The following is a 143,248-nucleotide window of genomic DNA, read 5'->3' on the forward strand; positions in this document are numbered from 1 at the left end:
GATTCCAACATTGATCGGGAACCAGTCGCGCACCCGACTTCGCCGCCACAGCAGACGGTCCGGAGATGTATAGGGCATATCTATGTACTAGCCTCACATCTCCTATTTTCCGAAAAACAAGGCGATTTTACTGCCATGTGCTTTTGTAAAAAGCTGCAAGCAGAGTGGTGGTTGCAGTGGCATTTTGAGCCATAAAAAAATAAGTGCTGGTTACCTGATACCCTGTACTTCGACACCGCGAATCAGTCGTTTTTTTTTTTTTTGCGCATAACTTGCGACCTTATTAGCAGCAAATGAAACTGCACATTACATCCTGTTGAAAGCAAAGATTGCAGCCCGTCTTTTTTTCTTTATTGGCGAAAAGTGGCCTCGGGAAATGAATTGTTTTCCTCTTGCACCACTTGATGGGGTCACGCCAGCGCTTGCACCATCGTACAAGCTCGTAAACTTACGGCAATGAAAAGAAATCACGTACTTCCTATAACGCTCATTCTTTCAAGGACACTGTCAACATATGTGATTGAAGAGTGGCGCGTGTTCTGAATGCGCGTTTTCTGCTGCCATAGCCACTTGGCCTCAGCCGGGAGTGCTGAAGTGGCACTCTAGGCCTGTACTACCCTGTAAAAAAAAAAAAAAAGCCTTCAATCTCACTCCTCTTCGCGAAGAGAAACAACATTAAACTTGAAGTGCCGCCGCTGTGTGGAGCATTAATTGGCCACAAACAAGACTCACTCCGGCTCGCTTCCTAGGCACGCTATTAACGTCTGTTTATCACCAGACGCGCCACCGACCCTGTTTACGCCGAATTCTTCGCGTGTAATCAACTCCGCTAAAAGTCTAAACTTTCCCCGTAAGAAACGGACACTGAGGCGCTAAAAGGTAGCAGCGATTTAAGGATGGATCGCAACAAGAGGAATCTGCGCACCCTTGTTTTTGAGGGCAGGCCTCCAACACCACTGTCTTTTTACTCATCGTTGCGAATTGGATAATAACCTGGCCTTTCAAGAGTGCGCTAGCGGAAGAGGGAGAAGCTTCAAGCTGGGAGCTTCACCTCCAGCAGACCTCCGGCTTGAAGGTCAAGTCAGTTGTTTGAATCCAGCTAGTTTCTTCTGAACTTTACTGTTTTAGGATGCACCATCAGCACTTTGGCCCATCTACCCGCTGTTTTCATGGAATTATGTTTCGAGGGTTTTATTTCAGAAATGTGCGGATCCACTTATGCGTAGTGCCAGGCAAACTAGGGCCGTACTTACGCGATCAGGTTAGGGTTTTCTCCATAATCTACAACAGAAATGTGGATTTCCATGCGCATTTGCGCAAAAATGACAGAAAATGCAAGTAGAGCTGTACATCGAGTGTAGCTGGTATTTGGGCCAGTTCGTATGTATTCATTGCGCGTCGGCGATGCATCAAGGACGGGACCGAACAGAGACACTGACGAGTGCTGTATATGTTTGTTTTTTTATGCCAGGATAATACCATCGCCCTGCACACTCAGATGGCTATGAGGGACACGATGACACGTGGAGGCTAGAGAGGTCAAAGTTTCTGCACACATTCCGTTCCAACTCGTCTTTGATGCGCTGTTGACGGGCAATGCATGCGTACCAACTGGCCCAAATTTTAGCTTTAAGTAATGTGATTTTTAGTGCAATGGGTTATAGCGTGTGTTTAAGCTTGGACCTCTCTAACCCCACCGTCATCGAGTCCCGCCCAGCCCTTTTCGTGTACAGGGCCAGGATACTGCCCCGAAAAAAAAAACTAATAAAACAGCGCTTGTCTCTGCCTCTGCTCCGTTCCATCCATTGTGCGTTGTAGGAGCAATAAGAGTGCATCCTTTAATTTTTGATGTCACGAATGAGAGTTGGTAAATGACAGCGGAAGTTCGTTTATGCGGGCCAACTGATGCCAGTTTGAATGCAGCGTCGTGGAGGGATATACGAGTGTTTCTCGCTTCTTCCCCTCTGCGCTCTTAGCGCCCGAACACGCCTTCTCGAGGCAAGGAATACAATGTCCCAAGCGAAGAAGCTTGAGCCGCTTACTTTACGACAGGGGCATTCGGCTGATGCTCAGAAAAAATGACTACGCGCTTTTAAGCAAGAAACCCGTTATAGCTGCAATTCTCGCCAAGCTCAGTGGATGTGTTCGACAAAGATATCAATAATTTTTGTAGGCAATACACTTACCGAAATTGAAGCCGAGGTAAACAACTAGTTATCCCATTTCTCATCCAGGATTAAAGTTCATGTATCGCCAATAAATGCACCTAAGACGAAGTATATCCTGCTTAGGTCAAGACAAACGTATCAGCCCTGCTCCGTTACATAGTCGCCTTCATAGCGTTTTCATTGAGCAGGTTGACTTCATTAAATTCTTCAATATAACATCACCTGATTTCAGAACATGCTCATGTTCTTTGAATGACTTTAAACCAGCTCGACCAGAAATACCCCACAAAGTATTAAAAGCCTGCTCTGATATTGTGCCTCGGTATTTTTACGTTATACCAGGTGTTCCAACGAACACTAACTTTTCGAAGGAAAGGAAAAAAACCCTACACCACAAAACTCTCAGCTGCGGCAGACCTAACTAATTGTTAAAGAAGATACAAATTAGTTAGCCACTTAACTAAAATTTACGAATGATTTTTCTCAATCAACAAATTTTGGCAGTGTTTGCCATTTACGAGTTTGTAAACACGGAAAAGACGATTCCGTATCCGTTTTTGAAGTGAAGCAAATTTTCTAAAGCTCTGCAGCGCGAGAAAATCTCGTGTTTTTTTTTTTTTCGCACAAAACCGGAACTCAGCGCATGACGAGCGCCGAAAGCAAACAGAACGCCCGCTGGTGACGCGTTGCAATGACTGCGGGGGCGAAATATAAATTGATTGCAATCCTCTCTGGCTAGCAAGCCTCGACGCCTTAGACCACGGCCGACGTCATCAGTTGCTTCTCCGCTCGGCGCAAGAAAAAGGCTAGTCATGGACAACTACGCAGCAGTCGATTTTGAGAACCCTGATAGGCACTGGCCTTGTGCTCTGCCTGTGCAGTTACCGCCGAAGCAGGCGTTTTTTTTTTCCTTAGTATCGCGCTAGCTTCGTTAAAGGAACAGAGCAAGCCACGCTTATGTGACAGCGTGCAGACCTTTCTTCAGCTGTGCTGGTTTCTTGATATGCATTACGTAATGTCTGTTAAGCGGTTATCGGCTTGAAAGCTAAAATAAACGAGAATGAATCCGTGGATGAAAAATTGTTGGCATTTTAGCGCCATGTTGCTTCCTAGTAGATGCCTCAATTCTGTTCCCACGAGCAGAAGCAGACGCGTCTCATCTGTTGTAAGACTTGGTAGCCCATGATATAGGAAGTCTTGGCCACAGGTGTTTAGCAGTTCCGAGTCGCAGAACGAACATGAACAAAATTCGTACATTTCAACGTCTCAGTTCGCTGCAGCCAGATTCGGGCACTCCCCCACGAAAGAAACAATTTTTGACAACACACATTTTTTACATTATGTGCTGAAATTGCGTTCCCTCCACTGCGATGCACAGAAGGCGGTCTTTCATGGCGTTCACAGTAGATAAAGGCATCTTTCTGGGAATTTCTTCAGGTGATATTAGACGTTGCTTCAGATCTTCGAGTTCTGCTGGTTCCATTCTGGAAACTTCATAAATAACATATCCCCAAAGGAAGAAACCTAAGCGCGATAAATCGGGCGACCTAGGAGGTCAGGATGTGGTTTGAACCAAGCTTAACCCAGTATTATATAAAGCGCACTTAGGACAACAGACAAGGGAGACCAAACAACACAAGAGCTTTATATAATTTTTGAAAATGAATAACCAACTAGCTCAGATGTCAATTCTGCCTCAATCCAGTAGTTTAGAAAGAATTCGCTCAATAATTGCTGATCCGATGAAGAAAAAGGCGGTGGGTCTCGGCCATGCTGGAAAACATTTTTTTTCAGCATAACCAGCGGCAAATCGGATGCACGATCAGAAACGACACCCTTTAGAACACTGTCTGCGTACTTGTATCCAGTAATGTTTCCGCTAATTCATGTAAGGACCAACAAAATGGCCGTTATAAATGCAACGCCAAGCATTTTCTGAGCGTCTTACCTTGTGATTATGCTCACGTAGCCAGTGTGGGTTCTGGTCGCCCTAATAATGGGCTTCTGCAGATTGGCATTTGCATCCCTGCACAAGTGTGCCTCGTCAGTCGAAAGCACTCTGTGGATAAATTCCGGGTCTTCGTCGCACTGAACCAATCACCAGTTGCAAAAATCCAGCAGTTCCGGAAAGTCATTTGGTCTCAGCTCCTGGTGAAGATACACAGGATATTGGTGGTAGCTGTGTCTTAAATGTGACTTTCAAACTGAAGTCAACCTCGCTCCATGTGCGCCTGGAATTTCCTTGACCCTTGCTTCCGGCCTTACAGAGAGTACACCAGGGCATCGATGTCAAAATCTTCAGTAGCACTGGGTGGACGCTTGCTTTCCTGAACATGAAGTGATCCAGTGGTCCAAAACCGGTTAAATATCGATACAAATGTGGGACGAGTCGGCACACGACGGCCAGGCTTTTGGGCAGCATACAGTCTGGATGCCAGAGCCGCGTTCATTTGCTTGCTCACATAAGCGATCACAATGTCCACCTTCTTGGCAACAGTGTCTTGGACTTGAGCTGGCGCGCCCATTCTCCAGTATGCACGCTGCGACGTTGAAGTTCTGGTCTTTACTTGGGTGAGGTGACACCTCCGAACATTTAATTAATTTCAGACCATGACACTGCAATGGCCATATCGCCCGCTCACCACCAAAACAAACCCCTCAATGGCAAACGTCAATTTTTTTTGCGAAACTTGCGCTAAAACCCACAGGAACAAGCCTCATAAACTACGCCCACTGCCACGCAAGCTCTCCTTGCTTCGCGGACCAAAGTTTTCTTTGACGCACTTACTAAAACGCAGCAATTGCGCATGAACAGTGACCGGATGATGACGCCTATCTAGCCTGTCTGATAGTCACCTCAAGAATGGCGGCGACACAGCTAAAGAAAGAAAGCTGTACTTAGTGCTCTCAAAATCGACGGCTTCGCAGTTGGCGATGACTAGCCTTTTTCTTGCGCCAAGCGACGAACAAAAGATAACGCCGCCCGCAGTCTAAGCTGAACGTCTAGGCTTCCTAGTCGGGGAAATTTCTATACACACGTTTCGAATCGGGGGTCGCAGTCACTGCAACACTTCAGCAGCGGATCTCCCTGTTGGTACCGCGGATCTCCTACTCTCCTCACACGCTGAGTTTCGGTTTTGGTTCGAAGAATAAAAGACGCGAGATTTTACCTCCCTGCAGGGCGTCAGGAAACGACTTTTTATTCGCTTTAAAAACTGATACAGCACCGTTTTCTTCGCAGTTCCAAACTCGTCACTGTCAATAACCGCCATACGTTGTTAATTTAGGAGTTAATTGGTAAGTCATATTTAGGTATCTAGCTAATTACCACGTTTTTTTACAATTACTGACGTTCACTGACGAGGTCGCTTATCCCATATATACACGCTGCCTTCTGCTTTCATGGCCTACGAGTGTGCACGCCCGACACTCTTTTGACGCGCATTCCCTTTACTGAATGCGAAAAGCAATCGAAGCCGAAGCTAGTAACATTCGTGCCATTTAGCTGCATATGCCCGCCAGTGATGTGACCCATCGAGCGATGGCGGGGACAGGTCTCAGCACATGAGCTCGGCTGCAGAAATAGAGGGAGAAGTCGCCGATGGAACCTCGACGCTACACAGCCCAAGTAGCTCGATCGATGAGGCGGTCCGCTGTCCCGGCGGGTTTGGTTGCTGCTATCGCCACACACAGGCAGCAGATGGAGGCGTCTTATCTGGAGGACTTCTCTTTGGAGGTCAAGAATCATGTTTTTTTGAGGTCAAAATTGTTTTAGTCCCTTGGATCAAATTCGGCTCGAAACTCTGATTATGTAGCAGGATTCTTCACAAATTAATATTTTTCTATTGTTTGCCATTTTTCTGCTGCTGTTATTACCTACTTTTTGTTCGACTTAGTTATACCACTTTCGAACTCAAAGCCTTGATGACTGAGAGTAGAGAACATTTGCATCCCTCTGTATAAAGAAGGAACATAAAACCTTCAAGTCTGAGAGCAAGTTTGATTCTGGCTGTCAGGTTCATTACAACAGCGCTTACTGCGCGGAGGTCTTTAGCAGACTGCGGTGCCTCACCACTTGGGCTTCTCTTTAATATCCAACGCAATATCCGCACAGCATGCACTACCCATGTCTACTTCCTCTTCTTGATTTTTGCTGGGGTGTTATCAAATGGTGCTTATTTTCTAATTTTCTCACACGCGCTGTTATCTAGTTGTCTTTTAAAGGCCCACATGACCGACTGTTTACGTAAGTTAAATTGACTATAGTTACGCAGAGCATGCAAAGAACATATTCGTGGCAAAGTCGAATGGCTGTCAAAAATATGGTACTTATAATAATGTTTTATTGCCATGGGAAATCTGTTATCACGAATACATCGCCGGGCTGTAAAAACCTCATTCGGGTTTAAACAGCAGCGCCTACAGGCACCGGTTACAAAGTAAAATATCGCGCATGTGACAGAATGTGTAAAAGCGTCATTAGCAGGATCACGCTACAGGTAAAAAGGAAGAGGAACTCACAACAATAAGAAGCGATTTGTTGTTATAGATTTATAAGTTAGAAGCGTTTAAAATGCACCGTATAGTTAGGGCGCCTGTATTCTGCCCATCGAGGCACCCTAACCGTAGCTGACGGTGTGCGCACGGAGCGGATGGCTGCGCAGTCACCCAGCAACGACGAGATCTTCGATTGCCACCAGCCCCGCCACTGCTTTTCAGTGCGTGCCCCCTGGTTTGAGACTCGTGTTGGAAAGCGACTGGCTTGTTCTTTTTCGCTGTCACTATCGTTTCTGCACGGAGCCTTGTCTGCGGACACAAATAGGCACATTCATTCGCAGATGTTCTGTCTCGGAGGAGAGATGGTGAATACGAGCGGGTTATTTTTGCGAACCCAGAGTGATCACCTACGGCGCGATGAAAGAGGCAATTTACGTGGACACGACAGGACCGGTCCACGGGATATCAACGATATCATGCACAAATGCGCAAAGAAAATTAGTTAATGGGGCATCAATTCGATGCCAGAGAATCGCCCAGGCTGAGGAAGCGGCGATAGCTTTGGCGATGGTTTCCAGGAAGGTCTCCTGTGTAATTACGGACTCCCAGACTGCATGTCACAACTATACAAGAAGAAGGATTAGTTGACACCCAAACAGAATAGTCAGAACTAAAGAAGATACATACTTTAAATCTACAGTCATGTGGACTCCAGGACACTCCATGGGGATGTTGGAAACAAAAGCGCTCACGCCGCGGCCCGCACGCTATTACCCCGGGTCCCCCAACATACGCAGGGCCTTAATTATTCTGAACCACTATTAAGCTATAGGGATTTACTCCAGCGTTTGAGATTAGCTTTCGGTGGTGAACTAGGCAAGAGCGGCAGCAAAAGCCAATGGGCTCCTGGAATGAGGGCCTACCCAAACGTTCTATGCATTACACCTTTTTTTTCTCTCCCTCTCTGTTCATGTCCGCCGTATCGAAAACGAAGACGACTTCGGCCACGAACCAGCTCGTGTTCCACGCCAGTGCGTTGCACGGGGCCTTTGCAGGTAGCTACTGTTCCAGAATGACGGCTACCGTTGACCTCTGAGTTTTCATTAAATTGCACACTTCTTTCATCTCCAGTGTTAGTGTTCTATCTGCAACACATGTGCACACAAAAAAACCATCGCGCCCATAGAGAGCAACAGGCAGCATTGGAACTTTGTAAAGTTGCGGCACGTTGCACGAGGTTCTAAGACTTCTACGCCGCGATCTCATGAGGGTGAAGAAGTTCTGTAAAAAGGTAAACATGCAAAGAGACTCGTGACACTTCTGTGAATTGGGTATAGTAAATCACGTTAAGAATTATGGCATCGACAACAGATTGCAGTGCCAGCTTAATTTCCCGAAGCCGAAAATGCTTCCCGATGCAAAAAAAACAATAACCAAAAAAAAAAACTTGGGCGCAGTGACATAATTCCTAGAGGGCGGGCTGCTGGTCTCAGTTGTGGCATTGTTCGTTATTTTTTATGTTTTTTTATTATAATATCCTTCTCGCTATGAATATATATTGTGTGCATTTATTATTACTGATCTTCTGAGTAGACCACCTGTCCCTTTCCGTTTATGTTACCTTCACAGGAGCAGTGTCTCCATATTCCTTTGGTTCGTACCTGGCAGAGGCAACAATTGTTTGGAGTCCATCTTCTCGTTGATCCGATCGACAGGCGCCTGACGCTAGCTTTTGAAACGCGGCATTTACTCAGACCGACTGTCAATAACGAACCCGGCTAGAATCTTCGCTGTGGTGCACAAAACTACCGATCGATGCGCGAAAGTAGCGCACTGCAGAATACTTAATATTGTCCCTGCTGCCGGAACGAAATTGGCGAGAACTTCAATATGGTCACTACGCCAAAAGAGATCCTGGCGACATTTTGGCCCAACCAAGTGAAGGAAAGGCCTCGCACCAACTAACTGCGGTCTCACCAAAATGCATCAAAGCTGAGTACGACAAAGTCATTGGGTTCGAGGGCTTAATTGGGTGGGTTTGCGCATGTTGATGGCAACGGCTGAACAGCGCTAACAGACGGAACGGAAGAGCAGTATACAGACACATGCGCTGTGTCAGCGCATATGTCTGAGCTATTCTCTACCGTTTCGCCTGTTAACGCTGTTCGGTCGTTTCCATTAGTCTTATATATTCAGTCTAGGTATGCGAAACGCTACTTTGAATAACGGCGCGCTGCTATGAAAGCAATATGAGCACAGAGTGATCAGACTGCACAAACATGGCCGAAGACAGGCTTTTGTGAGGCGCTTTTATATACGCAAATAGCCTCTTTTAGCTGAAATTGGCGTATTTATTGGCTCTAAGATACAAAAAACATTGCCGGCGAAGAGCAGTGCCGCACACGAAGACATGCCCGACAGGTTGGACTGATTTATGCGCCAGTTCTGGCGTCCGGTAATGACGCCCGTTGTTTTAGTTTTGGGATTAGAAACGGCGATTTGTGCGCGTCTTGTCTGACGCGGTCACTCGTATTTTGCTCGTGATGTTTTGCACTAAACACTTTTACTAGCTGTACTATCTTGAAGGAGTCCTTGCCCGCCAGGCAAAATTTCGGCAAGCAGGAATTTTACGTTAGCCGAAGAATGAACGTTCATTCATTTTTTTTTGTTAATGAAAATCTATTCTATGGTCTTTCCTGAGTATGCTGATGTTTGTCCAGCAAGTTAAAGACGCATTAATTCCTGAGAAAATAGTACTAATAAATTTCTCCCCTACTCGATTCAGACTAGAGACGTCGAGATCGAAGAGGACGCCGTGATCACAGTTTGAAAGTGAATGGTGAAATAGTCTAGCCTCAGGATCCACGCAGAAAAACGGTCCTGACGCATCGGAGTTCGGTTGCAAACACTGCCGGTTATGACGACACCTGTGTTTCATTTTCTAATCATTTCTAGCTAATAAAGGCGACCCCTTCAGTGAAAATACCATATTTCCCATTGAAAGGGGGGGATATGTGGATGCAAGACAACTTCAATTTTTCTTAGTGTCCCTCTAATTTCAAGCATTTTCATTAGCCTCCAACTTTTTGCCCCAGAGGTGCATACTGGCAAAATACACACTTTCCACTTTAGAGGCATCGATTCATGGCCTCAGAGTACGGTTTTAATTCACTGCGCCCCATTCTCATTGCCCTTTCACCCTCACGGTCCACCTCTAGCGGGATCACCCGAGTCTAAGAAAAAAAAGAAAGAAAGAAACGAAGCATCGAACTGGTGATTAGGGCTACAGCGTGCCATGAAGAATAATTTATAGCTGCGCTTTGATCACTTGACATCTTCCTGCAGACAAGTCGTTGACATGCGAATAATTGCCGGGCTGAATCCACTGGTATACCGGATTTTTCTTGCTGAATGGCGGCCACGGGAGACCACCTGGATGCTTGGGCACTCTGAAAATAAAATTCACACGTGAAATTTTCACCTAAAAGGGCACAGCGTGATGCTATCGCGAAAAAGAGGTTTATGAACAACTACGGCACGATGCCGGAAACATTGATTTTCTGCTCATAAGTATTCGCTATATCAAAATCAGATGAGCTCAACTTTCGAGGGGACACGTAGGGTAATTTCATCTGGTTATTGTTCTCAGCGAAAACTGATTCTCAGGATCTTCCTGGCTATGTTGGCGTTTGTACGGCACCGAAAGACGCATTTCTTGCCTAGAGAAATAAATTTAAAATTTTAAAAATTTTTAGAATTTATAATATTGCATAGCACCATCCCTCCCAACTACGTCTCAACACCATCTCCCAAATTCTCTTCTGCAAGCCAACTCTCAAGGACTCACTTTCTATGCCATGTCACGGTACAACTGCCCAGTCATTCGCCGTGAACTTGGTGCGATCATCTTCTGCAACTTTCCCATTCGCTTCATTTCCTTACGATAAAGCAGATGCGCCGCAACGACTCTCTTTTTCGTCAGAATCTAATACAAACGAGAAACGGTACCTAGCACCTAAGTGCGAAATTGGGCGGTGTTTCGTAGAGGGAAAAACTGTGCATGAAAGATGTGGATTTAAATTTAGCGCTGCACAGTTACTGCAAGAGTTTCAAATGACCTAAGCCAACTTACCCCGTCCTGGCAAACGAGACGAGCATATCCATTGCTTTCCTGCTCATGACTCTGTCCTTATCGGTGTATTTCTCGACGTCCAAAAATGGGGTCCCCATGTAGTATGGAATGTCACTTGTGTGAGGCACCCCGAAGAACTCGGGGAACTCGTACTTCTCCGACCGATAGCTAAAGACGAATCCGTAGAGCTTCCCACCGCCTTCAGAGTGCTTCTCGCTGAACGCCATTGTCTGACATCTGAAATAAATGTCTCCAGAAAAATCAATTAGGGCTTTCCTGATGGCCTGTTTACCATGAGGGGCCGCTTTTTCGATGTACGCCTTGCCTATGGGAATAGCCTTGCCCAGGCTCCAGATGTTTGCAAGGGTTTCGTAGCTTTTCCTGACAGCTGCCTCGTCGAGTTGAGACAGATCCTGCTCCAGCAGCCTCTGGTCCGGTTGAAAAATAGCCGCGAAAGCTCCTTCGTCAGCAGTCACGCTGATGAGCGTGTCCAGGGGCTCGTAGTCCTTCTTGGGAGACGCCCGAGACGGAAGCACCGGAAGAAACTCTGACTCGGATGTGGGGAAGAAAGTGCAAATCTTGTTCTGCGCTGCTTCCTCGGATGCCTTGTGCAATTCCACTGCGTCCTTGGTGCGGAGACATTGCAGCACGGTGCTCAGGTCATCTTGCGGCCCAGCGGCACACCCGAGCATCTGCGCCACCTTTTTGCCCCTCTCCGCGTTCACGGACGGACTCTCCACGGGAAAGTTCAAAGCGAGCGTGCCGCTCATCATGAAGCCCCTCCTGAAGAGCCCCTTACTGTGAGGAGACAACATATGCGCGTGAACGCTCATGCTCCCGGCGCTCTCTCCGAATAGCGTGACCAGGCGTGGGTCTCCGCCGAAGGCCTTGATGTTGCGCTGGATCCACTTGAGGGCTGCGTTCTGATCCCACAGTCCCATGTTTCCTGGAGCCTCGTCGTTGCCAGCATTCAAGAACCCGAATATTCCCAGCCTGTAGTTGAGGGTCACGACGACGACGTCGTTCAGGGCAGCAAGCGCCACGCCGTTGTACCAGCGCTCGTGGGAAGACCCGAACTTGAAGGCGCCGCCGTGTATCCACACAACGACGGGCTTGAGAGCTCCGTCCTTGCGCGGAGTCCACACGTTGAGGTACAGGCAGTCCTCCGAGAGGTCCGTCGGTATGATGAAAATGACGGGGTACAAGTTTTGGTGGCAGGAATGCTTGGCCTTTGTGGCGTCGTACGTTCCGTTCCACGACTGGAGGGGAACGGGCTTGCGGAAGCGGAGGTTCCCCACAGGCGGTTGAGCATAAGGGATCCCCAGGTACTCCTCTACGCTCTTTCCGTTGAAATTTACGATGTTCCCGGACAGCGGCCCTTGAGACGTCGAAGCTTTGGCACTGTGCTCAGCTGCCAATGCTAGGCAGCAAAGCAAGCTCAGGGCGAACAGTGTGGGAAGCATTGTGGCGATGAGGACCCCCAATGCACGTCCTGTCTGAAAAGCAATAACAAGATGCCGTTTAAATAATTAGGCATCGTATACTACGTTTTCAATGGTTCGTTCACTCGTAAAGCTACGAAGAAGCGCCAACCTCTGTGTGCATAACAAAGCACTCGCTCAAAATGTCATAATGGTTCCTTGGACGTTTGTTAACAATCAACGTTTAATGGTACCACAGGCAAGTTGTGAAGTTGTGTCATGTGACGTACAATTCCATAAGTCTGATATATCGAGCCATTGACCGTGTTTTCATGCGCAATAGTGTGCGGAGAGCTGGTCCAACTGCTGTGAAGCAGGGGTGACCACGGCCTCGCTGATACCACAAGTCTGGTATTTACGCACAAGGAAGCAAAGAAACTTTCCAAATCGCACGCAGGTCCCATCTCGGCGCCATGACTAGTCCTATTTACGTAACCGGGTATTTGCCTTTTTATGGCCCAGAGAACATTTATAGAGGTGTTCCTAGAGTCCTTATCACTTAGGAAGAGGGCAGTACTGTAACAGTAGAATAAAGCAGAGTTCGCCTAGGTCTCGCTGAAACCTCAATTTCGGAATTTTCTCGTGACCAACTATTCCGGTTAAATTTCTTATCTCTTTTTCTCTCTTTTATTAATGTTTCATTTTATGCAAAGTCTTTTGGTTCGTACCGCGTTAATTCACGCTTTCGTTGGCATCTTTCACCTGCGATACCCCAGCTGAGCAAGCAGAGGGAACTTCTTAGACTCAGTTAACCAAATTAATAAGCCAGCCTTAAGAGGACTTTGACACCACTAACTGAACAAGGCAAGGCGAGCCGGTTGAACGCCGTTCGTCTGCGAACACAAAATTATGTCGTGACATACGTGGTGCGGATCTTGTGAGGGCGTAGTTGTTTTGTGCTTCGACCGCACAGAGATGTCATCCGAGCCTGCGCTCAGAAAAACTTCACCAAGGTCGCAGCTTCGCGACCGAGAAGCGGAGCCAAAGAGCTTTGAAAGAGTAAATTGCAACGACGTGCGACGTGCGACGGTGCCGCCACGCTCATCCGCATTAAAGCAAAGCCGTCGCCAGGCAGTCGCTTCGTCTATTCGACCAACCTAAGGATGGTCCGCTCCAAGCTCGACACGCGTAAAGAGCGTAGCCAGCCGCTACCAACAAAATCGAAAATACTATGTCGCTAAAAGCTCAGGTCAAATTAGCCGGTCAGGAATTCTCTCGGATCCGCACCAAATGTAGCTTCTCTTCTAAATCGGCCAGTGTCCGCACCAAACGAGATGTCTGAAAGCCCCCACTGATCGGTTTCCATTAGTCGTAAATACCCTCGGTCCCTGCTTGGGAGATCTTCGAAGAAAGCCGTATTTTAGTGGCCAACCAATCGCACTTAATTCCCTATACCCAAAAAGAGGCCGCTATGCGAGGAACGCCCCACACTTTATCGCGCAACGTGGGCTTGCCAAAGCATGCGGGCAGCACCGAAACCTAAGGCCTGAGCAGTGGGAGGACGCGCTGTGCTGCTAAAGCCTAGAGGATCGGAGACGGCTGGTTCACCGGGTGCATCAAACAGCTGAGGCCGTAGGAGCCCTGGAGCTGTTTGGGGGGCGCAAAACTCTTTATTAAATAAAATGTGCATCAACATCCTCATAATCGTGGAGAGACCCCCCGACTCCCGCGGATGCACCCACACTAAGAAGCGGAGCGAAATACATTAGTATATGGCTGTTTGCTCATTCCTGTAATTCAACGGTCGCGACGCAGTTCAGCCCTTTGATTTGATCCAGCCAGCTACGCTGCCAGGTTGCTTCCTGAAGCGGGCTTTGCGACTGTGTTGTCACCGCGCCCTGGAGCGGCGGTCACTGTCTTCGCTCCACGTGCAAGTGTCAGGCATGCAATGAATATTCGGGCCCTCCTCCGGCGCAGTTGTTGATTGCTCCCTGACTCTTCATGACGCGACAATAAATGGCCGATGCCAAGTGATTTGTAGTGTACCGCGGTCCGATAATCCACGGCCTTTAGAACGGCACCATTCCGCACCATAATAGCGCGCGAACAGCGTCGGCCACCGATTGCCTGGCGCCAGCGGTGGCTTCCACTTCGGTGCGAGCTAATTCTGAGAGAGCGCATATCATCGCACTGGCTTCGGCTAGCAGTAGAAAAACCGCGGACGTCCGAAACCTATCACTGAATCTACTCGAGATACGTTAGGTCTAAGGCGTGTGTTTTCTTATTCATTCAGAGAAAATGCACAACGAAAGCTTAAATCAGAGGAAAAGACGTAAAAAATCAAGCCCCATGAGCAGCCGAACGGAAGCAGAACACAGTCCTGCTTCCTTGTCACTCGTTACGCGCCATATTTGCGTTTGTTACTGCTTCAGCGTTGCTTTTTTCGAAGAAAACCAATATTTATTCGCGCAAACTACAAGGGCATTTAACACCTTAGAGACGCGACAACATCTCACAAGTGTTCTCCGCAGTGCAGCAGTTGAAGGTGGGAACGCTCCCAAGCCAGGCACCACTCTCAAAGGCGTCACCTGAAGCTCGCAACTTTTATAAATTTATTTATTTAGCTTCTTTTAACATTACTTTATTTGTACTAATTCATACTTCATAACTTCTGCTCAACTTTCAAGAAGAATCTGAGGTCACGCACTTTGTGGGTCGTCGGACCTGCCCGCCCTTCGTCGAAAGACGCGGTGTTGAAACACACACAGACAGCTTTGCGCAAAGCTTGTACAAGCAGGCATTCGAGTCGTCGCTTTAACCTACTGCGCGTAATGATTTGAAACCTGAAACTAGTTACGTAAAAAGAGAAGTTACGGCTGCCTTTTCGAATCCAGAACCATAAAACCCTCCTAGCTAAGGGGCTTGCGTTTGACTGTTCTCGACAGACAATTAAGCGGTGGTTTCTCCCCCGCAAGGTCTGTGCGCCGCTTTTATTGACAGCGCTAAGCCTTCTTATGCGTCGCTTCCGTTGACGTTCAATGCCCAAGGGGAGCTTTATAAACCACGTGTTTCTGCAGCTGCCAGCGGTGACACTTTTCCACTAAGTGATTTGCTCCGTTTTGCTTCGTTTTCCGGTATTTGTGTCTCCATCGCGATATGCTACACTATAGCGAATTCTGAGGCTTCCGAAACTTAAAAAAAAAAAAAAGGGTGCGGAGCTGACGACCGGCCATATCAAGGTCACTATATTTACGAAAATTGAGGCAATCAGAACCTCTCACTGCAATAACATAATTTTGTTCAATAAAAGCTGCAATTAACTTCGAAAGTTGCGCGTGTAAGTGACAGAAACCCAAACTTGCAACCCTGTTTCATTGTTATCCATGATATTTTCAACGCGTTCAAAACGTCAAAATAAACAAAAGCGATGCTGCCTGGCACTCTGAATCAGTGGGTTCTGGCTCATATTTAGGCTCGACAAGCAACGCTGAGATAACACCGGCGCAGATGAAATACGGTGTGGATGCGGGCTAGTCGGTGATCCATTGTAAACATAAAGCGCGGTAAACACAGGCACGTAAGAAAGACGACGGACAAGCGCTTGTTCCGCCGTCTTTCTTACGTACCTGCGTTTGCCGCGCTTTAATTATATAGATGAAGTACCTTTACGTTACGTTTGACTGTACACTTCTAAAACATACTACACGATCGACACCAGATACACAAGGCCGAGCGCAAACGTTAACAAGCTACAGCTCGCAATAAAATAAATTATGAAGCTACCAAGCCCCAAATGGCACACAACGTCTTTTTTTTTCTGCAGGCGACCTCCGCATGCGGGATTCTGATCCGGTAGCATCCGCTGAACAAAAAAAATCTTCACTCCCACGAGAGGAGGTCGGCACAATGGTCCTCGGACCACGAATGTGGTGGGACACAGACCTCACTCGAGCGCAGTGATAGCGCTTTGTTTCCTCATTAGCGCATAAACTGAGCCAGAAATCCGTTGACCACAGCAGCTAGAGTTCTGCGTTTCCGCGAATCCCAAAGCTGTAGTTGATTTGCAGAAAAAGGACCAAATAATTCGACATAACACTACAGCGTCACTTAAGAGAAAAATACAAGCGTTCGTCTCCCTGATAAGAGTTGCCTCGGAGAAGCCATTCACTTTACTTTCCAAGTTCCCCTTTTACCCTGCTACCGTCTTCGGGATTTGTGTTGCCTCTACTTGCTCACCGCTTTAAAGGACACTCCCTCGACATTGCGCCTTTTTCCATACCACTGAACGCGGTTAACACCTCTGGGCATAAATATACAAGAGCGCGCCCGCGCACACTGGTAGTGGGAGACTGCCGACGCTTTTGAAGGCTACGCTGCCCATCAGAGGAGCCGATAGAAAAAGAAAGCATTTCAATCTCACCTATGAGAAAACTCCTGCTTCCCCGGGCGCCTTCACGACGCAGCGTCAGGAGCGCTAGTGTCAGGGGCCAGAATTGTGAACGTTGGCCAAACGCCACGCATTTTTATCTGCCATGACGCGCCCCGACGTCAAGGCCGCCACTGTTGCTCCAACAGGTTCTGCTCAAGGAATGGCATCCTCCCGTCTGGCGCTCACTCTTCGCGCTTTCTTCCCTCCAGTTCACACGGCTCGCGGGTTCACGCGCTTCTTTGCAGCTCCTCCCCTGAACTGAGCTCGTTAGAAAGAGACCGAGGGCGTCGCGCGCGGATTCTGCAGAGCGCGGCCCTTCACTCTTTCACACGTTTAGTTCTTGATTTGACAGATTACTGCTTCGAGTATTATCTCGAAATCAAGGTGCAACTCAGTTCACAAGAAAACAAATATACTAAATATATTGTTAAAAGCAAATAAACAAATTAAAATGCCGCTCTTATTTGTTGTCTTTGTAAGTGCTCAGAACTAAAATTATGCCATAGAACACCCCGGCAATAGCGTCAAATTTCCAGACTTCAACTATCCGACCTCGACCTGCTCAGAACGGTAGTCACTAAACGCACAAATGCCAGGCCTGGCAGTGCTCACTAAGTTCTGTTGAAGAATCCGTCAGTTACGGTGGAACCAGGACAGCTTAGTTCTCCGAGGACACCGGTAAACCAGTGATGGTGCCACTCGTTTGTAGTGTGTCTGACAACCTTAAAGGGGTCGACAATAAGCATGGCGTCGGTGACCTTTCCCGCACCATATAAGCCGGTCAAGGTGTGCCCAAGGTCAACAGTGGATACCCTCTTGTGGGCTGCAGTCGCACCCTGAAATTTTTGGGTGCAGGCTAAAAGCACGCTAAACTGCTCGTTAGGTGTGCCTCGGCGGATTTTTGCAAAGCACTGCAAAGCACTGCTCCCGCGAAAGAAGAGTTGTAGATTCGTCGGCGCAGACATTCTCATGCGAATAATACGAGCGTAGAGAGTCCAACAGTGCCCACACCTGTTAGTGCAAGAAATTTCTATAAAGAAAGGACTGTATTTGTTATGTCTCGAGACGTACGCGACTCTTGGACACTTCCAACAAGCTCCAACACGTCCACGCAACATAGCACAAAGAGTAAGCGCAGTTGGGGGCCAGCAGACTGCTTCAGCCCCCTGAGTAACGCGCGAATGAATGGTGTCACCGGGACGCTTCTCCTAGACGCTGAGATAGTCAGCTGGGAGTGCCTCCACAGAGTTGGTTTTTTCTTGTTGCAAGTTGTCCGCACTAACAGCTTGCTTCATCTAAGCCCGTCTGTAGCCTGTTCCTGGTTTGTCGCTGCAGTGGGAAGAAACAGAGGTCCGTGTTGTGGCCCTCAAGTGTGAACGCTACGTACCATGAAGAAAAATGCCATTTGGTTTCTATATTGCCGGTGGCGTACTCTACCCTCTACCTGCATTTTCTTGCTATAATCAGTCTGGGTGCAACAAATTGTTACAACCGGACTGAACGCCCGCACGAAGCCACATGACAACATTGGAAAACTATGAATGCTTTGGTTTATGCAGCTTTGTATTTTAACTGAAAACGAAATCCGCCAGAATCAGCTTGCGACGCCAGCCTAGGAAAACAAAGCTGACTGTTACGGCGTCTTCTACGACGAATCCCTGATGCGCTCAACGATATTAACATCGCTGGCCATCATTACCCGTTACCTCAGCTGCCGTACAGTTTTCATACAGTGAGACTAGTCATGACCGCATTTCTTGTACAGATCTGCAAGGAGAAATGCTAAGTTTGGACTATTTAATAATCCATAGAAGAGCTTCCGTCGGATCGGTTTAGATGATTCAGACATGGTACTCTCTACTCCAATAATGTTTTAATTTCACTGTGACGGACCGCCAGCTTGTCTAGAGAGATTATTGCCTCGTGCTCCGGTCTGCATTGCTCGAGCTACGCGCTTGACCACAAAATGGCACATGGGATTTCTCGAGAATACACCGGCGGCCAGGGAGCTTGCGCCCCCACGCTAACATCTCCACAAACTACGATGTGAGCGCCATCAACTTCTTGTCTCGTGCGAATGACCACCTAACCAGCTGAAAGATCGGCAAAAAAAGCTTCCTCTGTGTGAGTGCCGCCAGTCGAGCTAAGATGTACGTACTTGGCTAAGATGCTAAGATGCACTTGATCATGAAGGGACTGCCATTTGACTCTCATCATGAACGAAGAACTTGGAGCGCGGCAAAGGCGCGTTAGTGAACAGAATATCATTCAGCCGTAGCGTGAGGTACCCGTTATCGCAGCCCTCCGCTCCACGCTAACAAGCACACATGTTCAGATCGCAGACCACCAGACTGTATAAAAAGTTTGTTGCGGCTTCGCTTGTGTTTTCAAGGCGGGCGCGGCAACAAACAAGCGGAGCGGGGCGCCAAGTCCTCGCACATCGTAGCAAAGGCTGAAAGGTTTTCCCTCTACTGATGCCGAAATAGCTAGTGTGTATGCTCCCCTCTTCGAGGTTGCGTAATTATCGCGTTCGGGCACGTCAACGACTAACCGCGCCGAGCTAACCGCCGCTGTGGCAAATGAGTACAGCCATGGACAACCGATACGGCAACGCTTTGCAGTTCCTACCGCTTTCTTACTTGCCTGGCCGCATTTACAGTACTGCTGTGCATACTTAGCGTATTTACCGTTGACAACGATCCCTTTTGGTAGGCGCCAGGTGCCCGCGAGCTGAACCCTTTTCGTATTTGTCTCTGCGAAATACGAAGAGACAGACAAGATCACTGACATCAAAGTTCAACTCGAAGACGCAGAGAAAGGTGGAGAGAAAGAAGCCATCGCTGTGAATCATTGAAACGAGGACAAGGAGCGGGCAATGCGATCGTAACACGTAAAAGGAGCTTGGGAAGCTTCTAGCGACATCTTGCTCTGAAATGTGAAACCGCACCTGGTCAACCTAAGAGTGAGATTGTAGAGGCCTTCCATACCACGAAATGCGCATACTAGTTCCTGCATTAGCAGCGTATACATTGCGTCACCCTAGTCTCCAAACGGCCAGTCGTTGTTGTCGTTGTTGTTGCCTCATAAGCGATGGCACAAACCCACGGTGGGGGATTGGTCAGGGTTTGGTGCATGTCCAAGCAGGAGAAAAAGTCATCCAGGCTTATTTATCTCTAGTGGCTCATAAATAAAAATTGAGGAATCTGGGGAAACTCCCAGTCTCCCGCGCTGGGATTGGGTGTCGTCGTCTTCATCAACTTCCCTTCGTGCGGCGCGAACACATCAGCTTCGCTGCCCACTGCATTAGAGTAGTACGCCACCGCCGCAGCCGAACATCCCGCGTACATGCTTCTGCTTTCACAGCACGTGAGCAGTCTTAAGCGCCCTCCGTAATTTTCCTGTACAGCCAATTGCAAAGCGGCCTTCCTTACGATGAGCCTTTCATTACTTCTGTGTCGTTGAGTTTTCATTATTTGATCGGCTTTGCAATAACCGCCCCGTGCATTGATTTTTAGTTTGGTTATAAGTTTTTTCAGTTAGGTGGCCAAATGAGACTAAGAATTTTGCGGGGATAAGGTGGCCACACCGGCTACAGGACCGGGTTAATTGTAGAGATGTGAGAAAGGCCTTTTTTCCTGCATTGGCCGTAGTCAGGCAGATAGTAATGACGGTGACGATAAGCTTATTCATATTTTACTTTTCTTGTTGGATTCTAGGTGTGTACATGTTGTTTTCCTTGTAGTAAAGCATCAGCTGTGAGTCAGCGGTTGCTCCCTCTGTCCCCCTTATGAGTTGTTTGTAGATGTGTAGAAATGAAGACTTTTTCAAGGACAGAGAGAGAACACGTCGTTTAGCGAGCAAAAATGGGCCTGTAATCAATGGTACTATAAGTGGTAATACTGCAAGCGAGCGTAACAAAAGGGACAAAAATTGGATGGGACACTGACGCCTTAAGAGTATGTAGCGATAGTGTAATTGCTTAATTCCGATATATGCAGAAGGTGATTATTTACTTACGTTCATAGATCCCTGGGAGTCCTCATACCCCTCCTGGCGCTGTGCTGCAGCTTACTTGCAATGGTTTTTACTTGCGGTAGAACTGACTTTTATTTCGTCTTTTACTTGCGGAAGAACTGACTTTGATTTGGTCTTAGGTTTGGTTTATGAGCGTTTAATGCCCCAGAGCGACTCAGGCTATGAGAAACGTCGTAGTGGGTCTCCTGAAATTTCGACCACCTGGGATTCTTTAACGTGCACTGATATCGCACAGTATACGGGCCTCTAGCATTTCGCCTCCATAGGAATGCGACAGCCGCAGCCGGGATCGAGCCCATGTTTTTCGGTTCAGCAGTCGTCACCATAACCATTTTGCCACCGTCTAAAAAGGTCTGCAGCAACAGTTTCTCGAAAAGTGCCATGGCAAATGCACAGCCCCGGCAAGAGCAACCTAAAAAAAAAAGAGGAAGCAGATGGAGCGGCTGCTGCGTCTCTCCTCCCTCAACAGCGGTACTATATGCTACGGCAAAAAGAAGATGTTGCCATGAGCGCCGCCGAACGTGATGTTGATCGGCATAGGGTCCAGACCGAGTGTCGCCGCCAGTTGCAAGCCGCCGCTGCGCGTGAACGCCGAAAGCGGCCGCGGGAGGCTTTGTTGGAGGCCTTAGCCGTGCCTGGACAGTCGACGGCCGCGGCCAAGCAGTATGGTAAGTGCAGACTTTGCACGCCGAGGCGCGGTCCGGCAAGACTGCGCAGCAGCGAGGGAGTCGAAAGCGCTAGGAAGAAGCGGCGTCGAAGGACGCTGGTGGCACAAGCGACATTCCGCTGGCCTCGGTGCTGCCGGAAAGTAAGCCACGGTGTGGAATGTGGGTCGGCGCGACCTGTGAATACGAGCGTGAGAGGCGCGTAAATCTCGCTGCGCGACGAACTGTGGTTCCAGAGACTTGGTGTCCCTGGAAGTGGAGCACTGAGCGCTTGCGTCGAAACTTCCCGACTGAGGAATAGAACGCATTTCAAATGCCTGCCGCGGGCAACCACTATGTGCGCAACGGCAAGGTGCTGCACGTTTTCGCGTTCAACGGTTATACGAATCCACCGATCCAGGCGCATCTGCCTTCTCTCAACGGCGTCATCAACCCAGCAGCTTCTGGACGGCCCCCACTCACTTTAGCACGTTACCCATCAGCAAGGAAGGGATGTGTAATTCTTTCGCTCCTTCGTTTCTTTGACACTGTGAGCCTGGGCTTGAGTATGCTAACGTGTTTTCATCAATACAAATATTCAGTTAAATACTGAGCGCTCTCCTGCGTACTGCAATTTTATATTTCGCCCTTCCGTCATCAAGCGTTCTTCAAGAACCGCGCACACCTCAGCAATACGGCATTCTAATGCAGTTTCCGTATAAAAAAAATAAACCATCTACGGCTGCTGAGCCTGCGGCGATCCGAGAGCCAACTCGTTCCATCTTTATCACTTCGGTGAACTATGCACTGCTTTTTGCAACTCAGAACCGTCATGCCAATTCTTGCCATGAAGTAAAGCCATAATAAAGCAGCTTTCTTCCTCGAAGTTGCTGCGTTCAACTCCCATGCAGCAAAATCCGGTCATCCGAATCGTGGACCTCAGGGCCTGGCGGACTCCCTGTAAACGTACTTGCCGACGCAGGGATATGCCCAAAAAGTGTATTTGCTTTTCCTTGTAAGTCTGTTCTGTCTGCTCTGCGATGTGATGCATTAGTTTGCGCAACGGTGAGTCGTCACGCTGTCGCCACTACTGCGTCTCCACCGTGTTCAGACTTCGGCCACCACGACGCCATACCAGACTTTTATACATATTACTATTGGGTATCACATTTGCACGGTACTTCGTACGGACTTCCCAGATTATGGTGTGGGCTAGTTACGATATACTTGCCTCAAACACGCGAGTCCCCGAGATGCGTAAGCGATTGCTCTGCACAGCCTCTAAATCCCCCGCAACCAAGCTCTGAACCTACTTGCAAAGTCAGCTGCGGTTGACCCCCTCTTAAGGTTGCACAGGAGTTCCCAGAATGAACAGGAATCCGTCCTAAATCGCACCCACCTGTCTTTACTCTCACGAGTTACCACGGACACGCCGTTTAACACGTTCACTGCGTTTAGGGTCACCGGTGGGTCAAGCCGTGCATTCCTGCTGTGTGACACGAATATTGAGTAGCGAAATGAAGCCGCGGGACAGCTCAGATTTTTCAAAGGGCGTGCGATAAACACACTTGCAAGGTTGCCTTTGCCATTTGTTGTCGGTTCCAATTGGTTGAGTTCGCCGGAGTCTCACAGGTGGGTGACGCAGGACCGAAAAAATCTAAGGGTTGACCACCGGTGGGCAACGCCGCACAGGGGTCAAGACCCCGAAAAGTGAAGAGTAATCCCCTGTCATGCCATCTTCTCTACCTTTCTCCTCGCTAAGTTCTGTTTGTTCTTCCTCCTTTGTGTACTACAAACATCCGTCCATCTTCGGTGCTCGTACACGGGCCCGCCGCCATATTAGAGTGCTCGAATACGTCTTATCAGGCCGGCTAGTCGCTGGCAGGTCGATACCAAATTAAATCTTTGAGGCGGGGAAGAAGTTAAGGCCGGTGTCTTGAAGGCAGTCTGCAGAGTATCTGTTGCTTTCAGGACTCCCCTGAACGCAACCGCTAAGATTACAACTCCTCCATCTTTGAAACAAAACTAGCAAGAGGCAAGATGGAAACTTCTATCAGCTAGCGGACAGGACCTTCCCTCCCGTCTATCACTCCTTTAGTGCTTTGAGGACCTGCCCGCTTTCTGCCGCGCAACTGTTTCGTCATTTCTACTTGAGCAACTAATCATGCGTAACAATGGTCTGTGCTCGAGTGAAGTAAACCCGAGAGCAACTGGCGCTTGTGTAAGACTCTGCTAATTGACATCACGCATCGATGCAATCCAGCTCAGCGTGCGCGATAGCTAAGGCTCGTAATGCCTATTTCCAGGCTATTTAGAGATTACGTACTGCCGCCTACACATTTACGATATTCGAAGCGGTATGCTTTCCTCCCGGTCGTTCACTATAGCGAAAAGCAGACGCAGTCCTTATGGCTTGTGCTGGCGTAAATCGCACAGCCAGCGCCTGCGTCGCTGCCCTGTCGCCTTTTAAGCGGCAGAACACCCGGCTAAATGATGGTCTGCTCGTTTGTAGGCGGAAAGTTTGGGAGGCCCTCAATAGCGGCGCGCAAGCGAGTATGCAACGTGTTTGCATCTACAATTTGCGGAAAAAACTAATACGTATTAGATGGAAAGTTGGAAACTGTTCAATCGCACGTTTTGCGGACCGTTCTACAACTTTCTGATTGAAATTTTTTCCTACTTCGCTGCTTAAGGAATTGTTTGGTTTCGTTTGGTTTATGGGGGTTTAACGTCCCAAAGCGACTCAGGCTATGAGAGACGCCGTAGAAGGGCTCAGGAAATTTCGACCACCTGGGGTACTTTAACGTGCACTGACATCGCACAGTACACGGGCCTCTAGAATTTCGCCTCCATCGAAATTCGACCGCCGCGGCCGGACATCGCACAGTACACGGGCCTCTAGAATTTCGCCTCCATCGAAATTCGACCGCCGCGGCCGGACATCGCACAGTACACGGGCCTCTAGAATTTCGCCTCCATCGAAATTCGACCGCCGCGGCCGGGATCGAACCTGCGTCTTTTGGGCCAGCAGCCGAGCGCCGTAACCACTGAGCCACTGCGGAGGCTTGCTTAAGGAATTGTTTAATTAATGTCGACTAACTATGTATTTAAGCAGAATACAGGAAACAGCATCAGTTGCTCCACACAATAGACAGCAACATGCATTTGGTCGTGTCGTCTTAAATTGCCTCGGCATATTTTTAAACCCTGGTTATAGTTAGCTAGGACACCCTGCATAATAAAAGCATCTTAGTTATCACATGAGGGCAAATGCAACTGTTCTCGCAGAATTGTCCCATCTCACGTCTGATCGTCCAGTCGTTTTTTTTTTTACATCGGTTTATTTATTTATCTTTCTAGTACCAACTTCAGTCCATTGTCGACATGTGTCCCGCGCACCCCTCATTTTCTGCCGTGTGTGTTTCTTTGCCATTTATTGAGGTGCATAGAAAGGCATTTGAAAAGCTAGAAAAAGAGATACGAGTGAAGTTACTAAGATTGATAAAAAAGAAACTCTTCGCCACTGAGCAGCGCTCAAAGGATATCGAGCGACAGGAAAGCTTTAGCAACACGAAGCTGGCGCGAATCTTTATTCCGGTGAGTTTCTGGCCATTTGCTCGTGGATGAAGTCGAGGAACGGCGCCACCCTGGTGAACACAGTGGGCATGTTGGGCAAAGCGCAGTACACCGAGTGGGACACCACCCCGGCCAGGAACCAGGTGCGATCGTCGAAGGTGCACTGCAGTGGGCCTCCGGAGTCGCCCTGCGTCAGAGCCAGTGTCCAAGTGAGGACGTGCAGAACCGTTGGGCTGAGAGAGTCCCAAATTTGATTTGTTAATCCATTCGGCCTCGTCCTGCCATCTGCAAGCCGTTGTGGTTAGCTTAATTGGTGGAACCAGTGTTCCGGATAGACGGAGGTCCTGAATTTCAGCTTCGAACTAAGATTATTTTCCCTTCCACAGCGAATTTCGCAAGAAAAACCTGTATAGCTTTCCTTTCTAGCCGATCGGGCGCGCTAGGGTGGCTGCTAATGAGCAGCTAATACAATACCTCAAATCTACCACAGCTTGGTGGTTCCCGCCAGGCACTTTGAACTTGCAGATTCGTTGGCCTTAACTGAACGCACTTCAAATGCCTTTTCGCATTCAGAAGACAACAACAGTGTGGCTGTTGCTCCCAAGATCACGGGTTTGATTCCAGCACCGGCGGCCGCATTTCGATTACTGCGATGCAGCGCACTTTAAAGAACATCAGGTGGCCTAAATTTATCCGCATTCTTCCACTACGGCTTCCCTTATAGCCTATGTGTCGGTTGGGGACGTTAAACTCCACAATTTGCAATTTGTAATTCAAGAAACAAACGTGAATTGTTTTTGTCATATGTCACTGCCGTACACTGCGTCACCCTCGTTGCACTGACACGATCTAATCTTGCACTTCACCGGGGCATAAGCTCGCTACGGTTGAAGACTTGTGCCTATTTGGTCCGTCCATAAAGTGTTACGGCGTCAACAAGACCGATTTAAGAAAGCAAAAAAAGATAGTTCAATGAGAAAAATAAAATTGGATTGGTGAGATTTACCCAACCGACTGATAAATGCAGAGCATTAAGGTCGCTGTCATAGGCCAGCGACGCGTTTCTCTTGGCTCCCTCCGTTGGCCGCCAGTTCTTTATGGGCAGCGGCTGCCCAGCAAAGCCCGCGCGCCGCTTGCGAAGCGGCCTTCCCGCTCGCTCACACAACTTGCGTGGTGCCCATCAGAAATTTCCCTCGAGTGATAGTGCCTCCGACGTTTTCGACGACAGTGTGCACCGCCGTGCCCGTGTAGTGCAACCACGACCATGTAATGTATTCTGGTAAGCTAGCATGCCAGTGTAGCACTTGCGACGCCTGCCCGGGGTTCCCCTCGGTCCAGTACCCTCTACTACAACGCTACAGGCATCGTACGGCGTGCAGAAAGCTTCGGGGGAAATGCAGTTCCATCCGTCTTGCAGCGCTTACAGTGCAGGCACCATCAGCAGCAACCGTTTATGTAATGCCAGGAAGCAAGATCACTGTAGAAGTGTGGAATATAGAGCCAATTGGCAACACAGTATAAGAATAGTTAAGCCCAGACACACCGGACAGAGAAACACACGCCACGAGAACTAATTATCAAATCAAAATTTACTAGATCATTCACCCAGACGAAGAAATGCGCATGCATTCTTCTCTCACTTACACCCATCAAAGACAAGCTTGGCAACGTAATATTTATGCTATATCAAAAGGTGCCAAGCACGTGATACAGAACAGGAACTTGTTCAAGGAAACTGCACAAGTGGACAACGAGAGATTACAGGGAAATGAGAACCGGACCATACCTAAAGAAGTGAGGAGTGCCTAATTCATTCGGTTATAATTGCAATGAGTAAACAACATGTCTTATTTGTATAGATATACAGACGCCGTACCCCGTACAGTAACAAGAATTGCGCCCCAGTTCTATATGTGGACGTTGTACTCAAGGCACCGCGGAAGTTGCCAAAACTGTGACCAATGTTGAGCTCGAAAAAGGCGGGAAAAACCCCGCAGTAACAAAACACCTGAATGTCTGTAAGACGTACCAACTAGCTAAACATTCCGTTCAACTGAACCAAAAAATAGGGCTTGAAATACTTTTGTGCGCAACAGGCGTGGGTTACAGAATACCCCCTAGTTGTGGCAGGGCCAACATCGATAGGCCAAAGAGAACGCTCTCCAAATTATACATTCATAGAGCACGCGTTGTCCCTTAGAAACAATGAAGGTTCACACCTGCCAGCCCACTGCAAAGAATGCAAAAAATTCTCGCCACTCCAGCATAAAACGTAGGAAAGGAGTGTTAGAAAGAGAGAGAGAGAAACAACTTTGTTCAGTCGCCTGCAGAACGACGCCATGACTAAATGGCTTCGCGACGCGGGCCCTGACGCCTTCTCAGCGGGTGGTCTCCACTCAACTCCAGCGCGTGTTACTCCCGCGGTCGGTCGCCCTGAGGGGAAACGTTCCGTCGGTTTCGCTCGGCCTCTGTCTTTCAAGAGCCGCAGCGAGACCTGCTGGACGGCCAAGGTTTGGATTTCATGGTCATAGCATTCCGCCGCAGCCGCGAGTCGTGGCAGAATCGTTGTACTTGCCGAAGCTTCGTCGGGGAACTTGGTGGAATCCCATAGGATGTGCGTCAGTATGGCCCTCTCCCGCTGGCACACGCGGCACACATCACTCACATATGCCTTCGGGTACAGACGATTCATTAACACGGGGGTGGGTAAGGAACCAGTTTGTAATTGTCTGAACAGCGCCGCCTCCATTCGGCTCAGTCCCGGGTGCGGGGGTGGGAAAGTCCTTCGAGCCAGGCGGTGAAACTGCGTGCGTGCGTGCGTGCGTGCGTGCGTGTGTGTGTGTGTGTGTGTGTGTGTGTGTGTGTGTGTGTGTGTGTGTGTGTGTGTGTGTGTGTGTGTGTGTGTGTGTGTGTGTGTGTGTGTGTGTGTGTGTGTGTGTGTGTGTGTGTGTGTGTGTGTGTGTGTGTGTGTGTGTGTGTGTGTGTGTGTGTGTGTGTGTGTGTGTGTGTGTGTGTGTGTGTGTGTGTGTGTGTGTGTGTGTGTGTGTGTGTGTGTGTGTGTGTGTGTGTGTGTGTGTGTGTGTGTGTGTGTGTGTGTGTGTGTGTGTGTGTGTGTGTGTGTGTGTGTGTGTGTGTGTGTGTGTGTGTGTGTGTGTGTGTGTGTGTGTGTGTGTGTGTGTGTGTGTGTGTGTGTGTGTGTGTGTGTGTGTGTGTGTGTGTGTGTGTGTGTGTGTGTGTGTGTGTGTGTGTGTGTGTGTGTGTGTGTGTGTGTGTGTGTGTGTGTGTGTGTGTGTGTGTGTGTGTGTGTGTGTGTGTGTGTGTGTGTGTGTGTGTGTGTGTGTGTGTGTGTGTGTGTGTGTGTGTGTGTGTGTGTGTGTGTGTGTGTGTGTGTGTGTGTGTGTGTGTGTGTGGGTGTGTGTGTGTGTGTGTGTGTGTGTGTGTGTGTGTGTGTGTGTGTGTGTGTGTGTGTGTGTGTGTGTGTGTGTGTGTGTGTGTGTGTGTGTGTGTGTGTGTGTGTGTGTGTGTGTGTGTGTGTGTGTTAGATAAAAACTAAATATTAGGTTTCAAAACCAATCTATGAAGTGGTGTGACTACGTGTGGAGTATATGCGTGTTTCTTCGTCTGGGTGAAAGATCGAACAAACTTTGAGTCGAAAGTTAGAGCTCGTGGTGTGTGTTTCTCTGTTTGTACTGTGTATCTGCGCTAAAGCATATTCTGCAGGCTATTGAGAGCGGTCAATAAAACTCTGCATTTTTCCATAGTCAGCGTACCGACTCGGCTGGTAGATATAACGCGCCACCTTAATGTGCTGTTAAATGGCTCTCCTCGCATGATCACACCAGCACGGTTTCTTTGCCTCGACTCCGCACGAAGCCTTCGCATTGCTGAGTGCAGCCAAGCAGATAGATGCGAACGTGACCTGTGGATTCAAAAAGTTTGGAAATACCCTCAGCATTGACGGAATGCATTACAAGGACTCCGCGCTCTTTTATGCCAGCAGTCGAGCGCCGTGTAACTGAACAAAGCAGGTCGAGTGAGCAAGCAAGACGCCAGGACGCACGTTCCAAAGTGGCCACAGAAAGTTGAGCAACCGCAACTTGCGACTGTCGCTGATAGCATTTTTTCGCGAAAAGAAATCGCCAAGATCGAAAAGATCGGGAGCCGCTTCAGTGCTGCTTCAGTGCATAAGCCCAGATATCGAAGCTTTCGAGGCCAGCACTACACCCGGCTATGTGATTCGGCGTCAGATTCGAATAACACTGAAGCGCTAAGCTCGTTCACGACCCCGACACTGGGAGTTAAAGCATTTAAGGCTCGCTTACTGTGGATGTCGGAGCGCGACGTGCAAGTTGGCTACCCAGCAGGGATGGAGAGGGGATGCTTCGAAACGTAGTTTGTGGGAGAGAAGCCGCGGCTGACACTAAATGCCTGCCAGCAGTCCCGGGCAGAGTCGAATCAGAAAAGTCACTGATTGCAGTTATCACTTTGAGGTCACAATGGCACACGGGTCTCTTTTCGATTAGCCAAAAGAGCTCCAAGGCCTTGCTTTGGGACATAACAGCGCCGGTTAGGCGTTTCAAAGTGTAGGATGATTTCAGATGAGATCTTGCAATGAGCGGCTGGTAGACATCTTTATTTAACCAATAACTTTATATGTCATTCCATGATTACTAATATCATCAGATCATTCTCGGACTACTTAGGTCTGATTTTATTCTCTAATGAATATTTTTGTTCAGAAAAAAAAATTGAAATATGAAGATAATTTCTTCGCGAACCGGCGAACTCCAGCGCTTACGCGAATAACTGTTTTTGCCAACCTTGGTTGTGAATATCTTAAAATATACAGCGAGGAGATACCTATAATAACGTGGAGAAAATAATGATAATCATATGGTGCTAATACGCAAAACTAGTTCGCGCTGCCTTCTATGCTAACTTATCTACTAAATAATATAAAATTCATCTAGATATCGTTAACGTATAAGGAAATATCACTGCGCAAACTTCAAGAATGCACAGGACTACAAAAAATTCGTGTGGAGAATAAAAAGCATCACTTAACGTTCAGTCGAACTCGCATATATCGAACTCAAAGAGGATCGTGAGGCCCCTCGATTCGATTTATAAAAAATGGCGATAGACAAGCATATCTGTAATTCATGTAAGCGAGAACCCAGCATCCGCGATAGCAAAGCGCTCTTTGCAGCGACGTGCCGCCCGCCAGCATGCTGGCAACGCACCGCTCACGAGGCTTTCTAAGGCTAACCTGCATCGCATCGAAGCCCCAGCGGGCGGTGCTGTGGAGCTAGCCACTGCCTATCATAAGATGTCTAATCTTGTTGCCAGTACACTATAAATAGGATAACCACATTGAAATTAAGGCACAGTTGGGTTCCGTAATGCCTTCGGCAGCGAAGCAAGTCAGGCGAAGGCCGCCCGTTACGCTTCACTTAGTTAGGTTGGGTTCACCGCGTGGCAGCGAAGTGGCGTAGAAATTGAGTGCAAGAGACCATAGGCCACTCTCAAGCGCACCCAACGTTCACCTCAGCACGCAATTTCAGAGCGTAAGCGCTACCGGCAGGTGTCCAAGACCCCGCAGCCGACTCGTCTCCGCGCGTGAAAAGTGATCGAAGAGTGCCCAACGTTCGGCCCAACGTGAGTTCGATAACCGCGATTAACAGCGCTAAAGCTTTCTTCATAATTTTCAAGGGGAAGTTCTTACTGTTGGATATGATCAGTAATGGATATATCCGGGTTCGATTGTATTATATTCTGTCAAGGTATTGTGCATTATTAGCCCACTGGCTCCTGCCTCCTGCCCACGTGCAATGTCCGGGAAGGCTTTCAAAGCGTTTGGTGGCAAATTACATCTACGCTTCCAACCCGATGGCGTGGAAAGTTGCAAAGGGCATGGGCCACATGCTGCGCGCACACATTAGTCGCATAATCTCAGTCGAGTGGTTAGGGACTTCGACTGCTGAGCCCAAGGACGCGGGTTCGATACCGGCCGCGGCGGCCGCGTTTAGATGTAGGTGAAACACATGGCACCCGCGTACTTTGCGATTTCATCGCAAGTTAAAGAACATCAGGTTGCCGAAATTATTCCACTTCCACTACGTCTTCGCTGAAAGTCCACGTCGGGTTGGGACTTTAAACCTTATACACCACACCAGATCTTGTAACGATAGCACGTTAGCATGGAGGACGTTAATCTTAATATACCACACCGAATTTTCTAATGCTACACATTATCATAGAACTGCCGATGTCCTTAAATCTGTTTTGCAGAACACCCTTGGTAAGAATTAAAGAGCAGCTCTGAGGTTTTTTTTCTAACATTTTGGTTTAATTACCGCAACACATCCCTAGAGGTCTCCTGTCTTCCGCACAAGAAAGCGTTTTTCAAGATACCAAACAGAACCATTTTTAAACAGCGAAAACACGATTGACGAACCGACTACGTCACGGAAATCACTGAAAAAAACACTTGCACGCCCGTTGAATGGATTAAGAAACAACTGTAAATGACGAATCCGTTCACAAAATGCCAAAGACGACCTAATGCAAGCCTCAAAATATGTTCTTAACGTGAAGAGACAGCAATAACGTGTTATTAGCGCTCATGACGTCGCAAACGCAGTACTGCCCATAGAAATAACCTGAAGTGAGTCCACGAAAACAACAAACTTTAGAATCGATTTGCTCAGGAATTAACGGCCGCATGGATGCCAAACTTGAATGAAATGATCAGGACGGGGAGAAAAACCTGCAGTAAAAGTTTCATTGAAATTCTTGAATCTGGGGAAAAACCGCCGAGTCGCCCTTTAAACTCTTTATGAGCGACAAGGAAAGCGACTGGCTTTCATCTTTAGTTCCAGAGAAAGTTTCATGACGAGTCGAGTCTTATAAATTGATAAATCATTTTAAAACCTCTTAAAATAACACCAACCGTTTCAAAGTTTTAAATGGATTGATATTAGCTTGTAGCTCATATTACACAGTAGCTTATCCTGAGGGTTGACCTGGAGACAACCATTCAGCCAATGCGTAAAGCTGCTAACATGGCTTTTGTAGCGATACCTACATTACGGTAGCATTTGGAGCCTTCAGCGTGGCGGCGCCGCCACCCTGTGGCTGCGCCGCCATGCTGTCACGTTTTGGTCACGTGGTGCAGAGCAGCTGACGGCGGCGCGGCGCCATGGCTGATCACGTGGTTGGTCACGTGACCAGCCACGTGGTACGGAGCAGCAGCAGCTGCTGCTGCTGCTGCTGCTGCTGCTGCTGGCGAAACTCAGCTGCAACAGCTGTGCGCATGCACCGTGTCAAGTGGGACGAAGATGAAGAAGGAACGCCCTGCAAAACAGAGCGGCGAAAGACTGACTTTGCAATTCAACTGACCAAGTTCCACCCGGCCAGCTGTAGCTATCGCGTCACTCCAGGTTTAACCAGAGCTAAACCACCGCCCATTTTTTCTTCAATTATTGCGGCAGTTTTCTTCTAGTCTATTCTCCAGCTCTCCTCGCCCAGTCCTCTAGTCTCTTTTATGGCGAATGCCTTTAATGGCTCATACTGTCGTCCGTCCGTTCGCAGAGGGTGTCATAAGTTTAACTCGGGAACTAGAAAAGATAGCAGAAAAAGAATGGTTCCTTCAGATAGAGGAGGACAAAATTAACCCAGGAGCCAAGATTGATGACTGTAGAGTAACTATTTAATTAATTATAGTAAAAAATGTCGAAATTGCATCGAAACAGCGCGGACGTCGATATAGCCACGGGAACGGCGTGACGTCACATCCACCCGAAGTCGTCACGGCATAGTGAAAATTGTCACAGAATGGTCGGGAAAACGTCGGATCTGTGTTAAGTTAGATGATAAAAATGTGTAATTAAGCGTAATTAACACTTAAGATCCCCTAAAGATGTATAAGTTGGGAATCGATATATCCACGGGAACGGTGTGACGTGTGACAAGCAGTGGAACTTTCTGGAAATCTGGCATTGATTGACAGGTGCTGCGGTGTGTGTGATTGAGTGTCGGAGAAAAAAAAAAGCCAGAGACCGTCTATGGCCACGCGTCGTGCTATGCAAAAAACGTCAGCAGTCGCCCTTGGGCAGACGATGTCAAGATGCCCCCTCGCCGCGCTGTTTCAGCAGTAGAACTTTCTGGAAGCGGCTTTCGCCTCTCAACACTTTAGTTGCCAAAGTGTCTCGTAAACTTTTTACCCGTTTCTGCATTACGGAGGAAGGAAGGAGGAGAGAGGTTAACCCGGACAAGAAACCGTCTTGCCACACCGCACTCAGCGAAAGAGATGAGGGAATTAAACGTCAAGGAGAAAAGGGAGCTATTAGGATCATGAATAAAGTGCGCAATTAGCGCGCGGCAAATTTATAGCGTGCCGTGCAGACCCGACGCTGTTAAGATACGGAGCCCTGCCTCCTGCGATCGCAGCGGCCACTGTCCGAGAATCTTCACTGCCGGCAGCGGGCACGGATAAAGATGCTCCAACGCAAGGCATAACGACAGCTTTTACGACTGTATGCATACATGCAAAAAAAAAATGTGTACTATGTCCTCGCCGCACCTGCAGATAGCGCCTGAAAGGCTATCAGCCATACCGACAACAAAGAAGTAGCGGTTGGCGAATGCGACACAAGCCACAGGGGACACAGCAAAGTTACTTTACGTCGTGGTAGGCCGGATTGAAGTCGGAGCTGCAGGTGAGGGCCAGTGGATTGTGGACGTGGGCTCAAAATCTGACCCAAATGTCACCTGGCAAGAGTGATCTCCAGCGCAGGTGTTCGTAGCCTACCTTCTGCGTACACTCTCGAAATCGGAACTGAAACACCGTCTCCGTGTTGGTGGGCAGTTCGCGCGGCCTCGTACGCGCGATGATTGCCTGCGATGCCGCTGTGCCCTGGTAGCGATTGGAAGGAAATATTGTGTTGTTTATCGATGGCATAGTGATGTAGGTCTTGGATTTCTGTAACCATTTGTTCTTAAGCATGTTTACGAATGACACGAAAGTGAGAGGCAATTGGGTTTTCTTCGTCACCTACAAAATTTCGAACGCAAAGGCTGGAATGACAAGCGCGGCGTCACAGCCGCGGTCACCCTTTCTGTCCCGCGCTGCAGCTCCACCCATTTTCGGAACTGTCCCCGGCACGCCCGTAGCTTGTAACTGACGCCTCTAAAAATGCGCAGAAAACTGGCGACCACTACTGACAAGCTCACTGAGAATTAAGAAGTTCAAAAAGAGGTGTTCTGCTTGGTTGAGTTCGTTTTAAAGCGGTAGCAGTAAAACAACTCCAGGCGAAACACAGCGTCCGACCGTATGCAATCTAATGCACGCTTTGACAAACTGCGCATGTTCGGAAAGAGACCGCACGTTTTAACAAACTGCGCGTGCTCGAAAAAAAAACGAAAGAAAAGAGAAAAAAAGGCAGTGATAACGTGTCTGTTAAAAAAGACGTGCTGTGGCCCCTGCCTTCCCGCCTCTGTCGCCGAAGCAAAGCGTATGAACATGTAATTTGCGTGACCGATCTGCGCATGCGCGAAATTCTAGCACGAAGTGATGGAAACACTCTGTGCGTTCCCCCTTTTCGCTCTCCCGCCGAGGAAACCAATGCTATGCCGGAGATTCCCGCTAGCGCTCCTACATATGCTCCCGCAGCATATACAGGAACACTATTTCCCCGCTGACCATTAGCGCCGCCTAGCGGCTGCCGACACACTTAGTAGCTGGAAGGAGCTGGAGAAGGAGGAAGGCTGCTACCGCGGCTAGCAGTGCTGAAATGCGCTTGCAGCCCATTTGTTAGCAGCTTTGCCGTGCCAGCTTTACTTGCCTAACAAAGTGCGGCCTCTCCAGCTGGAGAGTATGTAAAGTAGCATGCTGTTTATTCAATGTGCAGACGAAAGGGCACACCGCGGCAGCCAGCAGCCGAAGCCCGAATAAGCAGCATGTATTTTGTCGGCAATGCAAAGCGACGTAATGCACCACCCGGCGTGTGTTGCAAAATTTCTGGGTAGCACAGAGAAACGGTTGACAGGCATGATGAGCAAGCTGGATGCAAAAAAAAAATCATCCGGCAGGAGTCACTCGCTGTTTACTGAGATAAATTAAAATGCATATTGCTTAATTCAGCGCAGTTAAGAGCGCTTTTGTTGTCAATATGCTTCAGTGTTAATACTTGCTGGCGTACGCACCATGAAAACTTTCACGTCATAGTTGTTTCAGGATGCATACTGATCTCTAGTGAATACTTAGCTTTAGTCTTTTCACATCAAGCTCAAGCAGTTCTGAAGTATTCAAATGTGGTGCTGCAGGCTGGACTTCTCGTTGACACACAGCTTTTCTCTTTAAGGCGTGTATACGGCTTAAGACATGTATGCATTTATGAAAAAAAAAAGGCATAAAATGCTCGTGCCGTCGGGATTTCACTTTGAGAATGCAATTATGCGCCAATAAACAAATACAATACAGCGGATGCATCAGACAGAACTTTTTGCTGGGGCTAGTTGGTTCATGATACGGGACGACTAAGCGCCAACACAGACGAACACAAGGTGGCACTGACAGCGCCTGTCCGTGTCACTTTCTTAGTCGTTCCGGAAGCATCAGTTTTTTTTTTATACTGGCCCCAAATTTTTGTCTACCGCAGTAAACGGCACACAACTGCCTGTTTTGCTTGTTTGGACTAAATCGCTATTCTCTCCAAGACACTGAATGAAACAATTTCCAAGAATATTAATTTTTGGCTCCTAAAATTTGAAAGCATGTTATCATGAGAGGCCAATCAGTCTTCTACAGATGGTCACTGTGTCGTTCCCATGCCTGCGTCTTGTCGGTGTACAACGGCTCACCACCACCGTTTATCATTGCAGCGGCGTCATGCTTGCAGTGCCGCAAAACCAAGCCTTGCAGGTGCATGATATGACGCAGATGCGGAACTCCTGCCTGCTTTCCAAATTGAAACCATAAACAGTGGAAATATCAATGAAACCAGTGGCATGGCAGCAGCACACGGTCGTTAATGCATAAATAATTACAAACCTACTGGATACGTGATGTTGCTAGTGGTTTACACAGGATTTATTTAACGAATCGGAGTCAATTTTCGCAGCTAAATAATCTTTCCTCTGACATTCTACCTATATGGAAAGTTTTACTTCCGAGCTCAAAATTCGGCCCTCACTATTGTTCTTAATTTATGTAAACGTAATTACTAGAATTTCTGACTCACCGGACTTGGCAATGTGTGCAGATGACACTGATGTGTCTTTTTATATATTTAATGACAATTCTGAACTCGCTTCTGTTATGCGAAGAAGACGCACCCTGGTAGAACGGCAACTAGTTTAGGGCAACCAGTTTATTTGAGCGTTGCTTCCTGACTGAGAACTCGCGAGGCGGACGTGGCGAGCGCGGAGGCGATATAAATGAGAGGCACAATAAAAAGGCCTTCCTGCCAAAGCAACGCGCGAGCGCCTGACTTCGGTGTCGCACCCCAGTCTGGTCACGGCGGACGCTTTTAACACAAACAGCAATCCAAACACAACAGCTTCTAGCGTAAATGCGTACATAAATCGGCTGTCTAAATGGCTAAGAAAAAAACAGTTTGGAACTAAACGCGATTACATTAATTTTAGGGCTAACAAGAAAAATATACATAATGAGAACAGTTTTATTTGAGTGCCTCGGCTGTTACGCGTTAATGAAGAAAAATTTTTAGGCGAATGGTTTGAGGAATGTTTGTGCTGGGGTTCACATAACACCAGTTTTGTATCGATTTTCCTAGGTCTTTCAGTGTAATTCGCAGAATAACCCAACTCTTTCCGCTATGACTTAAGCAGCTATACAATGTCCTCTTTCACTTGAAACTTTGTTACGTTGTGTTGGTATTGAAGACGACTGCTAAGACAAACAGCAACAAGCTTATTCTTTTACAGAAACAAATCCTTTGTCTATATTACAATACCATGGTAGTCATGTAGACCTAGAAACTGCTCCGTTATTTTTTATTGTTGTATGCTTTGTGCAGACCAGGTACACTATTAGAAGCTTGTGTTTACCGTACATAAACAAACATTATTCACCGAAGTAAACAATAATGAATCATCTCATTATTCTCTCTGGCGGTACATCACACACGTACAAAAAAAGAACAAACTTTGGGAGAGAACCATTCGTATATCCGTGGACGGAAATTCTAAATAAAGTAAGAGAACTCTTGCATTTAAGGTCTCCAAAATTTCTTCAAAAAACAGCTTAATACATTATTACTAGGAAAATATATCTGTTGTGCTCAATCTACGATATTTCGTTTCTCCTGTACCTGCGTGTATGTGTATCTTTTTCCCAAATACGTGTAGTATATAGATTGCTTTTGTGACACGCCAGTGTGTTGAGTCATGCGGCTTGTTCGTCCTGATTAAAAATTTGTGAGCGTCTCTATTATTAAAGTTTTGTTCTACTAAGTACTTTCATGATGTGAGCGCATTTCTACATGTTTGTTCTTCAGTAAAATGTCACCGCTGCTGTAATGCAGTAAGGTGAGGGCTGGGACATTCTTCAAGCCTTATGCACCTTTTATCCCAGCTTCCCTTTGCCGACACGAGAAATAAAGAAAAGTCACTTAAATTCAATTTATTTTGTTTTGACGACCATCACTGCGTCTTCAGATACTTGTGAGCGCCGTTGTTCACGGTGCTTGTGTATGAGGTGTATTTTGCTGTTCGTTTATTATTGGTTCGTTTTTCTGCCGACTTCTTACGGTGTGGCGCAAAGCGTTGTACAAAGTTTTGATAATTTTGCTCTTCCCTCTACCTTTGTACCGTTCGGTAAACTCAGTATTGCATATACCACTTTGCTCTCGAAATAAATTGCTGCTGGTTTCAGCGCCCGTCCTGTTGGCTGTTTGTCTATTTGACCTTGTCTCTTCGCGCTGCCTCCCTCTGCAATACCCTTCATTCGGCATATTACACGAAGCGCAAGCATGCCTCGTAACCGCCCAGTAATACGAAATTGTGCGTCAATATTTTTCCAACGAGGCATCTCTCACAACCACATATCAGTATCATATCCCCAATACTCCTCTGCAGAGCAACCCTTAAAAATATGCTTTAGAAAATCTCAACCGTTTATTTTGACGTATGAAGAGATTTAAAGAGGCTATCAACGTTTATCCCAGCTGCCGCCGAATTTTGCGATGTAAGTTACAATCTTAAACGTTGTAAATTTTTCTGCTAGTCGAATGTCAAAAAGTTGGCTGCGGCTGAATCGTGGGGCGAATGAGGCTATGGAAGCAACGTTTGCCAGCGGTGAGCGGCTTGTTCGCCTTTGGGGTCGCAATTCCCGACTAGGGCTTCTGGAGGACGTGCTCCCATTGAATATACAGTTTTTTCTTAGAAGGTCCAAAACATTTAAAACTATAATAAGAGTTATTCATGTAAACAAAAGGTTTTTGGCGGCGTAGTAATACCAGCATTGGCGGACTTCAAAAAACAACCGAATAATGGTAACAAGTAAAGTAATTAACTAATTCTTATAGTTAACTTTTTAACTGTTACCAATAGGCACCTGGTTGCAATTAGAGATTTGTAGCCGGTCGTCAGTAATAGCCATATCAGTTTTATAATTTAGATAACGCGACTACCCTCGGGGCTCTGGCTCGACAATAATAATAATTGGTTTTTTGGGGGAAAGGCCAATTATTATTGTCGAGCCACAGCCCCGAGGGTAGTCGCGTTATCTAAATTATAAAACTGATATGGTTACTCGACAAAATTCGGTTATTTCGACTACGTGCACTGGAGGGGTTGCTTTGCCTGCATGCGTTTCAAAAGCGTACGTATTTTGGCACACTGCAGCCAAAATTAGTTGAGTCACAGCGGCGACGGTAATTGCGTTCTCAAAATTCTAAAAACGGTATGGCTATTACTAACGACCGGCTGCCAATTTGTAAGTGTTCTAGTTAAAAAGTTAGCTATTAGAATATAGTTAATTACTTTACTAGTTAGCATAATTCGTCTGTTTTTTGACGTCCGCCAACGTTGGTATTACTATGCGTTAAAAAGCCTCTCTTTATATCAAAAACCTCATTTTTAAAAATTTTAGACCTTCTAAAAAAACACCCGGATATATAAATCGATCCAGCCGGATGGCGGCGCATTCCGGAATGACGTGGAGGAAAGTGAAGAGTCGGAGACAGCGTGTGATTGGTGCCTTGTTCCGCCAGGTCAGGGACCCCAAGCAGCCCCGCGGTGCAAGGATCACACGTTAAGGTGAACTGTATGCGATCTCGATCTCATCGCGGGCACCTGCCCATTGATAATTCCAAACGCTTCGCATCACAGCACTCTGCGCGCGTTCCCGCTTCGTTCCATGCGGCGCATGACCAACGAGCTCTCCTCGCTGCGTTCGTCGCATACATCGTCCCTCCTGGCAACGACCTCCCCGCCCGTTCGGATTCAGCGCATGCAAAAACAAGTGAACGGGATGAAGTTTGAAATAGGCGAAAAGGCGTTTGTGCGTTTCGCAACTCAACGGAATTGAAAATTTATAGCAACTTCGGGGCCTCTCTCTGCAGCTTTTCTCTTCCATGCTCCAGAGCCCACGAGCACGAGCGTCTTAGCTCGTGCTTGGCACATACTTAAATTGACATTGCACACGTCTTTCCAGCTGCGTGTCCTTCGCACACGATCGGCCTTTAAGCTTGTTCTGTAAGCCTCCATGCAGCCACACCTCTTAGGCGACGCGAACATGCACAGCGCCACATTTCTTGTTTCGAGGCGTGTCGATGCGCGTTCGTGTCACCTGTTCGAACGATCATGAATTAGAATCGGCTTTTATGCGAACCGTCTTTCCAAGCGCCGTCCAAATCCTCCCGACGGCTGCTGCCGTCGCTCATAGCATGGATGACTGAGAGCGAGACGGCCACCGTTTTCCATGTGTCTGTGTCCCAGTGCGCTTCATGGGTGGCGCGTTCGATGCTCCGTGCTTGGATTACGCCTACACGGCAGTGAGACTCATGGTGCCAGCATAATTTGGGAGCACTGGTATGCGGCCCGTGAGGTACAGTTCCGCGTAACGTCGCAGAATTCCGGGTGTGGGGTTGGTCGCTCCGTATTCTGCGACCTTCCTCAGTGTTTCATTCATAATGGCAGTGTTCAATTCTTTCATGCTTATTTCTAATACTAGAAGTGCTGGGTAGTTGTTTTTCTTTTTACCGCCACCGGAGACCAAAATTCACTTCCGCACTTTATGAACCGCTGGCAACAGGAAGTCATTTCGTTACCTTCTTAACTCACATGTCAGACCACGGTATTTTTCGGCATACACAGCGATGTGATTGGCTACAGAAAAGCGACGTTTACACCCCTGGAGTACCATAGGGCTAAAGATTTCACAAACCATCTTACTTATATGTACTGCGCCTTAATGACCACAATACAATAATTCCAATTTAGTTTTTCAAAGCGACATTTGTAGTATACTTGGCGCGAACTGTGCGAGATGTTCGCACGACCTTTTGACAGGTTATAGAGCTACAGCCACAGTTTGTAAGCTACGTTTAGCCTCTCAAGTTTTTTTCTAAGGACTAGAACACTTGATCATGACAACCAAAACAAAAAGGCAGCCGTAAAATGGAACAGTACACATTATCTCGAAACCAGCTGTATCCTGCATAACGAACTACCAGCGTCATTATAACTGACAGAGAACAGACCGATTCCCTATCTTTTAGGATTGATTACATGGGCGTTTAACAAAGCAAGCGCCAAAACATGAGGGTACTGGTGCTGGGGACGAGCAGCAGAGGGGCATAACCGGTGAGCCACTGCGGCGGCTCCATCGAAACGCGGCCGCCTCGTCTCTTCGACGATACATGAACAAATCACGCTTTTACTTCAGGCAACACAACCTCATTATTTGCATATACAATCGCCACATCCTGTCCAACAACTTCCGATAATTCTACGGAATAAAGTGTTTTATATAAAAACGGTTTCAAATGGGGTAGAGGCGCCACATTTTGTGTTTGTATAAACCCTGCCATGGAGTTTTTCTCTATACCCGCCGCGGTGGCTCATTGGTTAGAGCGCTCGGCTACCGAGCCAGAGTACCTGGGTTCGGACTCGACCGTGGCGGCCGCGTATCGATGGATGTGAAGCTCAGAAGGCGCCCGTGTGCTGTGTGAGGTCTGTGCCCGTTAATAATCCCCAGGTGGCCAAATTATTCCGGGGCCTTCCCCTACGGCCCCTATTTCTCTTTTTTTCTTTTCACTCCCACCTTCCTCCGTTGCTGACGGCGCGGTTGAGGTGTCCATCAAAAAGTGAGACAGTTACTGCGCCATATCCTTTCCTCAAAAACCACTAAATACGAAAATCTTTCTTTTGGACACCTACAGCGAAGTATTAGACGCAGAAAACCATTAAAGGGTTGAGACGCCAAATTCTGAGAATATTGTTATGTGACGGCAAGCCGGTGAAGACAGCACTACATGACAGCTAGCGATTGAATGATTCAATGGCGGTAGGCCTAGCGCGAGCGCTCCGTGCCGCGCCACTGCCCACTTTATCGTTTTCTGGTCCGTGACAATATAAAATGCCTGTTATGGGTCTCTTGTGTACGTATAGTCACCCACGGTCAAGCATTCGAAACAATATAGCTTTAAAGATATTTTAATTCAGCTCCAAAGAGTCTAAATGACAATTCCAGCAATTGAGACCAATCTATAGCGCGATTGTTAATTACATGAGTTCTGTAACGTCACTGCACAATAATGTAACGTGCTTTGACAGCTACGCTCGGCGTCAGCGGTTGGCTGGCTGATTGACAGATGCCGCCGCTGACGCGCCAGCATTGGTGGCCGAGTGATGCGGCGACCTGAATAGCAGCGCTTGTAGCCTACCCATGCTACAAATAAGTGAAACTAGCCACTACATTTCATACGCTCGCACTTAAACACTTACCAGCGGTAAACACTGGCCAGATTCGTTAATTTTAGTCGGCGCCGGCCCCACTCCCTCGACTAATAGGCCTAGCGAGTCCTCGGGGTTTGTATGTGCTATATCGGCGATTATGAGAAGCGCATTCACAAGTTTTAGCGGATGAAAATGTTCGTTGTGTATAGTTTTCACATCAGTGACCAGAAGTAGCGAACGCTTAAGCCTCACGACGCACTTACAACAAGCGGAAAGAGTCAATTCTACCCTCTGAACAGGGATACGCCTATATGGGAGTAAAACAGGAGTAAACCCTCCTCTAGCGCACGCCATTTTATAAAAGGGAGTGAGCTAGAGGACAGCTTACTCTCTTTTCTTCCCATATAGGCGCATTCAAGTTTAGAGTGTAGATGCACATGTATCAACCCAATTACCCGTGCCGAGCAATGCTGCGGGCGGCCGGGAGCAGCAGTAGGCGTCGCTTGCAGGCAACAAATTTAACCATTTCAGTTAATGCAACTGGTCACCGAACGCACTTCTGAATAAAGCAAATTAAAACCAAGTATTTGTCGCATCGGAGCAAGCAGATACAATGAGCGACAAGCGCCGGCCCTACACGATATCAACGACAACACGGCTAACAAGCGTTTCTCAGGCTGGGGCTCGCCATTCACCGGCGCTTCTTTGCTGAGTTATCGCACTACCTAAACAAGTACAGGTAGAACCAGTGCAAAAGAGAAGAGATTATTTAACGTACGTAGAGCGCAGCTTGCATTTCATGACGAATGAACGCACAGTTGCCGTCTCTACGCATGCAGTTATGTAAAACCAGAAGCCCTGAGGTGCAGTCGTCGTCTTCAGAGGATTCCTGGGGGTATTTCGCGCACAAGCAGCAAATACAGAACCGCGTACTATTATCTGAAAGCATTCAGTTAGCGGATACACGGATACCTTGGTAAACAAGCAGCAGAAAAAAAAAATTGTAGCGGACGCTTACGCTCCGCATTAAAGGTACGACGTGATAGCAGTAATGGGTTAATGCCCATATATGCGGAATTGGCCACTCTCGACTTTGCATTCATATATCCCTGGGAGTGCTCATACCGTAACTCCTGGTGCAGTGGTGCAATGCTTAAGCGACGCGCCACTGCCCTGCGATGTATCGTGCTGCGGGTGTGTGAGACCCAGATTGCTCTTCCCGAGCAACCTCTCGCAACCAGTCGTTAATTTAGCTACCATCTGCCACGGTGGTCAGTTTGCTCACAATCCAGTGGACGGGTTGTGATGACGCCACAAGGTCACGCGACCTAGGTTGCTTCTCCGGGAATCTTGCACTCACAACGCCGACGACGACAACGTCGGATTTTCTGCAGAATGGGAACGGGTGTATCAGCAATGCACCCTGGCCAATCCCCAGCCGTGGGTATGTGCCATTCAGCCTAAGGACATCATCATCATCATCATCAACGGGAGCTTTAACGCTACGATGTTAAAACCGGGCAAGAGATATCGAAATCGACTACCACGGGTCCAGGAGTAGTCTCGCAGCATGGCTAGGGGTAGGACGAAGTGAAAGCAACGAAGCATTGCGTCGCTGGAACGTGGCAAGGGCAACAACATCGGCCTACTACCGCCCGACCACTACACTTTCGGCTACTGGCCACTGACAGAGGCTGCACAGAGACGTACCAGCGCCTTTCTAAATGCAGGCATACTTGTTTGCTACGGCGATATGCTGAGAAAAGCCACGCCAGCGAAAGGTGGCACCGAGTTCTCAAACCAAGCAGCTCGCTTGGGCTGATCTCAGTCGGCAGATCGTCTCCAAAAATTTGCGTCTGCGTTCTCTTTTCCTTCGCCCCGCTACGCCAACGGCGCGCGGTCGCAGGTTGGTCGCATAAGGCTCTGTCATAGAGCCTTCCTGCGACCAACGGCTTATTTCGAATTATTGTTTGAGTCTTTTCGAAACTGAAGTCTCCGGTGACAAAGCCCTCAGCAATACAAATCAGCCATTAGCTGGCAACGGTCAAAAAACCGCCGGAGTTTCCCTTTAAAGACGAATTCACACAATGGGCCACTGGCCCGCGTGGTTGATGGACTTGCTCACTCCAGCGCCCAAGATGCGCACCCAAGTGCGCCTGGCTTTAGCGCTGACCATCTCGGGCAACATTCTCTCACCTTAGATTTATATAACCGTGCCCCCGACTCAGGCATGAACGTAAGTTTTCTTCATCGGTCACCGCGCATGGGCCTGCTAAATTGACTAAACCTTGCCGTGTCGCCCAAGCACGAAGACCATGTACGAGCATTATGAACGCCTTCACACAAATTCGTCGTGTTTCTGTACCAATCCCTCCTTCCCGCGCAGACTCATCGTGACAGCATGCTGTGCGGCGTCGGAGTCGGAGCTATTTTAGAAACAGACTTTCTCGAAAACGGTGGTGCCTCTTCACGCCGATTATTTGAAAACTGTCATCTAATTGAAGGACTATATTCGAATAGCTTATAAAAATCATCAATCTGCCATGTTGTATCCATTCAGCGAATTGAATAGCAGAATAATCGGCTGTACATTAAAAATTTCGAATATTAGCATCCCTAATAACATCACTAGAATTATTGTTATGCCATGCGATTATTATCTGCTAAAACTGGCATCAGTTTCCTCCGAGCGACGAGAGCGTCAATCGGCAAGCATTAGCTCTTCTGTCATCTTTTCTTTTTGTGGAAGAAGATCGAGGGTTTAAAACAAAAGATCGCTTTGCAGCAGAGGAATAAGGGTGCTCACGCTGCATGAGGACTTCTTCCCCTCGACGTAGCCAGCGCAGAACATGGCAGTGGTTATCTTGTTGTAATTCCGGTAGGCGTGCACGCACTTCTGGTGGGGCCACACGGGCAGCATCACTTCCATCAGCACGTCCGAGTGGCGGCCCCCTGCGACAGCCCCAGAGGTGCCAATTCGCTCTCCTTTCGCTGCCATAGAGATTCAATAGGCTACGATAAATTATAAATGAACTAGAAATGCCATGTTTAAGCCCCCCATCTCATAACCTCTGTGAACAAGACCTTCGAGATGACTCCTACACAGCGTGAAGCCGAGACGGGACAAGAGTGAGCACACACCATAACGCGAGAACCGAGTTCCAGCTTCCGGTTTATTGCATTTTTTTGAAGCAGTTATAAACTGCAAACACCACAGCACAACTTGGCGTCAGTCCTAAATAAATGCATATGCCTAGCAACCATTTCTCACGTGAGTTTAAGACGTAGTCTCTTAATATGTAATAAATGTGAATGTGCCTCTGTTAGCTATTATAGCCGCAATGTTTATTGAGTGTTGGTTATCTTTCTTTGTCGCATTGTCTTTCAACGCGTTACCTTGGAATAAAATTTGTTTTGTAGCGATAGCTACATTACGGCAGCATTTCGAGCCTTCAACGTGGCGGCGCCGGGGCGGTAGCGGCCCTGTGGCTGCGCCGCCACGCTGTCACGCGGTTGGTCACGTGGTGTGGAGCAGCTGTCGGCGGCGCGGCGTCGTGGCTGATCACGTGGTTGGTCAAGTGACCAGCCACGTGGTGCGCGGCGAAACCGAACTGTCACAGCTGTGCGCATGCGCCGTGTGAAGTGGTACGAAGATGAAGAAGGAACGACCAGCAAAACGGAGCGGCGAAAGACTTACTTTGCAATTCAACTGAGCGAGTTCCACTCGGCCAGCTGTAGGTATCGCGTCACTCCAGGTTTAACCACAGCTAAACCAGCGCCAGTTTTTTGGCCCTGTCAAGCTATTCTTAATAGCTTTTAGCCCTTGAACCTCTCCAGAATGTATTTTTTAGTGAAAAATAAAGTGAATTGAAAATTGAAGTGAACTGAACTGTTTATTTCTGCCTGATGCAAGAAAAGCATCCAATAAAAGCTAGCAAAAAAAGAAAAAAGAACGGGCACGATTATTTGAACAGAGGGACAAAGCTCAATTCTTTGTTGATAGCAATCCATGAAAAAAAAAAATGCGCCCCCCCTTTTTTGGATAATGCGAGGAGGAGAAGGAGGAAAGGGATGATGAAAAACTTAATTTGAAAAATGCAGATAAATGCTGTCGCAGACATCCCAGGTGGAGTCCTTATTCCTGGACCCCAGTGGCGCTGGTGAACAACCGTGCTCTCGAGTTAAGCTCTTGCTGTTTTTCGAGACGCTTACTGGTCAAACAGGCTTTCCAGGAATCGGGTGATGCGAAGCTTAGATTGCACGAAGCCAACTTTACGAGCTAAAATATGTGTATTTCTGACGTTAAATGTTTCGAAATGCATTGCCGATAAATAAAATTTAAAAACTTGATTCAGCTTCTATGTCGATAGCCTTCAATTGCTTAGTATAATGTTGGCTCTTGAAATCAAAAGTAAAAAGGTTGATCAGTTAATTTTAGTTAATTAAACGATTAATCACTGAGCTCTATCACGTACATGATGTCCGCCTAGCAGCACAATCTCCCTGCACAGACCGCACCGATGTATCCCTCGCAGGGCTTAAAAAAACGATCTGTAAAGAGTTAGAACACCCGGCATATAAATGTGCAATGTATTTTATTCGCGCGAAAGATATGCCCGAAAATGTTATCTTTTTAATTTTTATTGACTATGTTTTGGAACTATTCGCGAGCTCAAGATCGCGGCCACGGCATGCAAAATGTTTTTTCGCCAAAAATAAGTCAGCAGAATGTTTTCCACGGTAACACGATATTTCATTTTTTTAAGAAATCGAAGATGGGCGAGTGCGAAGCCTGGCTTATTTGGCGTGGAATGACCCTTCACACTAAACGGAACGTGGTTGCCTGCTAAAATTATTTAGCAGCGAATTATTTCTATGTGAGAAGGCTTTAAGCGTCTCCCACTGTGAATACGGTGCTAAAACGTGTGGAGGTGTCTTAAACGCTGTTCCCGATCTTCTTGTTCTCTCTCGATCTCTTGTTCCTGTTCTTGGTGTGCTTGTTTATAACAGTATCTCACAATATTACACAGCTGCCTCACAATTACTGTCACAAACGCACTCCACTGTTTTTCTATGGTAGTCTTATCTACTCAGTTGGAGGTCAGGATGAACTTTGAAGGCAAGGTTTCGCTCCGCATGGGAAGCTTAGACCACTTCCCTCAATATGCTCATAACAGTATCTTACAATGTTCCACATTTGCCTCACAATTAAAAAAGATGTCCATGAAAGCAAGACTTGCATCAAGTGCTGCAGTTAAGTACTTTTGCTTCCAGAATTCGTTCACAATTCTTGAACTGCATTCGCCACTGTGAGCAGCCCGGCTGACTGCAGCCCTCTGGACCTCTTAGCTGGTGACACCTTCCTGTTTTAGTATGTGCTATGGAATGTGGTGTTCAAAGTATCAAAACTACATGTTGTCTATGAAAGACGTTGTAGTAGAGTGCTCTGCATGAATTTCGACCACCTGGAGTTCTTGAACGCGCGTTGACATCGCACAAAAGACTGACGTCACGGCATTTCGGGTACAACCGCAGCCAAGTGACACATCTACAAACCCACAGTACAACTGATAAGTGGCACTGTTCCAAGCAGACAGTTATGCGCGCGGAGGCGTACAGCGCTACTTGGTGGTCGGCGGCGTTTGTCGTCTGCCAGCAACAGCGTAGACTTTCATCGCTATAGTCGGATACGACTCAAGAACTAAGCGGAAGAGCTAAGAAAGAACTAAGAACTGTGCGGAAGAACACCCTTTCCAGCCAATGGCGTAGGCTGATTCTCATGAGCCTGCTAGCGCGACAACACAGGCTCAGGCAGATGAAACGTCTCCCTTCATGGTCGGGGATAGTCCTCTTCCTGGATTGTCATGCCGCTCCCTGCATTGTCATGCTAGCAGGGCCATGAGAATCAGCCGACGCCATTTGCTGGAAATTGGTTCTTTGACGGGGAAAAGCCGCCTCGTTCTTGAATTGTACCTGACTATAGAGATTGCAGCGCACTTCCATCGCAACTCGCGTTCATGGTCCAAGCGTCCGAGCGAGAAAACAGAAATTTCAGCGATATTTAAGAGAGCACGCAATCGCACCCGCCGGAACGCAACAACATAGCTGGTGCCAAAACACGTCTTATATACGGCACGGGCACTCTAAAGGCACTTTGAATGCTCCTTTATGCTCCCAAAGGAGCACTACTTCAAGGGAGTTTGTGCGTGCTATACACGGTCGCGGAATGACCTTCGCAAGAAGTTTTTAGCGCCCTCATCGGCGAAAAGCGTTATTAAAATTGCAAACCTCACTGCACATGTAAATACGGAAATGTCACATTTTTTTAGTAAATTAGTTTTATAACCGTATTATGTTAAAGCAACAAACAAGAAACAACATGGCCGACATGGCGGCATATTTACCGTGGCTACCGTGACGCTCGTATATCTCGAACGAGAGTATGGCGTGGTGAGACTGCCACAAAACAAATGACCATCTTATATTTTAAAACACCACTAATCTTATGAAGTGAATTTATAAAATGAAAATTGAATGTTTCTTTTCTCAATTTATTTATGCTGTTAACTCGCTGGGAGAGAGAGTACTCCCTTGAAGCCTCAAAGGACGAACTCGAGCTGCCTTGTTTCGAAGCTCCTTTGAGCTAGGTGTCCTATGGCGCGTCCGTGTGGCAGCGCGCGTTCGTCCTTAGAGTAATGGAGCATTAGTTCAAAGTACCTTTACAGTGTCCGTGTGACAGGGGTATTACAACGCTTGAATATTTCCTCTGAAGCCGCGTTTTCTGCAACCGACACTGAAAGCTGCAAAGCAGCGACTACAAAGCGATATGTAGCGGCGCCAGATGTCGCTGGGAAATGCGCTTATCGCTGTTTTCGGTTACCCTTCCCCCGAATGCAAGCAGTGTGAGCGCGGCTAACCGCTGCTTCACGTAATTTCTACGCTGCCTAACGGGCTGTCGAGCACCATGTGGAGGCGCGACTCACTGAACTGGGTTTCTCCCCAGCCGGTGGCCATGCAGCGAGCCTCCGAGAAGTTCATTCCCGGCTCCGGCAGGCAGACGGTCTCCAGGTTGGCGTTGGCTCCCTCCAGGTCCAACGGCTGCGCTAGTCGCACAAGGGCGATATCGTTGCGGAACGTCTGGATGTCGAACTTCCTGTGGGTGATCATCTGCGCAGGCCGCGCAATTCGGTCACTCCTGGGGCCCTGCTTTCAGCCAGCTTTCGTTCTTCTTTTTGCCTCGTGGCCACTGGCGAGGCCCGGCTTTGATAACGGAACCAGTGTGAGCCATTGCTTGGCGGCTATTAGCACTTTCGTCAAAGGTAGCTGCTTCCAGTGATAAAGGGCCAAAAGAAAAGAATTAAAGCTTACAAGCAAAAAAAAACAGCGCCATTACGATGCTCTTTGGTGGGCTATTAAAGCGCAGCTATTGTCGGTGGTTTCGACGTTTTAATGTAGAATTTCCATTCTTATTTATGTTTTTATGCAAACTATAGCACTGAAGCCGCTTTCACACCTGGGCCTTGTCGACGCAGGTGCTACACTTCTGCTTCGACAGGTTATAAGCCGCTCTGGATCTCGGCGACACCATGGCTGCGCTTCTGCGCGGATGGCGCGTTTACTATTGAGCTTGCCGAGTATGGTAATCGCTCTGAGTTTTAAGCCGGTGCGATATAATTACGCATTACCGAGTATCGTAACCGCGCTGCTTTCACATCTTCCTGTCCAGCTGTCGATCGGCTGTATGGCTTCTACCGCACTTTTAATTATTACCACTCATTTTTTTTTGCCTTATTTAACGTGCATTGTAATTCTTGCCTTAATGTTGATGCACTTGTACTTAGTTCTGTTGCTGCTGCCATGTGTTTTTTTTTATTTTTTGCTTATTTTGTGCAACTTCCATGCATTTTTATCATATCAGCTTCTGCCTTTGTCAAGCCTATTTAGGCTTTTTGCTTCCCGCTCCTCAACATCACACGTGTCCAGTGGACGTTAATGCTGAAATAAATTTGACTTCTATGACTGACTGACAAATATTACATATCACTAACACTTGCATCAGTGATTGGTATTCTGAAAAAACACAAACATTATCTTCCCAACAGCATTATGTTAGACCTATTAACTCTCTTTTTTGTCTTATTTAAATATTGCGCACTCTTCAGGGGCACGACCACAGTGACCAATATGCGGAAGCTCTGTAGGCTACAGAGAAAAGTAATTAGAGTACAAAGAAAATTTGAGCTAGTTGGTACTGGCCACACATCTCAGAGCAAATAAAAAAAAAGGAACGCGGGAAGTATCGCCTATGCTGTCTTTCTTACCGTGGTCCTTATCTTTTTGCTGAGAATATCAAATTAAAATTATCAGACATTCTGCATATGATTTTAACGTAAGACCACTATTCAAGAAGCTTGGCTAATTATGTGTGGTAAACGTATAGCTAAAATCTATGACTCGGATTAATAAGATAAAAAGTCAGAACTGCAATATGCTAACAAATTTCAGAAAATTAGCTATTAAAGATCTATCGCTTCACTAGACACGAAAATCCTAAAACTGGAAATTTGATTTCTGTAGAACAAATTATGTTATGCTAACAATAAGACATTGTATTTCCTCCCCCTTTAACAACTATTTGTCCATTCATAGAGATATCTTACAGCTGAATACCAGGTAGCTCAATGACATTTTTCTTAAATTAAATACCCGCCTTACCCCTTTAGAATCACTTTTGTGGTGTTTCATGTTCTTATTTGTGACTGTCAGTTATGTTTATTGTTGCAGAGGTCTTTATCATTCATTAATGCACTTGCCTTCTTAGGCCATGTATGAATTCATTCTCTTACGTCCCGCAGATTAAACTTCTGTTGCCAAGCGCGAGATTTGTGCACTGTTTTGTCATTCAGCGTCTTCCCTCTTGCTCACTTTATTTTGAATGAATGAATGAGCTTTATTTTTCGTCATAGCTAGTGGAGACTGCGACTAAAGGTACCAATGACCTGACGAAAGGTCCAAGCCCCCTACAGTAAACAGTTTCGACAGCAATGATAATAGAAGGAAATACATATAAAAGGCAAAAGTAGAGAGTTTACTTAAGTACAAACATATTACAATTGTAATACACATTACACAGCCACAATGCACACATAGCACAACTAAACTATATATATTAATTTTTGGAACGGATATACGTTCATACAAACAAACAGAAAGGGAACAGAATGACACTGGTCAAGAAAAGGAAACAACATCGGATAGTAGCAGTGCGGTAAGCTCTCTTTTGAAAGACCAAATGAAGCGCTAAGATCCAACAGTTCCTCAACCGTGTTTAATATTTCAGTTGACTTATATAAAAATGTCTGGTTTCCATAATTTGTTCTTTTTTTCGGCTTGTGTTTTATGTTTCGCCGTAGTAGGTGCCGTGATGTATTTGGATTGGATGTTTTCGCGAAAAATTTCTGTTCGTGTACTGTAAGCAGAAGCTTCTTATAATAAATTCTGTCTGCGCGAAGAAGTGAATAACGCGGGAATAATAGAGCTGTTGCAAGATCTGCGTAACGGCCATGGTAATTGCTGTATATACGAAGAATGCGTTTTTGTAAAAGAATTAGCTTGTTGTAGTTCGTTGTTGTTGTTCCCCATACCAAGATCCCATAGCAGAGCTTTGAATAAAAAAGGGCATTGTATAACTGCTGTTCGAGCCACCACCACGTATAGCATAGACAAAGTGATGATAATTAGGTGGGTAAATGATAAAAATCTTCTCTTTAAAATGAAATCACGGAGGAGCCCATTAGGCCCAACAGGTATATATTAGTGCCACACTGACGGCACTGTTTCTATCACAGCGGCGAAAGGCATGAACTAGGACATGCGCGGTCGAGCAGTGCTGTCTGTGCATGTCTTTACTTCAGTAGGTGTTGGCTTAGATAAGTGCTATAGATACAGTGCTAGAGAACGCGCTATCACTGTTACGATCGTTTGAAACAGCATGGCACCAATTGCATCACTGGGCTCATGTATGAAAGGTGTAACCAAAGTTAATAAGCACCTGCCATATTCTGTGGCGGTTAATCCTAAAGTAGCACTGCGGCTGCAAGAAGTGGTGTAGAGAAAAGCACATTGACTTCGATCGCCTCAGGTCTTTGCTATGCACTAACATCGCACGGTACCGGGATAATTTTGCAATCCACTGCCACAGAAGTAAGGTTACAGCGGCTGGGATCAAATCTGTAACACATACTCGGCAGCCGAACGTCCTCGCCTCTGTGTCAGTGTAACCAACGGATAAAGATAAATGATGTTTAAGCGAAGCATACTGGACACACCTTTTTTAGGTCGCCTTCACACTTTTCCATTATTATTTTACTCCAGTACTCGCTTGTATCTCTCACATGTCATAGATCTCTTTCCACAGCATGGTCTCCGTTTTTAGCTTCATCTACAGTCGCCCACCCTCAGTTTTTATAATGGCAAAAAGTTTTACTGCCAAGAGGATGCATGCAGACCATATTAACGTACGCTAGTGGTTATAAGTTTTCAGGCCACACGGTCTACTTTTGCGACGCATGTTGACCGCTCACGGCAACCTTAAAGAGCCTCCAGAGGCTGACACAAGGGTTTTCCTCTCCTTGCAGAAGTTCACAGCTTTCTGGCCCTGAGTGCTTCCATTACATGGCTTAAAACGAAACCCAGTCCCTTAATTGCCCTTTACCTCATGTGGCAAGAGAAACGCTCTAACTTTGCGAAAAAACGAGACTACGATGAACAGGATCCTGCAAGTAGGTGTAGGCCGAACGTAGGCAGACGCGGCGACGTTCACTGCATTCCGTCGTGGTGGACCGCCACAATAATTGAAACCTATGATTCCTCACCGCAGTTGCGATAAGCGCCTTCGCCTAATGCTACTTAAGATCAAGGCCGGGCTGTTTCGTTCGATCAAGGGAGCGGAGATGACGCAGCCCAAATCATAGCTGGAAGCAGCCGAATGTCTCCCACAAATATTTCCGCGTTATTATAGTTTCCGTACATGAACACGAGCATGGAACCAAGCACTACGCGTGCTAGCGTATCCTTAGGCCTGTTCCTTCGGTTTGAAACGAGCGCGCAACCGCGTAGAAGCTCCATGATAGGTGCGCTTCCATTTTCTCTTGGCACAGCTAGGCGGCGCTGAAACTCAGCTCAAGAAAGCATCCGGCAAGATCTGAGCCACCCGCCTCGGTGGCTCAGTGGTTATGGCGCTCGGCTACTGATCCGGAGTTCCCGGGTTAGAACCCGACCGCGGCGGCTGCGTTTTTATGGAGGAAAAACGCTAAGGCGCCCGTGTGCTGTGCGATGTCAGTGCACGTTAAAGATCCCCAGGTGGTCGAAATTATTCCGGAGCCCTCCACTACGGCACCTCTTTCTTCCTTTCTTCTTTCACTCCCTCCTTTATCCCTTCCCTTACGACGCGGTTAAGGTGTCCAACGATATATGAGACAGATGCTGCGCCATTTCCTTTCCCCCAAAACCAATTATTATTAAGAGCCTTTTTGCCAGCAGTGCTGATAGTGGTGGTCCCTTGTATCATTGTTCTTTTTTGATCTGATGTGTTTTCATTCGCAGATAAATATTGTTTCTTCTCCTCCTTACATCATACTATCGTGCCTATAAGAGAAAAATAAATGATGATGTTAGACGGCGGCGCCTCTGAACATGCGTCTCGGGACAGTGCATTAGGATAAATGTAATCGACGCCTAAACAACCTGGGTCGTCCAAAAAACTTCAGTCTTTCGGACCAAGCCGCTCGAGTCACTTCGATTGTGCAAGACACACTGAGGATATGCGTCTTACGCCCCTACGCTTGCAGGTATGTTATTGCGTTATTATTTGACTGTACTACTTTTAAAGTAACCTGATCAACGAATTGAAACGAGCACTCACTCACCCTGTCAGCCTTGGCATGAATCTCGCCCGCTTCCATGATGCCCTTGTTGTAGTCTCCAAGGCGGAAGATGTACCTCGATATATTCTTCCGGCTACGAGAAGGAAAACGAAAGTCCTTCATGCAGCGTAGTTTGGGTGCTGTCGGGAGCATAAGTGGTGCGCACCACGTGAGACTGCTCATTGGCTCGATTATCTTGCTCTGCCTTTCGCAGTCTTCGCGAAGCAGGCGCGATACGGGCCAAAACGAGCAAACTGGCACGCCTGTGGACAAAGCTTACTCCTTGCATGTCTGGACACCGGGCACTCCTGGAAAGTGTTCATGCAGTAGGACCGAAGCTCCGGTAGTATTCCGCCCTTTTGATGTCGTTAATAAAACATTGACCGGTGGCCATTCAACATGCTTCAGTATGCTCTAAAATCCATGCAAACGTCGGTGACCCATAGGTACAGCAGAGCCAACGGATCGGGACGCCTTGGCGACCATGAGGGCACAATATTAAGGAAGCTGAATGACTGTTTTTGATTTTTCGATAAATTCGATTTCAGGCAATTCCTTTCCAAAACATAGTAGAGCCCAAAAATCTGCCCAAAAGAGAGATAAAAAGTAAATAAAACTGACGTGCAAAACTTTATCACTGAGTGCTCTTCTGTACGTTTCCCTCTCACTTTGCTATTGCACAGGATTATGTCGGCGTTCGTACAGGCAAGTTTCGCCTGTCGAAAACGTTCAGCGGGACTCCTCCTTAGAGCTGCAACTAGAATAAAAGGGGGTTAAAATCAATCAATCAATCAATCAATCAATCAATCATGTTTATTTAACATCATGACGATGTTAAACATGCACTTCTTTGTATTTGAAAATGGAGCAAACAGCGAAAATAGGTACAATACGAGGGAACCAGAAAGAGCAAGCACTGCGATAGGGGGGACGTATGCCGCTTAGCACACACTATGAGCAACCAAAGCAACCTGCAAAGAGATAAACTGGAATGAACTGTACTTCTGAATACAACTTCCTTCCAGATTTATCTCAACAAGCAGAAGAACGCAATGTTTCTGTGCTTGGAAGATGTTCACTCTCATTTACCTCGGCTACTGTATGCTGTGTATACTTCCTCCACATTTTTGAGCAGAGCATTTTTGCGTTAACGTATAGAGTCGATCGCACTTGTCTAGAGCGCTCGAGTGGTGCAGTCCGATGGAAACAAAGCGAAATTATAAAATAGGTATTGACTTTCATTGATAATAGTTGCGCTGGAGAGCAGCCTAGTATTCATGTGCAACGCACACGCACGAGCGCTTGCCCTCAGCAAAGCAGCTGCGATAAGATTTAACTTAATTTGCTCCGCAGCACACCGCTCGAGCGCTCTAGACAAGTGTGATCGACTCTGTACTCATGAGACATGTGAGATGTTTTACTTCTACTGGTCAGGTATTAGTTCAGGGTAGAGTATAACGGTCACTGACCAAGCTGAAGTAAAAAAAAAACGTTTCGGAACCTTCTTCATTCACAACGAGCCTAACAGGACAAGCAGTCGAAATTTAAATGCGCAGGAAATAAACGGCTCAACAAAAGTTCGTCTGATCCGGCAGAGAAGCTGAAATGGTTTTTTTGGGGGGGAATTCGAGGTTTGTCAAGAATTCGAAGTAAATTATGCAAAGTATTTATGCACTGAAATTTAAAATGGTGACGTAATCGTCGATTAAAATCGCGACGATGTTCAGGCTTCTCATCACTATGTTGGTGAAGTGCGGAGAAACTCGCAGTGACGTTATCGTTGCCGAAATTTCAGATGTCTGCTGCCCTCGCCTGCATGCTGCTGTGCGTCGTCTGATGCCGCCAAACAATGATTCATGAGCTGCATCTTCAGTAGCTTTGGTTTTCTTTCCCGAAAACCATTTCTTCGCTGGAAACGTAGCGCAAGCGTACGTGACGTCATCATCGGTGTCTCTGCCCATCGCTGTGTACTGCAAAGAAGCCTGAACGACAACACCGCTTTATTCGGTGACTACGCCACCATTTTAACTGCTAGTGCAAAACTATTTCGCAGGATTTACCTGCATGTTTCACGCATCGGCCTTTTTAAACTCATCGAATTCTAAAACCTCTCGAGATGAAAAAGTCATATGCTGCGCATTTAAATTTAGACTCGTTGTCTTGTTGGCCTCACTGTGAACAAGGAGTCCGTACGGTTTCGGAAACGTAATTCTTACTTTGAGTTGCCCAGTGAATGTTGTACTTTTTCTTCTATTTTATGTTAGCATGCCTGATACGATCTTGTTGTGTCCATGTAATTTTTCTCGTGCATATTGTGCTCTCCTGCACTACTTCTTCATGCATGTCTTATAACATAAATTGTAAACTGTATTCAACAGAATACGGTGACAGTACAGTTTGTCTACCCTGGATTAATCTTTCAACTTATAAAACTGTTCACTTAAAAACTGACCATGACGGACGATAACTATCGAACCTCGCTGATACTTTGAGTCCCGAAGGAAACTGTGTTCGGGGCGGGAGGATTCCGCATTTTTTGGTCGAAGTGTCTAAAGATACGTTCGAGGTACCCAGTCGACTCACCAAGTGTACGCAAGTTACACGCTACATTCGCAACTTACGGGGGAACTACAAAGGAATATTCGCCTATTATTATTTATCTGCACTCCCCAGCTGATAGAGTTTCACGCCCGGCTGAGCATTGCTGTCAGACCATACCAGGCTTGTGCGAGCGACGGCGGCAGGCGATCGCGACGTACGCCAGCAGAGATGCGCCCTCGCTCGGTTCCTTCGCTTTGTACTTAGTAAACAGTCACGTAATATGTCACCCCGATCTACTCGTAAATTTATGCAAGCTATCATTACCATATCTGCGCCGTTTGCGATTCTCCACCGCCGTGCCCGGCACATTACGCATCCTATAAGGAATGTTGCGCTAGCTCTTCTTCACTGGCAACCAGAGCTAATAAGATGTTCGTCACTGGAAGATTTATATCTACCTCACAGCCATGGCAAAAAATTGGCGGTGGCTTAGCTCGGCTATGCCAGGATATACGTAGCGAAACCTAAGGCATAGCTAGGTTAGCCTTGGTTAATCTTGATTGCAAGTCCAGGTTAGTCTGCTTGTCTGGCTAGTTGTTGTCACGTGGTTCGTCACGCGGTTGGTCACGTGACCAGTCACGTGGTTGGTCACGTGGTGCGGTGCGACCACGGTGGGACTGCGAGCACGGCGAAACTGCGAGTTCATGGCCAATGTAACTTTCGCTACAAAAGGCATGTCGAGTCTATTTGGCGCCTACGATGGTACAGCGACGATGGCCAGGCCAGCGAGCCTGCCGACACGACGAAGTGCTCCACCGCATTGCATGGACAAGCAACCGGAAAGCCGACAGCGTGAACGATGCGCTTGAAAGTAAACGGCGGCGTTGTTTGGGGAAGACTAGGCAAGTGCCCGGCCCGCAAAATCCCGTGTACACGGAACTTAAACCCACGCAGATTCGAAGTTATCGCGAGCCGAACGACGCCGGCTCAGCCGTCGCCACGCGGGCATGCACAAATGCGTAGCGCACAACTTCGACTGGAGAAAATGGCTCGTCCCAAAGAGAGCCTCAACGTTCAAGAAGCGGACTTCGGCACACGGCAGATAATCACAACTGCCTCATGTTTGTATGGGTATAGAGAGGAGAAATTTAGCAGTTCGCTCCCGCTGCAATCCAACGACATACGTTTCATGCGCATAGCAGCACTAACTGTTAATGCGGCACACTCGAAGTACGTGCACCGGACACCAGTCGCCCGATGCCGGCCAGTATATAGGTAGGCATTGGTAAATCTACACCACCGCGCGACCCACACTTGTCTAATCGTGTCATCTTGACGGAAACACACCGTCGTCCCTGTGATACCGATCTTACAACAAACCCTGAACTGCGCCTTCGTCTTCCACGTAACTTAGAACGTCGCGACGCAACACTGTTATGCCGTTTATGGATTGGTGTTGCATTTACCAATTACTATGCTTTCCGGATGGGGATGGCCGACAGCCCTGCCTGTGAGAGCTGTGGTTGTGAGGAGACCATCGCTCATCTTCTCTGTGAGTGCCCTGCATTTGCGAGTGCAAGACATACACTGTGTTGTGCCCTGGACCGCCTCGATCCTTGCCCATTAACAAAGCAAAAGATCCTCAGTCCGTGGCCACAGCAGTCGACTGCCCTCAAGGCATACAAGGCACTCTTTGCCTACTTGAGAGCGACTGGATTGAGTGACAAATTGTGACAGTGTTGTGCGTGTGTGTGTTATGCCTTTTTTCCCTTCTCTCTTCCTCCTTTTAGTCCCCTAATTCCTCTTCCCCAGTGCAGGGTAGCCAACCGGAACCCCTTTCTGGTTAACATCCCTGCTTTTCCCTCCTCCTCTTTATCTATCTGTGAGATGCGACGGACTGTGAAAAACAGCGATTTGATCTGTCCGACGTAACCGGGGCGAAAATGTGCTGGATCCGTTCGACGTACTATAAAAACACAACGCTCGCATCCGTCCGACGTGCTTGAAAAAAAAAAAGTAGAAGCATTGCGGATGTTCGTACTGGAGTAACACAGACAGGCAACTGATTCTGAGCGAGTCGCGGCACCTAAAGCGTAGTGCTACAAGTTTCGCGCCTGCACCTCGCGGACTTCCCAGTGCCGTTCAAAGCCAGCGCGCAGGCTGCCAGGTTATAGCTCTGCGGAATACCTGAGTGAAGTCAAAACACGAGTCAAAGCCCCACCTCCCCATTTTATTATGGGTGCCGCCATGCTGGATAAGCAGCGCCATCTAGTTACTAGTACGAGCATGACTTCCATGCTGGCTTGTGCAGCCAGCCTCAGCTGCGTTTGTCTGAGAAGGAGCACTCGCTAGCTGCGCTGTGTAATCGGGTTTCATTCAGCGTTTTTTTTCCGGGCGGTGGCTTTTTTTTCTTAAGCAGAACATTGATTTGGCATGGCTCAAGCAGCTGTGCCAGCCCTTGTCTCGCCCTGCTGTCGCTGGGCCGAAGCGCCGTGCGCACATCGGGTGTGGGTCGGACCAGCGACATGTGCTCAGTGTAAATAAACGGTGCGGTTGAAATGCAGTATGTTGTTTGGAGTGTTTAAAGAGCAGAAATTGTCATGCTATATGTCGACAGAGTCGCACTTCGACAGCCTTGAACACATGAAGAAGAGGGTATACGATGAACAATAGGGAATATATGCGAAAAACGCCATCTGTAGACTTGAAAACATTGCAAAGTCTAAACCGCATTGAGCTGGTTCTAAACATGTCTGCATTTTTATCTATTTCTCCTTTCGCTGATACAAAAGGCAAAACGACGAAGGAATCACCTGCTGGCGAATACTGCTGATCAGCAAGATTCAAATCTGTAGATCAATCTCCTGAAATTCCCTGCTGAAGACGAATACAGGCACCGCCACAATAATAAGGAGTGCGCTTCTGGTTTGAACTTTTCACACGTGTTCCGTAGAGAAAAAATTGAGGAGATACTTAAGGTCCGCCTTAAGGATATGACGTGGTATAGTTAATTTGTATCTTCAGCGGTCTGTGGTCCTCTTTACGGATTACTTCGCAGACACGGACAGTGTTCTTCCTTTCGCCTCCCCTTAACGCTTAACCCGCGCTTAAGAGCACAATGCCATAGCACTATAGATTCCGTCCCGCACAAGTACCTCTTCTCTGTCGCCTAGGTTCTGTCTGCATGGCTATATACAGATATACGGATTGGCGATTATCTACTTTTCATGGATCCTGGGAAGTCCTCACACCGCTCCTGGTGCGGTGGTGGAGCGGTAAATCGATGGGGGCCACTGTCCTGCACTTATCCTAGCCATAATCTTCTCGCACTCTTAAAGGCTCGATTGCAGATTAACAAGACATTATTTTTTTACCACCAATGTCATTAAAACCCGAATGGCTACCTTGGGCCCACTATAAAAGGATTGTCCCCAGAAAGAGCTGAAGGTAAAATGCAGGAAAAATGTGGTTACCTAGATAAAATGCTTCGATAAGCGGCTCGTATGCAGGCACTCCGTGGCTCTAGTACTGAACGCGAGCAGAAGGCTCCTTATACTAGAGAACACCTGGCCGCTGCAGTCTCTGAAGGCATAAACATCTTTTGCGGGCCATTTGATATTCTGAGGCCGACTGTCATGAATCGTTAGCCCCGACGGTGGCCATATACCCGTTTTTTGGTTTGCTTTTCTACTACGTGCTCCTGTTTGTTGACTGCACAGACTGCGAAAGATTTGTGCTCCCTGAGATCGCCTCCATATCCCGACACATGTGGACTTCAGTGATTGCTGAGTAATCCACACGAATGTTACTACGTCATATAGTAAGCCCGAAATCCAGTTACATTTTCAACGTATTCTCAAAACTGATGAATGATGGTGATGAAAAATATTTATGGCTCAAATGCATCTGTGGTAAAAGAGCGCCATTGCACAAGGTTTTTGTTTTTCTCAAGGTGGGGTCAAAGACCCCTTTCCCAAGCATTTCACCCTAAGCCGAGCATCAGGCAGGGGAAAGCTTGTACCCATTGAATCACCGGTGGATACCCGGCGGCACTGGGGATCGAACCCCGCACCTCCCGTATGCGAGGCGGATGCTCAAACGACTAGGCCACCGCTGCGGTGTATTTTCAAAAACTCAAACTTGTTGGCGCACTTGGAAATGAGAGAAAAAAAAACATTTATGACGTTCTTCAGGTGCCAGTTTCCTTTCACACACTGGAATCTGATAGGATACGAAGACAATAAATAAAACTGTACCTCGTATTCTTCCTATTGAATGGTGTCTAACTTAGTAATCAGCAGTTGGCAGCCTCGGCAATGGAGCGATATGGAAATCGCAAGGTAGTCGCTTGTGTGTTACGCATGCCGTAAGCCAAGAGCCCCGGACTAGAAGTCAGGAACCTCAGGCCGAGCGCTTGACCATGCAGAACGATTTTCTCTTTCCCTACAATTTCAAGAGCTGTACAGCTTTCGTATGTAGCCGCACGGCAGCGCTAACGGCTGGTGATCGTTCAGCGATGAAAAAGCCAAGGTGGTGCAGCTGAGCTGCTTAAGCGCGAAATTGAATATGAGCCTCTTTTGCTTTCCATGTAACAGCTCAGTAATGGTACGCCGCGCCAAAGGTTATCTTCTGCGAAAAACACGAGGTGAGTGCCTGAACACTGGGAAGGAAGAGTGGAGAGGAACACTTAGGACAGAACGCAACCGCAAACGGCCAAACAGCACGCGTCGCTCTAACTGCCAAGACTGCGCGGAGGTTCTTTCGGATAGCAGGACCGCGCGGGTAGGAGCCTGAAGGAACACTGCGCTCACGATGGGATTCGCTATGACATTGGTTTATTAATGCGAAACCGTTAGATGGCTTATCGACACGAAAACAGCCCAAAAAATGGCACCGTTACAAAACTAGCGACTGGCCGAAACTGTGTGGTGTCATCAAAGGTGGGAAAATACGAAATGTTAACCAGTATGTCTGTACTACTTCTTACATCTGCGCCAACTACAACGGAATAGAATAGAACTGAAATAGAACTGGAACAGAATTAAAATGGAATTGAATAGAGTCGGATTAGGATTAGGATGGAATTGGGATAAAATTGGAATACAATTTCAATGCTTCCGAATTATTGGTACGCAAATTCCTTGAGTAGCCCGGCAATTTTTTAAAGTGGTTTGCACAACAGTGGGGTGATGTAGCGAAACAAGAAAATCCACACAGAGAAGATGTGAGATAAGGGGAGCAAGGGCAGTGGTTTGACGTATTTAGGGGAAGAGTGGAAGCGTGCCACTCGTGACCTTGATACTGCGGGTGTTGCTTTGCCGATTCGATCGGTCCGCTACGCCATGGGCGCTTATTTTGCAAGAATTGTCCCAGTCCCTGTCAGGTTTTTTTTTTCCCCTCTTTTCATCTTTCAATATCGGTGCCCGCCGTGAGCTTCTGCTCACTCTGCTGTGTCTGGGGCAGTCTTTCAGTAGGGGAGGGCCTGCACTGACAGCGAAGTTCCCCTTTGTTTGGGTGCAGGCGAGCACACTGCCGTCCTCTCCTTGAAAGGCCTCCTCGACTGCTGGGTCCACGTTCGCCGAAGAGCAGCGAACGAACAACGAGTTAAGAACGTGAGCCAAGTGAAGCGATTATTTTCTCCCACGACCTAAATGTTCGATAGGGGACGCAGTGTAAAACTCTGAAGTATAGGGGATGTTTTTCTTTTTAGTCTAGCTCGCAAGCTTACCAACCGAGCAGATACGTCAAGTGACCATGAGCTCACCACAACGGTGGAACCATCGTACGCGGAAATCCTAAATCACTACAGAGGACAGAGGATAGCGTATCCTCCACCACACAAGCTATTAACGCAATATGAGGCAGTCGGTTGGCGTAGACTGCAAACAGGAAGCTTTCATAACTTACACATACTTCACAAAATGTTTCCGAACCAGTACGCGGACACATGCAAGTGATGTGGAGCCAACCTCACTTTATACCATATTACATGGGAATGTAAAAACAATTATTCATTCCATAAACTAAAAGAGCCCAATGCGGAACAGTGGGAGAGCCTGCTCACCAGCAGCGTGCTGGCGGTCCAAAAAGGACTGGTCCAGCATGCGTATGAGGTAGCAAGACTCAGTGGGGCTCTGGAATAAGGGCACCACCCCTGGAAGACTCGGAACTTCAACATGAAGACACCCGGGTCCCGCTGAATCGACCAATTTTTGGCGCCAATAAAGTTTCTCTCTCTCTCTCTCTTTTTAGTCTATACATATTTTCTTCTAAAAAGCTGTGAAACATGCGACTATGCGGTATGCGCAGACTTATTGTACGGCATCATCATCATCATTAGCCTGACTAAACCCATTGCAGGAGAAAGGCCTCTCCCACGTCTCTCCAATTAACCCTGACCTGTGTCAGCTGCGCCCACCGTATCCCAGCAAACTCCTTAATCTAATCTGCCCACCTATCTTACTGCCGCCCTCTGCTGCGCTTGCCTTCTCTTGGCATGCAGTCCGTTACCCTTAAGGGCCATCGGTTATCTTGCATTCACATTGCATGCCCTGCTCAAGCCATTTTCTTCCTCTTGACTTCGACTGTGATGTCATTAACCTGCGTTTGTTCCCTCATCCACTCTGCCCTCTTCCTGTCTGTTAACGCTACACCTATCATTTTCATTTCCATAGCTCGCAGCGCTGTGATCAATTTCAGTTGAACCATTCTCGTTAGCCTCCACGTTACTGTCTCATAGGTGAGTACGGCATGGCAGACATTATGACCCTGGTAGCAGGCATTTAAGAGACTATTAGTAAATTATTTGTAACTCTCTAACTCTCTAGTGATAATATTTTGACACAGTCGGAGGCATTTAACATTGTAGGCAAACCCGGTTCTTAAAATTTCAAAATCAGCATTGTGATTGAAGATATCGAACATAATCAACGCGCGAGATGCGCCGAAATTAGTAGAGCCGCACTTCGCGCCGTGAAGATGAGTTTAAAATCCAAAAAAAAACTGGCTGATGTTCAACCCGCCTGAATCCAGAAGACGAGCGAAAGCGAAGCCTGCGGTATTTATAGCGAAGAATGGTGTGAATGGTGTGACGTCATTGCTAACTCATCGCAGACGTCACATCAGGCGATGCGAATCTCAGCTCTAAAGATCGAAGTCAACGGTAACATAACCGCTGGTCGGTGGTCAGGCTAGTTGGTCATTAGGTATACCCCCATGCCATACTTTGTATGTCATAGCTATGGCAGAAAGTCCTAGTTTGACCTTGGTAGCTTGGTATACTCTGAAGGTCACAGCGACGAACCGACGTTAGTTGTAATACCTCGCGCAGTAGCACTTTCGCTCTAAAAAACTAACCAGCGCTCGTCAGGCGCAAGGCCGACCGGCGCCTTTTCCCCCTGCTTTTCCAGAAATAAATCGTTCACCTAAAGGGAAGTCTGAACTCGGCCGCGGCAACTGCGTTTCGATAGAGGCGAAACGCAAATGGTGCCGTGTGCTGTGCGATGTCAGTGCCAGTTAAAGATCCCCAGGTGGTCGAAATTACTCCGGAGCCCTCCAGTATAGTACGGGACCTCTTCCTTTCTTCTTTCACTTCCTCCTTCATCTTTTCCCTCGCGACGCGGTGGAATGAATGAATGAATGAATGAATGAATGAATGAATGAATGAATGAATTAATGAATGAATGAATGAATGAATGAATGAATGAATGAATGAATGAATGAACATTTTTTGGTAGAAGTGGCTACTAGAGCTCTAGCGGTTGAGGTGTCCACCAAAAAGTGAGACGGTTACTGCGCTATTTCCTCAAAAGTGGTTGGAGTTCAACGTGGCTTGCACCTAGTTATACGAGCGAAGGCTCTGTTAAGCATGGTGAGACACGGTTCGCTTGATTTGAATTTTTTTATTATTGAGCACCAAAGGTCGTAACCACGTGTGATGCCCACTGTCTCAAATCAAATGTAAAGGTCAGAGGTCAACGTCAGGCACCCAATGGTCATAGTCATATGACCACGTGGTCATACTACCATAGCTTGGGCCCTACCACCACGCATTTAAGTTCGGTTTGACCTTGTGAGGCATTGAAGGTCATTGTCTCATCCACATCGAAATCGGAAGTTGTACCCCGAGGAGTAGAGCTTTCGCTCTAAAACCTATTTTCGGCCTAGATGGAACTGGACGCCCCACTCCAGTTGTAACTAACACAGTGCTGTGCGCGTGTGTGATTTAATTCCTCTAAAATGAACTAATCACGCGCACAACCTGTACACATTTCTTATTGTGTATATAGTTTGTACATATTACTTCTTCCCCTATCCTCTCTTCCTGTCTCCTCACCTCTTTCATTTCATTTCTTCATTCTGCCTGCTGTCCTTTATTTCCGCTGCCCCAGCTCAGGTGCTTCAGTATCGATGGCAGATGCCGGGGCTAGCAAAAATCTTTTCCTTCCTTTTTACTATTATTTTTAATAAAACCACTACCACCACCACCTAGATGGAAAGGACGCTCCGAGCGCATGGCCACAATGGCATGGAGATGCCCCTGTGTCTCGGCAAAAAGACTGGCGCAGAGTCCAACGTCGCAGCGCAGCGGGTGAAAATGCACCAGCCCGGCCTACTAATAAGTGAAGCGACAAGCGAGAGTGGCAGCCGTTGCTGCCTTCTCACATTAATCCACGCAGCATGCGTCGGCATGAATAAGCCGTGTCAAGTGACCAAGTCGAGTGCGCCTAACGAAGTACGCTACGAGTCAGAAGTGCGCCTGTCGTAATTCAGAATGTGGACGCGCTTTTTTCGTGACCGAGAATCCCACGGCTTGTAGCGAGGCTGTATCATTTCCTGCGCATGTCGCGCATCTGTTTTGGCACTGGTTCGTTTTGCGCGCATAATTCCACGTTCGATATCTCGAACCGAAATGCCGATATAGAAATTTAAAAAACTGGGTTGAAATTCAATTTTGTACACTAAAACAAAAAGTTAGAGTGTGAATTAGTCACTAATAGTTAACTAAAAACCTTTTAACTACCCGCTATCACGGATATTATGTCCGCCATGCAGTACCATTCACATGCAAACACTGCATTGCCTATAGTGGCTTTGTAAAAAAAAATTCCGCAAGACTAAAAAAAAAACACCCTACTGCACGCAGCCTGAAGATGCCCTTGCGCTCAAAGTTAGAAACTGTAGCACAACGTGGCACAAACCTGCAAGGTGTATGTACAATTCCATCAACAAAGAATAAGCTGCGTATCATTTAAACGCTACAGTTCATTTGATTCATCGAGAACATTGTGTAATAAAATGAGTTTTCTTTGCAGTGTCGCACGCATATTTTATCTTCCAAGAGCTTTAAGCAGCTTTTTTAAGTAATAAAGAATACTGACTGGGTATAATAATTTATACAAAGGAGCGACAAATACCAAGCGTTATTCTGATCTATGTTAAAAAAATCAATATAATGAATAAAAGGAAACATTTCGATCATTACAGTATGATTACACGACACAGCAGCTTTAGACACAATAACAGCCGAAAAGCAAACAATAGCTCGGGCTTCATAACACCAAAATCGATTACCTACTTTCCCGTATGTGAGTACCGTGCACAGTCCGCTCTCTATCAGCCTAATTCTACTTTTTTTTTTAACGCAAGAACTATTTTGTCTTCGCACTGTTTGGTAGTAGTTCCCCAGATAATTAAACAAAAATTAGAGCGGGCACTTAAGCTCCGCCTTAAGGGCATGAAGCGATAGCGTAATGGGATATTTCGCATATATGTAGAAGGTCATTCTCTACTTTACATTCATAAAACCCTGGGAGTCCTCATACCCCTCCTGGAAAAGCTAGTGGCGCAGCGGTTAAGCGATGCGCCACTGCCCTACGATGGCAGGTGCTCCCAGCGGTGGGTCTTGTGCGGCCAGTATTGCTGTTCCCGAGCGAACAATCATTAATTTAACTGCCACCTGCCACGATGGACAGTTTGCTCACTATCCGGTCGGCAGGTTGTGACGACGCCGCAAGGTCACGTGACCTAGGTGGCCCACCTGCCTCCTAGGTTGCTCTCTGGGCACCACATGCCAGAGTCACGCTCGTGATTTTCGGCTCACAACGCCGACAACGCCAACGCCGACACCGTTGCCACCGGATTTTCTGGGCAACGGGGCCTTTAACGCTGTCGCGTAAATATGTGAGGGATGGTAATAAGTAGTGGTTGCGTATTCAAGTTCAATTCTACTTCGTAGATACAGCTTATCATGCCACAAAAGACGCCATTTCTATTATTCATTCTATTTCTAACCCTATCAACCTCTGCTCACCGCAGTTTATGCTGGCACTGGTGTCCACAATTTTCCGTATATTTCTGTATGTTATTTTTTCTCCATATATACCCTCTCTTTGTCCAAATAAAGTAAGCTGTGAATCTGCGCATGTCATTTGCTCTTTACGTGGTTAGTCCTCAACTCTGTTGTAGCGCAGTAACGTTCTTTCAGTCATGTCCACACTCGCCTAAATCGCACAAACGAATTTTGCGGACGCGGAAGGGGGGCGTCGTCGGTTAGAAATTCAAGCACATGACAAGTGTTTGCCGCACCGCATTCGCCTCACAAGCAAGAGGTGCGGGATTCGATCCTGAGTGCCGCTGGGCACACAACGGTGATATAATAATGGGCACAAGCTTTCCCGTGGCCCGATGCTCGGCTTTTGTGAGCTGAAATGCTTGGAAATGGGTCTTTCCAAGCATTTCATCGTCACTCTTGTAGCGATAGCAGCCTCCTTGGCACGTGTAGTACCTGCGACTGTACGTTTTCAGCCACCAAATGTTTCGTCCACCAGAGCAGCTGCACACACCTCGTGTGGTTTTTATTGCACCTGTGATGTCTGCACACGGTTGGCCTGAGCTGTGAGAGACGGTACTGTGCATGTCTTCCGCCAAAGCCGCTGGCAACAGCGCACAGCACGGCCTGCATTCAGCTTCTTCGTCTTTTAGCGAGACGGAACATTCCCGTTTCAGTTAAACCAATGTGGAACACATTGCATTCCAGTACAGGCAAATTTCAGGGACGTTTAAAAGCAGCTTTAGGCAGCGCAACGTAACACAACACAAAGATTGCGCGGCAGCCTAACCATCTCTCGGGCGGCTATTGCGTTTTTAGCGGCCCCCTTATAGATCGTGAAAGTTGCGAAAAACCTGGTACAGCAAAGCTCGCAGAAACACTGTCCATCCCCAGGGCAGCCATCTTGGATCATCTCGCGCATCACCATTAGTTCATGCGTCGTGATAAATTAACGCACTGGGACTGCGAAGATAAATACGAAAGTTCCCGTTCAGTGCCCTAGTGCTGAAAGGTAAACTTATGCCTCCTAATTCTACTGTTCCACAAAAAACGTCTCGGAAATTAAGACATACTCGTCTGCCCAACATTTCGCAATAATCGCAAGTAGAGAACAACAAAATATGCTTGGCTCCTCGAGTTTCTAGCGATTGGCTCTGGCTCTAGGCGCAGGGGCGGAGGAGGAGGATCGAATCAGTGCTCACTGTTCGAAGCAGTGTGCCGCAGTGAGGACCCATTGGTCGGCGATGAGGGCGCCCCCGCAGAGGTGGATGGTTTTTAACCCGCTGCGGTACTTGATTCCCACCTGCCACGGGTAGTCGCCCGGCTTGGACGCCCGGCCGCCCACGATCCGGCCCAAGGGACGTAGCGGACGCACGCCGCACGCTGAAACCACGAGGGGAAGACAACAATCCGAGCTCAGCCTCATCACGGCCACGCGCGCTCCATGCCGGCCGCAGCCTGATAAAGGTATCAAACGGCTCTTTACAAACGTACGCATAGCCACTAGTATAGGTTATCATGCTAGCCGGATAAACTTGAGAGGAAAAAGTGCTGGAGGAAGAACAAGATAGCCTCGGTTGATTATACAACCAACCGGTGGTAATGCAGTTCTGCGTCGCTTGCACCCAGCGTGTCGCGATTATATCAGCATTTTTTTTTTACCCTACGAAGGCATGTTTGACGCAAGTGAGCATGTTCTGTCACTCTAGTCCTGAAATATCCATGGCAATCATCTAACGAAGCTCACGAGCCCGAAGCCCATCGTGGCAGCGAATTCACTCTTCATGCCCAAAGTTTTTGCATCGACCGTTGTGCAGCGTTGACTATTACACAGTTTGCGACATAGTACTACTACATATCGCACAGAAAACACAATGGCAGCACTAATCCAAAGACAGGTCATGTGATCGCCTTCGGACCAATGGCAGTGCAGCGTTGCCATGCTCAGTCTCTCGACGTTTTAAGTAAATGCTATCGGGAACAAAAGTAACTGATCCCCCTGCAAGTTTCAAGCTGTGCCGCACTACATGCAGGCGCCACATAACGATGCTCTCCTGCAGGAGGTCTGCGCCGCTGAAGGTCCGGGCATGGCGAAGGAGGCAGCTAGTCGAGGTGCTTCCTTTTCCCGAACATATTCTGCGTTTATCTGGCGACGATGTTCGGTTTTCCCGCGAAACCTAAGAGCTTCGCTTTCCGCCTCACGCATACAATGAGTAGAATGGGCAAGAAAAACAACTAAAGAAAATTACCCGGCCCACACCACCAGCCTTAGGTACAGCCTTTGTCAAAAGTAACCAGGCTAGACGGTTTGCTTCTCATTCGTATATTGAAGCTATTATGCCAGCCCTCAAGCAAAATCTCTGTGTGGTAAGGAGAGCCATTACCCGCACCTTCCGAGAACTTTCTGATCTGTAGGGAAGCAGTAAGGGCTCCACTATTCGAATGAGAAGCAAACCATGTAGCCTGGTTACTTTCGGCAAAGGCTGTACATAGCTGGGTTTTGCCATTGCCGACGCTTTTCATGCTGGAGAATACGCGGAATCTCGGCTGCTGTCCGCGACTGATCCAATGGTCCCACGTCCGCCACGGCGAATGCTCTACACGTCCCACACCACCTCCACCCTGAGCCACACAGAAGACAAAGCGCCCACGGGCGCGTGGCCTAGTCACGTGATCTTGCCGCACCTCCACCGTCAGCACGGACGCTCAGCCGCCAAACGAACAATAAACACCCTAACCCAGAGCGACCTATGCTGTGCACTGCAAAAATGAAGCGACCACGGTAACGCCTTTATCCCTTTTCTTACGGCGCGGTTCAGGTGTCCACCGATATGCGAGACAGATACTGATCCACGGGCGCGTGACGAGCGCTCGAGCTCACGTGGCCGCCGAGGAACCGATCACGTGACCCCCATCTGCACGTGTCTTGTGCTACCTACGTCATCTTCCTGGGCTCGAAATGAAGAAATGAATAATAATAATTGGCTTTTGGGGGGAAAAGAAATGCCGTAGTATCTGTCTCACATATCGTTGAACACCTGAACCGCGCCGTAAGGGAAGGGATAAAGGAGGGAGTGAAAGAAGAAAGGAAGAGAGAGGTGCCGTAGTGGAGAGCTCCGGAACAATTTCGACCACCTGGGGATCTTTAACGTGCGCTGACATCGCACAGCACACGAGCGCCTTAGCGTTTTTCCTCCATAAAAACGCAGCCGCCGCGGTCGGGTTCGAACCCGGGAACTCCGGATCAGTAGTCGAGCGCCCTAACCACTGAGCCACCGCGGCGGGTAAATGAAGAAATGAAAAATCGTTTTTTTTTAGGAAAGGAAGTGACGCAGTAACTCTCTCACTTATCTCGGTGGACACCCGAACATCGCCGTAAGGGGAGGGATAAAGGAGGGAGTAAAAGGAGAAAGGGAAAAAGAGGTGCCGTAGTGGAGGTCTCCGGAACAATTTTGACCACCTGGCGATCTTTAACGAGCATTGACATCGCACAGCACATGGGTGCCTTCTGCGTTTGGCCTCCATCGAAACGCGGCCGCCGCGGTCGGCTTCGAACCCGGGTACTCCGGCTCAGACGAGCGTCTTAACCACTGAGCCACCGCGGCGGGTAATTCCCGGGCTCGGCTTGGGCGGTTACGCGTGCTTGTAAGCGGAGTCCGGTGCATACCCAGCACCCCCTCAAAATGTCAACGGCCTGAGACTTCGCTCGGATGGAGGCGCACACATGGACAGCACGGCGATGACTGGCGTCTAACTCACTGTTCATGGAGCGAACTTGTGCCATCGAACAGAAGACAACTCGGCGGCGGCTATAGCAGCAACCGCATACGTCGGGCGTAGAGGTCAGCCTGTCGATATCGGCCGCGCTCAATTTAAAGTCGGCGATAGGTTCTCGAGGCAAGGCGCCTAAAACACCGATAGCAATCGCATTGCGAACGTCGTACAAACTGCCGCGCTAGGTTACCATCGCTCGAGCGAAACACGGTAGCGTCTCGCGTAGAAAACAGATAAGGCAGCGTGCGGACGGCGATAAACAAAGAAAATGAAGACAAAGAACACAAGATGGCAAAGAGTGTGTAACGCGAATGTTTGTGAGCTGTGGTGTGAGAGCAGAGTTTTTATAGTGCTCTGGTCTTAACTACCCGGCTCCGATGCTCTAGTGCATGCATTCCAACGCACGTTGCCTTGTGCACCATTCCCTTTCCGTACCAGCCGCCGCGGTCGCTTAGTGGTTATGGCGCTTGACTGCTGACCAGAAAGGCACGGGTTTGATCCCGGCCGCGGCGGTCGCATTTCGATGGAGGCGAAATGCTAGAGGCCCGTGTACTGTGCGATACCACCATTATCATCAGCCTGACTATGCCCACTGCAGGGCAAAGGCCTCTCCCATGTCTCTCCAATTAACCTGTCCTGTGCCAGCTGCATGCAGCCACCCTATCCCCGCAACATTCTTAATCTTGTCCGCCCGCCTAACTTTCAGCCCGTCGCCCCCTGCTACGCTTGCCTTCTCTTTGAATCCACTCCGTTACCCTGAAGGACCAGCGGTTATCTCGCCTTCGCATTACATGCCCATCGCCCAAGCCCACATCTTTTTCTCGACTAGGATGTCCTTAACCCGGGTTTGGGCGCCGCCGCGGTGGCTGAGTGGTTATGGCGCTAGGCTGCAGGCCCGAAAGACGCGGGTTCGATACCGGCCGCGGAGGTCAAATTTCGATGGAGGCGAAATGCTAGAGGCCCGTGTACTGTGCGATGTCAGTGCACGTTAAAGAACCCCAGGTGGTCGAAATCTCCGGAGCCCTTCACTACGGCGTCTCTTATAGCCTGAGTCGCTTTGGGACGTTAAACCTCCATAAACTAAGCCAAACCTAACCCGCGTTTGTTCTCTGACCCACTCTGCCCTGTTCACTTTCCTTTCCATACTTCGCTGCGTTGTCCTTAACTTAGATAGAACCCTATTCGTAACTTTCCATGTTTCTGCCCCACAGGTGAGCACTAGTAAGATACACCTATAAGTGGACGTTAAGGGACGCCAGGCGGCCGGAATTTCCGGAGCAGTTCACTACGGCATCCCTTATAGCTTGAATCGCTTTGGGACGTTAGACCCCCATAAACCAATAAGCCGAATCAAACGTTTCCGCACCATCTCGCTGGCTTTCTTATACATGCACACACAAATTGACGCCGCCGGCCGCAGCGGCGTTTTGACGCGCTGCCGAGCTTTCCGAGCGAGGGACTACTGCCGGCGCTCTAGTGAAAACATGAACATGCCGTCCGGTTACTGACGCGCAGCGTATTAGCCCGATACCAATAAACTTTTTTTAGCAGACCGGAGACGTACTAGCGGAGGCGCATACCGGTTTATCGGACCCCTCTCGCCCATGCGCAGTGACATTGTTGGGGTAAGGCGGGGCAAGTGCACGTGCGCAGCCGGTGTCGTCTCCGGTATCTATAAAATTCAAATGTATGTGGTGCGGAAGGCGTCGAAGATGACGGCGCGAAACTGAGGAACGAGCTAATAAAGAAGGCTCTATAAACATTAATCTATTCTAATAGGGGATTTACTGATGGTGAACAGATGAGAAGCCCACAGAGCGGCTAAATCAGATCGGTCACGACCCACCAACGGGTGCCGACAGCCCAAGCCTCAAGACTCATTCGCGGGTATGGTGCCTATGGAATACATCGTCACTGTAGCACGGGCTATCAGCGACGGCGAAGAAACGCGGCTGGCGCTTCGTCTTCATCGTCTTCGTGGGCTGCGGACTGCGCCAACGGCGTGCAACTGACGAACGAGCTAAGAAGAGCTAAAGCTCCGAAACAAGCATTACAAAGCCTCGCGGAAATATAGCACTAATTACAGACTATATGCGCCAATCGTCTTCTTCTTCTTTCATCCTTTCGAAAATGCTCGGCGGTAGTAGCACTGCAGTCCTAGCCCGGCAATAGTGCATTTGAGTCAAGATGGGAAGGTCGAAGAAATGTGCATGCGTGGACGTCTTCAACTGCTCTGGAGAATTAGCTTGGTGTTCCAGGTCAGCTTTTTCAGGCACGTGTCCAGCTTCATCACTTTTTGTGCGTTCACTCTTTCTTTTTTTTTTCAGGATCCTAAAGGGTACTACGAGAGCAATATCTTGGCTGTTCTCGAGAACATGCTTGTGTACTCAGATAATGGCGCTGAATGTTCGCCATCTTTGCCACTTTTAATGAGGTATTCAAGTGCTTAAATTTCAACTTGACGATTTTGAGGGTTAGAGGGGCCACATTTTGCAATTTCCCTTAACCCTTCCCTTTCTTTTTCGCTTTAGTTGCGATCTTCCTTCCCTCCCTCTTTCTTTTAATGTTACTGAGAGGGAAGTAAACGTAAATGCACGCAGAACATCTTCCAGGTTCGAACTTGCTCGATCACAAAACTCGAAGACAATTTCGGGAGAGGTTAAACTTTATTTACACAAAAAAAACAGCACGAAAGAACAAGAAGAAAACTGATGACTTCCACTAAGAAAGACCCGAAGAAACCAGCCCTCGGCTCCCCCGAACGAAACAGTCTCTTTTAATTCCTAAGACCTCCCCTCAGTGGGGACCACAACCAATTTGGTAAATCCCCAAACACTCGTTCAATCAAAGCTTGGGGAAAGGACGAAACAGCAAATCTAAGGTATTGGCAAGAAAGGTCTTCCCCCAATCCAATAATGCGCTAATAATTTCACTCTCCACTATAGTCGGATAAAACTTAAGAACACAGCAGCTTTTCCGCGTCAAAGGACCCCCTTCCAAATAATGGCGCCGGTCGATTATCATGGCCCTGCTAGTGTGAAAAAACAGGGAGTGGTAGATGAAAGGGGATAATCTCTTCCCTCTCTCCATTCTGGCGCCGCTCCCTGCATTGTCACACTAGCAGGGTCATAGAATCGACCAACGCCATTGGCTGGAAGGAGGTCTTTTGACGGGGAAAAGCCGCTGTGTTCTTGAGTTGTATCCCACTATAGCTTTGCGAATATGCACGCTTTCCCACGCTTCGGCATATTTACGGACTCACAAAAGGTTGGTTGATGGCTGATGGGAGTTTAACGTCCCGAAGCGACTCGGGTTATGAGTGACGCCGCAGTGAAGGGCTCCGGAAATTTCGACCACCTGGGGTTTTTTAACGAGCACTGACACCGGTGTGTACACGAGCCTCTATAATTTCGCCTTCATCAAAATTCGACCGCCGCGGCCGGAACGCAACTGCGTCTTTCGGGTCAGCAGCCGAACCCCATAACAACTGAGCCACCGCGGCGACCGAGACTAACAAAAAATATAGTGCATACAGTTTCACCGAAAACCCGGCCGTCCCCGAAGCCGACCTATTAAGTTGACACCACTCAAAAACATTAGGCACCCTCGCATGCACATGCAGCGGCCGAACAGAGCCTGTCCGACAAAGCGCGTCTCTCGTGTCTCCACTGCCTGCGCGCCTCACTTCAGAAACACATGCGCTAACGAGCGGTCATTGTCAGCTGCGAATCTATCGTAAGAACCGACTCGTTGACGGTGCGCCATCCCGGAACGCCGCAAAAGACAACGTCCACATCCGGCGGCGGCGCCGTCGAGTCGGGACAAAAGGGCGCAAGGCGGACACTTCCGCATGCGGCAGCGCTTACTGTGTGGGCATGCCCGCTCCCGGATTCGTGGAACACTCCGCGCGTCTGCGGCGTCTCCATACACCGCCAAACGCACTGTCCTCGGTAGCGGCTGCGACTATTCTATCTGTCCTTCTGTCAAAATCTGGCAGTTCAGCCATGCAGCCAGAGCACACAAACACACACGCACAAACATATCGGGTGCCCCGACTGACGCGCACGACAGCATTCATCAATGGCGCGTGCGAGTTGACAGCTCCGTCATAAAGCCCCTGCTTTCCTGTTAGGATGAAAGAAAGTATACTCTCCTTCATTAAGTCCACCTTTTAAGGTTGTCATATTTAGCGTCATATGCTTCGAATGTGTACGCTTTCAAGGCATCGGAAATTGACGACTGATGTGCACACTGTGGCTTAAGTAATTTCCCGCCGTATACGACTTCACACGTGATTTTTCACTCGTACGCGTGTAGCTCGAAGCGGCAGCAAAGTTTCCAAAGCACACAATGAGGCCCTGCATAGACATAAATATACAGCTTTTTCTGACTTATTGAAACAAAACGGTAAGGGGATCCTCGGTGAATCGTTTGAATGCGTCAGCAGCCAAATGTTCGTTATATCTTATGTTAACACACTAAACTTTGTTATATGCGAGGCCGTAACTTGGTTCGTTATATCCTACGTTAGCACACTAAGTTCGCTACAGGTACAGAGACAAAAGTTTCTTATATTCGAGGTGGCATAATTAAGTTCATTATATCCGAGGTAACAGACAAAAGTTCGTCATATCGGGAGTTCCATATTAAGGTTCGTTATAACCGAGGTCAACGCACGAAAGTCGTTATATCCAGGGTGGCATATTAAGGTTCGTTATAATCGAGGCAGTATACTACGTACGTTCGTAGCCCGGTAAGTAGGTTGTCGTCTGCCAGCCGTGGCATGTGCACCGTCTGCGACTGGCTACTCACAAAGAGCACAATGGGCACAAAAACTAAAGGGAGACAGGCGGCAGTCGTGGTTTACCCTAGCACTAACTTCTCTAATGCGAACGGATTAAAACTGACGTTGGCTGGGGCCTTACAACTTACCGCCACCTACTGCGGGTCATTTATGGACGGACAGGAGCCTGAACTAAATAGCACTTTCAGTACTCCAACGCCGAAGATTTCAAATATTACGCCTTTCAGTTCATTTCTTCCACATAATGGTTTGTGTAGAGGCAGTCAACACAGCGCAGATTTCTTTAGGGAAAGTGACAAGGCAACAAAGGGCGAGATTGTTTTGCAGCGTGACTGAATCGAGAGCCGAAAAGGACGCGGAGAAATGTTTAATTCAGGCCCGCACAAGATACTGTGCCAATGACGAAAAGTTTACATAAGGTGTCCCAAGCCATTCAATGTCGATAGTGAGGTTTATGTCGCAAATTCAAGGAATCCAAAATCATGGAAGGGAAGAAGCTAGCTAGAGAGAATATAGATGCTTGTGAAATGAAGAATCTGATTAAGAGGAGTCAGTCCGGAAAAGGACATGCAGACTGAAATAAATTTTGATGCCGCCCAAAGACCTAGTGAGGAAGTTCGTACGTTCTTTTCTCGTAACACTTTGCATCGCCTGAAATACTAAATAAATAACAATAAAGGTATTTTAAATTTGTTCTATCAGTTAACTCTGCGATATTCCCGATCCCTGTCGCGTGTTTAACTTTAATTGTGTTTGTACACTACTTCGCGGTAAGCTAAACGATTGTGGTAAAAATAACCAGTTTCAAGTAACCACGGTGTGGCGACGTCCTCCTGCCCCCGTTTGCGCCCTTTACTACGCTGGCCAGTGGGAAACTCTCGGGCAGGAGTAAAAAAGCAGTCGAGTGACGAAAGGATCAAGCCCCCCTCCCCCGATCTCTAGGAAGCGCGCGCAGTTAGGCAGTCGAGCGGCACATCTCATATGAGCAAGCTGGAGACACACCTCTGTCGGCCAGGCACAAGCGGCGCACGCAGCAGGCGAGGAGCAGCGCGCACAGAAGCAGCGGCGCTGGAAGGGCGCTCCGCATGACTGCCCACTGCTCAAAGCGAGTCGCGCAAGCGCCGGGGCCATTCTGCCCACGAGGCCGCTCCTGACACAGCCCCTTTGATCCCTTGCGCCGCGAGCCTGACCGGCGACCATCTCCAAAGCCCGCTGCTCGACGGTCGTCGCGACACCCCGCGGCTAAACCACGAAGTCATTTGGCCGCTTTCTTACCTGTGCGAAATCGTGCGCTCGGCAGGTGTGCCCGTCGATAGACAGAGCTGTAAGCCGGTGAAACGCTGCGCGAGAGGCGAATCGGCCGGGCCAGCCCTGGGTGGCCCGTGCGGAGAAAGCTTCGCAGCTGGAAATCCTCCGCTGTCGGCCGCAGATGTGTCCCAGTCGCCGGCGAGGATAAATCAAAGCCGCCTTCGATCGCACCTGTACGCCGCCTGCATGGGGGCGCCGACGGAGCTGTTTTGACACCCGTGAGGTCTGCGAGGCGGCGGTTCATTTCCCCAAAAGCCACCGCAAATGCATTGTCTTTTTCCGCGGATCGGACCGCAGTGAATGCCAAGAGGTACGACGCTGCCACTGTGAGAAATGTCATTCGTGATTTTTGTGCAACTGCGCAAACAGCCTTCATGTAGAACAGCTGAGGCAAAGGGCTATGAAGAACTCTGCCCAAAACATTTCAATAAAACCGCCATCAACTTCAATTGATGAATTTCCTGTAACCGGTAAACGCTTGATCAGTAACACTACCAACGAGCTTCGGGAACCATCTTCCTGCATGTTCTTACGTGGGACATATAATTGCACACTACAAAAAAGGGCGACCAATCACAACTCGATAAGTCAATCACCGCCGAAAGACTGCAAAAAAATTATTCAGCGCCTACTGATACTTCGCACGGGCAATGTGCCGTTCTGAAGGATGGTAAACTCACCATGTCTGCCAAACAAGTTTGAAACAAAGCAGGTGCTTCTTCCTTCCCCTGCGCGTCATTTGGCTAATTTTGAAGTGTCTCTCTGTACATTATTGGCTGTGCATATCCTGCCTATCGGACTAAAACACTTGTCATGAAATGCGGAAACGCTCTACCAGAAAACTAGTGAGAGCCTCTGAAACAAAGAGAACACCATACTTTTGTTTCTGCCTTGAGTACAGCAGATTCGCTGCAGTCCAGAAGTAACTGTCACCACACCGTAGGGCAGGCGACGAATAACCCGACTGGTGCGAGAGGACCCCACTTCACAAGAGCAGAAATAGCCTTAATTCATGGAAAGCCCGAAGAGCCCGCCAGTAAGGCGTATGTATGGTCAGGGCACCGATAGAGATTTAATGGAGAAGGGTAGAAGCAGGGGCAAGGGATGCTTGGCGGCGCTGCAGTGCTAGAAGGTATGTGTACACACGTCTTTCGTCGCTGCTGACACATGTCCTGGCTCGCAGTCTAAACCAGCTTCATGGCGAACAATATCCGCTACTCCTTCACCCGTGTACTGCTCACCTGTTCCCCTTACCACCCCCCCCCCCCCCCCGACAGGTGGCACTCACTTACTGGGAACAGCTGACATCAAGCTCTGCGCTACAAGACCAACGACGCACCGTCAACAATGCCACTAACAGGCAGGCTGGCAGATCATCTGTAAGGGAGGGACTCGCTGCGCGGCCCCCGATTATAGGCCATGAATAGCTCTGCCCCCTACCTGTTATATTGTCATGTGGGTTATTTGTTCTCCCTTGATTTTCCACTTACTCAACGCCATCCTCAACCAGCGGGGTGCCGATCAACGGAAAAGAGGAAGAAGCTTGGAGGAAATCGCTCGTGAGCCCGGCCGCGACCGATTGCCCTGTCTCTGGCGCGCCTGCTCCTGTGGCCCTGGTCCTCCGGTGTCCCTACGACCCCGCTTCGTCTGAACAACCCGTGACAATATTAATGACCAATAAAGTCTGCACCACCACCTACATCAATCGCCAAGCCAATGAGCTGATTTTTCTCTTCTCAGAGGCTCCGAACAGTGCAATAACGTCTCTATATAGGAAATATCGACGTCGCTTCTGAGATCCCGGAACGCCAACAACGACGACTGGCCGAAGCGCTTCTTGAATTCAAGCAGACTGCTTCACCTCCTCGTCGAAGCTGAGTCAATGTATCATGAAACACTACGACGACTCATGTTCTATCCGACAAAAATGCTATCTTATTTCGATTAAAAAGCGTGAAGCAATTCAAACTCAATGAAAGCGAGCCTTATGTAGGCTTTGAAAACCTCTGGCAGCTTCGCTAGTCATCGTTGCCAAAAAGGCCTTGGTAGTTTCTGCTTACTGTTGTCCTTATTACCTCTCTTACAATTATTGATTGATTTGATTGATTGGTTGATTGACTGATTTGAACTAGAATCAGGAGTTGCTGCGTGAGAATGCTCGGCTCCGGCGCCAAAGCATCAGTAGAGCAAGCCTCCGCGGTATCCTCGCTGCAAAGGGGGATGAAATTTGCCACGCGAAGAGCAGTGCGGATCTCTTCTCTCAAGCTATGCAGCTACATCTGCCCCTCAGGAAGCAGGTGCGTCGCCCCGTTACGGAGCTCCTTGCTGCAGTGGTGCGCAGTCGCCCATCTTGGACTCCCGGCCGGACTCAGCCTCTCCTCCCTATTGTTGAGAGAGCATCCGTCGCAAATAAACAGGACCTAACAATCTTTTCGCCTTCCAGACTCCACTGTGTTTTTTGCCCTCCCTGCCTCACCGGGGACACACAAGTGACTGCGACTGAAGGATGGGACATCGCGGGGTCATTTTTTTCTCCAGATAGTCGCATGAAACCACTGCTGCTGAGTTTACAGCGTACATGAGTTCGCAGCACTCGACACCGCTTGCCTGCAAAAAACTGAAAACAAGGTTGTATGGATATGCATCATTTCACTTTTCTTTGTCCGATGAGAGCTTCAGCCGTCTTCAGAACCCTTGTTCGCGGCCAAAGATTCGTCTCATTAAGCGCTTTGAGGGTCCACTTCATGAGAATATGTTACATTTGTTTGACTTGCCATACCAAGAAGATCCTTGCAGGGACTGAAGATGTTACGTATCAAAACGTCCGCGGACTGCGAGCCATGGCCAGTGAGCTTTTATATACCGCGGACTGCGAGCCATGGCCAGTGAGCTTTTATATACTGTTGCTCCATCTAATTGTTCGATTTTGTGATCAGGTAAAATTTTCAATTGTGTCTACAGCGTTGTCCGTGTGAATTCCTTCTCTTGTGTACGCGTCCTGTTCTGCTGATTTCTCTACCTGGCGCCAAATTACCATCATAGAAACCTGGCTAAATTTGCCCTCAAATTCTGTCTCATCATTACTTTACAGAAAACTATGAGGTCTTATGTAGCGACCATGATTACTCTCAGGGTAACAGTGCTAAGGGCGGTGTTTTATTTGCTGTTGACAACTTTGTGCGTTTTTTAGGCTTTGTGGATCTAAAACTGTAAAGAAATCTGGGAACAAACAAAACACCTTGCTTTCCACCAATTACATTTTTCCACGCACACGTGTCTAGCAATTTCAGCAGTTTGTTGTCGGTGTTGAGAACGTAATTCTGGCCCTAAGAACAAGTTCGTATATCGCTGCAGATTTCAGTACACTCGGCACAGATTAGGCTGATTACCCTTACAACCATTATGCCGCTCTCAAAAGCGCTTGTTCGTTAGATTTAGCTTCCAAAAACTTTGCTCCTAAAGAATACAGGTAGGAACTAGCTTGGGAACACGCCTGATCTGTTTTTCTCGAACACTGATTCTGTATCTGTCTCACCATCCGACATCCACCTTGTACCTCGCGATGAATGCCATCCCTCTTTCTATAACTTTGTTGCTGGCTATTACGTCAGCTTCTACAATTACTTCAACGACAATCTGAACTCATCTGTTCACTCGAGGTTGGTGAGTGAACAAGTTCTCCGAATCTCAGCTGTCCTTTAGGAGGGTGTGCGCCAGTTCATCCCACTTAAGCCGTTTGAAATACCCAAGTTTTCTCGGCTGAGCTCAGAGCTGCCCTCAAACGGAAGGATCGCACCCATTGTGAAGCTAAGCGCACTGGGGGCGAAAGCCGGAAGCTTGAATTTAGCTATTACAGATCATTTCATATAAACCTTTACAAGCGTGATTGTTCAGATTATACTGCATTATTTGAAAATAACTCTACCCGCGATGTCAAAAGCTTCTGGCAGTATGCGCGCGCTCTTGCGGAAACAAAAACATCGTGGGGGTTGCTGTGGTACAATCTTGTATTCGTCTTCTGGCGGGCTGGTTGGTACTTCTCGTTCATGATTGAACTGCGCGAAAAAAACGGTAACAGAGAAATAAAGTTTTTAAGTCCGTCAGAGACAGGAAACACGTACACACGTACACGTGTGTGTGTGTGTGTGTGTGTGTGTGTGTGTGTGTGTGTGTGCGCGTACGTGTTTCTTGTCTTTGTCACCGTTCCGTTCGTGCAGTTTAACCATGAATTGTATTCGTAATCACTTTAACATTTATATGCACGTTGCGTCAGTTTATGGCGCAACGTATTACGCCAGAAAGTTGCTGACTACTACACTGTCTCCTGTCTGTTACGCTTTCCTTCTCTTTCGTCAACGTGCACGAGATCCAACATTTAACCTACCATCACTGATACTAGAATACAAAATTAACAAAGGCCGAGGAGGAACCTCACTGCGCTAGCTCTCCCTCGACTCTAGCTCATTTTGTTCTGTGTTATCAAAAACGGGTTTAATGAACGTCCCAAAGCTAATCAGGCTATGAGGGACGCCATAGTGAAGGGATCCGGAAATTTCGACCACCTGGAGTTCTTTAACGTGCACTAACATCGCATCGCACAGTGCACGGGCCTCTAGCATTTCGCCTCCACCGAAATGCGACCGCCGCGGCTGGTATCGAATCCGCGTCTTCCGGGACAGCTGCCGGGCACCACAACCCTGAGCCACCGCGGCGGCTTGTGCGTTACTGATACCGTTATGTTTGATAATGTTTGACTGGTCAGGAATGCTTGAACCTGTCTATATATGTCCGAATTATACACCCATTTTCGATTCAGTTTAAAATTATGTGTTGTAATTTTTGCTTTGTTCAGCGTTGTATTTTGCGCTTTCTTTTTCCGGCATTTTCAAGCAACGGTAAACATGTTCACCTGCGTCGCCTTATGGAATGTCTCTGGCCCTTAAACAGGATAAAATTAAGTAAAGTTAAAAAAAGCAGTGTAAGGAAAGTTTTCGTGCTCAACGTCATTAAAACCAGCCCTAAGGGGCCAAAAAATTTGGTCTCATAAAAATGAGGTGTGAAGTCTCTCTTCAAACCCCTATAACGATGTACAGAACAGTTTTTATTCAGATTTAGCCTCAGTCATTGATAACTTTAACCAACGTCTCGCTCATTTTTCTAAGGATTGTAAGAAATCGCGTTGCATTTGATAGTAGCACGATTAACTGGTAATAAAGTCTGCTTTCCTTCTCATCATTACAGAACAAGAACTTAATATTTGCTGGGCAGCTTCAGTCGGTAACAATCCACAGAAATTGACGGAATTTGCATCTATGATCTTTAACGCAATTTTAGCATTCCGGAGAACGTCTTATAAGAAATCCTAAGCTATATAATTACAAGAGACAGTATTCCTACTCGGCTAAGAACGGACGCAGCACGCCCACTTCTTAAATGCGGTGATGATAAATGTGTATCATCACCGCCTTCCAATTACAGCCCTAGCGCAATGCTTATACCTGTGCCGGAAAACTCCTAGTTTATTTCTTAGCTTGTAGTGCACTCAGATGTGCAATCACAACTTCTGTGCAATGTTCTGCTACCTGGGAGCAGCGTCTCAACCGATTAGTGAAATATATGTTGAAATCTCTTTGTTACGATGTGTGCACTCAATGAAATGTGAACCTCTTTCAGTAGATAAGAATGACTAATTTTCGATCACTTTTTGCTTAGACAGTTGTGTTTAAACATTTCTGGAGCGATACATTTAAAGTTCCCTCTGTGCCTTGCCGATCTTTGGTCATAATGCTGCATCTTTCGTTCCTCAAGCGCATACGATCCTATTACGCTCCAGAAATACATATTTAATGCCATGCCATCGGAAATTAGTTCCTCTGATTAGATACGTGATAAAAATCTAGAGCAATTTTACATCGACTAATTATGGGGCGTTTTTTATTGTCAGTGTAAGTCTTTCATTTCAATTATTATTTGTGTGGCGCTTTACATTTTACTATTTGTTTTTTAACTAATTTAAATTATTATTTTTTTCTATAAAGTAGTCAAAGCTGCTCTGATGACATAGACAAACCCAATTTCTCTTATCGTGCTTCTATACATTTGTGAATACCCAGTCAAAACGCACTACAGGATTCTAAGACAGAAAATTTCTGTAGTCTGTAGTCTTGTCGTATTTTGGGCATGTCTTGTGTAGTCTGTCTTGTCTTCTCTAGTCTGCCTTGTCTTTTGTAGTCCTGTCTTCTGTAGTCTGTCTTGTCTTTTATAGTCTGTCTTCTGTAGTTTGTCCTCTCTTTTGTAGTCTGTCTTGACTTCTGTAGTCTGTCTTGTCTTCTGTAGTTTGCCTTGTCTTCTGTAGTGTGTCTTGTGTAGTGCTCGTACACAGTCGTTACTGTCACCTGTCAATTAGCACAGGATTTGTGTTCTGGAGTAGGCTATGCACAAAAATGCACAGCTTGTTAATGGTCGCTTGTCAATTAACACAAGCTTGGTGCATTCCAGAGTAATTCGTGCACAAAACCACTAGAATTGAAATGAAAATGATCAATATTTATTTACTGTTTCGTGCTTTTTTTTCGAGCTTGCTAATGCATGCTGTCCAGCGTTGTCCTGGCCGCAGGTTCCTAGATACATCGCCCATGAGCCAAGAAAAATGTTTTTTGTCTTGGCTGAAAAAAACAAAAAATAGAGATCACCGCTGCTAATTGCACAAAAAAAAATGTGAAAGCGTTGATGCTTCCTCGACACTGGTTGCCTTTCAAATTTGGCGCCATGGTTGTTTTCTCGTTGACTTGATTGGTTATCAATTAACTCTTATTTTACCATCATTTCATCCCAGCAACGATTTCGAGTTTTCAAATTTCCCTCCACGGATCGTTCCTGCCCACTCACTGAATACCCGCCCAGTCTAATCACGCGTTCATTGCCTTTCGCTTCTCAATAATAACCTAATTGCCTCTAATTTATCATTCTTTTTCCTGTCTCCTGGTTAAGTATAGGACACTTATCACTGGTCACGTGATTGCTCATTTCGAGTTTTCAAACTTCGCGCCAAGCTTTGGCTTTGTCCATACTTCCAGTTTTTCAAACTTGGCACTTGGCACTACGCTGTAGCTCCACCTACTTTCAGCGTTTTAAAATTTCGCGGCACTTTTTCTCTGGCCCAGCCACTTTTTGGACATTTTTGGCTCTAAATAATTATCCGATTATGAAATTTTCTTTTCGAGCAGCATCCTCACATCATCCTCTGCCAATTACACAACCAATCATATGACGCTATCTCTTCTAGAAGAGTTGCCCACAACTGCTGCGGACACGACCCCCGGCAACATAGCCTAGTAAACTTCTCACTTTATTCAAAATGTTGTAATACTGAACAAGGCTTATGACTGGCCGAGTTGGTACTGACTCACCTTAAAACCAGCCAGAACACACAAGGCATAATTTAATTGAAGATTTTGATTACTTGGTTTGTGAGGGTTTAACGTCCCAAAGCGACTCAGGCTATGAGGGACGCCGTAGTGGAGGGCTCCAGAAATTTCGACCACCTGGGGTTCATTAGCGTGCACTGACAACGCATAGTACATGGGCCTCTAAAATTTTGCCTCCATTGAAATTTGACTGGTGCTGCCAGGATCGAACCTGCGTCTTTTGGGACAGCAGCCGAGCGCCATAACCACTGAGCCACTGCGGCGGCATCATTGAAGGAAAGCCGCAAAAGGAGACCCGCGAAGAGATACAAGCACACAATAACCCAAAGCAGTGAAAGGGCGAAGTGCAATCAAAGGTCACTGGCATACTAATGAATCATCTAAAAAAGCAAATTCCTTACGGTGAAGGTTTTCCGGTGGCTTAGCCACACGTGTCCTTAGCCTTACCGATGTAGTAAGCCTCAACATCTACCGACAGATTTATCCCTTCCATAAACCACTGATGTGTCATGGAAATTAGGCGTGCAAAGAGACATGTCATCCTCAGATTTGCATTCACAAGATTGAGCATACGTGCCAGATTAGAATTTGCCTTCCCCCTATAGAGTGAACGTGCTCAGTCAAGTGCAAATTCAAATATCTGCCTGTCTGCCCATATTAGTTGCAGCCATAAGGCAGTGGAACGCAATAAACTCCATTACTTTTGCAAGTGGTGAACCTTTTTTTGTGACACTGTCCATTGTAGACAAGTACCCAGTTTTATCAAGCCTTTTTAATGGCGGCGCAAAGGCCTCCTGTCTTGCACTTCGATGTTAAGACAACCGCAGCATTACGCTTTCCCGCGACTTTCTTGAGACTGTGAAATACTGTGGAGGTAAGATGTATCAGCATCATCGGAGTATGTGCTCCTTACCCTTGAGCGAGTGAAAACATACTATGACAGGTTGTTGAGATGGGCAAGTGGGAACCCAGCTGCTTGGAAACCTGCTACAAGAATGCGTCCTCAGCAGTGATGGCATGACTTATCTAAAGCTGATGTCATGCACACGATTGCACACCCATCAAGTGTTTCCATCTTTACTGACCTTAACCAGCGACAAATACACCTCTTCACCATCCTTCCCCAACAACGAGTGGTCCGACTCGTAGCTAAAAAGAGCCTTCCCCGATCTTTAGCTGTAGCCCCGACAAACATATTCGTCCACAAAGCGCAAGTCTGCATCAAGAAACTGCTAACGGTTCTGCTTAGACAATTCTGATGTAAAAGACAGGCCTTGACCGCATGCCTTAAAGACTCCTAAATTATCTTGTGCCAACTTATCTGAGCCTTCTATGTCCAGAAAAATTACAGTCATGAACATAACGAAATGCTACTATGCCAAGGTCTTCCAAACAGGGCTCTAATGCCTTATTGACTTTAGACAAAAAAATGTTGCTGAGCAAAGGTACGACCTGCGTGTAAATACCACCCTGCCAACTGACAAATGCGTATTTGCAGTAAAAGGACAACAGCCCCAAGAAGCCAGCAACCGAAATCACGCAATCATCTGTAAAAGCATGTTCATTGTTCACCCTGATGCAGTTTGCACATACCACAGAGGTCTATCATGTGACAATGAATAGTGCAGGCCCTCCATGTCGATGCTCACTGCAGAGCACCTGCCCAGGTTGCTGTCCACAAGAAACTAGAACTCCACAGAACTCCACTTTTGTGAGTTGGCAAGGCGGTATTTACATCATAAATCAGGCATATGCAGAGGGTCCCAGGTTGCACTGTTCCTCCGTGACATTCTTCTGTCCAGAGTCGATACCGCATCAAAGCCCTCTTTGGAAGGCCTCGGCATAGTAGCATTTCGTCATGTTGATAGCTACCTAATTTGTTTGCATAAGGAGGGCTCAGATAAGTTGGCACAAGACGTTTTAGAAATCTTTAGGCATGTGGTCAAAGCCTATCTTTTAGGTCTGAATTTCACTAAGCATAACCGTTTGTAGCTTCTTGACTTAGACCTGCGCTTTGCGGACGACCACATATGTTGGCGCCAAAGCCCAAGATCAGGAAGCCTCTTAGCTACGAGTTGAACCACTCGAGTCTGGTGAAGGACAGGTTGGCAATCACATGCATCACGACTGCTTTATGGAAGTCATGCCATCACAGTGTTTAGAATGCATTCTCAGAGCAGGTTTTCAAGCCAATGGCACCTGGGTTCCCACTTGCCCATCTTGCGCACCTGTCAGTGTGTTTTTACTCTCTCGAGGGAACAGAACACCGTTCACATGATGCTGACATAGTTGACCAGCACAAAAAGACGGGCTCTATACCTTACCTCCACGCCATTTCGCACCATCCCAAGAAAGTTGCACCAAAGTATGATGTTGCTGTTGTCTTGACCGCTAAAAGTAAGGTAGGAGCCCTTTGCTTCTCCGTTCAAACTAGGCTTGATACAACTACGGGTAATCGTCTGCTATGCACAGTGGCAGATAAAAAATGTTCACCACTTGCAAAAGTAAACCGGTTTTTTGCATTCCACTGCCTCGTAGCTGAAACTACTATGGGCAGACAAGCAGATATCTGAATGTGCGCCTGGCTGAGAGCACTTTCACTGTATAGAGAGGAAGGCGAATTTTCACCTGACACTGCACGTTCAATCTCGTGAATGCAATCGGAGGACGACCTTTCTCTTTGCACGCCTGATTTCTGCGGCACATCAGTGGTTTAGGGAAGTGATAAATCTGTCCTGATATAGTTTAGGCTTACTACATCAGTAAGGCTAAAAACAAGTGCCTGGTTAAACCGTCGGTGAACCTTCACTGTAAGGAATTAGTTTTTTAGATGGTTTACTAGTACGTCAGTGCCTTTCAGTTATTTTTTGCCCTCTCACTGCTTTGGGGTCTTGCGTGCTTGAATCTCTTTGCAGGTCTTCTTTTGCCACATTCCTTCAATAAAATTTCAGTTGTTAGACCAGCCTCATCTTGTGCTCATCTCTTCTCCTGTTTTGTGTCTTCCGGCTGGTTTTAAGATGTAATACTGAATGCCAAAAGAAAGCCATTTTAGAGTCAAGTGCACTTATAATGGCCACAGCTATAATGAATGGTCATTTATTACAAAAAATAGTGCTTACTTCATTAATTTATGCATGAAGTATATGACACTGCGTCAAAATAAAAAAAAGGACTAAACCTCTAACCCTCATGGCCAAACTGCAGTTACCGCAAACAAAAGGACACCATAAACCTGCCCCACATGCAAAAGCTTGCACTACAGGCCAATGCAGAAATAAGATCAGATTACTTCCCAAACTGCATGACACTGCCACGCAAAGTAAAGATTGTGACAGGCAATAAAGGAGCAACAAAAAAGCAAACTAGGTAGCAGCCAATCTCATGAAGACAAGCTACAAGGTCAGGCCAACATAGACGTGGAAAAAATTTGAAAAAAAAAGCCACAACAAGCATATAATTTTTAAGGTTTTCACAGCCCTTTAAATGGCAAATACTTTCCTGAAAAAACATAACAGAAACGGCAATTTTTTTTTGGCAATCAATTTTTTCATGTACTTCATTATTCTTGAAGCATGGGCGGGCATAGAGTAGTCAGATTAGTGCATGCGTTCCTAAGCAATGCCATGCCAAAAACTGTACTTACAGAAAAAGCTTGCCTTACTGAGTGAATACCACTGGCCATCCACTAATTTCCCAGCCTGCTCCAGGTCCCTGGCAAAAATCACACGCAACTTGGTGGCTTGCACAACTTCCATGCAACTCTTGGTCTTTAGCTGGAAAAAAATTGAGGGATCAGTGAGACATAAAATTTTACATGCATTGCCTTGTTTCAATGACCGACTAAGAAAGAAACAGCGGTTTCTGTGAGCACAACTATTTTTTCACACTAGCGTTCTACAGTAAACCACGTTTATCTCGACCTAATTCACACTGACTTGCTGCACGGCCCCAGCACTACTGTGTATAGCTCTATGGTTTCAAATGCTTGTTAGCTCTGAGCCCTTGGGCTTGCACTCGTTAATGCAGAAAACCTCGGAAAGGGCAACCAGAGCTTCGAGCTGTAAGCCATAGGTATTCAGAAGCTCAGTGGTCTGTGGGAGAACTTTTGGCTGGGTGACACAGTAGCAAATGCTGCTCCAGCTACTTTCACTCCATTGCAAAAAACTCGCACAGCAGAGACCTGTCCTCCATTTTGCATTGCAGAAACAATCACTGAAATTCAAAGCACGCATACCAAATGCACACCTACCTTCCAACACAGCTTCATAATAATGGGTATAATTATTGGAATGAAATACCAGTCAGTACATGTAGTTTTCAGTTTATCCAAAAATTATAAGCAACCGACAAACAATAAACATTAAAAGAGAAATAAAATAAGCAGAATTGTTTAAAAAATCTGTCAGAAGAATTATGTGACATCCACTACACTCCAGCAGTTCTTCGCCTTGTGCACCTTCAAACCACACTTTCTTACAGGCACATTTGCACAGAAATTGGGTTGAACCTGATCTTTAAGAATCTTTTTTGGTGCAACAGTAGGAAGAAACCAGGTTTTACCCAAAAACGAAGCACCCTACACATTGCATCACAAGCCCAGATGGTGCACTTGAGTCGCCTCTTATGCTTATGCAAAAAACAGGAACAGAGATATCTTGACTAAATCAAAAAAAGAGGAAGTGCAGTGCATGTGTAATGCAGAGAAGATATAAGCAATACCACACTAAAACACTGGGAGGATTCCAAGAGTAGGTGAATGCATGAATGGGTGGCAATCGGGTGGCTAAATGAGATTAGGAAATTTGAGGAAAAAGGGTGGTAGCATGTGGCACAGGAGACAGTTACCTAAAATGAACTAGAGAACCATTGTTCTGCACTAATTTTAACAGCACATTCACACGACAGGCAAAATCACTAACTCCAGAAACAGACTGAGCATCATGCAACTCAATGTCAATCACCATTGCAAATGGCACCAGCACTGCAGACTGCACATGAGGAAAAGTAGACATATTTTTGCTCTCAACTTTGAGCAGCAGTCAGCTGCGCTTTTAAGAGCAAAGCTGTAAAGTACGGCAACATTGGCACTTTGTTTTACTGACATGAGGGTGCTTGTGAGCATGCAAGTCCCATGTTTGTTTTGCACCAAATGTGTTAATTGCGAGGTATGTTTAACTAATGAGGGGCATCTAACATGGGCATCAGCTCTTTATTACTTCCCTTCTATATCCCTCCCTTATATCACGGTTCAAGTGTCCACGAAAATGTGAGACAGTTACTGTTACATTTCCTTGAATTTTCCTTCAAGTAATTTAAAATTTTTCAAGTATACAGCTTTAAGAAGGTAGAGGTACAAACTGTGCAGTATAACCATATGCTACGGCAATAAACCAGCAATAAATCTGTGCTGACAGCAGCTTGCCCAGTGCATTGCAAGGATGCTATACCATACAAGTATTGGTGTCATCATGCAATGTTACATTACTGACTGACAATTTGGTCTCTGTGTCAGAAATACTGGTAAACCATCATTGTAGAGCACAATGTTTTTAAAGGGATAAATGAACATATAGGTCCTTTTCGAGGACACATATGCATACCAGGCAACAGGTGTGCAATGTCAAAGCACGTTTATGTTAACAGCAGCTGCGTCAAGAGCTACATCAGCGACTATATTTTATACAAGTCTACAGTTCCGGTAATTATAAGCTGAGGTACTGCTGTGAAGTGCATGTAGAGTTTCATGCATTTCTAAACCTAGCTGCAAGCCTATATTGAAAATATTTTTCTAAATACGCAGCTAAGATATGCATCACTGAAAAAGAATAACTACCATGAACGGATCAGGAGGGATGACACAGCCGAAGGCAGGAAGCACGCATGGACCAATAGATGCTGGCCGCTGGCAACTGCAAATAAATACATCCAGAGCAACAGCTGTCAGTGGCTGTAGCCATGTCATGAATGACAAGAGAGGAAATCGTCTACTGCTTTAAAAACTAAACTTAGACGAAATATAAGTAAATAAAAAACCAATGAGCTATCCCATGACAAAACAAATGAACAGATTTTATGTAATGCACCCATATACTTTCTTTGAGAAGAGTCACAATGACTGTTATAACCACACTAAAAGATGAGCTGGCTGAAATACTGCACACCAATTTGAATATAGGATGTGCAGGTTTTCATTAATTCCTATCATGGTGCCTTGCACCAATGTCTAGATATTAAATTGAAAGTTTCAACCAGTCTGCCTTGGTTAAATGAGAAGAGAGAATGGAAAAAAGCATGCCTTCACTAGCAAGAAGCTTGATATCTCACAGCACAGCTTGGCATCATAGAAAAATTGCTAGCGCATTTAACAAATCTGCATACAATTAAAAGCTGCACAAATTTGTCGACTGGCAATGCAAGTAAAGGCAAGAGAAACAAAAAAATACCAAAGAACACTCGTGAGTGCGGCGAAGGGAGGTCTGTGGGTAGGATCCCGTGCCTGGGAAGAGTTCCGAGCTCGGAGAATCGCCGGCACCACAGCTGATGGCACGCAACCAAGAATAAATAACAAAGCGAAAATGAGTAACAAAAAAACCATCGACAATGGCGAACGACTTGAATGCGGGCCACAAAAGCGAGGGATATAGCAAAAAGGTAGAAATCCTTAATAATTGCGCAGTTGCATATCCGACAGCTCGCAGTGCTCAGAAGGAGAGGAAGCATCAACGTTTACAGCTCAGGAGACGCAAGATTGATCTAACTTTGACATAACACTGCCTCAAATCCTGTTCCACTGGGGAAGCACAGACAAGTTTACAAATGACAAGGCGATGAATATGAACTAGCCTTTCGCATGCGATCACTGCCTCAAAATTTAGTATGACGCATATTAAGGCACAAGCACTAATCCGATGAGTACTAACCCTGAGCAAAATAGTGCGGTGTCTGATCGCAGCTTGGCTAGCGCGAGCGCTCCGCCGAGCGGCACTTCTCGCTCATCGTCTTCTACGCAGTGCAAATCCATGCTTTTGCGCCGAGTGTCGAAGCGCTAGCAAGCGAAAGCGTAACTCTGTTGTGATATCTGGTGCCATTTTTATTTACCACGGCACGCGAGTAATAAATGCACATAAAGACAATGAGAACAACACTTGTCATGCAGGATATAGGCCCTGCTTTTTTGGCGCCGCATTATAGCTGCGGCAACCGCAGGCGGACTGCCTCCACTCACATCCCTATATAGCCGCATACAAATAGCGCGTGTGAACACAGATCATTAGCAAAGAAGCGCAGAGCGGGACTCACCGGCCATGCGATTCATCCAGGCTTAGTAAAACGGCGCAGGAGTCTTCGTTCCCCTAATAGATGAAAACACGTCGCAGCACTCTTCATGGCTTACCCGTTGAAACTCGCCAATGTTGACAGGCCGAAATCCTGGTCGTTGGCTTCCAAAACACACTCCTGCTCACCTTCCTATTGAATGAGTTCTTCACACGTGTCCGCCGTACAAGTACTCGAGTAATTCCTCAAAGAGGCAAATAATTCAAAACACGACGTGTCGGTTGCGCTGCAATGGCGCCGACGGCTGCGCTTTCGTGTCGGTGAAAAATTACAACCGACAAAAAAATTTGTTTTTTAAACCATGAATACTTATCTTATCTTCACAACAAAGACACTGCATTTATTTTAAATTATTTTTAGATTATTAAAGAATACTAAAGCGCTTTCAGTTACTTTTTCTGGCATGTCGTTTGTAGAAGCTGCGATCCTGTGATCCCCTGAAGTGACCCGGATGTCCTAGCAGACGACGGAGCGGACGACGGAGCAGACGACGGTGTTGACAGAATGCAATTTCGTTTGATGCCAGATAAAATCTCTAAGTTGCGACAAAAACAGCGAAGAAAAGCGCCGTATCTCAAACTGGCGAATATCGTGGATAAGTTGAACGCAATTGGCACTATGGAGAGTAGCTGCGATGCATTAATTTGCGCGACACTGGCACGCTCACCGGAGATCATGAAACTTAACAGCTTAATCGGTGACCAGTACAAGCGGAGTGCTTTGATATCAACTGCGTTACGAAACTACGTCGATACTTGCGTCTCACTTTAGCTAATATGCAACAGTGGCTAGCACTCGCCGCATCCTGATCGCGTGTAGTTTAACAAGCAAGAGCCCACTAGCGCATCGAAGCAGGCGTGTTTTCGAGCTCGTATCGTTACGAAAAATACGAGTTGTTTCGGCACGTACTGGAATTGAAGTTCTCAGCCTGTGCGTCACGGACGGTGACGATGGCGTCGCGGACGATCTTAACTAAGACTCGCCGCAAAGCAGCCGATAACCCAAGCATATGTGCGTTAAAGGTTGTTCACCAGTAGTGCAAGCGTGGGCATAAAGTATCGCTCAGTGGCAGCGCCAGTCGCTCGCTTCTCGATTTTCCAGCCTTCCGAGTGAAGGTCGCAAGCTGTTGAGCCAATCAGTGAGCCAGCGGGAGTGAGCGAGGGGAGCTTTCGGGAACGACGCCGCCCGCGGGCGCGCCGGGCAATCAACTACGCGCTACCCCCTGGCTGCCCTAGTCGTCGCTAAGCCTAGCCGGTTTCGCATCGATGCAGCAGCTGAGTGCACTTCGAAACTGGCTAGCGCTGAGGTGCTGCTCTCGGCATCGTTTTACTGTGAACCTCGTCTCATAGTAAAACAAAGATATGCTCGGTTTCCGCGACACCTTCAGGAGCGGAGCCAGCTGAGGCCAGGGGAGCCGCGATTGAGCAGCAGCAATTAAAGGCGCCGTGGGGAGACATTTGTTTGTATTCCTGTTATCGCTTCTACCAACGACTCAATATTGGCCAACGATACTCCATCCGACGGCTTAGTATGGACTTGAACAAACATTACTGTCGCATTTTTCTGACGCTGGCGGCCGGTATTCAGGCTGGCATGCCGCGCCCGTACGTTATCATGTCGCTAAACTGTATGGCCGTGGTGCACATCAAAACCCCCAGACATCCTCCTTTTCGTTCAGATTGTCATAGCACACAGTCACACTGGGACCAGAGCAGTTTAGAGGACCGAGCGCGGGTGCACAGGAGCTAGACTGTGTCAAAGCAGGCGAAACTCTTTAAAGCGCGCGGTTGATGTCAGTCCCAAGACTTTATTCTCATTTCGACCGAGAATCAAATCGGTTCAAACTCGCCGGCCGCCGCATTTCACCTTCGGCTGCATACGCTGCTGTCTATATTTAGCGACATTTTCGTGTCACCGTCATAAAATTTTCAGTGAAGGCAATGAACGACATCGTAAAGTATTTTTTTTTGCTATTTTATGATAAGCACCACGTCACTGCCGCTAAAACAAATTCTCCGCCAACACTGCATCAGCGTTGGACTTAAGAGCGTTAGCTACGAGAGCTTCAAGTGTTTAGATCGGGGTGCTAGATCGGGGTGCTCAGCAAACGTGGAGAAGACAAAATACAAACATCTGAGGGCATTTCGTTTCGGAAACATTCGTTCTAAGATACAAGCAGCGTCATCTACTTCAAAGATTTTGCACTACTATTGCGATTTACAGCCACCTTCGCTATATCCGGTATGTTTCCTGCTTATATATCAGTTAACGAATTTTATAAACGTGTGCATTACAACAAGATGAATTGTTTGACTGCATCCGGAACTCTCTGCGACAAACGATTAGGCCTTATGGCTGTCTGGAAGTCCCCGGAATGCACGGTTTGGGGGCGAAAAGGTCGTCGGTGCGAATCCCACACATATTTCGGGCTTCATCTAAATATTTATTTTATCCACAGGAACATGACAAGTCAAATGACACCACTTCGATCGTTATGCGTCAAACGGGCGGCCCCCAAATTTGATGCAAATGGGCGTCCCCGGGGTTCCACTTCGATAGCCGCTATACTGGCATATGTAAAACGGATCGAAGGTATCTGTGACAACTGAGGCTCTACGCGCCCGCTGTTGCTATGTGATATAGTGTGGTAACTGTCTTGGCTAATTTGACCTTCCCTGCAGACAGACGTGTCCCTGACAAACGTAAGTAGTAAGAGCTGACGCTCTTAAAACTGAAACGCGCGGAAAAATGATATCGGGGTTGCTTTGAACATTTATACAGAGAACTGCGTGCATGTACACACATGCTGCCTTTGTGTAGCCGGATGGTTATGGCGAGTAATAATAATAATAATAATTAATAATAATTGGTTTTTGGTGGAAAGGAAATGGCGCAGTATCTGTCTCATATATCGTTGGACACCTGAACCGCGCCGTAAGGGAAGGGATAAAGGAGGGAGTGAAAGAAGAGAGCGAGTAACTTTCCCTGACTGACGATTAACGACATTCTTTTCCGCGACGCATAGAAGTCTCCTTGGTTTTTTCTGCGCATATAGTAGTAGCGGTACATTATGTTACATGGCTTGAACACGTCACAGAAGCCAAGAGGACACTGACTTTCAGTAGCGCCATTCGACTTGCGCACACCGATTGGTGTGCAGGCGCTGTCGTGGCTGCAGCTACATGCCGCCACCGCAAGAGCGTGCGGATACGCAGGCACCGCTGGCTTCGCCGCTTGTGCATACAGATTTTTTGCTTTCAAAGCCGCATTATACTCTTGAGCATGCACTACTTTCGTCACATTGTCATGTGGGAACAGAAGGGAATTAGGTGAGTGCTCGAGCAGTGCCTCTCCTCTAAGCCAATTCTCGTTCGGTGAGAGAGCCAGGTCGCGGCAAGCGAGTTGAAAACTCGATTCGCCAATGTGAATGAGCACTTCATTTCGCTCGGTGCCCGTCACCAACAAACCAGAGCACCTCGCATCCTCTTCGCGACTCGCCACAGTGAACGCGCTTTGAAGCATCTTTGGTCAATTTGATCCTATCGCTGTCACACGACCGCACGACAGTATTTCTAGAATTCTGCAGTAAAATAATTACCCTCACCAGGAATCTGTCGTATGACACATCCCACGATAGTTATCTATCGCGCGGCACAATCCACGACAGGTATCTGTCGCGTGACTCATCCCACGACAGGTATCTGTCGCGCGGCATATCCCACGACAAGCTGTTGTGTCGCGCGACAGGCCACACTACAGGTACTTTTGTCGCGTGAAAGAGGCGCGCTAGAAGTCTGTCGCGCGACTGAACCCACGACAGGCAACTTTGCTGAGGCACGCAATCTCTGTCGCGCGGCACGACTCCCACTGTCGCGCGACAGTACCTGCGACAGAAACCTGTCGCGCGACAAATGCTGCGACAGGGACCTTCTTCGCACGACAAAATGCAAGAAAGATGTCTGTCGTGCGGCAGAACCTACTACAAACAACTTTGTCGCGCGAAAGAACCCACGACACGAAGCTTGTCGCACGACACAAGGCACGACAAGACAGCTTGTCTTGCGACACAAAATTGTGTCGCGCGACAGATGCGCGACAAAAAATTCTGTCGTGCGTTTTGATCGGGTATTTATTATTATTACTACGTTTTTATTATTACGTTGTCTCCGACCTTTTCTTAGAGCCTTCACGATATAGAAATTCGCCGACGGAGGTCACTAGTTGTTGTACGAAGAAGAAGCGCTTCATGTCCGCAACTCGTCGGGGAAGTAAGCTACGCTTTCCGACTAACAGCGGAGCATCGCTCAGGGTCTGCCAAGAGCTGTATCCCAAACGCGAAGCTGTAAATAACTCGTTTACAGCTCCTACGCCTGTCACGAGCAGGTGAGCATTAGGCTTGACTGCGCGTGACTAACGGAGAGGCTTCCAGGAGAAGAGACTTCCCCGCCTGGCCTGGCTGAGCCGCTACAACTCCTAGTGCACCCAGATCGTGACCCAGGGAGGCGTGCCCTGCTCTCAAGGTCAGGGGTGCCACATCACTCAACACAAGAAATCGCTTTTTCTAGAGGGAATCGGACGATTCGTATACGGTGACTTCCCAGCCTTTTCTCCGATATCGAAGACAAATGCTCACGACGGCAGCTATTATTCATTATATGACACGGCACATGAGGGACAAAGAACTTTACTGCATATATTGATGGTTTTTCTTTTTTTTTTTACTAAACAAAAGTGTCGCTACGGCGGTGCAATAATAAATTCACAGGGCTAGCCCCGCTGCTGGTTATAAAGAGCCCCAATCATTAAAGGAAATGTTACTGTGTATATTTCCCTTGTTCTAACAGCAATGTCTGAACTATAGGGTGCTGTATTTATACTGCGTTTCGCAAGCAGACTTCCACCAGAAGGACTTGGTTGTAGACCAGTTGGTAGGACATCGTTAGGAGCAAAAGCGCAAAACAGGGCGGGACGGGACCGCCCTGTGTTGTCGCCTGCCTCAGTCCCGTCCTGTTTTGCGGTTTTGCTCCTCACGATGTTCCACCAGAAATCAATAGGTGTTTTTAGAGCAAGAGCTCTTAATGGGAGCCATCCTGCGGGCATCAGCGTGACCCCATCTCATCCGCAAGCCCGTGGCAAGGTCAGTGCAGCGACAAAGAAAGCAGCTTACCCTTCGCTCACAGCGGAGGAAGTGTTCAACGGTTTGCGAGGTGAAACAGCGTTCAGCACACTCTACCGGAAAAAGCCTACAAGCTACGAGTTATGGAAGTAGCAGCAAAGCTCTTGGCGGTGAACAGAGTCAAAGGACTGCACAGAATAAAAAGACGCGACGCCCCCAGCCGTAAGCCCCAGTCAGAAGCGCAGACCAAAGTTTTCCTCTCTGAACCAAACGTCTCGGGTTCCAACGCCGCAAGTGCTCACTGTGAGCACGACGGACGGCCAGTACCAAGAGTAGCTTTCGGCCACTTGCTCTGATCTTCGGGTTGGCACTCAAGCTACCAAAGGAGAGCGATCATTCTCGCCCCACTGGACAGTTGAAGGCAACATCCAACCTGCAACTACGGACTAGTGCTGACACCTAAGAGTTCCGCGACTGTTCCGCCTCTTAATGTTCTAAACATGTTTTTGATTTGTATTGTTGCCTTGCCCCTTTTGTCCCTCTTTTTGTGTCTCATTCTTCGAGCCTGTTTGCCTCTTTATTCATGCCTTAACTGCCTTATGTTTATTTTTTAGAAGTGTTTCACACAATGCCAACTATTTTGCTCTTGCCCTCCTGTTTCTGGCCCCTTTTTGTGCCCCAGTGATCAAATAGACTTCGATCTTGAATGACGGGTCGGATTTGAGGGCAGCACCGCTCGCGCCCTACCTCAATGCCAATCCAATAGACCCTTGCTGTTGAGTTTCCTTACCCCAGACGCCCTTGCGCCATAAAAGACCATAATCATCATCAGCGTTTCCTCTCCACGAGCCCGTCAGACGCCAACCAGAAGTCGGAGCACAACCGTCAAACCGACGGGTTGTTTCCCCTTGGCGTTAGCCCTTCCACCATGACACGAAGACGTACCAATTAAACAAGCCATCTCGACCTACGTCTTCTTGCCCCTACCTCACCCCTCACATAGCTGCAGTCATCAGCCCAGCATCTCGCTCATAACAGGCAGCGTGTCGTCTCCTAATGAAACGCTGAAAGCAGTCGACTCGGTTGAACAGTGAAAAACACTGCATCTCCTTGTAGCCGCCTGCTTGGTCCTAGCCTTTTCACCCTAAAAGAAATACCAATGGGTAAGCGGCGCGGGAACGTTTTTCAGCGTCGCCGACGACAGCCAGGCACTTCAAGAGGTGGGGTTAAGGGAAGGGGATGAATAGATAGCTAGGGCAAGAAGGTTGGAGAAAAGACAGTGTTCTAAGTAATTTGCAGCACTGTAGATACTACGGCCACTTCAGCCAATCAGAATGGCACGCGCTCCATAAATGTGTTCGTCCGCTCCAGTTTTCGCCGAATGATACCAGTTATCAGCTGCTATGTCTTCGCAGCAAGTGGTGCTTAGTGCCTCTTAAGCCTTTTCTTTTTCGATGCGAAGCGATTCGAGGACTTCGATGCTAACTGCTTCGCTTGCATAAGTAAACAGTGCACTTTCGACAGATGGCGCGCAGGAGGAGCAAGGAGGACGACCGACTCTGCGGACGCCATGTTTGCGAATGGCGGCGCACCACTTCGCAGCAGGCATGACAACAGGCCACCGCAGAGTAACGTTGTACAGAGAAGTGTCCTTGCGGGCTGTCTCTGTTAATTTAAACAGTGTTCAAAACGCTCGTTATTTCTGGAAATCATCAGACCGAACTACCTATTCAATTACTGCATTAATTGCTCGAAAAATGGCTCTACACTGTTCACATCAGGGACTTCGGAACTGATTTCTGAGTGGGAAGGGGGGTGGGGGTGGCAGGACTTCGAGTTTATTGTGAAATTTATTTATTCCATTTTATTTTCGGATTCAATTATACATTTATTTATTTTTCTTATTTTGCACTGTGAAAAGGCGTATTTGTTGATTCATATGAATTCAAATGTGCAGCTTTATAAATAACAACAATAAGGAGTGATCGGGTGCACTGAAGAAGTCTGTACATTGTTTAACTTCTGCTAATCGTGCTCATGAACGGGGATTGGATCAGACAATCAACGACTACTGTTGGGACATGATTGGTTTAGATTACTGGAGCAAAATTCTTTGCCACTGGTTACGAAGGCAATTGGCAGAGCACAACTGTGCTTGGTCTGAAAAAGAAGAGTCGGGCCCTTGTAATGAGAGTACAAAGTGTGTGTATCAGGCCGCGATAGATGCTGGGGTAAAATTTTCAGTTGTTGGCAGTTTTTCTAATTATGCGTTTGTAGCCCGTCTCATCCTACGTTGCTGGGCTTTACAAGGGGATCACAGCCACTCGGATGTGAAAATCACAGGTTAGCTTACGAACAGCTCATTTTCTGCGATCTCTGCGAGCCGCGTCCGTTGAAAAACACGAATACACGACAAAATAAAACGCATACGGTACTGCTTTTCAACACCGCTCTGAAATGCCGCGGGCAGCGCGCGTGCTTTTTCTGCCTCCGAGTACTTTTCCGACGGCTTGCTAAGATGCACGTGTTTTTGCTAACGATTTTACTGCGAGAAGTACTGACATTGTAAACCCTTCGCGATCCGCTGTTCGCAATTTCTTTTCATCGCGCTCGTGCCTGGGTGGTAAGGAAACGACGCTGGAGTCGTCTATGATTGTATCACGGAGGACTATATCTATAGCGTCTTTTGTTGCCGCCCGGGTATAAGCACAATGAAAAGAAATGCGAACAGCGGAGCGTGTACAGCGCCCCGAAAAACGAGTGAATAGGCTCATTCCGCCATTGCCACAGCACCGCGCATGAAATTTACCTGTGCACAGAAAAATACAAACATTTATTCTCTACTTCTTTCTCTCCCCTGACAAAAATAAAATGTGCGGCTTCTAACTCTGATAGGTCATTGAATGGACTGATAACCGCAGCGGTGGCCTAGTGGTTGAGCACCCGCCTCGTATGCGGGAGGTGCGGGGTTCGATCCCCAAAGTCGCCGGGTACCCACCAGTGATAGTGTGTACCAGTTTTTTCCTGTCCTGGTGCTCGGCTTTTCCGGGGTGAAATGCCTGGAAAATGGGTCTTTGACCCCACCTTGTGCAAGGAAAAATACCTTCCGCAATGGTGCTCTTTGCCCACTGTACTTTGGCGAAAGCAGCCCTTGCGTCATTAAAGCTCATAATCATCGATGAACTGATAGTTCGATTCATACTGCATGCAACAAAAATCTTCCTGGAACTTGCATACATAAGCAGAATAGCGATTTGGCCTTTCCCATACCTAATCTTTATAGGAAAAAAATGCGAAAACTTCGAAGCAAAATATAAAAAATTCGAGGGGACACTTAAGCTTCGTCTTAAGGGCATAACGCGATAGCGTAATGGGTAAATTATCATATATGCAGAATGTCATACTGTACCTTACATTCCTATATATCCCTGAGAGTCCTTCTATCCCTCCTGGCGCAGTGGTGCAGCGGTTAAGCGATGGCAGGTGCTGCCACCGGTGGGCCTTGTGCATGGACCCAGGCTGTTCTTCCCGAGCAACCTCTCGCGACTATGCAATTATATAACTGCCACCTGCCACGGTGGGCATTTTGTTCACTATCCGGTGGGCGAGTTGTGATGACGCCATAAGGTCAGGTGATCTAGGTGGCCCACCAGCCTGGGCACCACCTGCCAGAGTCATGCTCGTGGGTTTTCGCTCACAACGTCGACACCGACAACAGCGACACCGGATTTTCTGGACAACGCGGCCTCTAGCGCTGTCGCGTTGAAAGCAGTGAACAAACTTAGATATTAAAACATCGCCTCTAGACTATTCTGGAATCAACAACCAAAACTCATTCCATGAAGATGCTGCGAATGCGCTAGAAAAAGAACGGTTCGCCTGCAGTGTGCGACCCAAAAGAAGTGCCGTGTAGCCGCGCTGCCCTATCCCAAACCCCACCCGAGTGGACTGGGACGCGACCCTGTCCGGCTGCTGCACCCTCCAGGCCCAAAGGGCCTTAACGCAGCGTGCCCGGGCTGCGGCAACCGCCAATGGGGTGCCTGACTAGGCATCCCCACCTAGTGGTTGTAAGGGCGTGACCCTTCAGGTCACGACCCCCAACACTTCTATGATTAATAAATGTTTTCACCACCACCGCTGCTATTCAATAATAATAATGGTAATTGGTTTTGGGGGAAAGGAAATGGCGCAGTATCTGTTTCATATATGGGCGGACACCTGAACCGCGCCGTAAGGGAAGGGATAAAGGAGGGAGTGAAAGAAGAAAGGAAGAAAAAGGTGCCGTAGTGGAGGGCTTCGGAATAATTTCGACCACCTGGGGATCTTGAACGTGCACTGACATCGCACAGCACACGGGCGCCTTAGCGTTTTGCCTCCATAGAAACGCAGCCGCCGCGGTCGGGTTCGAACCAGGGAACTTCGGATCAGTAGTCGGGCGCTCTAACCACTGAGCCACCGCGGCGGGTAAGAAATTTGTTTTTTGTCTGACTCAGACAACAGCATTGATATAGTACTTACGCGGAAGTTGCCCGACTTCACGGCATGCACAATGACGCTTAGAGTCTGTTATCTAATGCCACGCTTTTTAAAGCATTTCATTGTACGCTCTCCTTGTGGTTGTTCCTCGAAACGGGACCAAACACGCTCCTCCTTAGAGAAGTAGCTCCATTTTCACACTGCCCAGCCAGCGGCTGAGTAATGGCAACGTCTAAATCAAGGTAATAACTCGGTACAAGCGTATTGGCTCAGCCACATTTTCGCGCAGTTTTAGCGACGACCGGATACAAAGCAATGACTCCTTATGATCTAGAATTATATGCATGGTAATCGGCCGGCTTGACGAGCGCAGGCTGACGCACGGTCTTTTTCGGTGCTTGCGTTGTTACGGACGCTAAGGAACGACAGTATGACATAAAAAAATGACTGTTTAAGCTTATTTGTACGAATATACCGCAAGGGGGGATTTTGAGAACTCGGGGGAATTTTAAAAGAAATATTATCACGATTATAATGCAATTTCAAACTATTCACACAAATCATAAGCCGATGGTCTAAACGCAGACAGCAATCTCAACTGAAGAAGCAGCGATTACGTCAACGTTATTTAAGCGGCAACGCCTCGGATGCGCGCGCCATAGTTGGGCGTCAACGCAGACTCCCACACAGCAGCAATCGCCGTCACTGCCGTGCCCCTGCTACTTGGTGTTTTGAACTCGCCAGCCCTGCGGCCGATTGCCTTTACGTGCTTTCCCTACACCGCGCAACTTTTTCAGTGGCTTCTACTTCTCACCAATCCGCACCGCCTCCTTTCTATACCCACTGACACCATTTTTGCACTTGCACACCGCGCGCTTTGCTGCAAGGTTATTCAAAAGCTGGCTTCTTCGAGCGGCTCCCAAGCCTAGTGGCAAAGGTCGCTTTAGCTACCTTTAAAAGCTCGGGAAAAAAGAACTCACGCTATACGTATTAACACCTTGGATTCGATTATTACGCGAGGTGCATTCTAAACATTTTTGAAGCGAAAGCTTCACTACGCTAGGTAAAGCCGATTTCGCCGTGCGTTGACGGTTGACCTTCAAGTGAGCCAGAGGTCAAGTGTGGCTATAGGTCTTGCCATATGTAATCCACCAGTGTCGCACCACTTAACCTTTCTATTCGCCGGTCGAGGGCGGTAAAATTTGCCAGACTTTGTTTTGGTGTTCACTTAAAAACACAATTTTTGGTTCTTACAGCAAATTTCCTGTGGAAAAATTACTTTTCTTTTCTTTCAGCAATATAGGTTGCACCCTTATGCTCTCAAAAGTCATGTACAGTTTAGTTTACCTTGAAATGTTTGTTAGAAAGAGCAGTTTATGTACAAGTAACAGATGAACAAATGGTCACATTTAGAGCAATGGTTACAATATGAACACCATCGTCATAAAAAGAAAAAGAAAGCAACAGCATGGAAGTGATCTAGCCGTAAGGTAAAAATGCAAATGGACATCAATTTCCAAGAACTGGGTTCAGCAAAAACCCAAATAAACGAGAAAAAAAAGCAACAAGGCAGCAATGCACACATACGTTTTGTCTCACTTAGCCAAGCAGAACCAGGCCTTTCTGTATAGTTGCATTCCTCTCGGCACAGCTTTTTATCGGGTTGTGATCAACGCAAGTATTCGTTGCTTGCGATCACGGAGCAAGACTATATAGGAGGTGAAACTCCCGTCAGCGCGAGCGAGCGCAGGCGACCAGGTAAAGTCACAATTGTATGCGCCGATGGGGCCGTATGCAGTGGCGGCGCCATGCGGCGCGTCATAGAAGCCACAGTGAAAAAAATAAAAAATGCAGCGCCCGGGCAGGCGGCTTCAGCGCGCTCTGCGGCGGCGCGCGCTCAAAGCAGGCGACAAACAGATGGCACGGGTGTTTGCTTCAGCGGGCACGCCGTGACGTTGTATTTCTGTGCCCTTAAGTCAAACAGCAACAGTTCTTGTCGGTGTCTGTGCTCAAATGGTTGAAGCGTAGCACCAGTTGCTCTTCCGGCTACCAGCGGTAAAGAAGTGCGCTAGAATGCCCTCAATAGAAGTCGGGCGCGCGCGGCCGAACGGGAGCAACACGCTCGACCGGTTGCCTTGGAAACCGAAACGGCGGTAGTTTCTTTCCAGGCCGCCAGCATGATAGTAGCGCCGCGGGCTTGTGACCTTTTCTGGTCGCCGCAGACAGCGGAGTTTGCCGTCCTAAATAGTCTTCCTCTGTGCTTGCGATGCACAGCTCACTCCTTCAGTCACAGAACGAACTGTGAAAGCAGCAATCGCTTCGCACGAACAGATTTTTATATTGGAACGAAAAAAAAACTGACCGCGACTGAAATCCTGAAGGAGTCAGAGGGCCTCTAATCACACAGTCCACATGATGGCAGCGATAAAAGTGCTACTGAATAGCAGTGCAAGCCAGAACATGACACTTTTTCATGGCACTTGTGCATGGTTTCGAGATGAGAGCGGCTTGTTATGGATACAAACGTTGTGTCTTTACATGCTGAGTGAAATAACAGCTCTGACAATGCAATGACCGTCTGTGAGCACAAGGCACTGTGCTTGCAGACGAAGCTTGAGGTAGTGAAGCCTCACAGTCAGCACCAAGCGGCTGTCTAAAGTAGTGTACCAATCCCTGAAAACATATAACTGCACTACTTATCCAACAATCCCATTGTCTGACCGTGTTACTGCCTTCTACACTTTGTTAATTTTCTCTTGTGGTTAGTAGTAACCCGTACTCAATAGCAAACAAGCTTCGGCGTGTATCTGCAGTAAACTGACCTTTTCTGCGAATTTTTAAAAATAAATTCAGCACACAATTATTGTTCTTTTTTTTTTGTTTAAACAGAAAACTCCAAACCCCTATGTCCTGCTGCAGTTTAGGTGTTAAAAAACTAAAATATCGGCAGCGGTGAAGACAGAAGCGTTGCTAACATCTCTCTGAGAGGCGCAATAACAGTGTATAGTTTATTGTGTTCAAGAACAAAAGGCCGGTCCACGGCATCAACACTTTGCTACTTTGAATTTCTATGGTCGGCCCCGACAGCATCTTGAACTCTTGTGTATCCATCCTTCCTAAAAGAAATATAGAGGCAGGAAATATTTACTTTTTTTATTTATATGCGACACTAAACAAAAAAAAAAGTGAGGTAGACAAGAGCAAATGAAAAGGGCAAAAAATGATGCAAGGAAAGGCACAATGTAACTTGATCAAACAATGAAATTAAGATACCAAACAATACTTCTAAATATTAGGTACTTTAGATACCACTTTCAAAAATTCCTAAAAAAAAAAGAGAGAGGTCCGCTCTGAAAATATTTTCGTTCTAATCCAAACTGCCAGCCACGGGTGACTTTAGCTATTGTAAACTCATACTAATTACATAGCTATCAAGGTACATTTACTAATTAGTTCTTTATATTACCGTATACTGGTGGTACATGTGTCAATGGCGAGTTTGAAGCCAAAGACAAGGCGATATCATATCAGGTTTTGAAATAAAAAGCATATCTTTAAAGCTTGGCAGAGTGAGGAAATGTTACTGTTTTCCTATTAAAACTGAAACTGGGCACATGAGGCCCGCAGGAAGTTCAGTGCAAACGCGACATCTGCCAATGACATGTTGCACTGCCAATGCGGTGCCCCATTTGAACTGCTTGCTTTATCGCATCATGTTATGTCCATTCTTTTGCTTCATCCTTTGGCACAAGCAACAGGACAGCCATTGCTAGCTGCAAAGCGATTATTAAGAGCGAAGAAGCAAAAGGATGTGCATGCCATGATCCAATTGAGCAGGTAGTTCAAGTTTGGCGCCACAGCCAGAACGACACATCAACAGCAGACATCATGTTCACATGGAGCTTCCCAAGTGCCTCATATGCTCGGCTTTGGTTTTGTACAGAAAAAAAGTACATCAGATTTTTTTCGTACTGCAGGGCTTCAGAGAACAACTGCTCCTTCACTAAAAAAACTGATGTGGAATTTTCTTTTCTATGGCTACAAACTCATCTTTGGCACTAACCACCAGACTGTGTTAACCAAAAAGTTATTTACATACCTTAGTTTTATCTAGCTAAAGAGTTTGAAATGCATATAATAATTGACATTCACCATGGCTGACAGTCTGTTCCGAAAAGATTTTCTTTCGATTTCAAACAACGCGTGTATATTTAGAAATTTTTGAGAGCGCTAACTGAAACACCCAGTACATATGAAGCAAAGGATGTGCTCATCCCTGCAACAGTGAAGACGAATTTAATTCTAGCTTTAGCGGCTGCTTGCTGAGGGCCACACTGCAAATTTATGTCCTCTCCTCAAAGGGACAATGCAGGCAGCTCCATAAAACGGTCTTTCTATGGAAAAAAAGACTCTTCAGTTCTTTCTGCCTAAGTTGATGTTAGTTCTGCAGCAATTTACATCTGAGAAAACTGGATTAAAAAATTTTCCTCAACACTCAATCTGAAATCGTAACGTCAACACTGGAACGGGCTCCTGGCCTCAGGAATTTGTCCCAGAGTCACTGCGGTTTGCTTGTGAAAACGGCCAATGGCCTGTAGTGCGTTTTTGGCTTTTCCCAGCTTATAACAGCTCCATTTTTGGTGAAACTAGCATCTTTTCACCACTGTGATCGATCGATGCAGGACAACTTCAATTCATCATCAATGCTCCTTTAAGATATTGTCAACACAGTCTCAAGAGGAGCTGCTAACTGAGATGTTGATCAGTGCCTGCTTTTGCCTTCTCAAGACTAAACTGAAGAACAAATTCCAAATCTTCCTCACAGCAATAACTGCAACGTGAAAAAATTATCTCACTGCTAGGTGTAAAACTCTAAGGTCACTGTTCAAGTGCACGTACTCAGTGCACCATCCAGGCTCCAGCTCTGAGCACACAATAACTTCAAAAGCTGTGGGATGGCACTTGAGCAAGCAAAGTGCTATGTCACCTGAGCAGTTCTGCCAGCTGAGTTTTGACCACCTGGACAACCGGTGGGCCATAGTAGATGAGTGAAGAGTACAGCTGCACAGCAGACGCTCCAGCTCGGATTTTTGCATAGGCATCCTCACCGCAAAACACGCCACCCACTCCAATTATTGGTATGGACCCTGTTTGGACATGGTAAATGAAAGCTCAGCACACGAGAGCAAGAGCCATTAGTTAAGCTTTTAAATTTTCCATTACATTTTATGGCTTCCATTATAGAAGCCGAAATGTTTTAAACCTATTTCAAAAACAATTTATGGCTGGCATTCCTCTGTTCCTTTTTGACAGAAAAAATATGTTACAAACTGTCAAACTAGTTAGAAACTGTAATAACAAAAAAAAAAAAGATTTATGACAAACACTTTGGGAAGATGCACATGATGTAAGTAATCTCGGAAAAAATATAGACACTAGAACTGGCGGCAAAATCTGTCAACAAGGAGACTGTGGAAGACGTGCTATCAAGCTCCCTGTTTTATGAAATATTTCCTGCCACTTTCGCTAGTTGGCATAAAAAAGTGCCCTATCTGGAAAGTGAAAGGATGCTAAGTTCCTCTGAAACGAAGAAATTGCCCTCTGTGACAACCTTTTCTGACAATGGAGTGGAAGCTATGGAACTGAAACAAGCCCTCCTTTTCTATGAAGCGGATTAGGATTCCCGAAGCAGTTATTACATTTCTCTTGTAACATAGTACACTGTCAGTATTTATTATATAGCGCACATTCCTAGTACAACTGTCAGCTTTATTGCAATGAATTTGCTGAACATGTCTTATTACAAAAAGCTTCCATAGGTCGCCCCAGCTACACCAGCGACGGAATGCAGCGACTACACCAGAAAGCAGAATGCCAGGCTGCCATCATCTGGCCAAACAATCTGCCGGAATGGCACACTTGCAGATGCTGCACCCCTGTAGTCTTACCTTCAGTGCCAAGTCAAAGGCCTTTGGGGGGTTAAGGTAGGGGTAAGGATGAGCATTTAAACAAAACAAAAAAATTTCATTTTTGCATTGTCTTGCAACCTGGAAAAGCTTGCCCAGATTCCTACTGTAAACTCTCTTTTGACAACACTAGGAACAGCAAGAGTGGTAGACGACAGCATTCAACAAAGTTTGTCAAAAACAAATGGATCAACCACTACCATGAGGGCTATGCTATGTGGAAAGCATATCACTTCTTGGCAGTGCTATATCTCTGGTAAAGCACCTGGCAGTTTCCTGCTAAAATTTATTTCTGAAAAAAATATTATATAGTGTGAAAATAGGCAATGAGCCCTATTTGGTGCACGTTAGTATTTTTTCAGTGAAATTTAATCAGCGCCCCACAACCAACTCCCAATCCCAAAGGTTCAACAGGGCACAACTGCACAACACAGTGAAAGGAAAAAAATGTGACCTCAAGGAAGGTTGTTCACCTCTGGTTAGCCGGTACAAGTCTGCAATTGTCTTGGTGGAGATGTCATTCAGTGGCTTGCCACTGAGGCCACCTGACTCAGATCGATGTTCACTTCGCAGGCTGTCTGGCCGGGAAACAGTGGTGTTGCACACTATCAGTCCATCCACTCTGGCCTACGCAGAAGCCATGGTAGATCGCTTTGTGCTTCATTAAAAATGCGAACAAATGAATGACATGAAAGCAGCATGGCCGCGCACCAATTGGCAACCTACACATTTTCATGTGCAGCAGATTACAGGCATGCTTACCACTGTGGCCAACAATGGTGTTAAATTTTAAACATTAAAAAGGGCCAACAATGCAGTCACGGCAGCAGCAAGAGCAAAAACAGCACTCAAGATTACTGCAATACGCAAGCACAAAGTGATCAGCACACTGCCAGTGAACGCTTTACAGTGCAAGAGTTTGAGTACCACGTGATAGCAACCAGCTGCCCTCTGGCCTTGTGAATTCAACAGCGGCCACTGAAGTCCTGAAAAGCACTGCTCCGCCACTCACAGTAGATTACTAGCTGGAGGATTGCATAACTTTTCTGAATGTGCTAGTGCTGCAAAAGGCCTTGTTTAACCCACATGACTTACTCGTCTTCTTCCGGCTGCCAAATCGACTCAAATTTATGACAAAGCAGACTGCCAGGGGTGTAGCCAGTGGGAGGGGAGCACCCCTTTTTAGCTAGCACCCTCACTGCTATACACTGTGCCCCCATCATTCTTGTGCCTTTCCTGCTTCACCACCCACAATGAATTAACATCGAGACCAGTCCCCTTTTCCGTGAACCACAACTTGCAGGTTTTCTAACCTCTATGCACTGCAAGCATTCCATTAGGCAGAAAAACTGAAAGCATGGTTGTAGGCACAGAGGCTCTATCAAAAAGTCTGCGGGACTTCCACAAGTGTAGTAAGGGCGGCATTGATGAGAAAACTTTCTTTCGCAGTGGCTCTAGCACACTGTGGCTTCCAAGCTCATGACTTTAATTCCCGGCCACACTAAGTAGAGATAGATATGAAATGCAGCAATGCCTATTCACCAAGCATTCTGGTGCATGCAGAACAACTCCAAGAGGTAAAAATTAATCAGCAGCCCTCCTTTAGAGCATGGCCCCAGAGGCACAGCGTAGCTTTGGCACGTACTGTCGGGGACAAAATACCTTGTGCTTACCTCTGCTGTTAGTCCATGGTTCTAGACCCCACCTGCAGAGATGAGAGCGGGACTCATGTGCTCTAATGTGTGGTAATGAAATGAGGTGGTCATTGGCAGACGTGGTACCCACGCATGAGGAAAGCGTTAAGCTCATCCTGGGGACTTTTGTTCCCAATTTTACAAAAAAAGTACACCCGCATTAGAATCCTACAAAAGGGTCATTGAAGCAACATCAGTGAGCTAGCCCAATGGCCACTGACATAGTGCGAAGTGCAGGTAAACTAAAGCCATGCGGGGCACTTTCATTTCTTCTGTTGGCAAGACCTTGCCTGGTGCAAGTTTTCCTAGACCACCCAGTCAGAGCCTTGGGGCCGGGTGAATCAATGAAACAGTCTGTCGACTGAAACACCCGGCATAAGATAGCGGCCCTGCTGTACGCACCTTGGTTCCAGTGACCACAGCTGCGATGTCAGCCTTCTCTTGGTCAGTCAGGTCAGGGGCAATCTTGAGCAGCACGGGCAGCCGCCTGGGCAAACTATTCCTCGCCTCGATCACCTGCCATGGAAGAAAACCCCCCATGGCTGCACAGTGGACAAAAAGCATGCCTCTGGTAATTTCACAACCTCCGCATGTAGCGCGCAGTGCTCTACGAACTAGTGGCTGTCTCACTTTCAAGTGCGTATTTCGTGTGGCCTAACCAGTAACACCATCCCTTCCCTGACGAGGAAGGCACACAGCACAAAGCGCTCTGTCCTGTGTGCATCCCTCATGAATATTTTTCTATGTAGCACTAACTTAGTGGCTGGAATAACCAAGAGCATTTTGGAGCACGCTTTGTAGCATGTGAAAATTCTATTTGGAGCCGCATCCTCATGTTTTGTAGCAGGAGTTCAATACTGATAAGATAAAAATGCAAATATAGAGGATGTTTCAACTAACAAGCACTGAAATTTACTTACTGTTCAAAAAAGAAAAATGAGTTTTGTATTGTTAACATTAGCGCAATTTTTTTCTGTGCAAAAGTTCCAGAAAATGTTAAGAAATTGCTATTTCAATTGTTTTTTTTATTTCAAGATCGCTTAGCCTGGTTTCTTTTTTAAAACATAAAGCGTGCAAGATTTAAACATTCGCACATGACTGCACTCCTGCTCTACAATGTTAGCACTCTTAAACACAAGCTGATTGAAGGAACTGGGTTAAGAGGAAAGCCAGGATGAATAAACAGGCCAACGATCAAAGGGATCATTTCAGATGAGCATGACCATTTGCTTTGGTAGAGTTATGATGCTGCAGCAGAAGTGCGACCACACCATAGCCATATCACAAGATAACAAAAGTTTATAAAAGGATTTCAGCGCCAAGACTATATATATGAAAGAAGAGAACACAGGTATTTACTCCCAACATTTACCACAAGTCTCTTGCGCTCCAACACAGCGCACCTCTCGCGACCACACAGTTTCTCAATATTACCTAAAGGGCAAGCTGGGGCCACCATCTATGTGCATTTCTTAAAGAGCACTTCATCCGCCGTGGAAATGCAAGGAAGACGAGGTTTCGTATTTGGCTTGGCTAGTGCTAGGTCCAAAACGTGGATCCTGCCGCAGATGTGGTAGCTGCGTGGAACACAATGCTCTCCTCTGTGCACGGATTAAAATTTCAATAGTATCTTTTTCACTTAAATAAATTTAACGGAAGTTAAAGATCAGCGTTAGGTTGGTATGGAAACTTTCAGTTTTTCTTTGAGCTTTGCCACAAGAACAGTCTTGCGTTATGACGACAGTAGCTAGCCTCAGCCTCTCCCTATTCGCGGCAGATCTTGGTTGCTGGAATAGCCTTTTTGCGCATCCCTGGTATAATCTCATCAAAAACCAACAGTCTGTAAAAGTATATAGCAGGCTTAATGCAGTGACGCTGGTTGGCCGAAGTGGAGCAGCATTCCCAATATTGTTAAGTTGATTCATACAAGAATGCATCGTCAAATAACCCAGAAACAAGTCTCACTAGAGTACATCAGCATATGAACTAAATACAGTAGTTCATGGTTTTGCCGTGTGCACTATGAGCAAAGAATTTTTCTCTGAAAAGGCGCAAATAAGACTCAGCTATGTTTTGGAAAGGCACTGCAGCGATCAACAAAAGAAGTGCTTGAGGGCTCCTATATGAGAGTAAGAGAACTTCTGCAGGCACACATTTCATATGACACAAACACTAGATCAGAGGCACAAGTGCACGAGTTGATGGCCTTGGAAAATGACCTCTAGCTTTCCCACCATGCTCTAGGAGGAATTGAAAATAAACCTCTGTTAATGATCGCAAAAGAAAGGTACCCAGGTAATATTCAAGGCCTAAAGGGAGGCACCCACAAAGCAAAAGCCATTTGCTTGAGGCCAAAGCCGCTGTGGCAAATATAGTCATGGAGGCTTTCTATTGCACGAGACTCTCAAAGCCAGCTAAGTACACAACATAAAGTGGCCATTTTTTTTTAGACTAGAAGCTCCATTTTTGGTCTGCATGGCAAACCAAGACTCCTAGCTCAGCTCTTTAGTTGCTAAGGTAGCCTGTAACACCACTGGCACAGCAGTAAGCGTGTGTATAGAAAGGAAACGGTGTTTTCAGTGTATTCGGTCCAGTGTGCTGCTCTGGTCGTTGAACGACGACGGGAGTAGACATGACGACTACTGTTCGCGATAGCAGCACTCAATGCATTCATCATAATTACCATATTTACATGATTGTAAGTCGTTCGCGATAGCAGCACTCAATGCATTCATCATAATTACCATATTTACATGATTGTAAGTCGTCGACCCCTCCACATTACATTTCTGAAAAAAAAAAAAAAACTTGGAGATCGTCTCAGCTTGGCCTTTAATAATAGAATGCGACAGCACTATCCTGCAGGCTCCACTATCGCCAGACGCTTTTGGCTGCCGCATGTGGGCACGCCTGTGGGCACATTCTAAAACGAAAATGTATTAGTCACTGGACTACTAGTCCACACTTGCGCCATCGTCCTCACTAGCGCTGCTGTCGTGATCACTGCTGCGATCCTACAGCTTGTCGTTCTAACATCATTGTGCTGTGAAATCCCGCACTTCGGAAATAGCCACATCGAATGAAAAAGCTGAAAATTTTGCCTCGTTGCAGCTGCCACACCTGCATCACCCATTGCAAACGCAGAACTTGCGGCCCAGCGCGCAATTCGTTTCTTCGGCGTAATGAGAGCCATCTTGAATGTAGCTGTGAACGAGTGCCGGTCGCTTACCGGACCCGGAGCATAAATGACGAAGCACCACATTAAAAACTTGTGAAATGCGGCCAGCGGTAGTCAACTCGTCAGAGCCAAAGAGAAATTACGTGTGAGAGGCGTCAGCTCTTCCATCGGCTACCGACACTCCCCGACGCGGCTGCAGTTCCGAGTGGAGGTGCCGCTGCGATTGGAACAGCAGCCCTTCCATCAACTATGACGCTCCCTTGAGCGCCGAGTGCGCGGTTGAAAGTAAACAAAAAGAAACTTGGACAACGACTATTAAGAGTAGAACGCGAATGCATTATCAGGCCGCAGCCGCTTATCAGCAGCCGCAATCTGTGGCCACGTGCGGGGAGTGGGCTAGTGCCGGTTTGCTGCTTATCGACAGCCCCCATTGGCCGCCAAGGGGTGGAAATGCTGGTTCTGCGCGTTGACATAGCAGCTGCTCAAAGCCAGCACCAAGAGTGATGCAACAGAGCCACGCAGCAAAAATGCAACCACGCTGTAGCATGCCTGGTATCTCATTTGTCTCAGCTTTATTTATGGTGTGATGGTTTGGTTTCGATTTTAAGTTGACCCCCCCACTTTGGATTTTCAAAGTTGCGTATGCTAGGTCGCCATTTCCGCAGTGAAAGAGATCAGCAAGACAGCTAACCCAAAGTTTCCACTGGGCAGCATGTGTGCAACATGGCAGCGCATGTGTGGTCACATGCTATTGGCCAAACGGAAAAATTGGCAATGCTGCTGAGCAGCTGTGCCAGATGCCCAACAGTGAAAGCAAAATTGCGAATATAGTGGCAAAAAATGGTGTGCTAATGAAGCCGTGAAGTTGTTTCATGAATAAGACAGGCACAAAATTAGGATAGGTGGGCTGTGCACCCTCCTTGGTCACTAAGTGGCCTAAGACTGCCACTTCATGTGCAAGAAATCACTACATCCCCAGGTGAACTCTTTTCTTATTGTGCACATAAAGCATACCGTACATCATGGACAACCCATAGATGCCATGTGCTATTTCAAGGTCCAAACATCAGTTACATAATCTATTCAGGCAACTTCCTGTTTGAATTAGTTTCTTTCTCATGATACGGTGAATTTCAATGTGGGGCTAAAACTGTGCAGCACACCACCTTTCTTAGCAATCACAGCAAGCCCACAGCAATCAAAGCACACTGTGCTCTTCTGCAAATGGCATTGGTTTCGTGACTTTCCTGCATCCTGAGATAATTTTATAATTTTTCCTACATACTGAAAGTAGCAACAAGTCTGAGGATAACACTGGATAATTTTATTTTAGTTTGAATGATGAAGACCTGAAAAAAAAAAAAAAAACCCCGAACACTGTCTGCTGTCCATCGGAAAGCCTCATTTTCTGCATGCAGCTGGTTCACTGCTTTTTTTTTTTTTTCTGCGCCAATAAGATGTTGTAGAGATGGTAGCAATGAATGCTGTGGCCCTTGCTTGCAGTGTGCCTACCTGATGTGACCATTATCTGCAGATTTAGAACAGGTATTTCGAGGGCCGGATTGGGAAGAGCCAGGGATTGAAGTCAAAAAGGAAGGCCTTAATCTCTAATTTTCTGATCAAAACTGCCAACCTAAGCAACTCGAGAGAGGAACTGCAACATAATTGATGACTTGAACCTGGGTTTTCAAATTCATCTCACCATTGTCGAAAAGCATAGGGGGGAAGTAAATAAGTCCTCATGGCCAAAATTAAAAAGTAAGACAAAAAGTAAGCAAAAGTAGGTAAAGTAAATTCAAGCACAAAAAATTAAAGCAAATATGTCAGGTCCACTCATGAACATATTAGTTTTAACACGAAACCGTTAGTAACCCAATGTTGGAAAAATTGTTCGGTGTCAGCGCCAACCGTTTAAAGCCTCGATCAGAGCCGAAGCGGTCATAGCAACTGGCCACCTCGGCAACCCAGGTGGGCCACCAAGATCACGATCTTGTGGCATCATCAGAACCTGCCCACCGGATTGTGAGCAAACTGACCAGCGTGGCAGGTGGCAGATAAATTAATGATTCCTCGCGAGAGGTTGCTCGGGAAGAGCCACCTGGGTCACACAAGCCCCACCTGTGGCACTGCCACCTGCCATCAAAGGGCAGTGGCGCATCGCTTAACCATTGCACCACTGCGCCAGGAGCTGTATGAGGACTCCCAGTGATCTATGAATGTAAAGTTGGGAATTAATTACAATGTCCTCATATATGGGCATTAACCCATTAACACTATTGCATCTTAAGTGTGCCCTCCAGTTTGGCATCCCTCCAGTTTTGGTATCTCCGCCTCTGATGATAGCTAGCTTTGCATGAAAAGGGTAGAGAAACTTTGAACACGACAGAAGAAAAGAGAACTGAAATAGAAGAATACAGAAAGTCCACTTGAGCAAATTTGTTCTATTTCGCTTTCCTTTTTTTCTGCAGTATTCAAAGTTCTGCCCCCTTCTCATGCAAAGCTAGCGATCAACAGAGGCAGGGCTACCAACATCAAGGAATTGGTATTAGTGGCTAAAGGTAATCAAAGAAAAGCAGGAGTGACAGTTTTCCAGAACAGATGCTGAAATCTTGAGGCCCAGCGAACCACACAACAAGGCTTTGCGGGCTACACGGAGCATGCAGCTCCTTGCGATTTGATCCTTATTCAGTTTCTCATTGTGGAAACCCCACAACATGCACCCGGTACAAGATATCAGTCAAAGGAAGATGGAGATCAAAGGTGATAAGCCAGTGGACCTGTCACGCCATTGTGTAACCGACTAGCATGAGAAGCGGCAAACTGACATGCTAGCTGTGCCGTAGGCCAGCAGTTTTGGATTCTGATGCAGTGCATGTTCTAGAATGCATGCTTCAGAACTTGCCACCAGTCTGTTCTCATGCTACTTATCGCTCAATCTGAAAGCAGCTGCCAGCGCGAGTGAGCTGGGTAAGCAGCTGCAGTGGCCTGAGTCCGAATTTTTGCCAGTGGAAGCAATTTGCATACAAATCATCCAGTTATTTCACACATGGAACTACATCAATCCATGCAAGACCAGGAACTGGCACAGGGTGTTGAACTACCCACAGCTCACCTGAAGCTACCTCACACCTTCCGCAAGTGGCTGGCTCCGCATCTAGGTAAACCCACCAATGTTTAACTGATAATTTTTTTTAAAAAAGAAAAGTCTACTTATGCACAACAACATTCTTTGCGAAACGGTTGTGCAAGTCGTCACACCCTGAGTAGCAGCTTCTCAAGGTGCTGCCGCCGTTGCAAGGAGCGCAGCCCAGGCGTGTTGGGGCTTGACACATTCACCACCAGGTAGTCAGCCAGGTCGGCAAAGCGGTGCACACCCGCCACGTAGTCGGCCGCCGCATCCGCACTTGTCTTGTTGCGGCCCAGGTTCACACCCACGGGGGCAGCCCACACCCGCTGTTTACGCAGAGAGGCCCACACCTGCTCGTGGCCTACACTGTTGAAGCCGTACCTGCAGTACAAAGAGGGCTCCATATCCTCCTATCTGGTGTGCACTCCTTAGGCCCATGAGATGCAGGACAAGTTCAATGGCCCCTAGGAAATTTCTATGCCCAAGCAAACCCTAAAATGGGCCTCTGCTCTCTCCAAGCATCAGCTGCATACTGCTGCTCGGCATATTCGCGCTCTCCACCAGCACATAAAATTTATTTTTGCCACGTAGGACAAGCTATAAATATGAGCATATACAACACCATGAGTGTTTTTATGAGAGACTGCAGTACGGGACTCTCAGTTTAACTGCCCGTAAAAGTACACCTGGATGATATAGAAAGCTCTTTGTAATGTTTAAATAGAACGCAGGCAACAGCCATGGTAATTGTGATTCTAACTAATGCTAGGTGTCAGCACTGTCAAAATTCCTTTTTGCTCGCACAGTAAACAGCTCACTTAGGAAGACTTCATCTACCTGCCGTCACTGCCACGTGACTCCACTCAACACCTTTCTTTCATTTCCCACTTCCTTAATGCCTTACTCAGGCTTAACCTCTGAACACTGAGGTTTCTCACACTCTGGTGCCCCACCTGTAAGCACTGGTCAAAAGGAGCAGATGCTCTTGCAGAACTGCTTTTCTCTGCCTGCCTCGCAGGAATCTCCAATTTCTGTGCTAGTCCAATTTCTATTTTGTGCATCAAGGTTTTCTTTCTGACACTGATTTGCTCGAACTTGTTGCCATGCATGTAACAGTGACAGGGCCGCCCATACCTGTTCACCACACCCAAGTCTTCAGAGAGCCGAAAGACTCGAGGCTTGGGGTTCCCAGGCTGAGGCAGCGGTGTCACCGAGCCAACTTCGACAAAGCCAAAGCCCCAGTCCTGGGCACCCAGGACACCCTCCCCGTGCTTGTCGAAGCCCGCTGCCAGACCAATGGGGTTGGAGAGTGGCAGGCCAAGCACCTCTGTGTGCTGAAAGGCCAGGAAAAAGGACTTAGTGCCAAAGCCCTTCCCACCATGCTGTGTGTTCACACCCACTTTTCATTTTTGTTCCTTGTTTCTTACCCCATAAATCATGAAAACTGCAATTTTGATGCCAGCTTTTGTGAACCCTGGTAAATGAAACCAGACTTCTTGTAAAGTTTCCTTCTCACAGCAGTGAACTGAGGAAGCTGGCACATTACAAAAAAAATTTTACAAATCGTCCACTAAGGCCACATGAACATAGTAGAAAATTGAAAACTGTTGCAGTTAATACAGCACAATGAGCACTTACTGTATAGGTGTGATCCCAATGCTAACTCTATAAGGTCAGTTCAGATGCCAATGGAAAATATCTCCAAACAACCTCATTTTGTTTTTAACCACGAAATGTTCTGATACCATTGCTGAGCACAGAAACAATTGGCTGCATCCAATCACAACAGTGCTGAGTATGTGCAATTATGCTAGCAGGTATTATTTCCACCAAAGGGTGCTCCACTTTCTGTTCAAGTACATATTATAAATGCTGCTGCCTACTACCTACATCAAAACTACCTTCTAAGTAACAGGCTAAACTTGGAGAGTTCACCTTCTAAACTGGAAAAGCTGCTTGCAACTGATACAAGGCACATCCTGCTTATTATAATTGCTCTTAGCTAACTGAGCAGTTTCGAGCAATGCAGTTAGCGCTCTTGTTTATATTCCCAGCTATTCCTTCAGTTTTCGAAGCCAGTGCCAATGTTGATTACAATGACCGTGCAGAGCTCATGCTGAAAATGCGGGCGCATTTTTTTTCGCTCCGTCCTGTTTTCACTTTTTGTCACCCTTCTGTACAACTTCTAGCTCGAGCCTTTTTCTCACTGCCTCGTTTGTAATTTTCAACCACATTAAAAAAGACAATCTGGGAGGCAAACCCAAGGTCTCCTGCCCACAACAGCAACCTTTATAAAATGATCTTTGCAACGTACATCATCCGTCAACTGCAACAAAACACATGGTTATAATCTCTTTCAAAGGCATTGCCCATACCTTAGAAAGTGGAAGGCCATCGAGACATTTTATATATTTTTCTTCTCCACACTGAATGTAGCACATGAGAATCATTGCCGGTGCTCCTTGAGCCGCCAGGCTGGAGGACTGCCCAATAAGAAAAACTAAGTGTCACATTTATTTTCCACAGTATTCATATCCTGCATGGCCAAGGTCAACAGCTAATGATGCGCAGTAAACAAGTGCCAGAAACATTTTTATCATCTGAAAAAGTGCGCAGTTATTGAACCTTTGAGGCAAAAATCAATTGTAGTGGTTGCTCAGTAAGGGACCACTGCCGCACGCTTGACGCCATGCACAATTCTCTCTACTGGTAGTGCGGATAGATGCTTTTTTTGGGGAGATTCCCTCCTCCCCACAACAGACCCCCTCCAAAAGCTCGGACATGGCTTCAGCTGCCTTTCTCGGTCCTCCTAAGTGACGCTTCAGAGTAGCAGATGGTGAAAACGAAGCAAGCACAGGGATTTTTCTGTCACTTTGCACTGTCCTTGCAGAAAAATTTCTCACGCATTGCTGAAATGCAGTGGTGCAGAGTGCAGACAGGGTAATGAACCAATGCGGTATTTCGCGGATTGTGTGAGGCGTCCCTTACCAGGACGTCGGGGTCGGGCTCCCTGTGGGTGCGCAGCAGCCGTAGCCGGGCCACCTGGACACCCAGCTGGTGAGCCGTCTCTGCGTCAAAGACTGCATGCACGGCAGGCATGAGGAAGCGCCTGTAGAACTCTGCGTTGCCAGACACCGTCAGCAGGCCCACAAAGCCCAGCGAGGCCCCACCCACGATGGCAGCCATCGACTTCAGCTTGTACTGCAACACATGGCAAATATGCTGTGCACTTTAATCCCGCTCCCAGAACCAGCTTTTCGAGAAACAACTTACATTTTAGCAGCATTCATAATGAACGCAACAGCACAAAGAGAGCACCAATGGGCGATCTTAAAAGCAAAAGAATAAGTGTACCGTTGTGTTTTCTGCATCTCATTTTTGCACTTCTGTCCGTTACAAGTCAAATTGTTCAGCTATCTCATTTGCATACCATTTTTTGCAACCTATTTTCTGCACTACTTTGCACTTCCCGAACTTTGAAAGATAACCTCCCCGTCCTGGGTAGGCATGCAGGATGTGCCCAAGTACATGGTGAACAGTATGCAATGGTGAACAGCACTTATACACAAGTCAGCTACATATAGCTGACATATTACACTGCAGGCCCTTAACTCATACGGTAAGTCATGCTTTTCAAGAAACTAGAGTTTTAAAAAGAACGAAAAACACTTCACCGCATCCGAACCAAAACGCAGGTTCCAATGTTATTCATTTTTGTGTCTGCTCTTGAGGGCAATTGAACCTCGGACTAGATCCAAACTAGCCCATACTGCCGCTCACGCTAGCTTAATTTATATTGAGTGATTTATCTCCTTTGTCAAATTTCGCTCCCATTTCTTCACCTAGAGGTGAAAGAAACGGTATGATACATTTTTTTATCAACCCAACACCATGCTATCAAGTATACAGTCGATGAGAACAGCGCGCGCCACAAAATGAATAGAATAATTTGACACAGATCGGCCGGCATTCCACACACCGGGGGCAGTTCGCTAAAACATAACATTGCGGCGTAGTAACTACTGCGAACGTAAAAACGCGCAAGTTTGCACACTTTGGCATCTGCGTATCTGACAACGGTGTATTTCACGATAACCGCAGCAACTGAATTCGTCTGCTCAAATACGCACGGCGAAAACATGTCACCGGCCTTTCGAACCGCGCCAGGAGGAGCTGTTCTTCAAGCCATATTTTAAAATTCATGAGCGAAACCTTGAAAACGAAACTGTCACACGTGCCGCGTGCTAGCACGTGTAGGCAACGGCACAAGTGGAACTCACCGCGAGACGAGCACTCGACATCTCGCCGGAAATCGATACACCCTTCGGTACACTGGCCGCAGCAGGCTTTCGCTTCAAAACATCATTTTAAATATATGCTTGTGGGCCACACTTGCTCCGATAATCACAGGTTTCCACAAGTTCTATTACTGACGGTTGCAGCAGCGTCAACGGGAACGGCGTTGGCAGCGTCGCCGCGTCGCGGTGTACGCGCGTCTACCACAATCCGCCTTGTCCAAGGTAGATGTATAAATCCGCCTTGCCTTGTCTACCACGCTGACGCGAGGAGGCAGCACCTATGCCACCTGAGCGAAATACATCTCACACCGCCCTTATCTGCCCTGGGACAGTATCAGCATCATCGATCCCAACTTCCCTGACATATTGATGGAGGAAATAAAACAAAGGATGAACCTGGAGAAAAAAAAATAGCCAACTAGGCATTTTAAAGCTAAATTTAAAGAAAAAAGATCAATTAACAATGGAAAAAGTTAGGTTAGGTAGCGGAAGCTGCCGCCCAATACAAAGGATAAAGGGATTATCATCCATCCATCCATCCATCCATCCATTGGTGTTCATGTTGGCGTGGCGTTGCGTTGTGTTGTGGTGTATTTCGGACTGTTATTGGAGCTTCATTGGCCGTTTCATTTGTGCAGTCGCGATAAGTGCTGAACCCGAGCTCTTCATGCATCTGGGTGTCGCGTGGTGTGTCACGCAGGGACTGCCTAGAGCGGCGTAGCTTGGAAGCCGCAGGGCTGCGGCTCCAGTTGCTGTTGACAAACGGCGTGGCGCGAATCCTTGTCCGGTACCATGGAGCCGGCCAAAGAGAACCCGTTAAGCATCTCATGGCACGACACGGCCTGGCTACCTGCCCTGGACCCTTCAAATGTGATGGACTACTTCTCGGAAAGGAGCAACCCGTTCTACGACCGCACGTGCAACAACGAGATCGTCAAGATGCAGCGCTTGAGCCCCGATCAGCTGACACATATGACGGGGCTCGAGTACGTGCTGCTGCACGCGCAGGAACCCATCCTCTACGTGGTGCGCAAGCAGCACCGACACTCTCCCGCCCAAGTGACGCCGCTGGCCGACTACTACGTGCTGGCCGGCGTCGTCTACCAAGCGCCCGACCTCGGCTCGGTGCTTAATTCGCGGCTCTTGGGCGCCGCGCACTCGCTGCAGGCCGCGCTGCACGAGTCCATGGGTTTTGCGCGGTACCACCCGTCGCGCGGCTACTGGTGGCACTTCAAGGACAACCCAACCGGCACGGCGGCCGCCACCCCCGCTACAGCGGCCCCGAGCAACGCGGGCGCCAGCCTTTTCCAACGGCGCCGGGTCGACATGCTGCTCGCAGAGCTAGCGGCCAAGTTCCCGCCCGAGCCGCCCAAGCCGGAGGCCGCTGACGTGAAGCCCGCGAAAACGGCCGACAAGAAACAACCCCGGCCTGCCTCCTAGCATTCCTGATAACGTGCTCTCCAGAACCGGCTAGTCCAAGTTGTGAGGCTGTAATTCTCGAAAAGTGCACCGTTGACTTTGCTTTGGGTGGGACGGAGTTGCACCTGCGCCGTTCCTTATAGATGCGACGCAGTTTCGCGGGTGACTGGCGTTTTCAGTGGCGTGGCTCGAGGGAGGCAGCCTTTTAATGCTGGACTGGAATGGATATTTCGAAACTTTTGTCCCTTCACGCTGCAGGCAGTTATTTCTTGGCATGTAGCTATCAATGGGGTACATTTTGGTTACCTCTTGGCAGAAGGCAGTTTTGTCATGTACTGCTCCCACAGTGCAGCCTACAGTGACAACTGGCATGTCTCATCTTGATGTACTGCAGACACAAGACTGCTGCACAGCACTGCCACTTTCATGGACTAGTTTCGTGTCACACATAATTCTGAAAGCTGCGCAGTTGTTAAGATGCGTCATTAAACATGGCGTCTCACCTCACCTTAGCTTGTGTTCTACAAAAACATCTGGGCATAGTTATATAATAATTTATTACATGCACTATTTAGTCCAACCATTGTGGTCAGAATAAAATTATCTGATGAGCTCAGTCCACACTGTTCCTTCACCCTATTTGCGCCAGTGACTGGTGGTTATGGTTTTCAGGTGAGTGCAGGATCACTGAATCGAATTCCAGCGGCAACAGCTGGATTTCGGTGGAGGTGAAACACAAAACTGGGCATGCACTGTGCAACATTACGGTGTGTTAAGGAAACCCAGGCGTTTTAAATCAATCTGGAGTCTTCCACTGCAATGTCCCTCATAGCACATATGCTGCTTTCGACATTAAAGGAACTGTGAGGAGAAATAAAGTTTGCTTGTATTTGTAGGCTACTGCATTCTAATCACAAAGAGACCACTCAATGAACACAGTGCTGTTATAAGCTAAAGAAGACCAAAAATAAAATTAATCATTATCACTGTCTGATTTCAGAAGTAAAATGTGTGTGTCGACACACATTTTTGGCACTGACCCCAGAGGCTGCACTACACTGCCATTCACTTGAAGTCAAGTGAAGGAAAAAATGCAAAACACAAGGACGTGACACAACACAGGCGCTGAAATGTGACCTAAAGAGGACAGGATAGGTCCGAACAGCAAGACTATGTCCCTATGTCCGGTGGAAGGTATGAATGGCTCGAGAAGGTATAAAGATTGGCCCAACAAGTGGCAGCTACAATTACGGCAACACATAGAGGGGCTTCGAAGTAAAAAGGGGAGGACAGGCCCACTGTAGAAGGAACGTAATCCAACAGGGCTTTTTGGCGGGCTAGTTGGTCCATGAAGTCAAGTGAAGGAAACGGTGCAGTCATGTCACGTTCTTGTCTTTTTCGCTGTTTCAGTCCAATTTTCTTGCTAATAAATGAGTCTTTTGTTGCCAGACATAAAGAGCCAGGCAACTGACTTTTACTGAAAACAATAATTACATGGAGTTGTCCTCAGTGTCCCTTCAAATTCTGCATACCATACCATACCATACTATCTTACTGATTACACTATCATATGCCAAAGGTAGTTCTTTGGTTGTTTGTATGGGTGCCATGGTAACCAAGGAGCAAGTTCAAAATGTATGTTGCATTTTGTGGCATACTTGTTTGCTTTGCTCAGAGCATCTAACTCTTACAAGAGCACAGAGGACAACTTCGTCTAATTTTGTCCATAGTAAAAGTCAATTTTGTACTCTTTCTGGCTATGTTCATATTTATTTGGCAACAAATGGTGGATTTATTGCTTAGAAAATGAAAATTGCAGAAGAAAAAAGGCAACAGAAATAGTCTCATCAAAACACGCCCTTGTTTACACAGCACTGAACAAATTGCCTGCAAAAAAACTATGCAATGCATGCCAGCACAGCGTTGTAATTATCTTACCTGAACAATGAAAGAAGTTAGCTTCTATTTTCTGTCCTAAGCGATTGACCGTACGTAGTATGTATGGGAATTGATAAAGTCTTCCTGCTGTAGCGAGGATGAAAAACTCTTAGGTGATCTTCAATGGATCATTTGAATACATTCGCAGCTAAAGGTTCCATTATACCTGAGGTCAACACACTAGGTTCGTTACATCTGAGGTCCAGACATGAAAGTTTGTTACATCCGAGGAACACACTACAGTTCTATCTGAGGTTGTACATTAAGTTTGTATAGATAGTATACTAAGTTCATTTGTAGCCCGGTGGGCAGGTGTCCACCTGGCACTAGCTATACTGACGGACGGCAGTCGCCATTTCCACTTGCACAGACCCTTCTAATGCTAACGCATTAATAAACTTTTGGTTACCTTTCAGCTCCCTGCAGTAATACTTAGTTTGCTTCCATGCTTCCCTCTGATGGCCTTAATTTAATTTTCATTTGAGTGGAGATGCTCTATGCTAAAGCCGTTGTTACCCTGCATCCTACAAGAATGATAAATTCCTAGTGACATTTGAGCTTTTGGAACTTTTTTTGTAGTGAATGCGTACATGACAAAAGAGCTTGCTAGATGGTCTACGATCATAAACTAGTGTTTGTTCCCTAACCTGCTCTGCACTCTTTCTGTTTGTTAATGTAAGCCAAAACTAGTATCCTATCCATTACTCACTGTGCCGTCACTTGCACGCCTTTAGCTGGCCTCCAAAACCTTGAGGCTGGCGAGCTACTATTCATGACCCGAGATTACCCGTTTGATTCTAGTATTTCTAGAGGTCCAGATATGCAGTCACTAGTTTCCCTAGAAGACATATATTACCACTTCCAATGCCTTGTCACCTATCATGAACTGTTCGTTACTTCTCAGACTGCTGAACATTTTTTTTTTACATTAATTCTTAGTCTCATCGTTTTGCTGCGAAGATCTTAGTCATATGCTGTAATGCATCCCCTTAGTAGAGCAGTGCCATCACCGAATCAGAGATTACCAACGTGCTCCTGATTAAAATTTATCACCAGCTCTTCCTGTAATAATATCACCAGCTCTTCCTATAATATTCAGACATAGTGGACATGCGGTGGCCACCGAATTGGCTGCTGCCTTCTTGAATGGTTAGATGTCTAGTTTAAGCTTAATTCCGTTACATTTGGGAAATAAATCAAACATGTATGAGTATTATACGCTTATCATGCAGGAAGTGAAAAGAACTTGAAAACTAATTAAAATAAAGCCAGGGCTGGGTGCTTTTCATTTTGCTTCTAACTATCTTGGAGGGAAGTGTGCTGTTTGAGCTATAAAAATGCAAAAAAAAACAGCAAAAAATGAGTGCTTGAGCAAAACAAAAGGGGTGATCAATTGGATTGACGCCCCAGAAATGCGATAGAATTTTCTTGCACTTGCCAGTCTATTACAATTCCGGTTCTATTGCCTTTCACTCACTAATCTATTGCAATTTTAATTCAATTCTGCATCTATTCTTATTTCATTTCTATCTGCAATCTCGTTATTCATTTTTGCTGATTGATTCTTAGCAAATTTTATTTTTGCACAGTCATTATTAGTTAAGCATCTCCCTTAAAAGTGGAGATGAGAAAGGGAGCGGAGGACGGTTGACTGAAAGGTCGAGGCTTCACATAAGATGCTGATGGCTGTGCCGCTGGACAGCTTTCACCTTCGTGGCCCCCCTAATGCCATCGCATTAAGATGAAAGAAGAAAACGACGTGCAGGCCGAGTATATGATGAAAAAACAAAATTGGCCGACCAGTACTGTGGCCAAAACTATGAAAAAAAAAAACAACTACAAATTAAGGGCAGTCAGTAGTTGGAAAAGGAAGGTTCTCAGTCCTAGCAGTGACGTGCATTTGTGATTGGTAGAGTCGAATATCAGCATTTGGTAAGTGAAATGTGATTTATTTTTATGTTTCCATTTTGAGTTTCGCAAACAGAGCAAACTTTGTTAGCACATTCCAATTTCTATCATTCTTTTAACACTGGCCACTGAAATGCATGAGGAATGTTCTGAACAAAAATATTTGGCAGTGGAAAATATGCTGCAGTGTCCTTTTGCTGATGGTGATAATGACTGCTCAGCATACGCTCAACACACACTTGCCAAAGAATCGGAGAAAAATATTTTATTGCCCTTAAATTACAAGCCTATGTTGGCGTGTGTGTGTAGGGGAGCAAAAGAGACAACAGGCTTTGGCTTGGTACAGCTACGCCAGGTAGACGTACTTTGAAACACGCATAATTTCCAACCAACAATGTCAAAACTACACCTCGTAATTCAGGCAACAAGCGGAACAACAAAATACTCTGTGCCTTGGCAGCACATACGTAAGGGCAATGTGCCTAGCTTGATTGGTGGGGTAGGGCCCCTAACCCCTTCAAGGGAGGGGGTGCTCCTGCCAGACCAGCTGCCAGGGCTCCCACCACCAGGGTGCATGGCCGCTGCTGCTCAGGCTGCCAAGGGTGCGTTCCAATTCCCGTGGTTGACAGTGACGCAGACGGCAGTCCCGTTACATTTTTCCCGCAAACGGTGAATAACACGACTTGTAAAGAGCCCATTTGTAGTCCAAATCGAAGAAAGCTTTGCTGTTAAACACAATGCCAGCACTATTCTTTATATTATGCTGCACTGGTTTCGTTTTTAATTGGGAATGTGAAGCATCGCTTTCTATAACTATCTAAAAAGCAGTAAACATCGGCAGTTTTTTTCTTGCAACCTCTGCCCCAGTCACAAGGCTGTAACTGTGATGACTGCTGCGTATCTGCTCCAATGCGTCCAGTTCTAGGCGTTAGCTGTATACTTAGGCACCGGAGCAGACTCCTCGCTAGGCCAGTAAGAAATGGAACGCACCCAACGGGTACGGCCGGTAGAGACTAGGAGGGGGCACAACCTAGTCGAGGAGGGTGGCACCCCCTGCACAGCAGGGGGCACTCTATCACACACGTGGCCACACACATTCTCTGCACAGGCACAGTGGCCTGCTCCGAAGGCAGGAGAGGGACGGTGAGGAGGAAAAGCCCCCCTGCCTTCGCGGACTAGACGGCGCGTCATAAGTCGCCGGGCGAAGAAGCAGTGGCGGTCGGCGGCATGCTGCTGTTGGCAGCTGAAGTCATCCGCAGGCTCTCCTGCAGCCGCTCCATTGAGGACTCCATCTGCGCAAATCAAAACAAACTTTAAAGATAAAGGCATGGTGCACTGACTTTTATTGATTACGTTTTCTTCACAGCACTCAAAAGTTCCTTGTCCAAATCAGTCGAACTTCATTAGAGTGATAGGTAAAGCAATCGTAAAATAGTTAAATATAGCCGAATTTTGTAATACATTATATAACTTCTTAAAGAACGAATATTCGCAATTTAATCAGTCAAGGAACGCCAACTCAGGTGACCCTTACTAGAGAAACAGGAAACCTTTTCCGAAATTTTAGTGCCATTTTGAAAGCACTTGCAGCGATTCCGGAGACCAGACAAATCCGAGCGCCAGTTAGGTTAGGCTTCCCCGCACGCCACCATCAGCAATAAACAGCAGCAGGCCAATCGCCGGCTAGAGTGGCTTCTTGGCATTGCAGTCACGTCTCGTGGAAAATGGTACATCAGAGCAAAAGCTATGCCTGTTTTCACAACTTTCTTGACAGGTGACGTGATCATAGTATATGCTTACCGCAAGGCTATAACAATCCAAGCTGCTGCTTACAGGGCGCTGTCGACGGGTGCGAGAGGTGTGAACATGTGCTGACTGCTTGCCTGCCAATCATACACATTTCTGTATCTTCTTGTAGCTTGATAAAAACACTAGTGCGAGATAAAAGCGTGAATCTTGGCATTAACATTTGCCGCACCACCACCAGCCACTTGTGTAGTGCGGCGAAGCCTGCCGCCTGCAATTTGAGCGAGCACTGCTTGTCACTGGGGGGTTCGATGTATCAGTTATATGGCCAATTGCTTCAACATATGGTACAAACACCACGCGTTCGTTAAAAAATTTTTCGGAAGAGTTCTATGTGGATATAATTCGTAATAGTTTCATTATATCCAGGTTCCCATAAGTGTGCACAGGTCATTTTAAAGGGACACTGAGGAGAACTCTATCAATTTTTTTTGTTAGCAAAATCTGATAGTTCGGCATTTCATGGTTTGCTGCCGCTTGTCCGGGCGCGAAAGATGCATTTATTTCAAAGAAATTTGGATTCGAAGTTGAAAAAGTTTTTCCCGCCCCTCTGATTCAAACTCAGGGAACTCTTATGACGCCACGGCAACTCTTATGACGTCAAAGAACGGAGTGACGTGAATCGTGACGTAAACGCAGACTCCGTGATTTCTGACGGCTAGCGGTGCGGTGTGCAACCTTTCTTTGCAAGCCTCAGAGATTCGTGACATACATGAAGTAAAGAAAATTCCTCCAAGGTGGCACTTCTTGTCCTAGGAAGTCATCACGCTTGTACTTGCGAGATTGTCCTGTGGCGGCGATACCTGTATTTTGGTTCTTGCTATTTTCTACGTTACAAGAGCTTTGTTTTCAGGAAGAGTGGCGTTTTTGTAATCAGGAGCTGCTATTCTATGGATACAAGCCAACTTCAACTTCTCCTCAGTGTCCCTTTAAAAGGGGAAGCCAAAGTTCATGGTAGCAGCCGCACTGGGTAACAGGGAACAATATGTATGGTACAAAATTCATGCCCCCCTTCCTCATGTCTATTACGGGGCCCATTGTACCTCTGCGCGTGTCTATGGAGGTTCCACTGTAAACGTATACCTGGCTACGATATGATAATGATTTTTCGATATGATAATGTTGCTTGCCTGTGATAGTTGGCGTTTGCAAACTTTGACATCATAAAAATGACAACAGCCTACCACATAGCTAGCAGGCAGTGGCAATAATAATACATGTATATTTTATTAAAACTATAATTCAATGTACTAAGGTGATTTTAGAAAACTCAACAAACTGACTGGTGACATCCATCACAGATATCAGTAATTGTTTTTTGCCAATCACGGTGCCACACTGTCTGCTGTCCCAAACATTTCAAGAAATAATGAAAAAGCAGGGTTAAACCATGCAAGAAACAGTAACTAGTTGAAAATTAACCATCTATAATTGCACTCAGTCCAATTCTAAAGTGTAGCGGGTTCAGTCCAGGCAACACAGACCACTACTGTCCACACTGGTCTGCACGACTTTCTTTGCCAATTTAAAATATTAAATCCTGTCAAAACTGCGAGTTCACCTCTTATCGTTATCATCATAGGGAAAGATCTACAAGAATATGCTAATATTTTTATTCTTGCCTGTAACAGTAGACTGTCCCTTTTGAAGGAACATCACAGTATCATGTACAGGTGTCTCACTATAAACGAATTGGAACACATTATTACAAAGCTAATTAAAGCCTGTTGGGTCGTTAATCATTCACAACTATGCTTGAGATATTAGCTGGATAATGCATGCTCAAAACCAGTTATGTGCAGCTGTATCTTTATGAGGGTCTGTATTTAATAAAATGAAATACCCTGCATATCTCACATTGTTACACACATGTAGCAAAACCAACAGGAGCACCAACTTGAGTGCACAGTAGAGCATTTGACAGAAGCGACAATATCACAGCACTTCTCCACGCTCTCCCTGACTGCACCCTTCACTCATTGACACACCTCTGTGCATAATCTCCCTTCCACCAGCCTCCTCACAGACATGATCTGGTCGATGTGCCACCTGTCGAAATTGCTGCAAAACGAAGTGCAGCGACGAGCAGTGGCTAAAGATCAGGGATAGTTCTACTAATGCCTCTGATTACATTGCGACGTGATCTGTTGAATACATCATCCTGGTGAAGTACTAGTCGTGCTTTTATCGGAAAAGTCGGCGCTTCTGTCTCTTTTGCTCCGTGGTTGCAACATTCATATTACAGTAGAATCTCAATGATACGATCCTCATTGATACGAATTACGGGGTGTGATACGAATTTGTTAAAATGCCTGGCCAGAGTGCATTGTGTGCGATAGGCAAAATTCAGATATTATGAACAACCCCCGCCACTTCGGATGATACGAACGCATGACCATACCCTCAAGCACTGAGTACTTGCTGCCTGCACATTGATGATACCACGATCACCAGTTGCACGGTAGCACTGCGAACAGTGAACGACGGGGCATGACAGGCACAGCGCTGACATTTCAAGTGAGCGGTGGCACGGCCTTAAGTAAACTCCGTCACTCAAAAACAGGTATGCGTAAATTCTGCAGACGAATTTTGTTCGTTTTTGATGATATGAATATTTCCCTTGACACCATGAGGTTTGCACATATGACCGACATTTACTGTAACTCTGTGGGTGTAGTCTCATTAAACAACAAATTCTGAAGCTCATTTTCTGAGCTTGTTTTCATTTCATTCATTGCTCCTCGAAAACCTGCAAAACACTGCACATATCAGGGTTGGCTGGTTCATGCTTTGCATTACAGGGAGAACAGTGCAAGGTAAAAAGTGCAAACAGGGCACTGATTTGAGACCAAATTTTAGTGCTTGCAACACGATATTCAGTCAGCAGCAAAAGTCTAAATGATGTTTGTGCTCTGGAACAAATTTATTGCAGTGCTGCCTTACAACACAGAGACCTGGTAATGATATCTCTTAGTGGAGCATGGTGTGGAATGTGGGGTTTAATGTCTTGAAACTGCACTTGGGCTAGGAGAGGTGTCATAGCACAGGGCTTTGCATTAATTTCGACCATTTGTAGTCAAGGGACACCGTAGACAGTTCCATCGAGCTTTGTTGTAAACTTCGATCTTTATGGCTCTTTCTGGTTATGTTTATGGTTGTCCGGCTACAAAACACACATTTACTGATGAGAAAATTGCATCCCCACCACTTGATCTACACTTCTACACCGAAAAAGAGTCCCTAATCACAGTTATGAAGTGAATGGCAGGGTAGCACAGCCTCTGGGATCAGAACCCCAAAAACTGTGTTCACGCACTATACTTGCGAAATCGGCCAGTGATGGCCACACCTCCATTTCATTTTTTGGCCTTTTCTATACTAGATTATAAAAACTTCGCTTTCAGTTAAAGTAGTGCATTTGTTGTTGAAGTGTGGTATTCTATTGACACCAGGCAACTTCAATTAGTCCTCAGTCCCCCATTATTGAGCATTGACATTACACAGAAAAAGCGTGTGCTTGCATGTTGTGTCCATTGACTGATGCAGCACGTAAGTCTCATATCTGCAGGAATTTTAGGCAAATGGCTTGCACAGTGAACTTTCTTCCATACACCCGCATCTTACAAGTCTGATAATTGCTGGATACAATGCAAAGAATACAGTAAAGAAATTTGACCATGTTTAGTGCAATCAACATTTTTTTTTTTGTGTGTTCCCTACACTGCCTACATATACTGAATCATGAGAAAGAGGTCGGTGCCATGCTTGTTCTTTGAGCTTTGTGTTGTCCCAGCAGTGTTCTTACCGTGATCGAGAAGCTCCGAGTCCCGTTGAATTTGGCATAAATTACGTTCGCCGCCGTCTAAGACAGGCCTTTTTAAGTGTGCTGCAAAAATGGCAAGTGACTGGGACTGGCCATACCGTGCGCAGCATGTGTCGAAGGTCATGCAGAGCACGCTGCCAGATGTCAGCGCGCTGCTGGTGGAAGGCCTCCCGCTGGGACATCAAGCGGGCCCACTCCTGGACGTTCTGTGGAGGCGGCCTGCCAACAACAGCCAAATTGTTACTGAAGTTGCGTACCACACCTTTCCTTCACATGACTTCTAATTTAAGATTCATGCTTGGGAAAAACTCGCACAGCTAAGAATGTTCTGTGTGTACAAGCACTGTTCTGTGCAGCCTTTGGGTACTGGCATCTAGAAACAAATAAGAGTCCAATGTGCATCAGGGGAATCCCCCAAGACAGATATTGTAATAAGGGAGCAATTACTCGTTAGCATCCACTCAAGTGCAGCCAAACAGCTCCCTTGGCAGGTTCCTTTGTAGCAGACTTTACTTTGCGCAGAAATGAAAGATCACTCGGCTGCCAAATTTGACTTAGAAATGATCAAAACGGGAGGAAAGCAAGCAGCTGTAATAATTTCACTGATATATGTGAACCTTGAAAGTCCCCTGAAATTAGCCTTAAGAGACAGTAAGGACAACTATACCAAATTTTTGTTCGTAAAAATCAATTATTCAGCTCTTCGTGGCTGTCTCGATTTTTTTTTTTTTGCAGCAAAAGGCACACAAATTACTGAAAAAACTGACCTCAGTTCAAAGCTCTAATGTCAGTAATGAAAATGACTCCATGACCACCAGAGAAGTGGTGTAGGCTAGCCTCAGAGATTTGCGATAAAAAACTGTTTTTACGTCACCAAAGTTTGGTTGCGAAAATGGCCAGTGGTAGCGACACCTACACTTGATTTTTTGTCCTTTCCTGGCTTAAACAAGCTGTTTTCAGTGAAAATATTGTTTTTGTTAGACCAAAGTAATCTATCGATACAGGCCAACTTCCATTTTTCTTTAACGTACCTTTAAAAAATTGGCGGTGGTTTAGCTCTGGTTAAACCTGGAGTGACGTGATAGCTACAGCTGGCAGAGTGGAACTTGGTCACGTCACAAACCACATGATCAGCCACGGCGCCGCGCCGCCGGCAGCTGCTTCGTACTACGCGACAGCATGCCGGCGCAGCCACGCTGAAGGCTCGAAATGCTACCGTAATGTAGCTATCGCTACAAAAGCAATGGGCGTCTTAAAAGGGGGACAGATGCACAAGATTCCATTCCCATGCTACTTTCTGCCACTGTCTTCAGATTTGCAAGCCCACCCAGCCCAATATCAGCAACGCATTTGCTTTGGCAATCCATCATGCAGTGCCGACTGCACATTCAAAGTGCGCCCTTACTCAAGCATCCAGATGTCGACGGTGGGTGCACTGCTTGGGGGAACTGCAGAAGACGTCCACAGCCGGTAGAGCAGCACCACGTTCATCAGCAGCACGAGGCTCACTCTGTTTAATCAACATACCATACCACAAGCACAATGCCTCAGGTACTTGAATATGTCACCCCATATTTTTACACCTACATCCAGGTTCTACAGAACTGGTTTCATACAACTGGTTCCCCACTCGGGTTCTATGGAACTTTGGGTTTCTTGGAGTGCCGTTTGGGTTTTTCAAGCACCGAGATCTATGCGCGCTTCAACCCTCACATTTCCTTAACCACTGTATTTTGGAACTAGTCATACTGTAAAGCATGATTCCGTTCTCTCAACGACACTGTCTCATGTGGACAGATGTTAACAGCATACTCTTTGAAATGGGGCGGTGGCGTATGCCTCCACGCTCGGTATATTTCTTTTTCTATGTACATCTCTAAACTAATCTGTCAAACTTAAAGGTACTATCTAGAAATTATCTATTCCTAAACACAAATTTCATTAATGCCATTAATCCACAGATAACTACTGGCATCCCCTTTGAATGTGGACAGTGGAGAGTGCCACCATGCCTAGTAGATTAAAGTGGCTACTTTATCTATTTCGTATATTTTCCTTTCTTTTAAAATTTTTAGTCGCCTAGCAGCAAGTCGAAGAAACTATGAGAATGGGTACAAGCTTGAATAAAAGTACTCGTTCCCATTAGCTTTGCGATGCAGTGAATTTTCACTGACATTCTGAACACATTTCTGACAGCAGCTTGAATCTCGTGCTCAAAATAAATATTTCTTGTCTTTTTTAAACTAATAATTAAGAGCATGTAAATTATTTGCTACTTCCCACAGGTGTGTGCTACCTATTAGAATGCATTCAAAATGCTCGAGCCAAAATTGCCATTTAAAAATCTGCGAGACGAGCTGGGGGGCGAAACAGGAAGCTGGGCTACTGTACCATTAGAATAGAATTATGCTGCTGTGATTGCTTCCAGCACCGTTTCACTATACAGCCAGTCATTATTAGTGCATTTGGTGACTTTTTTTTGTGCAGGTGTTTGTCTGCATGCTCTTTTTAGCATGCATGTCAGGCAGGGAAGTACAGAAGCCAAGACACGCAGGTTCTTCACCACCTTTTGAAACCAGTTGGGGCTCCTCAAGGCCATTAAAAACACCTGCTATGGACGATTGTCTACTCAAAGGCATTCATGTAACTACTGTATTTACACGATTGTAAGCCAGCTCGAATGTAGGTTGATCCCCCGTATCACATTTCAGAAAATAAAAAAAAAAACTCGGAAGTCGCTTGAGTTTGGCCTTTAGTAGTAGAATGCGATAGCATTATCCTGCGGCCGCCGCTTATCGCCAGCTGCTATCGGCTCCCGCACGTGGGCGTGCCCATGGGCACATTCCAAAATGAAAATGTATTAGTCATTGGACTACTCGTTCACACTTGCGCCATCATCCTCACTGGCACTGCCGTCATGATCGCTGCGGTGGTCCCACAGCACGTAGTTCTAACATCTTCGTGCAGCGAAGTCCTGAACTTCGCAAACAGCCACATCACGACAACACGTAACACAGCTGAAAATTTTGCCTCGCAGCAGCTGCCACACGTGTATCATGCACTGCGAATGTCTAACTTGCAGCCTGGCGTGCAGTTGTTCGTCTCTTCAACGTAAAGAATGACATCCATCACGAATGTAGCCGTGAACGAGCGCCGGTCGCTTACCTGACCCGGAGCACAAATGACAACTGACAAAGCACTGTATTAAAAACTTGTGAAATGTGGCCGGCAGTAGTCAAATGTGTCGGAGCCAAAAAGAAAGTACGCGTAAGTGGCGTCAGCTCTTCCATCGACTACTGACACTCCCTGGCACCGCTGCCGTTCCGAGTGGCGGTGCCGCCACTCGGAACAGCACTGGAACAGCGGCCCTTCCATCAACTATCAACACTGCCTTGAGCGCCAAGTGCGCAGTTGAAAAAAAAAAAAAAAACTTGGAGGACGCCTATTAAGAGTAGAACAATGCGTTATTGCGCCACCGCCGCTTAGCAGCCACTTGTGGGGAGTGGGGGATGCTGGTTTGCTGCTTACCGACAGCCGCCATCGGCCACCGTGTGCGAGGAAGGGATGCCGGTTCTGCGCATTGACAGCAGCTGCTCAAGGCCAGCACCAAGAACGATGCAACGGAGCCACGCAGCAAAAATGCAGCCATGCTGTAGCATGCCTGATATCTCATTTGTCTCGCCTTTATTTATGGCACCATGCTTTCGTATCGATTGTAAGTTGACCCCCCCACCTCTTCGGATTTTCAGATTTTGAAAAATAGGTCGACTTACATTCGTGTAAATACGGTATGATGGGCACCATGGGACACCTCAGAAGGGCAGTCAAAGCCTGGTCAGCCCACATCAATGAGACACAGGTACTTCTGGTCTTGCAGGATGTTCAAAAAGATGTTTTCTGTCGCCTGCCACTGATGACGACATTATTCCGAAACAGACTCATTTTAAACTCAAAAACCATATTTTTGTATCAGGTTCAGCGTCACTTCAACATTCTATACTATGTGCAAGACACTGGAAGGTTTGAAATGGTTAAAAGTGCCATCCAAGAAAGAACTTTCAAAGCAAGTTCAGAAATCAAATTACCGGCAATTATGGAATGCCCAATCCTGAATTACTGCAAGGCAAATGCAATGGCATGCAACCATTTGTGCTCTTTGAACTCCCAAACAACCTGCAGTGACAACTAGAACTAAACTCAATCGAACCAATACTGGCAGCGAAATCAGAGGTCACAGACAGTGGGCAACTCACAGCACAAGCAGGAGCTTCACAGCTGTGCCTGTACCCAGGCGGCGACCTTCAGACACCCTGGCCAGGCCTACAGCAAAGAAAAACATGGCACCAAGCACAGTATGAAACTGTTCCTTTTGAGCAGTAATTTTATGTTTTCACTTTCACAGTTATACAGCAGACATTATGCGAGATAAATGGCATTGCCGCCAGTGTAGCATGCACCTGGAACTTGCTGCATCTTCTACAAGCAATAACCATTACGTCATCCTTCAAAGAGCTGCCGATAAAGCTGTTGCAAGCCTCACAATCGATGTCTTACGTGCTCTGGCTGCAGCCAGTAATCACAGAAAAGAATTTTTGCACACCATCAGGCAAAAAAATGAGAAAAAAAAATCGGCAAAACGAGATCTCCAAAAAAGGACGCACGCATGCACACGCATGCACGCACACACACAAAGCTGCCACCATGCTGGCTCCTGCCGATCTCATTTGATGAGAAAGATGGCGTTCTTTTTCCGCAAGAATAAATTCATAACTGCAGCTTTTACACACGTAAGAAATGCAGCAGAATGCTATCGTTTTATCTACAGCAACTAGGTTACCTTAAAACCAGGTTGTACATTTTAACATCACTGCATGAAGCCAGGCAGAAGAAGACAGCATCAATATTCTCAGAGATGTCGTACCGAATGAGGATCCAAAACCGGCCTGCGAGCTGCTGGAGCGGTCACGGTTGCCGCCGCCTCGCTTCGTGCTCTGGAGCCGGCGACGCCGTTGCTTCAGACCACCACCGCCAGCGGGCTGCAGCCGCTCAGCTTCCCGCAGCAACGCTGATTCTGCATTTATTGGAATAAAAGTGCAGTGAGCAGTTCACAGGCGCTGGGTAACCATTTGTACGTTTGGCGGCAAAACTTCCTGGTATATATGTGTGAAAAAAAAAGTATCTCAGCACTGTCACCCAAGCCAATAGCCTCAAATGCCTGCAGGTATGAGGGGACATGCATGCTCCATCCACTGCCATCAACAACAGGCAACCGGGCTGCGGGGCAGTACTACATTAAATTTTTTTCCTTGGCGCACACATCCTGTAAACTTGCTGCTGACTGCACAATGTCTCACTCATACTTTTGAGCAACCTATGAGGCCCATGGAAGCAGTCTACGAGCCGCAGGAAGAAAGAAAAAAATGAGTGCTTGGCTTGGACAGCACTTGAACTGCACAGTGTGTACACCCAAGCCACTATTCCACCTCAGAAATTTATATTTGTTCAGAGAAATACCAATCAATCCAACAGACCAATAGCTATTGGTCGGATGCAGTATAAGCGCATCGGACATGCTAGTCAAATGCGCTGACAGCCACTGTCTCAATTTGTCTGATATATGCATGCCTATAGTGGACATAATTGATCAACATAACCATCTATAATGAAACAAACATATATATGAATGTCTTTTACAGTTGCTTTATTAACTTGTAGGAGTGCTCTCCTCTTCGTTTTATACACTTAAGGTTTGCAGAGTTACATGCTTTCTTTTTGTGAAACAGATGACATGGTTACGGCTGCATTCCCAATAGAGGCACAATTCGCAATGGTATGCTCATTCCAACTAATGCTATGTTAGCTCTAGCTTCCATAATGTTGCAGCATATTAGTGACAGATGTGTGCATATTCACTTGCCTCAGTCCATTCACTGGCCTTAGTATTTTATGTCTCCTGAGCAATTTTTGTCCTGAACTCGATTGCAGGACTTGCACTGAATTCAGTATGGAGAGCACCTGCAGCCTATGCAGAACTAGAAACAGGTTCCAAGAAAGTGAAATCACTGACATTAAGTCCAATTAAATCAAATGGCCGGGATGCCTAACCAGAACCGAAACCTGGTTGCATATGACAGAGTTCTCTCCGGAATGACACACAACAAATAAACTAAGTTATATTATTGCATGATTTTTTATGCGTGACAGACCTGCATCGCTAGCTGGGGCATTGGCACCTTGTATTCATTTATGCCAGGTGACAGTAAAGTAGAATCTCGTTAATTTGAACTCATAACCTCAACATCCTTGATATTGTCAGCATCAAGAGTAATAAAAAGACTCCTCTTAATTCAAGCCCATCATCATTGTCAGCATGAAAACACCCACCGCAGGACAAAGGCCTCTCCCATATCTCTCAAATTAACCCTGTCCTGTGCCAGCTGTGGCCACCTTATCCTTGTAAACTTACTAAGCTCATCTGCCCACCTAACTTTCTGCTGCCCCCTGCTACACTTCCCTTCCCTTGGAATCCAGTCTGTTACCCTTAAAAACCATTGGTTATCTTGCCTTTGCATTACAAGCCCTGCCCAAGATCATTTCTTCCCGATTTCGATGAGGATGTCATTAACTCGCATTCATTCCCTGACCCACTCTGCTCTCTTTTTGTCCCTTAAAGTTACATCTATCATTTTCCTTTCCATAGCTTGCTCCGTGGTCCTCAATGTAAACTGAACCCTTTTCGTTAACCACCACATTTCTGCCCATAAGTGAGCACCGGTAGGACACAGCTGTCATACACTTTTTTCTTGAGGGATATTGGTAAACTGCCATTCATAATCTAAGGCAACCTGCCAAATGCGCTCCATCCCATTGTTATTCTTCTAGCTATTTCAGTCTCGTGATCCATATCTGCAGTCACTACCAGCCCAAAGTAGACATATTCCCTCGCCCCTTCCAGTGCCTTGCCAGCAATTGAAAACTGCTGTCTAGTTCTGAGACAGCAGACAAATTTCAAATGAATTTTCTGTCCCCTTCGAGTTACTGAGAGTGAACAGCCTCTGGCAGCGTTTCAAATCAATGTTTATGGCAAGTTACAGCACTGCTGCAGTCAGAAACATTGCACCGTGACTTACCGAGATCATTGCAGAAACCCTCCAATCCTTGCAGGGTGTTCTTCTCTATCACAGCTGCAACAGACAGAAAAGTTGGTCTGTTTAGGATGAACTATGTGGAGACCTGCTCTGTTTCTTCCGATAATGAACTGAGAAAGCCACGCACCTTCCAAGCCAATAATTATCTGAACTGGTGCAGGTTTCTGAACATTGTAACAATGCCAGAGAATACATGGAGCACCGTATGAAAGAGCCCTGGATACAACACGGCCTCTGACCAAGCATTTAAAATGAGCCTTCGAATCCTGACACATGCTAGGGCTTTCTGCATTCATCGTGGTTGTCAGAGTGATCAAAGACCTGGCCCATTGTCTCGCTTTCAGTCCAGGTGCAATCCAGTAGCCGACTCACTAAGTTTTCAGCTAACTAGAGTGTTAGCCAGGCTTAAATATATAGCGCTCTGTGATAACTGCCAAAATTGTGACGTTCTGAAGACAGAACACAAACAAACACAAACAGTTTGTGAAGAAAAGGAGCCCCACCTTTGACGAGCCCCCAGACGGATTTCTTGTAGCGGACACAACCATAGATGCGCAGGCGGCAGCGACTGTCAGAAAGTCGCGCCAGGCAGTAGTGGGACTTGACACAGAAGGCGTCGCTGTATGGCACACCTGTGCTCTGCACGTCGCAGTCAATGGCGTACACCTGACCTGGCTGACTTGCCTTGTGCAGTATCTGATGTAGAAAAGGAATACAAAATAGGATCGGGGCGGGGTGGAGGGCAAAAAAAAGAGGGCATTGCGCTCGCTCAGCTTGGTAACAGGTGCCATGGCATGAAGCCCATATGCGCATATCAACAGAAAATGAATGTGTAGTAAGCGCAGCACTACTTTGTTGCCTGCATAAGCGGCTTCATGCTGAAAACAAAAGCACTTCACACATCAAGGATAGCTTGGAAGCTTGTGAGCACTGAGCTAAAGTCAGGAAACAGACAGACTTATGAAGTCTGTCAACACTGGACTCATTCTTAGAATGCCTTTGGAAGAGGTCATGGGTAGATGATTGCTGTGCTACAGTGTGGCAATACATGGAAAGGAAAACTGCACTCTCTGAAGGGATGTGACAGTGTTCCAAATGCTTCAAGCATCCACATAGACATGAGCTACTGGCCCATCAAAGCATCTCATTGCTTCAAGCTTTTGGCCAGCTGCAAGCTGGAAGAGTCCCCATGTCTCAAGATGAAAACCAGTGCCATGTACCTGCTGCATCTTCCATACAAGCTAATTTCAATCACAAAGTTATTAATTAGCACTATAAAGGATGTGCAGACAGATGAAAGTGCATTCAATGCATTTCCTACATTCCACTGACCTGCACTTTTGCACCTAGAACATCAATGAGTGCGTGAAAAAAAAAAAAACATCCCCAGTCCACAAGGTGCTACTCCTTAGCTTTGTTTTGCAACAGTAGTGAATGATGCCTGCATAATGCCATTTGTTTCCTGTTCAAATGTTATTAATTCATGGCATTACCTCAGCATGCACAAAAGGTGGGGCATGCTTTGTGTATGCAGTGCCTAACTGACACTGCATCATGGCACTGGAAAGGCACAGTGGGCCAGTGCAGCACATGCAGGCTGTGTAAAGGGACCTCTCGAGTTAATTTATCAGGCTGTTTGCGTTTGCCCTCACTAACTAATAGGAAGGAGAACTTTTTGCCATCATACAAAATGCTTCCAGGAAATTCTAGAGAAGATACCGGTGAAAGCCTTTTTTTGTAAGACCATTCCACAACTACACAACAGGTTGCGCAACGCAACAAGCTAGTAAGAAAGTAAGAATGCACCCATTCGAATTGGCTGCCGTGCTCAGTTTGGCAGTTCAGCATTCCGTCAACAATGACATCACCAAATATTAGACCTGTGTGAATAGTGTTTTTTTTTTTTTGGTTCAAAGCAAGTCCAAAGAGAATATAGTAATTTTCTTCTAAAATTTTTAAACCGAATCAAATACTTCTGGCACATAAAAAATGTCGAATGTCACAACAGACATTATCAAAATCATACACTTTTCTAACGCACAATTCCATTACATGCAGAAAAGAAACACTGCATTGAAGCTTTGTCATACTCGTTAAAAGATATATGCCAACTTCCTGCAAAAAATTGCCATTGGAAATTTGCAGAGTAAACCTACATGCACAGCCAACAATTTGCATGGTGTGGGACCTGTTTGCGGGACCTGCAACTTCTGGTCTTAATTGTGGTTGCACCGTTGTGCAGCTTCTGCTTTTAAGTGGTGACTCCATTGACACCTGCCAAGCGTACGACTGCGCGCCTAGCGCCACTCCTTGCCAGGTGTCAGAAAGGGATCTTCACATGCCTAGTGCTAGTTCCCTCCTGTGCTTGCGCTGTCGCTTTTGATTAGTGAATTTCACATGGAGAAGAGATACTGCAGCAGCTGCAGTGAGCTCAGGCTTGTCCTGCAGATGTCAAGAGAGCCGTCCACCTTCAAATCGGCGCATGCCGCCATGCTGGTTCCAGCCGTATGCACCGCAGGAAACGACGGCGCACATGCCTGGCAGATACAGATCTCAGTGACGTGCTCGTGCCTGCTCTCGCATGTGCACAGGCCGGCTCCAGCATATGCATGGGCGCGAAGGCACGCGGTGCGTGCGCCCAGGAAGTATCCATGTGATCGGGGCAGTGTCTTTGAGTGCGCCAATCCCGGAGGAGGTACGTGGAACCAAAATTATGCAAAGCAAGCATTCCAGAAACATATTCACTTGAGGATTTGAGATTTCAAATACCAAACATTCGGACTGCATCGAATACTTTACTACTCGACCCAATATATTAAAAATTTCTTAATATTCACACAGGCCTATCAAATATACTCAAATGTATGCGGAAATGGCACACACCCACCTGCTTGTGCTGCAAGGTCTTGTTTATTCGTTTTTACTTTGCTGGCTATGTTCTGTCCTATCCTATTCTATCCTTTCCTATCAGCAGCACTTTCATTCAGAAGCAGAATAAAAACAAAGCTCTTTAAGCCTCACCACATTGCTAAAATGCAGTAGCATTGGTACAAAAACGTGTCGCCATGTGGATGCAACAAAATCTGACTTTCAACCATTTGACACTTCTGGGAACTTAGGCAGTATATAGTTTCAGAACAGTATGAGGTATGTGCTTCATTATACTACAAGACATAAGAAATGTTAAGAGAAGTTCAATATCCATGCAGTGCTTCATGCTGGGAGAAACCACTGCAGGCCCGCTAAGAGAAGTTACGATTTCATGGCCCACAAAAGTTTAACAAACCAACTGACAATTCATTGTACTTTTTACCTGGTAATGATGTTTTATGATGATTTCACTTTTCACTGGCCAAAGAGCACCATGGCTAACGAGTGTTTGGTCTGCATGAGACAGGGTCGGTGACCTGTTTTCCCAGGATTCCACCCCAAAGAAGCTAAGCATCAGGCCAGGGGAAAATCCACATTCAATGGAAAACTGGTGGGTACATAGTGGTTGTCGGGAATTGAACCCTGTATCTCCCACATACAGGGCTGGTACTCAAAATACTAGGCCACTGCACCGGTACATTTTTACTTCATAACTGCAAATACTTATTGCCCGATTCAGCATGAGCTACCTGTGTCTCAGTAGTCTGCGCAGTCTTGGCCATGGCATGGTTGAGGGTGACTGTGTACGTGAGCTGCCGCAGCTTGTTGCTTGTCTCGGGGCACGGCTGCCAGTTGCTCTCAGTGACATCGTAGGTCTTGCGCGAGGTCAGCAGGTCATGGAAAAACCGCGAGCCCGTGAACAGCAGTGTGAACAGCTGGTCCACCGACATGGGCAGCACCAGGTTCAGGATCTGCTTGCCTTCGTGCACTGACGGGCACTCGGGTGGCTCGGCCGTCTCGCTCGAGTCGCTCAGGTCGGTTGGCATGTCCGAGTGCTGGGCTTCACGGGCACTCGCAAACAGCTCTGGCCCCGAGGCCTCTTCATCTTCATCCTCCTCACCATTGGGAAGCTCCTCTTCCTGAAAGGAGTGAATGAAATGGCAATCTCAGGTTTAGAAAGCACCATAACCTCACAATTTTTGGTTGTCACGAGACTGATGTCTGCTTTTTCTGTGCCACATGTCACACTGACATGATGTTGCTGCTCCTCTACTTCAGCAAGACGTGCTTTGGGTGTGAACCAGTGCCTTCAGATTTCATGGGCAAAGGAGTTCATTCAGCAGCCATCAAAACCGAAAATACTGTGAACAAAATTATCTAACGGTGGTACATGTACTCTACCCATGTACTAAGTTGCAAACGGAAAATTTTCCGAATAACCGAAACAGTTAAAAAAATCCGTGAGCTTTATAAAAAGAAAACTTTTCTGTGAAAAACCGGCTTTCAAAATCGCGTAAAATCGCCTCTCCCCATGTTCCGCCTACAAGTTAGCGTAGCCGGTTAGCCGTACGGCAAATTCGGTAACGCTACAGTAACGCGTTGCCGTACGGCGGTGCTAAAAGTCTCTAAAATCAGAGCCATAGTCATGCTTTCGTCATGCGCCCACCGTCTCACGCCACGACACCAGACAGTGCGACGCGGCCTCGCCGAGCGAAGCAAGAACAGTCAGTTTGCATGGGGCAACGACGCTCGCTAATAAGACCGAGAGTTAATCCACGGGAAGACGCGAGCGGAAGCGAGTGCCTCCGAATGCACCAAGGAATGCACTCCCCATCCCCCCTCTACCGCGTTTGCTGCCCCGCACTGCCAGCACCGCGGGTGGAGTCGTCCAGACCGCGGCGGTCGCTGCAGCTGTCCCACTGTGCGGTTGTACGCGTTGTACCGTTTTCAATGCGATCGTACGCTCTTAGTAGGCCATCTCGATGGTAACGTAGAGCGTCCCATGGTGGCTAGAAGTCCCATTATCTCGAATGGCAACGAGAGAGAACAAATAGCCAAGCCTATCCAAGCCAGTCCAAGCGCCCAAATCCAAGATGGCGCGTTTCACGGCAGTGAACATGGAGGAAGAAAAGGCGGCGGATAACGGGTTGGTTGCGACAGCGATGCTCGCTCGCGCCTATATTAGACAGAAATAACTAACTTTCGATTGAAAAATGATCTCCACAGTTTTGTTGGCGTCTATTGTAGCCCGAAAAATAGAACTTTTTAGACTCCACATGAAAATGTTGCGCGACGGTTCCTCGGCGAAGTCCCAAGTATCACGCAAGTCCGAATTATTGGAGCCAGAAAAATCGGTCGGCTACTGTAATTGGTGCCGCTATGGTAAATCCAATTTTCTGCATGCCTCCCATGCACATCATTTTTGCTGCCACAAACTGTGTTCTTTTTGCTTTGCAATAAGTTCTCATAGCAACCAATCTGGTTTTTCCTTGAACTTTTGACTACCCGCATGCCACCTGCCACTCAATGGTAACATTTAAATTGTGAATTGTGGAATTTAATGTCCTGAAGCCACACGTGGGCGCTATAATGGGTGCCATAATGGAGGGCTCCAAATTAATTTATACCATTTGGTGTTCTTAACATGCTGGCAACGCACAGCACACGGGTGTTTTTTGTGTGTGTATTTTGTCTAAATCAAAATGCGGTTGGGATTCTATCCCACAACCTTGAGCTCAATAACCGAATGCCAAAGCCACTGAGACTACACTGGGGGTTGGGAACATTTAAAAACCAAGATTCTAGTTCAGTAATAATTGAACTGCTACTAATACTATGCAAAGGGAACTGCCCAATGTACAATTGCACAACGAAATACAAGTTCCATAATGACAGTCATACAATTGAGGTATTAATTCCCCACATAGTCACATGTCCTGCAGCTGCGTTCACTATGATCAGAGTCTATCAGCATAATATGTATGTCCTTGCCCTGAACTGACCAGGTCAATGAGACATCTTATTTCCACAGTATACAAAGCCACATGTTAACATTATTTTGATTCAAACCATGAAGTGTTCAATGCAAGGACAATGTGACTTGACTATACTGTTTGCCCACATAATCTGAAATGTATCCCACCCCCTGATGACAATCGAACTACCTTTTCACTTAGGGATCAAACCATAGCAGTGCACTCGAACTTGCT

The 143,248-nt window shown here is 46.9% G+C and overlaps 6 protein-coding genes across 16 annotated transcripts in view; 1 reads left to right on the forward strand and 5 right to left on the reverse strand.

Moving 5' to 3' along the window:
* Positions 1-8,980: 8,980 nt before the first annotated feature.
* Positions 8,981-16,762, reverse strand: LOC144136342 (cholinesterase-like). The gene is made up of 3 exons (XM_077668590.1): positions 16,639-16,762; positions 10,798-12,293; positions 8,981-10,114 (listed from the first exon to the last, which is right to left on the reverse strand). The coding sequence occupies exons 2-3, from the start codon at positions 12,258-12,260 to the stop codon at positions 9,973-9,975; spliced, it is 1,605 nt and encodes a 534-aa protein (XP_077524716.1). The 5' UTR covers positions 12,261-12,293; positions 16,639-16,762; the 3' UTR covers positions 8,981-9,972.
* An 8,125-nt stretch (positions 16,763-24,887) lies between these two features.
* Positions 24,888-76,770, reverse strand: LOC144094565 (anionic trypsin-2-like). Of its 2 annotated transcripts, none has more exons than XM_077628484.1 (6): positions 76,477-76,770; positions 67,826-68,006; positions 53,756-53,846; positions 48,812-48,995; positions 44,635-44,780; positions 24,888-25,089 (listed from the first exon to the last, which is right to left on the reverse strand). In XM_077628484.1, exons 1-6 carry the CDS (start codon positions 76,751-76,753, stop codon positions 24,916-24,918), a joined length of 1,053 nt encoding a protein of 350 aa, XP_077484610.1. In that variant the 5' UTR covers positions 76,754-76,770; the 3' UTR covers positions 24,888-24,915. The 2 variants fall into 2 exon arrangements, with proteins under 2 accessions (XP_077484610.1, XP_077484611.1); XM_077628485.1 differs by lacking the exon at positions 76,477-76,770 and adding an exon at positions 76,204-76,326.
* Positions 76,771-83,034: 6,264 nt separating this feature from the next.
* On the reverse strand, positions 83,035-91,532 carry LOC144094567 (uncharacterized). Its single transcript, XM_077628486.1, has 5 exons — positions 91,236-91,532; positions 90,380-90,473; positions 89,770-89,845; positions 87,580-87,709; positions 83,035-83,174 (listed from the first exon to the last, which is right to left on the reverse strand). Exons 1-5 carry the CDS (start codon positions 91,249-91,251, stop codon positions 83,050-83,052), a joined length of 441 nt encoding a protein of 146 aa, XP_077484612.1. The 5' UTR covers positions 91,252-91,532; the 3' UTR covers positions 83,035-83,049.
* A 12,313-nt stretch (positions 91,533-103,845) lies between these two features.
* Positions 103,846-119,318, reverse strand: Dhod (dihydroorotate dehydrogenase 2). The gene is made up of 8 exons (XM_077668591.1): positions 119,109-119,318; positions 117,817-118,029; positions 115,963-116,162; positions 114,960-115,209; positions 108,926-109,039; positions 107,303-107,456; positions 105,851-106,010; positions 103,846-103,979 (listed from the first exon to the last, which is right to left on the reverse strand). Exons 1-8 carry the CDS (start codon positions 119,127-119,129, stop codon positions 103,919-103,921), a joined length of 1,173 nt encoding a protein of 390 aa, XP_077524717.1. The 5' UTR covers positions 119,130-119,318; the 3' UTR covers positions 103,846-103,918.
* Positions 119,319-119,671: 353 nt separating this feature from the next.
* On the forward strand, positions 119,672-120,826 carry MED6 (mediator complex subunit 6). The gene has a single exon (XM_077668604.1). It carries the CDS (start codon positions 119,919-119,921, stop codon positions 120,564-120,566), a length of 648 nt encoding a protein of 215 aa, XP_077524730.1. The 5' UTR covers positions 119,672-119,918; the 3' UTR covers positions 120,567-120,826.
* Positions 120,827-124,641: 3,815 nt separating this feature from the next.
* GramD1B (GRAM domain containing 1B) overlaps positions 124,642-143,248 on the reverse strand; it is a 111,963-nt gene continuing 93,356 nt past the window's right edge. For all 10 annotated transcript variants that reach the window (XM_077668593.1, XM_077668598.1, XM_077668595.1 and 7 more), the window contains 8 exons: positions 140,789-141,178; positions 137,672-137,864; positions 137,151-137,204; positions 134,942-135,091; positions 134,274-134,340; positions 131,426-131,530; positions 130,119-130,239; positions 124,642-125,683 (listed from right to left, as the gene is read on the reverse strand). In XM_077668593.1, the coding sequence (XP_077524719.1) occupies positions 125,579-125,683; positions 130,119-130,239; positions 131,426-131,530; positions 134,274-134,340; positions 134,942-135,091; positions 137,151-137,204; positions 137,672-137,864; positions 140,789-141,178 (1,185 nt within the window). In that variant the 3' untranslated portion in view covers positions 124,642-125,578. The remainder of the gene's footprint in view (positions 125,684-130,118; positions 130,240-131,425; positions 131,531-134,273; positions 134,341-134,941; positions 135,092-137,150; positions 137,205-137,671; positions 137,865-140,788; positions 141,179-143,248) is intronic.

The sequence above is a fragment of the Amblyomma americanum genome, chromosome 6, assembly GCF_052857255.1.
Source record: "Amblyomma americanum isolate KBUSLIRL-KWMA chromosome 6, ASM5285725v1, whole genome shotgun sequence".
Classification (NCBI taxonomy): Eukaryota; Metazoa; Arthropoda; class Arachnida; order Ixodida; family Ixodidae; genus Amblyomma; species Amblyomma americanum.

Bases quoted from the DNA above. Each gene is read 5' to 3' on its own strand.
- LOC144094565 (XM_077628484.1), bottom strand. From the start codon at position 76,753: ATGAACCGCCGCCTCGCAGACCTCACGGGTGTCAAAACAGCTCCGTCG. The intron at 44,781-48,811 runs GTGAGTCGCGCC...GGGCTGTCGCAG, and splicing joins CTGGGGAGAAACCCAGTTCA to GGGGCCGCCACTCGGACGTG. The intron at 25,090-44,634 runs GTGAGCACCCTT...GCTCTGACGCAG, and splicing joins GGAAGAAGTCCTCATGCAGC to GGCGACTCCGGAGGCCCACT.
- MED6 (XM_077668604.1), top strand. From the start codon at position 119,919: ATGGAGCCGGCCAAAGAGAACCCGTTAAGCATCTCATGGCACGACACG.
- LOC144094567 (XM_077628486.1), bottom strand. The intron at 87,710-89,769 runs GTAGTTATTCTT...ATTTTTTTCCAG, and splicing joins TCCCTCCTGATCCGTTCATG to CTAAAGACCAAGAGTTGCAT. The intron at 83,175-87,579 runs GTAAGTACAGTT...TGTTTTTTTCAG, and splicing joins CAGTAAGGCAAGCTTTTTCT to CCAAGACAAAAAACATTTTT.
- Dhod (XM_077668591.1), bottom strand. From the start codon at position 119,129: ATGTCGAGTGCTCGTCTCGCG. The intron at 109,040-114,959 runs GTGTGACGACTT...CTTCCATGGCAG, and splicing joins TTGAGAAGCTGCTACTCAGG to GTGATCGAGGCGAGGAATAG. The intron at 103,980-105,850 runs GTGACATAGCAC...TATTTCTTTTAG, and splicing joins CAGCTGGCAGAACTGCTCAG to GAAGGATGGATACACAAGAG.
- LOC144136342 (XM_077668590.1), bottom strand. From the start codon at position 12,260: ATGCTTCCCACACTGTTCGCCCTGAGCTTGCTTTGCTGCCTAGCATTG. The intron at 10,115-10,797 runs GTAAGTTGGCTT...TTTTATTTTCAG, and splicing joins GTCTCGTTTGCCAGGACGGG to AGTGCCCAAGCATCCAGGTG.